This window comes from Nomascus leucogenys, chromosome 17, assembly GCF_006542625.1.
Source record: "Nomascus leucogenys isolate Asia chromosome 17, Asia_NLE_v1, whole genome shotgun sequence".
Classification (NCBI taxonomy): domain Eukaryota; kingdom Metazoa; phylum Chordata; class Mammalia; order Primates; family Hylobatidae; genus Nomascus; species Nomascus leucogenys.
In genome coordinates this window covers 48649758-48767980 of record NC_044397.1, presented here as the reverse complement: position 1 = coordinate 48767980, position 118223 = coordinate 48649758, and the positions used below count along the sequence as shown (strand labels likewise).

The 118223-nt window shown below is 39.9% G+C and overlaps 2 protein-coding genes and 1 pseudogene across 2 annotated transcripts; 2 read left to right on the top strand and 1 right to left on the bottom strand.

Annotated features, from left to right (window-relative positions):
• Window positions 1-9228: 9228 nt before the first annotated feature.
• LOC105737682 lies at window positions 9229-10928 on the bottom strand (annotated as a pseudogene).
• A 16524-nt stretch (window positions 10929-27452) lies between these two features.
• On the top strand, window positions 27453-51195 carry LOC100581234 (zinc finger protein 479-like). Its single transcript, XM_030797563.1, has 5 exons — window positions 27453-27647; window positions 34268-34394; window positions 34882-34977; window positions 42378-42512; window positions 51027-51195. The coding sequence occupies exons 1-5, from the start codon at window positions 27609-27611 to the stop codon at window positions 51071-51073; spliced, it is 444 nt and encodes a 147-aa protein (XP_030653423.1). The 5' UTR covers window positions 27453-27608; the 3' UTR covers window positions 51074-51195.
• Window positions 51196-64913: 13718 nt separating this feature from the next.
• Window positions 64914-100304, top strand: ZNF727 (zinc finger protein 727). The gene is made up of 4 exons (XM_030797562.1): window positions 64914-65094; window positions 90198-90324; window positions 90825-90920; window positions 98813-100304. Exons 1-4 carry the CDS (start codon window positions 65092-65094, stop codon window positions 100168-100170), a joined length of 1584 nt encoding a protein of 527 aa, XP_030653422.1. The 5' UTR covers window positions 64914-65091; the 3' UTR covers window positions 100171-100304.
• The last annotated feature ends 17919 nt before the right edge of the window (window positions 100305-118223 follow it).

Below are 118223 nucleotides of genomic sequence, written 5' to 3'. Positions count from 1 at the left end.
ATTCTTTTCAATAGTTCATAAAACATTTTCCTAGGCAGACTGCTTGTGACACCGCAAACAAGTATTAGCAAATTTTTTAAAACTGAAATTTTACAGACTTTTATGGCCCAAATGGAATGAAACTAGAAATCAGTAACAGAAGGAAAACTAAAAAATCAACAAAATATAAAAATTAAACAACATGGCTGAGCACAGTGGCTCACGCCTGTAATTCCAGCACTTTGGGAGGCCAAGGTGGGCGGATCACGAGGTCAGGAGTTCAAGACCAGCCTGGCCAACATAGTGAAACCCCGTCTCTACTACAGATTAAAAAAATTAGCTGGGCATGGTGGTGTGCGCCTGTAATCCCAGCTACTCAGGAGGCTGGGGCAGCAGAATTGCTTGACCCCGGGAGGTGGAGGTTGCAGTGAGCCGAGATCATGCCATTGCACTCCAGCCTGGGTGACAGGGCAAGACTCCACCTCAAAAAAATAAATAAATAAAAATAAAATAAAAAAATAAACAACACACTCAAGCATGCTTTTGTTCAAGGGTTGGAAGACATAATGTTGTGAAGATATCCATACTGCCCAAAGTGACCCACACATTCAACATAACCCTTTTCAATTACCCAAGAAGAAAAATACTGCAAGCATTACACTTAATCATTTCCAACACAAAACTAAAGTAGAGTAATCAAAGCACTTTGGTACCGGTATAAAGGCAGAACACTAAAGCAATGTAACTGACTGCAGCGCAGATATAAACTCTTGCATATATGGTCAAGTGAGTTATTTGCTCACCATTTACTGAAGCATTATCCACAAAAGCCAACAGGTGAAAGCAATTTAAACTTTTTTTTTTACCAGATGAACAGATGAATATAATTTGGAATACAAAAAATGGAATATTATTCAGCTTTTTAAAAGCAGAAAATCTAATACGTGTTATAAAGACAAATTTTGAAGACATTATGCTAAATTTAATAAGGCAGCCGTGGCCACAAAAATACTGTATGAGTCTATTTACATGGAATATCTAAAGTAGTTATACCCTTAAAAAAGAAAATAGAATAATGTTTGTAAAAGGCAAGGCAATGGGAAAAATGAGTAGTGGATTCACATGTATTGCATATTGCTTTTACAAGAGTAAAAATGTTTTAGAGATATGTTGTTAACAATGTCAATATACTTAACATAACTAAACTATATAACTGAAAATATTAAAGATGATGCATTTTGTAATGTATGTTTTACATTAAAAATAAAAATACCATTGACTACCAACCAAAAAAAGCAAATACACAAGTCATAAAATAGGGGTAATATTTATACAGGCAAACATAGAAATAATTATATTGGCAATAGATGTACAGCTGGTTAATATATGTCACTGTTTAAACATTGTCCTAATGTGTACAGAGTTGAATATTGGCATACAAAATTATAATACATAAATAAAACCAAAAACACAATTAATTGGACATAGCCTAGTCTAAAACATGAGACAAAGGAATGTAAAATGATAGAACAAATTTCAACAGAAAAATTAACCAAAAAATACTGAATAAACATAGTGTACCACTAAAGAATATTTTTTCTAGGTACCTACAATTTTCAACTATGACTGTACATTCACAAAGAGCACATATTTTGGTGTTTTTAAAGTTTCAACTTTTACTTTAGGTTAAGAGGGTTCATGTGTAGGTTTGTTACATGGGTGTATTTTGTATCGCTAAGGTTTGAGGTACTACATCTACTACTCAGGTAGATAGCATAGTACCCAAGAGGTAGCTTTTCTGCCCTTGTCTCTTTCCTTCCCATCCTCTAGTGGTCCATAGTGTCTGTTGTTTTTATCTTTACATCCATGTATACCCAATATTTAGCTCTCACTTATAAGTAAGAACATGCAGTATTTGGGTTTCTGTTTCAGCATTAATTTACTTCAGATAATGGCCTCCAGCAGCATCAATGTTGCTACAAAGAACATAATTTTGTTATTTTTTATGGCTTTGTAGTATTTCATGGTGTATAAGTACCACTTTTTTTTTTCAATCCAATCAACCACTGATGGGCATCTAGGTTGATTCCATGTCTTTGCTACTCAAGACAGTAAGTTTGAATCGTTAGTATACAATTAGAGCAATAAAATTTCATAGAAAATCCATTATAATCATGCGTGAAAAGCTCTGATAAAATTTGTTGGAACAAGCATTTAAATAATACCAGAGAAACTTCTTATGTCATTAATATTTTGCTGTTATTTTTAAATAAAATGTAAAAGCTATAATGTAACCTTTGGAAGCAAAGCAAAGCATTGCATTTCTAAATAATATAGACAACATAAATATGATACAATATAGTATGAAACACTAATATACAAAATGAACAATTAGAAATAAGTTCATATAATCATTTAGATAAATTTTGAGAAAAGTGCATGAAAATGCTAACGATAACTTTTTCATGCAGTAAACTAAAAAAAAATCAAATATTTAAATAAATGTGGCATGCCTATTATCTAATTCACTTTTTATGTAACATACATTCAAACACACTATCTCAGAACTTGTGAAACTACAGGCAAAGTTGGCATACAGCAGATCAGAAAATGAAAATATATATAGGACACAGTTCTAGTAATCTTCATAGTAAAGAAAATAAAATCATAAAATAATAGTTATTAAGAAATAGGTAACAACTGGAAATTTTCTATATGCTGGGCAGTGTTCTAAGTAAGCTATGGTATTAGTGTTTTTAAGAATTCTATGAGGTGAGTAGATAAAATCAACTTTTCTACCGTAGAGGTATTTATCATATTGCATTTAAATTTCTAAGTTTGGTTTCTACTAAGAAAAAGATACTTTTAAAGTAAAATAGATGTTTAGATTTTCTTGTACTTAATTAGATGCTTTGTGCTCTGATGAAAGTTTTCAGTCTCATTTTCTAAATGATCAACTGACTGAAAATTATAAAACAGAAAACATTGGATATCTGTCTCCGGTGTCTCTGGAATCTCTTAACCAAATCCTGATGTCTCCCTTACTCCTCTCACAGATGTCTAACATAAGGCACAAACAGATCTTTTAAAACAGCTTAACATAGTGGTCTCCAAAAATGTGCACAAATTTTCCCAGGTCCCTCAAAGCAATGGAAGAGGAGTCAGATTATATGGGTCCTCACATTATAAAAAGAGGAGTTTGCCTCTCACTATGAATGCATAGATCATTGAATGGACAAAAGACTTAGAGGATTTAAGACCATAATAAGCATACATCAGAAACTTTTCCTCCATGACAGTAAGAGAAATATACCTAGGCTTTCAGAATCAATTCCACTGAAGCACAGCCTCCCAATCCACATTTTATTTTATTTATTTATTTATTCTGAGACAGAGTCTTGCTCTCTCGCCCAGGCTGGAGTGCAGTGGTGCGATCTCAGCTCACTGCAACGTTCACCTCCTGGGTTCAAGCGATTCTTTTGCCTCAGCCTCCCGAGTAGCTGGGACAACAGGCATGTGCCACCACACCTGGCTAGTTTTTGTATTTTTAGTAGAGACAAGGTTTCACCATGCTGGCCAGGCTGGTCTCAACCACATTTTAAACTCTGGTTTTCTCCTTCGCTTTTGGAGCTTTCACATGTGTTATCTGCTAAATCATTCACACCTATCTGAGTGTATAACTATTCTTTCCTCTCTTTTCACATTTAAGGAATATTTTCTATGCTGCAGAAGGTAACCAGGTCTAGCGTAAAGACTGTCCAACACAACCTTTCTTTCCCTGAACAGCAACTGAGCTAAGAAAAACACAACCAACTCCCAGTATCTCTCTAAGGAGAAATATAGTACAGTGGATCCGTTCAAAGTTGTGGCATTTTAGCGGACTAATTACTACATTCTGTCTCCCTGAGAAGAAAGGTGAACACCTGTTACAATACTAAAGTAACTGCAATGCCACAGTCAACAAGGGAAGCAAAAGAATAGACAATCTGAAAAGAAAATGAAAAAAAAATATTGTTAACTTGGAAATTACCCACAAAGGTCCAAAGACACAGCTGAGAACATGTTTGTGAAGCACTGAAAATCTATTGCTTGGTTAGTTGCTATAACCAGTCTTTAAGCAAGTCTTTAAATATTAGATTAGGTGTCTGTGTATAAGTTGCCAAATTTTATCAAAGGATCACAGGACATAAAAAGGAGGCACCTGAAGAAACAAAATAAATCTTCAGAACTCAATCCTTAAGAAAAGATGATCTTTGCATTATCTGACAAATAAGTCAAAATAATGATACTAAATATGCTCAATAGCAAAAATAGAACACAGACAGAAAGCAAAATAAGAAACATTATGCGTTAAAATGAGTTAACAAAAAGATAAAAACTATTTTAAAAAGAACCTAGTAGAAATTGCCGAACTAAAAAAAAAATCGTTATAAAGTTTACTAGAGTCACAACAGACTTAATGAGACAGAAAAAACTAAAAACTAAAGACATATTATTTATAAATATTGAGCCATGAAAACAAACAAAAGAATTGGGAAATACGAAACACTGGATACTATCAAGTAGACCAACATATTCATAAAAGGATTCTTGGAAGAAGAATGCAGGGGAAGAGTGGTCGAGAGGTTATTTAAAGAGAAAAGGGACTAAGAACTTCCCCAATGTGAACGTGATCAAGAAAAAAATACTGCCGACCAGGGATACATAATCTGGGGGGCATCTACTTTAAAAATAATTTAAAAAAGACTTTCCAATATAAACAAAAGCTAACGGTGTTCATTACCCTCTAGAACAGTCTTATAAGAAGTACTACATGGAGTACATAATGTTGACAGACATGACGGTTCACACCTGTAATCCTACCAACTTGGTAGGCTGAGGCAGAAAAATCACTTCAGGACAGGAATTTGAGATCAGTCTAGGTAATATGGCAAGAACCCTTCTCAAAAAAGGAACCTTTATAATAATTTTGTTTCTAAGGGAGAAGGTTTTAAAAACCTGCTAATGCCAAAGACTAACCGGGGTCATTTTGAGAAGGCAGGCACTCATTCAAGTGACAAGCTTGAGAACCTTTGGTCTTGGCTACAAGGCAAGAAATTGTCCACTTATCTTGACCCCACTTAAAATTCTGCAGTGACTCTGTAACCATCTCCAGCTCCTTCCAGCCATCATGTAAAAGTGGTCCTGCACATTCAGAGCCCCGGGGGAGATGCCTATTTGTGGTTATAGAGGTAGGCCTGCAGAACTTGGCCTTTACTGTGACAGTAACAGTTCAGCGACTCAGTTTCAGCACTCTTAGCCACAGTTCATGGCTAGTTCTGCCCAGTTAGGAGCCCAAAGAGTAACCTGGGGAAACCCTGCCAGGTACTCAGGGAGAGTCACACTCAGCACTCATCCCCACACCTCACATCAGATCCACCACATGCTGACTCAGCTGCAGAACACCACCCTAGTGCTGGCCTTGTGGATGAACGTCCCGAAGGCAATCCAGTCTGCCAAAAAATAAGAGAAGGTTAATAACTACCCAGGCTAGTGGTAACAAGCCCACTAATGGCAAACTCCACTGCAGACCAAGACGCAGTCACGTGACCCACCTACGACCCACATACCACTGCAAACCCAGAAGGGGTGTTATCAGCCAGTCAACCCAAGAGAAGATCTATACCTGCTGAAACCAGTCTATAAGATTGGAAGAGGTGTTTGCTCCTTCAGTTTCAACGAAACCAATACAAGGGTACATTGTGACCATTAATGCTTCTATTTTTAACATAGTACTGAAATCCTAGGCAGAACAATTAGGAAAAGAAATTTTTAAAGCCATCCAGCCAGATGCAGTGACTTGTATCTGTAGTGCCAGCACTTTGGGAACCCAAGACGGGAGGATCAAGCCTAATAATTTGAGACTGGCCTGGGCAATGTAGTGAGACCCCATCTCTACAAAACATTAAGATATTAACCAGGTGTGGTAATGCATGTCTGTAGTCCCAGATACTTGGGAGGCTGAGGTGGGGGGATTGCTTGAGCCCAGGAGATTAAGGCTGCAGTAAGCCATAATCACGCTACTGGATTCCAGCCTGAGTGACAGAGTGAAACCCTGTCTCAATGGAAAAAAAGGCATCTAAATTGAAAAACAAAAGTAAAAATGTCACCAAAAGACTGTTTCAGCTAATAAACACACTAAGTAAATTAGAGAAATATAAAACTGATAGATAAATCATTTGTGTTTCCATACACTAACAACAAACTATCAAATACAAATGAAAAAAAGATCTTATTTAAATAGCATCAAAATAGTAACTTTCTTAGCAATATATTTAACCAAGGAGGTGAAAAAAATTTACATTGAAATAAGATATTAATGAAAGAAATTGAAGATGACACAAATAAATGCAAAAATATTTCATGTCTATGGATTAGAAAAATATTGTTAAAGTGTCACATTATTTAAAGTAATCTATAGATTTAATAAATGTCCTATCAAAATTCCAGTGGAATTTTTTAAAGTAACAGAAAATGCAACACTAAAATTTTTATGGAGCTACAAGAGACTTGCTTGGAATAGCCAAGGCAGTTTTGAGGAATAACAAGGCTGAGGGCATTATACTTTCTGATTTCAAACTACATTTGCAGACTATTATAATAAAAACAAGATGGTCTGTGTGTAAAAAGGCACACCAAGGCCGGATGCAGTGGCTCACGCCTGTAATCCCAGCACTTTGGGAGGCTGAGGCAGGCGGATCACCTGAGGTCAGGAGTTTGAGACCAGTCTGACCAACATGGAGAAAACCCGTCTCTACTAAAAATACAAAATTAAACACGCGTGGTGGCACATGCCTATAATCCCAGCTACTCGGGAGGCTGAGGCAGGAGAATCGCTTGAACCCAGGAGGCGGAGGTTGTGGTGAGCTGAGATCCGGCCATTGCATTCCAGCCTGGGCAACAAGAACTTGAACTCTGTCTCAAGAAAAAAAAAAAAGCACACCAAAATCAGTGGAGCAGAGCAAAGAGCCCAGAAACAAACCCCTCCATATTAAATCCACTTTGACATTGAGGAACTGAGAATACACCACACAGTCTCTCCCATACTTGCTGCTGGGAAAACTGAATATCCACAAGTAAAATAATAAAATTAGACATTTTTCTTACACTATATTTAAAAATTAGCTAAATATAAAATAAAGACTCTAATGTAATACATAAATCCTTAAAAATCTTAAAAGAAAACATATGAAGAAACCTTAATATTGGTCTTGAAACTGAATTTTTGGATACGACAGCAAAAGTATAGCAATAGAAGCAAATATAAAAATGTTGGACTGCATCAAATTAAAAAGCTTCTGCACAACCAAGAAAACAATAAAATTAAAAACCCATATGTGATTTTAGTATCCAAAGTATATAAGGAACTCATATGAATCAAAGGCAAAAACCTTAATAATGATGGTAATAATACAATTGAAAAATAAGCCAAGGACTAAATATATGGTTTTTTCAGTGAAAACATACAATTGGCCAGCAGGTATGTGGAAAGAGGCTCAATATCACCAATTTGGCAGTTGCAAATTAAAACTATGGTAAGGTATTACTTCACGCCTATTAGGATTGCTAACATCAAAAATAAGTGTTATAAAAAGTGATGACATGTACACTCTTGGTGATTTGTAATTTTTTAAAGTCATTATAAAATCAGTATGAAGGTTCTTTAAAAAATTTTTAGTAGTACTACTATACAATCCCACTATTACATTTCTGCATATATAATAAATTTAGTATCTCAAAAAAATCTGCACCTTCATGTTTATTGAAGCCTTATTTGCAATTGCCAAGATATGAAAGCAACCGAAAATGTTCGTGGACACTGACTGGATAAAGAAAACCATGGTATATATACAGAACAGAATATTGTTCAGTCATGAAATATAATAAAACCCTGCCATTTCAACATGGATGGACCTAGAGGACATTAGACCAAGTGGAATATGCCAAAAGCAAAAAGACAAATACTGTACCATCTTACTTTTATGGGGAATATAAAAAGGTTGGACTCCTAGAAGCAGAGAGTGTAAAGCTGAGTGCTAGGGCCTGAAGATGGGAAAAATGGGAGGTGGTCAAATGGTACAAAATTTTAGTTATAAAACAAGTTATTGTGACCTAATGTACAGCTTCATGACTATAGTTAATAATACTGTTAGGGATGCTGAAAACTTGCTGAGAGATCTCAATTGTTCTCACAACAAAAAGGGTAACCATGTGAGGTGATAGATGTATTTGTTCATTAATGTGATTGTATTAACCATTTCACTATATATATGCATATAAAATAAATACATTGTAAACAGTAAACATATAGGTATTCAATTATTTGTGAAAAGATCCACATGTTACACACCCATACATACATACGTGTGTACGTATATGTATCTGTATGTGTGTGTGTATATATATATATATTTGACACAGTCCCAGTAAGCTAAATACAAAGCAGGAGAAAACTGTAAAATGACACTTATTTAAAAATAAAGTTAAAATTGAGAGTTTAATATATGCTCAGCAATGTTTTAAGGTCCTCAGTGACATAGTATATTTGATAAATGTGTGGAGTAAATACATCAAACTGTATTACAGTTGAGGAATTTGGGTATACAGACTTTAATTTACCAATATTAGTTTATATAAAAAGAATAACATTTTGAATTAATGTAATTTTAGAGTTTCTTATATTTAGGGAGATGGTTAGTGTTTTGATAAAATTACTGAGTATAAATTTCTATAAAATTACATTTGAAACCACTGTAGAATAAAAAATTATAAAGCAGAAAACATGCATCTTTTTGTGGTGTTCCTGGGATTTCTGAACCAAATCCCAATATCACCAAAACTCTCATGTAATTTAGACATTATCCAAAAAAAGAACCTTAAGAATGGTTTAACATAGAGTTTCTCAAAAGTACAGATATTACTGTTTCTCCCAAAGCAATGGAAGTGCCGTCAGATCACACATTCTTTTAAGTTATTATTAAAACTTATTATCACTGTAAACTCAAAGGAAAAAAAAAACCTTACTGAAGGGGAAGTACAGTGCTTAGAAAATTTATGAGAATTGGACAAAAGATGCCTCTATGTTAAAACAAGAGAAAAAATGCAGCGTTCTAGAAACTATTTTCACTGGAGGAGAGCTATTCAAACCATGTATAAAGGTCTGGCTTTCTCCTTGACATGGGGAACTGTCATTTGTGTCATTTCCTTTCTTCACTCCCACCTACCTGGGTGTTTGACTACTGTCTTCTGTCTTTTCACATTCCAGGGCTCTTTGCTCCAGAAGGGTAATCAAGTCTGACTTGGAAATAACAAGACCTGTTTTATTAGAAAAGAATAGCATGATTCTTGCTAGGATACTCCAATTGCCAATCTAGTAATGTGCTCATTAGAGAAGAGAGAACATTATAGAAGATTCTAGAAAATTAATACCAATGTACTATTTCCTAACAGGAACTTTATAATATTAAGAAAAAATTTTGGCCAGGCGCGGTGGCTCACGCCTGTAATCCCAGCACTTTGGGAGGCCGAGGTGAGTGAATCACTTCAGGCCAAGAGTTCGAGACCAGCCTGGCAAACATGATGAGACACGGTCTTTACTAAAAATACTATATATATATATGTATGTATGTATATATTAGCCGGGCATGGTGGCACAAGCCTGTAATCCCAGCTACTCGGGAGGCTGAGTCAGGAGAATTGCTTGAACCCAGGAGGCAGAGGTTGCAGTGAGCTGAGATCATGCCATTGCACTCCAGCCTGAGCGACAGAGTGAGACTTCATCTCAAAACAAACAAAACAAAACAAAACAAAAATGTTTTTAATATGTAAGTTCTTAGCTCTACTACTCAGTAATACTAAATGAAAAATTGGTGGTAAAAATTGGGCCGGGCTCGGTGGCTCACGCTTGTAATCCCAGCACTTTGGGAGGCCGAGGCGGGCGGATCACGAGGTCAGGAGATCGAGACCACAGTGAAACCCCCTCTCTACTAAAAATACAAAAAATTAGCCAGGCATGGTGGCGGGCGCCTGTAGTCCCAGCTACTCGGAGAGGCTGAGGCAGGAGAATGACGTGAACCCGGGAGGCAGAGCTTGCAGTGAGCCGAGACTGTGCCACTGCACTCCAGCCTGGGTGACAGAGCAAGACTCCGTCTCAAAAAAAAAAAAAAATTGGATTTTAAAGTGTGGGTAACGATATTTTATGCCACTAAATTTCTTGTATTACCAGTAATTTAGACTGAAGTATACAGATCAGCTCAAAAAAGGAAAGATTAATGTTAAGATGAAACATCTTGAACATTTTTTTCTACCTCAACAGATACCCAACTTTTTTTGTTTTTGCTTTTATGAAGATGAATTCTGAAACTCATTTATGCAAAGCAGAAACTCCCAGAAAACGGAAGAAAATAAAATATTTAGTGTGGAATGTGAATTGTATATTGAAGTTATCCTCACCCAGAGACACCAGGTTTCTGTAGTTCTCTAACATCACATCCCTGTGCAAATGCTGCTGAGCAGAGTCCAGGCATTCCCACTCTTCTGGGGAGAATTCTATGGCCACATCCCTGAATGGCAACACTCCCTGAAAAATGAAACATATTTACCAAGTGACCAAAGAAATAATTCTTGATTTGACATCAGGTAAAATGAGAGTAAAAAGAGCCGGTTCTGACTTATATGAGTTACTGGAGTTATCCAATAAGATACCTTCCAGCAGAAAAATATTCTCTAATGTATTCTTTAACTCTGAGAAAAGAGGATGGCATAAGATCTACAAAACCAGTGTAGATGCATTACTTTTCTTGATAATAAAATATACAATAAAGGGCACAAACACAGACATGTGTATTTTTGAGTGCTATATTTACATGATACAAGGTAAGTTGTCCATAGTTAATAAATGGAAATTTCATGGTGAGTTAGAAACGTACTGCTCAAATCTTATTGTGTACAACGATGAACAGGAGATCTTGTTAAAATGTAGACTTTGACTCTGGATTTAGGGTGGAGCTTGAGTTTCAGAATTTCCAACAAGTTTGCCAGTGGTGTTATTGCTTCTGGCCCAAGGGGAGTATTTTGTCAGAAATCTAGTAAGTGGCACAGCCTAGGTTTTCTGTTTATTTAACCAGTAAACAAAGATGAGAGCCTTTATTCTCCATATCTTCAAGCTGTATGCAAAGAGAATCTAAAGAAGGAGGAGCTATCAGATTAAATGTGGTTTAATACTGGTTTTTGTCCATCAGTTGACAAACCTCCCCAAGGTGCCTATTAATAATAAATAGAAAAATAACTCTAGAGTGAAAGAAAGTCTGTCAGAGAGCATATTTACCAAGTGAATACAATTAACATCAACTATAAGAAATTTGTCTCAGGTGCTGATGCATACAGGATGATACAACACTACTGTGCTATTACTAACCAAAAAAAAGAGTCAACTTAATCTGAGTCTTGTCATGAAAAAACATCAGTTTTAAGCAAAGATTAAGCTGCAAATATCTCCCGTTTTGTAATCTCTAATGGTGTGTGTATATAAATAAGTCTTTCTTTAGCATCCTAGAGAGGAAGTCTCTTCTAATTATTTGTTATTCAGCACTTCCTGAGTTATCATGGGCAATAAAGGCCATTCTCATTAAATGTGCATTTTTATAATTTGCTTTGCATAGAGTTCATGGAAGCTAAAGAGTACATTGTCTTTTTCTTAAGAACCTGATTCCCATCTCCCACAGGAGTCTTGGGCATCTAAAACTTCCCAGGTTCCACAGTCACAAAAGGAACATTTTTAATGCTGCAGGTCAGAAATTCATGGTGACAATTTTTCTTGGCTTATTAGAAGCTGGGATGTACAGGATGAAGAGTAGGCTCTAGTATGTAAGGAAGAAGTATTTCTCAGAGCCCTTTGACTATCATAAGAAGAAAAAGGGGAAAAATAGTTAAAACAAATTGACTAGGCAGGAACATCACAAGTAGAGAAGTAAACATTTTCAAGTTCTACACACATAACATTTCAGAAGGAAAATGAACACAGTCCCAGACCTGAGACACATTCACCTCAGAATAAGCCATTGCTTTCTTTTTCTCCTTTTTCTCTGTGATCCCTTCTCAGGTGTGATAATCTACACAAATTACACCCGCGTCATGAGAATATGCCTTTGAAGCATCAGCCAAGCTTCTTCCCCGATACCACCGCACCTGCAGGTAGAAGGACCTAGAATTGTGGATAAAGTCTGCATTTTTCTGTCCTTTATCACAGGAGAGGTTCAGAAACAATAAACTCTTACATAGAAAAACCAAAATGTGAGTTTCCCCTTTCCAACACTCAGGTGCCCTCCTCTGTCAGGGATGGCAGCAATTTCTGCTGCAGCAATAGGAATATGGGCCACCCTCACCTGCCCCTACCAAACCCATGCATAGCAATCCCTATGATCTGTTTTAAACTAAAGCTAAGTGCACCTCTTTCAAATGTATCTGGAAGCACTCATGATTGACCCTGGGGTCACCTTTGCCTCACATGTGGCACTTAATTAAAATAACATGGCTGCAGGAGGGAAGTGGGGCAAGGGGACTAAATAGAACCCTCTAACAATCAATCATGTCCCTGATGGAACACCAAATTTAATGGCTATCCAAATAAGGAGCATCTTCATAAGAACCAAAATTCAGGGGAATGACCGCAATATCTGGTTTTAATATCACATCAAAGAAAAAGCACTGAAGATGATAAGAAAAGAAAGTCTTGAATTGCCAACAGCACCTCTCCTCCATTCCCTGGTAGAGCAGCTTGGCAAGAAGAGCAAACCTGTGCACTTACAGGAGGGAGAGTGCAGTGATTGTGAGACCCTGCAGTAAAACTCAGTGCTGCTGGTCATAGCAGAAAGCAACACGGGGCAGAGTTCAGCCAGTGCTCACAGAGGGAGCACTCAGGCTAGCCCTAGTTGAGAGAAAGTGTCCATTTCAGTGGCCAAAACCTGAGTTTCAGGTAGCCCCACCACCATGGGCTAAAGCACTCTGGGGTTCTAAATAAACTTGAAAGGCAGTCTAAGCCACTGGGCTGCAATTTCTGGGCAAATCCTGGTGCTTTGCTAGGCTTAGAGTCAAAAAGCTTGAAGTGCATGTGGCCTTATGAGACGCCAACTGGGATGACCCAAGGAAGTGCCTGCATTGCCCTTAGCCCAGCCACAGGCAGTGCAACTCGAAGGTCTGGAAGAAACTCTTTTCTTCTACTTGTGGAGAGGGAAGAGGAGAGTAAAGAAGACTTTGTCTTGCAATTTGGATACCATCTAAGCCACAGTAGAATATGGCACCAGGAATGGTTTTAAGGCCCCCATTCCAGGACTTAGCTCCTGGGTGATAGTTCTAGGCACACCCTGGGACAGAAGAGAACACACTGCCTTGCAGGGAATGACTTAGTCCTGGCAGGATGCATCACCTGCTGACTAAAGAGCCCTTGGGCCTTGAATAAATGTTAGCAGTAACCAGGTATTACTTGCTGCAGGTGAGACCCAGGGCTGTGCTGGCTTCAGGTATGACCTAGTGCAATTCAAGCTGTGGCAGCCATGTGGAGAGACTCCTTGCTTGAGGAAGAGAGAGGGAAGAGCAAAGGGGACTTTGTCTTGGAGCTTAGTTACCAACTCAGCCACAGTGGAGTAGAGTAACAAGAGGGCTCCTGAGGTCCCTGGTTTTTGGCCTTGGCTCCGGGATGGCATTTCTGGAACCACCCTGGGCCAGAGAGGAGCGTACTGTTTTGAAGGAAGGATGCATGCCCTGTCAGAATTCACCACAAGCTGACTGAAGGGCCCTTGGGTCCTCAGTAAATATCAGCAGAAGCCTGGAAGTCCTTGCTGTGGGCTTTGGGTGGTGGTGGCCACAGGGAGTGGCTTCTTATGCTTGAGAAAGGAGAGGAAACAGTAGGAAGGATGTTGTCTCCTGGCCTCAGTGCCAGCTAAGCCACAGTAAAATAAGGCATCAAGTAGATTCCTAAGGTTCCTGACCCCATGTTCTGGCTACCAGATGGCATTTTGTTATGCCCCAGCCCAGGGTGGATAAGAAAGCTCGCTGCCCTAAAAAAAAGGACATGAGCCTGAAAGGATTTACCACTTCCTGACTGAAGAGAACGTGGGCCTTGAGTGAACATCAGTGGTAGCTAGTCAATGGTCCCTGTGGGCCTGTGTGAGACTCAGTCTTGTGCTGGCTTTGAGTCACACCCAGTGCAGTCCTAGTGATGGTGGCCACAGGGTACTCGTGTCACCCCTACCCCAGCTCTGGGCAGCTCAGCATGGAGAGAGACTCCATTTATTTGGTAGAATGTAAGGAAAGAGAAAAAGAGTCCCTGCCTGGCAATCCAGGAACTCTTTTAGATCTTACCTAAAACCCCCAAGGTGGCACTTCTACAAGTCTGCAAGCCTCGCTGTGTTACTGGGGTTGGGGTGTCCCTTAATGCAGATATGACTGCAATGACCGAAGACTTAGATTACAACATGTTTTCTTTGAATACATATAAAGCCTTTCTAAGAAGGACAGGTTAAAAAAAAAAAAAGCCCAGAATGCAAAGACTAAAATAAATACCTGACTCATTAATGCCCAGATATCAATGAACATCCACAAAAATTGAGACTATCCAGAAAAACACAACCTCATTAAATGAACTAAATAAAGTGTGCAATTCCTGAGTGACAGAGATATGTAACCTTTCAGACAGAGAGTTCAAAATAGCTGTTTTGAGAAAGCTCAACAAAATTCAAGAGAACACAAAAAAGAAATTCAGAATCTGATTTGGTAAATTTAACAAGTTAATTAAAATTATTTTGAAAAATCAAGCCAAAATTCTGGTGCTGAAAAACTCAAATGACATTGAAGAATGCATCAGTCTCTTAACAGCAGAATTAATCAAGCAGAAGAATTAGTGAGTTTGAACACAAGCTATTTGAAAATATACAGTCAGAGGAGACAAAAAAAAATTAACAAACAATAAAACATGCTTATGAGATGTAGAAAATAGCCTCAAGAGGGCAACTCTCAGAGTTATGACCTTAAAGAGGAAGGAGAAAGAGAGTTCAGGATAGAAAGTTTATTCAATGGGATAATGACAACTTCTCATACCTAGAGAAAGATATTAATATTCAAGTACAAGAAGGTTATAGAAATGAAGCATAATTAACTTAAATAAGACTACCTGAAGGCCTTTAATAATAGCCTCCCAAAGGGCAAAGATAAAGAATCCTAAAAGCAGCAAGAGAAAAGAAACAGATAGCATTCAAACAGGCAAACCAATATGTTTGACAGTGGATTCTTCAGTGGAAACCTCAGAGGTGAGGAGATAGTGGCAGGATACACTTCATGTGCTGAAGGAAAAGACTTTTGTCCTAGAATAATACATCCAGCAAACATATCCTTCACACATGAAGGGGAAATAAAAACCTTTCTAGACACACACACACACACACACCACACACACACACACACACACACACACAGGGATTTTATTAACATCAGGCCTGTCCTACAAAAATGCTAAAGGGAGTATTTTAATCTAAAGGAAAAAAACATTAACGAGCAACAAGCAAGCATCTGGTACGAAACTCACTGGTAATATTAAGTGCACAAACAGAATTTCATAGCACTGCAAATGTGGTGTGTAAACTATTGCTATTTTGAGAAGACTAAAAGATTATTCTATAGTGACTTGTGTAGTTATTAAAAATAATAACTCTTTCTCTACTGCCTCTTTAAGGCCATAACTCTTACATTTACATTTAAGGCTGTTGCAGTTATTAAAAATACTAACTATAACAAGTTCAAGACACAGACAGTATAATAAGATATAAATAGAAACAAAAAGCCAGGCGCAGTGGCTCACACCTGTAATCCCAGCACTTTGAGAGGCTGAGTAGGGCAAATCACCCGAGGTCTGGAGTCTGAGACCAGCCTGACCAACATGGCGAAACCCCGTCTCTACTAAAAATATAAAATAAGCCTGGCATGGTAGCACATGCCTGTAATCCCAGCTACTTGGAAGGCTGAGGCAGGAGAATTGCTTGAACCCTGGAGGCAGAGTTTGTGGTGAGCCAACGTCGTGCCATTGCACTCCAGCCTGGGCAACAAGAGTAAAACTCTGTCTTAAAAAAAAAGAAAAGAAAAGAAAAGAAACAACAAAGTTAAAAAGTGGAGGAATAAAGTGTATTTTTTATTAGTTTTTGCTTTTCTTTTTTGTTTGTTCTTTTTTACAACGTGTTAAGTTGCCATTAGTTGAAATGGGTTATAAGATGTATTTGCAAGCCTCATGGTAACCTCAAATAAAAAAAACCTGTAACAGACACAAACACATAAAAGCAAAAAATTAAAACATACCACTAGATAAAATCACCTTCACTAAATGGAAGACAGGATGAATGGGAGGGAGGGAGGGAGGAAAGAGCACAAAACAAGAAATCAGATAACAGAATGGCTGAAGTAAGCCTTCGCTTATCAGTAACAACATTGAATGTAAATAAATTAAACTCTCTAATCAAAAGACATAGATTGGCCAAATGGGTAAAAACAAGCAAACAAACAAAACAACAAAACCCAACAATCTGCTGCCTGCAAGGCACAGACTTCACACTTTACCTATAAAGACACACAGAGACTGAAAATAATCGGATGGAAAAAGATAGTCCATGCAAATGGAAACCAAAAAAGAGCAGGAATAGCTATACTTATATCAAACAAAACAAATTTCAAGACAAAAACTATAGAAAGAGACAACAAAGGTCATTATATCATGATAAAGTGGTAAATTCAGCAAGAGGATATAACAGTTGTAAATATATATGTGCCCAACCCTGGAGAACTCAGATATTGGAAGCAAATACTAGAGCTAAAGAGAGAGATCAACCTCAATACAATTATAGCTGGAGCCTTCCAACATCCCACTTTCATCAGTGGACAGATCATCCAGATAGTAAAATCAACAAATAAACACTGGACTTAATCTGCAATATGGACCAAATAGACCTAATAGATATTTACAAAGCATTTCATCCAACAGCTGCAGAATACAAATTCTATACCTCAGCACCTAAATTATTCTCAAGGATAGACCATATGGTAGGCCACAAAATAACTCTTAAAAGATTCCCTTCCAAAATGAAATCATATTAAGTATTTTCTCTGACTATAATAGAATAAAACTAGAAATCAATAACAAAAGGAACTTTGGAAACTATACAAACACAGAGGAATTAAAATAGGCTTCTGAATGACCAGTGGGCCAATAAAAAATTTGAGAAGAAAATTTAAAATTTATTTGAAACAAATGAAAATGGAAACACAATATACCAAAACTATAGATACTGTGAAAGCAGTACTAAGAGGAAAGTTCATAGCAATAAGTGCCTACACAAAAAAGTTTTAAAATATCAAAATAAACTATTAATCTATCATAAAGAACTAGAGAAGCTAGAACAAACCAAACCCCAAATTAGGAGAACAGAAATAATAAGGATCAGAGCAGAAACAAGTGAAAATAAAACAAGAAATACAAAAGAATATTATAATGTAAAGTGAGTTTTTTTGTAAAGATAAACAAAATTCATAGAACTTTAGCCAGGCTGTTTGGGATTCAGGGCCCCATGGTGTTTGAATTATCTTCAGGTCTGAAGATGCCAAGTGCATTGAAAGATGGAGGTGGAATGGCTGATTGCTCTTCTGTGAAGCTATTTTTCTAGAAGTCTGGTTGAACTGCTCCAGAAGGGACTGTATATTACAAACAGGCAGAGAAATATTCTGCCTGCAAATTATGGGGCAAGCCAAAGAGAGAAAAGCCTCTCTGAACTAAAGTATTGTGGGCACCTCATATGTTTATACCCCATCTGGTAATTCTGTACAGTGTTTTAATAACATAATTAAAATCAAAATGATCTCCAACCTCAGAGACACTCTATAATGGCAGAAGAAAAAGAACACTGTTTTATTAAATAAACCAGAAGGTGATATGCATCACAGCAAATCTGCCAAGATTGTTCTTAAATAGACTTAACAGCACAATTGTCATACATAGTTGATCCTAAATTCATTTGCTGGTTGAGAAGGCCGTCTGTACATTGGGCATATTCAATGAAATTTTAATTGGCTATATTCAGGAGAAAAATTAACTTTTTTATCTTCATAGAAGAAGATAGTTTTGCAACTTGAAGTCAAGTGTCTGCTGAAGGTAGGCACCTACTATCCAGCAGAAACTGTGGCATAGGGTACTATCTTTTTTGCTATTTACATTTCAAAGCAATGGTTTCCAGGTCCTAGAGAAAGACATTTCTAAGTTAAAATGATTGACCAAGTCCTATTTAGCTATTAAAATGATTTACATATATTTCAAAAAGTCAGAGAAAGAATTTACATAGCAAAGTTTTCTAAGTTAAATCCTTTAAGAATAAAAGAACAAAATCTCTTCCTTTATTTTCAAGTTGGAGAATTAAGTCTGCTATTTCTAATTTCTATTTGCCTTTACAACAGCCAGGTCTAAGGCCATGACCTTGAACTCATGGACATCTGAATTCCAGTAGGCATTGGAAGCAGGCACCTGAGTCATGGTGTTAGGTACAACGTGTACGTATGAAAGAGGGTTTAGTCAGAAAGTAAAGGCAGAGGCTGGGTGTGGTGGCTCAAGCCTGTAATCCCAGTGCTTTGGGAGGCCAAGGCAGGTGGATCACCTGAGGTCAGGAGTTTGAGACCAGCCTGGCCTACATGGTGAAACCCAGTCTCTACTAAAAATTCAAAAATTAGCTGGGTGTGGTGGTGGGTGCCTGTGGTCCTAGCTACTCAGGAGGCTGAGGCAGGAGAATCTCTTGAACCCGGGAGGCGGAGGTTGCAGTGAGCCGAGATCGCGCCATTGCACTCCAGCCTGGGTGACAAGAGTGAAACTCCATCTCAAATTAAAAAAATAAAAATAAAAAAGAAAGTAAAAGCAGAAGACAGAAAGATGCTATGAAGGGCTGTCAATCTAAAATAATCAAAAGGCTCAAAATTCAGTTTTAGAGTTTATTCAAGTAAAAAGCAAGAAACAGTCATCCAGGAGACAAAGACTCCAGGCGTGGTGGCACGCGCCTGTAGTCCCAGCTACTCATGAGGCTGAGGCAGGAGAATCGCTTGAACCCAGGAGATGGAGGTTGCAGTGAGCCCAGATCGCGCCACTGCACTCTAGCCTGGGTGACAGAGTGAGACTCCATCTCAAAAAAAAAAAAGAAAAAAGAAGTTGTTTCTCTTAAATGTTGAGTATCTGCTCCACACCCGGCACTGTCCTCTATATTTGTTTACTTTATATAAACATTAAAACAACTCCATAACTTATAAAACATCCTAAATTTCCACCAGAAAAAAGTCAGCCTGGTAAAATTAAAAAATTTGTGTGATGTCACTTAAAATAAATAGAAGGAAAAATTAACTAAAGAAAATTTTGACTTAAATAGTTTTTTTCTCCAATCGGTAAGGGAGAAAATGGAATGCAATAGTGAAATAAAATGTAATATGCTCACTCACTGTAGAATTAAATCTTCAAATTAACTTCTGAGTGACATTAAATTTTACGAAAACATTCTTAAAATCCCTGAGCAGATAATGTAAAAATATTTCATAAACTTTGGAACAAAAAAATTATATATTTGTTCTCATGTGAATAATATGCAAGTAAACAAAAAGTATATATAAGGAAGATTCTGAACCCAGGAGACTTGAGATTTGGGAAAAATAAGTTCAGTGTACAATAGAGAAACTAATTTTACTTTAAGCATTTGTGAAGTTCCTGATTTGCTAGCAAATTGTCAGCTCTTCTGACACCATTTTTTTGGTCCACTATTTTCTTTTCCATTTAAAGAAGTGTATACACACACACACACACACACGCAATTTCTTCCTCTATATTTCTCTTACACTTAATAGTTTATTTTTAGCTTAATATATTTGTATATTGCAGTCAATGTAAATCAAAACACTAAAACATCTTTATGTGTTCAGTTGGAAAAATATTCACTAATTTTTTTTTTTTTTGAGATGGAGTCTCACTCTGTCACCCAGACTGGAGTGCAGTGGCGTGATCTCAGCTCACTGCAACCTCTGCCACCCAAGTTCAAGTGATTCTCCTGCCTCAGCCTCCTGAGTAGCTGGGACTACAGGTGCACGCCACGCCACCACTCTCGGATAATTTTTTATATTTTTAGTAGAGATGGGGTTTCACCATCTTGACCAGGCTGGTCTTAAACTCCTGACCTCATGATTCACCTGCCTCAGCCTCCCAAAGTGCTGGGATTACAGGCGTAATTTATAACTGTTTAAATTAATCATTTAAATTTAATCATTTATAGTGATTTAAAATTCAGAAACTATGGCTTCCGATTACATTCCTATATGATTTTTTTTTTTTTTGAGACAGAGTCTCACTCTGTTGCCCAGGCTGGAGTGCAGTGGCATGATCTCAGCTCACTGCAACCTCCGGCTCCTGGGATCAAGCAATTCTCGTGACTCAGTCTCCCAGGTAGCTGGGATTACAGGCGCTGCCACCACGCCCGGCTAATTTTTGTATTTTTAGTAGAGATGGGGTTTTTCCATGTTGGCCAGGCTGGTCTCGAACTCCTGACCTCAGGTGGTCCACCCACCTGTGCCTCTCAAATTGTTGGGATTACAGGTATGAGCCACCCTCCTGGCCCTGTTACCTTGATTTCTGAATTTTATGCTAAACTTTATGAGATGGGACTGGGCACCTTCTAGAAGTTTGTTCATATTTCTAAGTGTTTACTGAATATCCTGTTATGGAAATAAGTTAGTGATATGTGTATTGTCTGAAAGAGATAGATACCTTTGCTTTTCTCATTGAGCTATAAAATGTAAGCACCTTAAAAAACAATTTCCCTTGCATAAACACTGAGTTTCAGTAATTTTTTCTGAATTTATCTACCACTTAGTTTCTAAAACTAAGTGAACAATTCTAACTTGGAAATTAAAGCCTGAGCCCTGTGACTCCAAGCTAAGAGCAATATGGAGCCTGCAAAAGGAGGTTATTGAAGACCTTGAAGGCCTAGTCAGTTCTTTCTAGGGAGCCTCTCCTGCAGATGTCCCAGCCTGCTCACCCTAGCCATGGAAGAAGCCTTTATACTGAGATAAGCAACAGAGCCCAGGAAAGCTGGGGACCCACAGGCAGATGCAGTTAGAGTTAGAATAGATGGGAATTGGGAGGATCTTACTGAAAATAAAAGTGTTTTGGGGCAGTTTCTAGGCTTCGTAAAATAAAACAAATTCAGATTTACGTAGGAAGTTCTGAATCCCAACAACAGAAAAAAGTGCCAAGTATGAGATTTTTAAGGATATCAACGTGTATAGGCAGACAAGGACTTTCTTTCGTAGAGAATAGCAAACAAGTTTAGAAAGAAGATGGAGTAAGAATGGTATGATAGAAGGGGGCAAAATTAGATTCTAGATCAGAGAATGTTTTACCCTGAAGTCAGCATGTTCTTAAGGAGAGACAGAAAATGGGGTTGTATGTTGGCTCGGACTGAGGGTACTCAACGGTCAGGAGCCCTGAGATAAGAGAAAAATTTAAGCAAAGTTGATTTAAAAATATTTTGACCACTGAGGAAAAGTATTTAGCTGATTCTTTTATAAGAAAGAGGTGGAAATTTGCAGAGTCTGTATCTGGCTATGTGATAAGTAAGAAAATACAAAACCATCTAAGTCATAACAGGAAAAAGTGTTTCTCTTAAGCTGTTGGTGAAAACCACAAAGGATGGAGAAATTTATTTATTTATTTATTTATTTATTTAGAGACAGTCTCACTCTGCCATCCTGGCTGGAGTGGGAAAGAGTGCAAGGAATTTTTTTTGAGATGGAGTCTTGCTCTGTCACCCAGGCTAGAGTGCAGTGGCATGATCTCGACTCACTGCAACCTCCGCCTCCCGGGTTCAAGCGATTCTCCTGCCTCAGCCTTTTGAGTAGCTGGGATTACAGGTGCCTGCCACCACGCCCAGCTAATTTTTGTATTTTTAGTACAGACAGGGTTTCACAATGTTGGCCAGGCTAGTCTCAAACTCCTGGCCTCAGGTCATCTGCCCACCTCGGCCTCCCAAAGTGCTGGGATTATAGGCATGAGCCACCACGCCCAGCCAAATTTTTTTTCTTTTTCCAAAAATGTCATGGCATAAAATATCATTGCCCACACCTTAGAATTCAGTTGCTGCCACCAATTTTTGATTCAGTAGTACTGAGTAGTGAAATTAAGGACCTACAAATTTAAAATATTTTCTAAATATTTAGAAAGTTCTGTTATCAATCAATACTAATTTTTTAGAATTTTCTATTATATCCTCTTTACTAAGCATAATACTAGGTTGGTAATTAAAGAATTCAGTAAGATTTATGTTTTTTTTTTTTTCTTAATAAAACAGGTATTGCTGTCTCTAAGCCAGACTTGATCAACTGCCTGGAGCAAAACAGCCCTGGAATATAAAGAGAAATAAGATGGTAGCCAAACACCCAGGTAGGTGAGAGCGAATGAAGCAGATGACACAGATGAAAGGTACACAAATCAAGGAGGCAGCCAGTCTTTAAAATGTGGTCTGGGGAGCTGTGCTTTGATGGAAAGTTTCTGGGAAGCCCGAGTCATTTTTTTCTTTTGCTCTCACATAGTGTGGGACACCTTCTGCCCCATGCTTTTAAATTCTCTAAGGATTCTACTTTTGCTTCAGTAATCTTCCTTCAAGTTCACAGTGTGAGTCAAAGTTTTCTTTATGGCTTACCAGGGACTGCACAAACTGACTGCTTTGCCATTGCTTTTGGGGACATACAAATATCTGCATATTTTTGAGAAACTCTATGTTAATCCATTTTAAAAATTATTTTTTTGCATCATGTCTAAAATGTGTGAGAATAGTAGTTTCTGTTTCATTGGTGATTGTCCATTTTTCTGCACATGCCATTCTGTTTTTATTACTATAACCTTGAAATATAAAGTTTTTTTATTAAACTTTTTATTTTTTAATTTTTATCCATGTATTTATTCATTTAGAGGCTGGGTTGTGAGACTTGCTGTGGGGGGATATGCAAGCAGGGTACTGCTTATGTCTTCATTTTACTGTGTTGCATACTTTATATATAGATTCACAGATGGAATTGCTATATTATGCGATAATTTCATTTTTAATTATTTGACGAGCACTCATGATGTTTTTTATGATGGCTGCATCTTTTTTCTCATCAACAACTTACATAGGTTTCAGTTTCTTTACATCATCAACATAGTTGGTATTTTTGAAAAAATTTGTAGTGGCCATTCTAATTGATGTCAGGGAATTTTGCTTTGTATTGTGATTTTGTTTTTCATTTTTCTATAAGTTATTAATTATGTGCAACCTTTCAAATGCTTCTTCCCATTTGTGTATTTTTTTTTTATTAAAATTTAGTTTAATCATTAGTCCTTTTTTTTTTTTTAAGATGAAGTTTCACTCTTGTTGCCCAGGCTGGAGTGCAATTGTATGATCTCAGCTCACTGCAGCCTCTGCCTCCTGGGTTCAAGTGATTCTTCTGCCTCAGCCTCCCAAGTAGCTGAGATTACAGGCATGCACCACTATACCCAGCTAATTTTTTATTTTTAGTAAAGATGGGGTTTCACCCTGTTGGTCAGGCTGGTCTCAAACTCCTGACCTCAGGTAATCCACCCATCTTGGCCTCCCAAAATGCTGGGATTACAGGCGTGAGCCACTGTGCCCAGCTATATCAACTTTTTAAATTACAATTTAATAAAAACTAGAAAATAATAGCCAAATAAGAATTTAAAAACTCACCAATATGTGGACAGTAAACAACATGTTCCTGGACAACCAGTAGGTCAAAAGAAAAAGCAAAGGGAAATCAGAAAGTATAATGCGAAAAAAGAAAATAGAAACAAAGCATACAATGACTCCTGGGATACAAAAAAAAAAAAAACCCACAGAACAGTTCTAAATCAGAAGTTTATAGTGATATATTTCTATGTTAAGAAAAAGGAAAAGATGTCAAATAAAAAACATAACTTTAATCCACAGAAATACTTGAAAAAGAGCAACTAAATAATCCCAATGTAAGCATAATAAAAAAAAAAATAGGTCGGGTGTGGTGGCTCACACCTGTAATGCCAGCATTTTGGGAGGCGAAGGTGGGTGGATCACCTGAGGTCAGGAGTTCAAGACCAGACTGGCCAACATGGTGAAACTCCATCTCTACTAAAGATACAAAAATTAGCTGGGTGTGCTGGTGGGCTCCTGTAATCCCAGCTACTCGGGAGGCTGAGGCAGGAGAATCGCTTGAGCCTGGGAGGTGGAGGTTGCAGTGAGCCAAGGTGTTGAATTGCACTCCAGCCTGGGCGACAAGAGTGAGACTGCATCTCAAAACAAACAAACAAACAAACAAACAAACAAACAAACAAACGCAGCAGTGGTTAACATTCCATAATGCCAAATCTAATCTTAGCTCAAAGGCACTTTACTGAGAGGGGCCTTTAACCCCCTAAATCTTAGGAAAGACTCTAACCTTTCGAAGTTGCGCCTCAACCACAAGTTTCGTCAAGTGTTCTTGCCTTTTATTAAAAAGGACCTTTTATCTTACCTGTCTTAGGAGACACTCTAACTCCCCTAAATTGGGCTACTAACACTTGCAAAAAGTTAGCCAATTGGTGATTCAGTCTATTTCCTGTGGGTTGGCGGTTTCCTTAGTATCATCCCTTTGTGATTCACTGAAAAGAAGCTTCCAGAAATGGTCCCAATCCAGAACTGAAGAGTGAGTTCTTGGATTTCGTACAATAAATAATTTAGAGCCGTGGGTGGTGGCTCACACCTGTAACCCTGGCAATTTGGGAGGCAGAGGCAGGAGGATCACTTGAGGTCAGGAGTTTGAGACCAGCCTGGCCAAGATGGTGAAATCCCATTTCTACTAAAATACAAAAATTAGCCAGGCATGGTGGTGTGTGCCTGTAATCCCAGCTACTCCAGAGGCTGAGGCAGGAGAATCTCTTGAACCTAGGAGGCAAAGGTTGCAATGAGCTGAGATGGTGCCACTGCACTCCACCCTGGGCGACAGAGCTGGACCCTGTCTCAAAGAAAAAAGAAAAAGGAAAAGAAAGAATTTTGGGTGAGTCTGCAGTGCAAAGCAAAAGCAAATTTATTCGGAAAGTAAAAGGAATAAAAGAATAGCTACTCCGTAGGCAGAGCAGCAGTGTGGGCCACTCAACTAAGGATACTTACAGTTATGTCTTGATTATATTCTAACCAAGGAGTGGATTATTAATGAGTTTTACAAGAAAGGGATGGCAATTCCCAGAACTGAGTGTTTCTCTTTTTAGACCATGTAAGGTAACTTTCTGATGTTGCCATGGCATTCGTTAACTGTCATGGTGCTGGTGGGAATGTCTTTCACATGCTAATGCATTATAATTAGCGTGTAACCATCCGTGAGTACAATCAAAGGTCCTTTTTGTTCACATCTGGTTTTGGTGGATTTTTGTGACTTCTTTACTGCAAACTGTTTTATCAGCAAGGTCTTTGCGAACTGTATCTTGTGCCAATCTCCTATTTATCCTGTGTTTTAGAATGCCTGACCTCATGGAAAAGCAGTCCTGTAGGTGTCAGCCCTGTTTTACCCAGCACCTATTCCAGATGTAGTTGCTCTGGTTCAAATGCCTCTGACATGGCCACAGAGTGCTGGAATGTGGCTGGTCTGAACTGCAACGTGCTGGAAAGGTAAAATGCAAGGTTACATTCAAAGATTAAGCTTCAAAAACATACATGCTTTATTAACCATTATGCACTAATCACGTATTAAAATAACAATATTTGGGATATATTGGACTGATTAAATTGTTGCGATCAATTCCACCTGTTATTCCGCCTGTTTCTTTCTTTTTTATTTTGAGACAGAGTCGCTCTGTCGCCAGACTGTAGTGCTGTGGCGGGATCTCAGCTCCCTGCAACCTCTGCCTCTGGGGTTCAAGCGATTCTCCTGCATCAGCCTCCAGAGTAGCTGGGATTGCAAGTGCCTGACACCACACCCAGCTAATTTTTCTATTATTGGTAGAGCCGGGGTTTCGCCATGTCAGCTAGGCTGGTCTTGAACTCCTGACATCAGATGTTTCGCCATCTCGGCCTCTCAAAGTGCTGGGATTACAGGTGTGAGCCACAGCACCCGGCACCTTTTTCTTTTTACTTTTTAACATTTGGCTACTAGCACATTCAAAATTTACATGTGACTCATATTTTATTGCAAAGGAATGCCTCCTTATTGAAATCTCAGGCTGCCTGCATGTATTAGTCCATTTTCACACTGCTATAAACAAATACCTCACACTGCGTACTTTTTTAAAAAGTGATTTAATTGAATCATAATTCTACATGGCTGAGGAATCCTCAGGAAACTTAAAATCATGACCATGACAGAAGGTGAAGGGAAAGCAAGGCACATCTCACATGGTGGAAAAAGAGAGAGAACTTGGGGCTGGGGGGGGACGTGCCACATTTTTAAACCATCAGGTATCTTGAGAGCTCCCTTACTATCACAAGAACAGCATGAGGATAATCCACCCCAGTGATCCAATCACCTCCCACCCAGTCCCTGCCCTGACACGTGGGAATTACAATTTTTTTTTCTTTGATAGGGAGTCTCACTCTGTCGCCCAGGCTGGAGGCCAATGGTGCCATCTCGGCTCACTGCAACCTCCGCCTCCTGGGTTGAAGCAATTCTCCTGCCTCAGCCTCCCGAGTAGCTGGCACTATAGGCACGCGCCACCAGGCCTGGCTAATTTTTTTTTTTTTTTTTTTTTTTTTTTGAGACGGAGTCTCACTCTTTCACCCAGGCTGGAGTGCAGTGGCGCGATCTCGGCTCACTGCAGGCCCCGCCCCCCGGGGTTCACGCCATTCTCCTGCCTCAGCCTCCCGCGTAGCTGGGACTACAGGCGCCTGCCACCTCGCCCGGCTAATTTTTTGTAAGGCCTGGCTAATTTTTGTATTTTTAGTAGAAGAGGGGTTTCAGCATATTGCCAGGCTGGTCTTGAACTCCTGACCTCGTGATCCGCCTGTCTCGGCCTCCCAAAGTGCTGGGATTACAGGCGTGAGCCACCTCGCATGGACGGGAATTACAATTTGAGATGAGATTTGGGTGGAGCCACAGAGTGAAACTATATCATATGTCATTATATTCTTTCAATTTATGAATAACTATATTATATATCATTTATAAATGCATATGACGTTATACACAAGGTTAAATGCAAATATCCTCCAGTGTTGGCCTGGCTCAGATCAGGGAAGAAGCCTTGCCTGTAAATGCTGCAGCCTAGCCTGTTATTTTTGCTTCCTTCAGCCCAGTGATCAAATATTCCGCCATTCAGGCATGAAGGGTGGGGCCTGAAACCTTATCCAATCAGAGGCCTTGGACTAGAAACTGGCCAATCAGGCGTGCAGCTGGAGAGACCAGGACGCTTCCGTAATTTTGCGGGTCCTTTTGTGTTTCTCTGAGTCCCGAGCTCCAGTTCTTTTCTTCAGGGCTCTGCGTTCTCTGCTCCTAGAGGCCAAGCCTCTGTGGCCTTGTGTTCTGCGGGTATTCACAGATTTATGGCTAAAAGACCGGGATCCCCTGGAAGCCGAGAAATGGTGAGTGCTGGGTCTATCACCGTGAGAGAGGGGTGGGGGCTGGTTGAAACCGGCTGAAAGTGGCTGTAGCAGGACCTAAACTTACTCGCAGTCAGCTCCGGAGTCTGAGGACCCAAATCCTCCTTGTTCCAGCTCGGCTTTTAGTCCCCTCGAACCGTAAGATGCTGCCTGGGCCAGCGGCTGGGACCCTGGGAGTTCTGTCTTTTTCCTCTGCAGTGGCTTTGCCCTGGGCTGGAGCCCTCTCTGGGCAGCTCTGCACTCCCAGCGCCTCATCTCACCCAGATTGTACAGGGATGGGAAAGTCATCAGGGGAGAATCCAGACTCAGGGTGCAGGATTCACAAGTGGTAAGAGCTGTGGTCCCTGGGGTCCCTAGTTCCTCATTTTTCCTTTTAGAGATATATGGGAGTCACTGTAAAAATATTAGAGAATTTGATCAAAGTGTGATTCAAGAATCATAGAGCGCCCAGCTATGATTTGTGGGTTGTGATCCATGGGAGAGATTTGAAGGAAATTCTGTTATAAGTTGCATGATGAAGGAAACCAAATTCAATTATTGGTTTGGTACAGTTATGTAGTTTCCTTATTTGTAAGATTCAGGTGAAAATGTCTTGGTTATGTCATCAGAGATTAGTTGGCAGTCTTTGGTTGACTAGGCCTGAATTTTTTTCTTCAATATAATAATTTACAAGAAATGTATTTATTTATTTATTTATTTTTTGAGAGGGAGTCTCACTCTGTCACCCAGGCTGGAGTGCAATGGCGCAATCTCGGCTCACTGCAACCTCCCGCTCTGGGGTTCAAGCGATTCTCCCACCTGAGGCTCCAGAGTAGCCCGGATTACAGGACCCCGCCACGACCAGGCTAATTTTTGTATTTTTAGTAGAGATGGGGTTTCACTATGTTGGCCAGGGTGCTGTTGGACTCCTGACCTGAAGTGATCCGCCCATCTTGGCCTCCCAAAGCACTTGCATTACAGGCGTGAGCCACTTCTCCCAACCATAAGAGATACATTTGAGTTAGATTATTTTTTAAGTGAGAACCGAAAAAAATCAATCCACCTCAGCCTAATTGCCTGCTGTTTAAATATTTTTACACTGCAAAGGAAACTGGTTTTCCCTTACTTTTTTTTTTTTTTTTTTTTTTTTTTTTTTTTTTTTTTTTTGGTGTGTGACAGAGTTTCGCTCTTCTTGCCCAGGCTGGAGTACAATGGCGTGATCTCGGCTCACTGCAAACTCCACCTCCTATGTTCAAGCGATTCTCCTGCCTCAGCCTCCCGAGTAGCTGGGATTACAGGCATGCATCACCACCCCAGCTAATTTTGTATTTTTAATAGAGACGGGGTTTCTCCATGTTGGTCAGGCTGGTCTTGAACTCCCGACCTCAGGTGATCCACCCGCCTGGGCTTCCCAAAGTGCTGGGATTACAGTCGTGAGCCACCACGCCCGGCCTTTTTTTTTTTTTTTTTTTTTTTTTGAGACGGAATCTCGCTCTGTCCTTCAGGCTGGAGTGCAGTGGTGCGATATTAGCTCACTGCAACCTCTGCCTTTCAGGTTCAAGTGATTCTCCTTCCTCAGCCTCCTGAGTAGCTGGGATTACAGGTGCCCGCCACCACACCCGGCTGGCTTTTTTATTTTTAGTAGAGACACAGTTTTGCCATTTTGGCCAGGCTGGTCTCAAACTCCTGGACTCAAGTGATCAGCCTGCCTCAGCCTCCCAAAGTGCTGGGATTACAGGAATAAGTTATCACACCCAGCCTGCATTTTTCAACTGTGTCTTTTTTTGGGGGGGAGAGGGGGAGGACGGAGTCTCGCTCTCCGCCCAGGCTGGAGTGCATTGGTGTGATCTCGCCTCATTACAACCTCTGCGTCCCGGGTTCAAGTGATTGTCCTGCCTCAGTCTCCAGAGTAGCTGGAATTACAGTTCGTGCCACCACATCCAGCTAATTTTTGTATTTTTAGTAGAGTCTGGATTTCACCATGTTGGACAGGTTGGTCTTGAACTTTTGGCCTCAGGTGATCTGCCTGCCTCAGCCTCCCAACATTCTGGGGTTACAGGCATGAGCCACTGTGCACAGCTGAATTTTTTTTCTTTTACCTTTTATTTTAGGTTCAGGAGTACATGTGCAGGTTTGTTACATAGGTAAAATCACATCATGAAGTTTTTGTGTACAGATTATTTTATCACTCAGGTAGTAAGCATAGTATCCAACAGATTTGTTTTCTGATTTTCTTCATCCTCCGACCCTCCACCCTGAACTGGGCCTCAGTGTCTGTTGTTCTCTTATCTGTGTCCACGTGTTCTCATTATTTTGCTCCTACTTATAAATGACAACGTATAGTATTTGATTTTCTGTTCCTGCACTAGTTTTCTAAAAATAACAGTCTCCAGCTCCATCGACGTTGCTGCAAAGGGCATGATGTTGTTCTTTCTTATAGCTGCATCATATTTCATGGTGTTTACATACCACGTTTTCTTTATCCAGTCTACCACTGAAGACATACAGGATTGTTTCTGGTTCTTGCTATTGTGAATCGTGCTGTAATAAACATGCATGTGCATGTGTCTTCAAGGTAGAATAACTTACATTCACTGGGTATATTCCCAATTGTGGGATTCGGAATGGTAATTCTGTTTTCAGGTTTTTGAAAAAAATGCCAAACTGCTTTTCTCAATGTTTAAACAAATTTATACTCTCACTAGCAGTGTATAAGCATTCAGTTTCTCCACAACCTCACAAGCATCTGGATTTTTGTTTGTTTTACTTTTTAGTCTAATTGTTTTTATTTGAATTATTCCTTTTTTCTCCATTAGTCTAGTGTTTTATCTATCTTAGTAATTTTTACATAGAATCAATTTCTGGTTTCGTTGAACTATTTTTTTTTTTTTTAAGATGGAGTCTCACTCTATTGCCCAGGCTGGAGTGCAATGGCAAAATCTCGGCTCACTGCAACCTCTGCCCTCCAGTTTCAAGAGATTCTCCTGCCTCAGCCTCTCGAGTAGCTGGGATTACGGGCATGCGCTGCACGCCCAGCTAATTTTTGTATTTTTAGTAGAGATGGGGATTCACCATGTTGGCCAGGCTGGTCTCGAACTCCTGACCTTGTGATCTGCCCGCCTTGGCCTCCCAAAGTGCTGGGATTACAGGAGTGAGCCACAGCACCCAGCCCCTTGTACTATTTATGTCTCGACCTTCTTCGGTTTCAGCTCTGATTTTGGTTATTTTTTGTCTTTTGCGAGCTTTGAAGTTGGTTTGCTCTTACTTTTGAAATTCTTTTAATTGTAACATTAGATTTTTAAATTGAGATCTTTCTAACTTTTTGATGTGGATGTTTAGTGATGTACATTTTGTTCTTAACACTGCCTTAGCTGTAACCCAGAGATTCTAGTATGTTGTATTTTGGCTCTAACTAGTTTCAAAAATTTTTTTGTGTCTGCCTCAATTTCAGTATTTACAAAATAGCCATTTCGAAGCTGATTATTCAACTTTTATGTAATTGTATCATTTCATATGTTTTTTGTGGTATTGAATTATTATTCTATACATTTTCTTTTTAAAAATAATGATAGAGAAACATAAGAAGAAATAAAACTGCTGTGCTCTTAATCTAAATACTAAAAATTATTCAACACTTAGTAGCAACTCCCAGAGTGCTATGAAAATTAAATCACATTATGTGTTATTCCCAGCACAGTGTTCTGTGACATGCTCCAGAGCACATAGTACCTGCTTAATAAACATTTTATTAGTACATGCATACACATTTCCCAAGAGCAGACTTACTCAGGCATTGCTGTCTTCTGTTGTCCCTGTAAACTTAAAAAAGGCAACAACAAATATAATATTTCAGCATGGTGATTGGTTGTCTTTATTTGTACCGGATGTATTTGTTTTGTGACAAATGTGGTGGGTGTAAGGGACTCTTTGCTGTGCCTGCTTTCTCTCGCTGATGCTAATAATGTGCCTGGGAAAGCACAATCAACATTTACAGGGGACTTGTTGAAAAAGCCCATTCCTGGACCTTTTGGATCCTGCAGAATCACTTTGCATAAAGCAGGGCCAAGATTACCAAGTGATTTATAAACTTGAGGGGTTCAAGATACTCAGGAGAGTTTAGTTCAACCTTTGCATCAAAGGAAGGCTGCACTGCCTGCCCTGTTTCAGTTTGGTAGGAAGAGGTCAGTGCAGTTCATGCTCCCATTACTGTAAAGAAAATTGCTGGTGTCTGATAGGGGAGGGCAGGGAAAAAGAAACTTAAATTTTATTAGTTATGGAGAAGCTCATTGTTCTCTCATTGCTCTTAAGTCTTTTCAGTTATAAACAACAAAAATGGGTGAATGTTTTCTGCAAGTCTCGGTCTTTCTGCCGTGGATGTGTGTGGTGGTAGCAGGTGAATCGGTTGTGCTTTAAAGGCATATTCTCAAGATGCAGGTTTGATATGTCCAGAGCATCTTATCTGAAAATACATTTCAGAGAAAGAAGAGGAAAAGAAAAAATTCACTTTTTCTTGGTGAGCATGTCTCAGATCAAGCGCAGTGTCCACTCTGCCTTTTGGAATGCCATCTGTTTGGAACTTGCAAATTTTTACTTCTGTACTTGTACTGTTGATCCCTAATGAGTTTGTTTCAGCTATTTTTTGTTATTTTTATGATAGACAAGGGGTTCTGAAAAAAAAATATTTTTTCTTTATGCCATAGTGTTCTATACATACTCTTCATCTTGGGTTCTTGTATACCATGCAGAATTCTTACTACAAATTTATGCCCTGCAATATTTAAAATGTTCCCCTTGTAGCTGTTGAACATGAGAAGGTGTAAATACTCAAGATTTCTATTGGGGAAAAACAGTTGTCTTTGGATATTAGTGAAAAGTGAAACATGTCCTGTTGAGGTTTCATCTGTGTGCTCTATTATTTCCATGCAGGACAGGATTTAGAAAATGCTTGTTTAAACAGAATGGCATTTATTACCCAGAAAGTTCTGAAAAAGCTATAAGGAGATACTTGCTCTCCAGGGTGCTAAAGAAAGACTACTTAAAATTACTATTAAAAATTACAGAACAGGGAAGTTATCTGCACCTTCGACTTTGCATAAAACTGATGGTTTCTTTATAATTAAATTTAGGCCTGGCGTGGTGTCTCAGGCTTGTAATCCCAGCACTTTGGGAGGCCAAGGCAGGCAGATCACGTGAGGTCAGGAGTTCGAGGCCAGACTGGCCAACATGGTGAAACCCCGTCTCTACGGAAAAAAAAAAAATACAAAAATTAGCCAGGTGTGGTGCACACACCTATAATCCCAATTACTCAGGAGGTTGAGGCAGGAGAGTTGCTTGAACTCAGGAGGTGGAGGTTGCAGTGAGACGAAATTGCAGATTGCACCACTGCACTCCAGCCTGGGTGACAGAGCGAGACTCCATCTCTTAAAAAAAAAAAAAAAAAAAATATATATATATATATATATATATATATATAAAATTAAATTTGGATTACCATTTACTTTTCTGAGAGGTGAGAAATACCACAGCAGTGATGTGTCCTGTGTGCATCAGCACATAATACAAATGTGTCCTAATGAGGTTGATAACAATTTTATTCACTTGGTTCAAGATGGCTCTGACATTTTTTCCACTATTGAGTTAATTATTATTCCCTTAATTATTAAGTACACTTAGGAGATTTACTAGCTGAAGTGCATAAACCATCATGTTTAATCTGGAAGCTGTCCTTTCTTTTTAGATGACTTTTGCATATATTTGTCTTTTAAAAATGAAGGCTCTTATCTTTATTTACAGGTGAGAGAAACTGGGAAAAACTCAGACTCTGCCACTTACTGGATGTTTGACAAAATATTCTTACTAGGCTAGAAACATTAGTGAGCTTGCTAAAAATTCAGAAATTCAGACTTTATCCCACACTCCTGAAACAAAATCTGCACAAGATCTTTAGTTTATTGTACATATTAAGACTTGAGAGGTACCTTCCAAATCATCATGACTGTTCTATCTGTGAAATAACACAACTTATTTTGTATGATGTAAATATAGCCCTCAAAAATAGACATGTCCCGCACTTTGGGAGGCCGAGGTGGGTGGATCACCTGAGGTCAGGAGTTGAAGACCTGCCTGGCCAACATGGAGAAACCCCATCTCTACTAAAAATACAAAAATCAGCCAGGCATTGTGGCTCACGCCTGTAGTCTCAGCTACTTGGGAGGCTGAGGCAGGAGAATCGATTGAACCCGGGAGGTGGAGGTTGCACTGAGCCAAGATCATGCCACTCCACTCCAGCTTGGGCAACAGAGCGAAACTCTGTCTCAAAAAAAGAAGAAAAGAAAAATAGAAAAAAAAAGACATGTCCATGCTGATGCCCTTAATTTTATAATTTGTCATCCAGAAAAGTATCAAATCTACAGTGGTATTGTGGATCTTATGCTATTCTCTTAGAGTTAGAGAATACTTCAGTGTTTAAAAATTATCTTATTGAATAATTTTAGTCAGTCTTATAAGTGAGAACCACTTCATTTTACTCTCTTTTTTAACTTGAGCCAAATACAAATCTCTGCCTATGGCCACATGGTAACTGTTTGTATGTTCATGAGTGTTTTTTTTTTTTTTTTTTTCAGAGACTGTTGACATTCAGAGACATAGCTATAGAATTCTCTCTGGTGGAATGGCAATACCTGGATCATGCTCAGCAGAATTTATATAGAGATGTGATGTTAGAGAACTACAGAAACCTGGTTTCCCTGGGTGAGGAAAACATCAATACACAATTCCTAATACATTGCCTTTCTCTCTTTTCTAAGATGATTTTGGTAATTTCTGCTTTGCATGAATAAATTTTAGCTCTCCAATTTTAAGAAAATCTTGGGGATTCATTGGTGTAGAACAGATTCTTCACGATGTTTTATCTTGACCTGAACTTTTCCGTTTCCTGAGCTTACGTATCTTTTGCTCTAGGTTAGTTGCAATTCCAAAAATGTCATGGCATAAAATAGCATTTCCCATATCTTAGAATTCAGTTGCCACCACCAATGTTTGATTCAGTAGTACTGAGTAGTAAAATTAAGGACTTACAATTTTAAAATATTTTCTAAATATGGAGAAAGTTCTGTTATGAATCAATATTAATTTTCTAGAATTTTCTATTAAATGCTCTTTACTAACCATAATACTAGTTTGGTAATTAAAGAATTCAGCAAGATTTATGTTACTTTTTTTTTTCTTAATAAAACAGGTATTGCTGACTCTAAGCCAGACTTGATTACCTGTCTGGAGCAAAATAAAGAGTATTGGAATATAAAGAGAAATGAGATGGTAGCCAAACACCCAGGTAGGTGAGAGCGAATGAAGCAGATGACACAGATGAGAGATACACAAATCAGCGAGGCAGCCAGTCCTTAAAATGTGGTCTGGGGAGCTGTGCTTTGATGGAAAGAGTTTCTGAGAAGCTCGAGTCATTTTTTTCTTTTGCTCTCACATAGGGACACCTTCTGCCCCATGCTGTTAAATTCTCTAAGGATTCTACTTCCACTTCAGTAATCTTTCTTCAAATTCACAGTGTGAGCTAAAGTTTTCTTTATGGCTTATCAGGGACTGCACAAACTGACTGCTTTGCCATAGCTTTTGGGGACACACTAATATTTGCATATTTTTGAGAAACTATGTTAAACTGCTTTGAAAATTTTTTTTGCATCATGTCTAAAATGTGTGAGAATAGTAATTTCTGTTTCATTGGTGGTTGTCCATTTTTCTACACAGGCCATTCTGTTTTTATTACTATAGCCTTGAAATATAAAGTTTTTTTTACAAAATTTTTTTTCATTTGTAAATTTTTATATATGTATTTATATTTATTTAGAGGCTGGGTTATGATACTTGCTGTGGGGGGATATGCAAGCAGGATATTTCTTATGTCTTCATTTTACTGTGTTGTATATTTTAGATATAGTTTCATAAATGGTATTGCTGTATTACATGATAATTTCATTTTTAATTATTTGACGAACATGTATGATATTTTTATGATGGCTGCATCTTTTTTCTCAACAACTTACATAGGTTTCAATTTCTTTACATCATCAGCATAGTTGGTGTTTTTGAAAAAATTTATAGTGGCCATTCTAACTGATGTAAGGTAATTTTGTTTTGCATTTTTCTATAAATTATTAATTTTGTGCAACCTTTCAATTGCTTCTTCCCATTTGTGTGTGTGTGTATATATATATATATATATATATATATATATATATATATACATATATTTATACTTTAAGTTCTAGGGTGCATGTGCCCAACGTGCAGGTTTGTTACATGTGTATACATGTGCCATGTTGGTTTGCTGCATCCATTAACTCGTCATTTAGCATTAGGTATTTCTCCTAATGCTATCCCTCCCCCATCCCCGCAGTCCATGACAGGCCCTGGTGTGTGATGTTTCCCACCCTGTGTCCAAGTGTTCTCACTGTTCAATTCCCACCTATGAGTGAGAACATGCGGTGTTTGGTTTTCTGTCCTTGTGATAGTTTGCTCAGAATGATGGTTTCCAGCTTCGTCCGTGTCCGTACAAAGCACATGAACTCATCCTTTTTTATGGCTTCATAGTATTCCATGGTGTTTATGTGCAACATTTTCTTAATCCAGTCTGTCCTTTATGGACATTTGGGTTGGTTCCAAGTCTTTACTATTGTGAATAGTGCTGCAATAAACATACGTGTGCATGTGTCTTTATAGCAGCATGATTTATAATCCTTTGGGTATATACCCAGTAATGGGATCACTGGATCAAATGGTATTTCTAGTTTTAGATCCTTGAGGAATCACCACACTGTCTTCCACAATGGTTGAACTAGTTTACAGTCCCACCAACAGTGTAAAAGTGTTCCTATTTCTCCACATCCTCTCCAGCACCTGTTGTTTCCTGACTTATTAATGATCGCCATTCTAACTGGTGTGAGATGGTATCTCATTGTGGTTTTGATTTGCATTTCTCTGATGACCAGTGATGATGAGCATTTTTTCACGTGTCTGTTGGCTGCATAAATGTCTTCTTTTGAGAAGTGTCTGTTCATATCCTTTGCCCAGTTTTTGATGGGGTTGTTTGATTTTTTCTTGCAAATTTGTTTAAGTTCTTTGTAGATTCCGGATATTAGCCCTTTGTCAGATGGGTAGATTGCAAAAATTTTCTCCCATTCTGTAGGTTGCCTGTTCACTCTGATGGTGGTTTCTTTTGCTGTGCAGAAGCTCTTTAGTTTAATTAGATCCCATTTGTCCATTTTGGCTTTTGTTGCTATTGCTTTTGGTGTTTTAGTCATGAAGTCCTTGCCCATTCCTATGTCCTGTATGGTATTGCCTAGGTTTTCTTCTAGGGTTTTTATGGTTTTAGATCTAACATTTGAGTCTTTAATCAATCTTGAATTAATTTTTGTATAAGGTGTAAGGAAGGAATCCAGTTTCAGCTTTCTACATATGGCTAGCCAGTTTTCCCAGCACCATTTATTAAGTAGGGAATCCTTTCCCCATTGCTTGTTTTTGTCAGGTTTGTCAAAGATCAGATGGTTGTAGATGTGTGGTGTTATTTCTCAGGGCTCTGTTCTGTTCCATTGGTCTATATCTCTGCTTTGATACCAGTACCATGCTGTTTTGGTTGCTGTAGCCTTGTAAGATCTGCTTTGATCTTAGCTATTTCTTGCCTTCTGCTAGCTTTTGAATTTGTCTTCTCTTGCTTCTCTAGTTCTTTTAATTGTGATGTTAGGGTGTCTATTTTAGATCTTTCCTGCTTTCTCTTGTGGGCATTTAGTGATATAAATTTCCCTCTACACACTGCTTTAAATGTGTCCCAGTTATTCTGGTATGTTGTGTCTTTGTTCTCATTGGTTTCAAAGAACATCTTTATTTCTGCCTTCATTTTGTTATGTACCCAGTAGTCATTCAGGAGCAGGTTGTTCAGTTTCCATGTAGTTGAGTGGTTTTGAGTGAGTTTCTTAATCCTGAGTTCTAATTCGATTGCAATGTGGTCTGAGAGACAGTTTGTTGTGATTTCTGTTCTTTTACATTTGCTGAGGAGTGCTTTACTTCCAACTATGTGGTGAATTTTTGGAATAAGTGTGATGTGGTGCTGAGAAGAATGTATATTCTGTTGCTTTTGCATGGAGAGTTCTGTAGATGTCTATTAGGTCTCCTTGGTGCAGAGTTGAGTTCAAGTCCTGGATATCCTTGTAAACCTTCTTTCTCGTTGATCTGTCTAATATTGACAGTGGGGTGTTAAAGTCTCCCAATATTATTGTGTGGGAGTCTAAGTCTCTTTGCAGGTCTCTAAGAACTTGCTTTATGAATCTGGGTGCTCCTGTATTGGGTGCATACATATTTAGGATAGTTAGCTCTTCTTGTTGCATTGATCCCTTTACCATTATGTAATGGCCTTCTTTGTCTCTTTTGATCTTTGTTGGTTTAAAGTCTATTTTATCAGAGACTAGGATTGCAACCCCTGCTTTTTTTTGCTTTCTATTTTTTTGGTAAGGATGGATCTTTCTCCTTCCCTTTATTTTGAGCCTATGCATGTCTCTGCATGTGAGATAGGTCTCCTGAATACAGCACAATGATGGGTCTTGACTCTTTATCCAATTTGCCAGTGTGTGTCTTTTAATTGGGGCATTTAGCTTATTTACATTTAAGGTTAATACTGTTAGGTGTGAATTTGATCCCATCATTTTGATGTTAGCTGGTTATTTTGCCCGTTAGTTGATGCAGTTTCTTCCTAGCGTCGATGATCTTTATAATTTGACATGTTTTTGCAGTGGCTGGTACCAGTTGTTCCTTTCCATGTTTAGTGCTTCCTTTAGGAGCTCTTGTAAGGCAGGCCTGGTAGTGACAAAATCTCTCAGCATTTGCTTGTCTGTAAAGGATTTTATTTCTCCTTCATTTATGAAGCTTAGTTTGGCTGGATATGATGAGATTCTGGGTTGAAAATTCTTTTCTTTAAGAATGTTGAGCCGAGCGCGGTGGCTCACGCCTGTAGTCCCAGCACTTTGGGAGGCCAAGGTGGGCGGATCACGAGGTCAGGAGATCGAGACCATTCTGGCTAACACGGTGAAACCCCGTCTCTACTAAAAAAAAAAAAAAAAAAAAAATTAGCCGGGCGAGGTGGCGGGCGCCTGTAGTCCCAGCTACGTGGGAGACTGAGGCAGGAGAATGGCGTGAACCCCGGGGGACGGAGCCTGCAGTGAGCCGAGATTGCGCCACTGCACTCCAGCCTGGGTGAAAGAGCGAGACTCCTTCTCAAAAAAAAAAAAAAAAAAAGAATGTTGAATATTGGCCCCCACTCTCTTCTGGCTTGTAGAGTTTCTGCCGAGAGATCTGCTGTTAGTCTGATGGGCTTCCCTTTGTGGGTAACCGGACCTTTCTCTCTGGCTGCCCTTAACATTTTTTCCTTCATTTCAACCTTGGTGAATCTGACAATTATATGTCTTGGGGTTGCTCTTCTCGAGGAGTATCTTTGTGGCGTTCTCTGTATTTCCTGAATTTGAATGTTGGCCTGCCTTGCTAGGTTGGGGAAGTTCTCCTGGATAATATCCTGCAGAGTGTTTTCCAGCTTGCTTCCATTCTCCCCGTCACTTTCAGGTACACCAATCAGACGTAGATTTGGTCTTTTCACATACTCCCATATTTCTTGGAGGCTTTGTTCATTTCTTTTCACTCTTTTTTCTCTAAACTTCTCTTCTCACTTCATTTCATTAATTTGATATTCTGTCACTGATACCCTTTCTTTCACTTGATTGAATTGGCTACTGAAGCTTGTGCATGCGTCACATAGTTCTTGTGCCATGGTTTTCAGCTCCATCAGGTCATTCAAGGTCTTCTCTACACTGTTTATTCTAGTTAGCCATTCATCTAATCTTTTTTCAAGGTTTTTAGCTTCCTTGCAATGGGTTCGAACATCCTCCTTTAGCTCGGAGAAGTTTGTTATTACTGATCTTCTGAAGCTTACTTCTGTCAACTTGTCAAAGTCGTTCTCCATCTAGCTTTGTTCTGTTGCTGGCAAGGAGCTGCGATCCTTTGGAGGAGAAGAGGCACTCTGATTTTTAGAATTTTCAGCTTTTCTGCTCTGGTTTATCCCCATCTTTGTGGTTTTACCTACCTTTGGTCTTTGATGATGGTGACCTACAGATGGGGTTTTGGTGTGGTTGTCCTTTTTGTTGATGTGGATGCTATTCCTTTCTGTTTGTTAGTTTTCCTTCCAACAGTCAAGTCCCTCAGCTGCAGGGCAAGTGATCCTTCCACTTTGGCCTCCCAGAGTGCTGGGATTACACCTGTAAGCCACTGCACCTGGCTGATCTTTTGAAATTTACTAAGACTTATGTGTTCTAACAGAATGTACCAGGTGCAAATAAAAATATTGTGTATCCATTTGCTTTTGACTGGAGAGTTCTGTACATGTCTATTTAGCCTATTTGGTTTGTGATACGGTGTAGATGCCCTCCAAATCCCATATTGAAATGTAATCTCCAATGTTTGGATGTGGGGCCTGATGAGAGCTGTTTGCATCATGGAGACAAATCCCTCATGAATGACTTGGCACAATCCCCTTGGTAATCATAGAGTTCTCACTCTCTTAATTCACGTGAGAGCTGGTTGCTTAAAGGAACCTGATTCCTCCACCTCACACTCGCATCATCTTTCACCATGTTACATGTTTGGTTCTTTTTTGCCTTCCACTATAATTGTAAGCTTCCTCATATCCTCACCAGAAGCAGATGCTGGCATATACTTCTTTTACAGTCTACTGAACTGTGAACCAAAGAAATCTTTTTCTTTATAAATTACCCAGTCTCAGGTTATTTTTTTATAGCATTGCAAAATGAATTCATACACAATATAATGTTCTTCAGGCTTTCTGTTTTTTAATTGATATTTTATTTAAACTTTTTATTTATTATTGAAAGTGAGGTCTTAATGTTTGTAATTTTATGTTGCTATTTTATTTCTTGCTTCATTTTTGTCAATATTTGCTTTATATATTTTGAAGCCCTGCTGTTATATATGCGTATACATATAGATAGACATAATAGTTATAGATTCCTAGTAAATGGACTCATTTTACCATTATATAATATCAATCTTTGTCTCATGCTAGTAATGGACTCATTTTCTTTTGTGTGTCTATAAAGATTTTTTCTTTATGCTACATTAGAGATTTTTAAAACCTGTTAATGTTACAACAGTACATTTTAAACTGGTAAAAAAAACAAGACTTCAGTTGCATAGAAGAATTTGTCCTCATTATATCTACCCTATACTTCTTATTGATGTTGCTAATTGTATCTTTTTATGTTTTATGATCATTTTTATGCTTATATCTTTCAAATTTTAAAGAATAACTAAAAATGTTTTCTGCATCATCACAATAATGCCACAGAATTTTATTTTTTTATATATGCATGTTTTTCAGAAAGTTATGTATTTTCATATGATTATATATTTTTTCATCATATTATTTTAAGTGGAAAGACCTCTTTTCAGCATTTTATTTAGGGCACATGCAGTGCTTATATGCTTTTCCAGCATTTGTTTATTCTGGAAGATCTTTATTTTGTAGTACATTTTTGCTGATTACATTATTTTCACAATGAAGATTCTTTTTCAGCCTTTGACCATTTAACACAGTTCTTTTCTGACCTGCAAGGTTTCTGTTGACAAATTCACTGGTTGTCTTGGAGGACTAGGCTTATAAATAATACCTCACTTTTATCTTGCAGCTCCCAAGATTATCTTCTGGTTTGTGACTTTTGAAACTTTGCTTAAATATGTGTTATGGATCTTTTTGTGTATATCCTAGTTTGTTTGTTTATCTTCTTCATTTTTTACATTACTTTTTTCATACTTTAAAATTATTTCACTTATTCTTTTTTTACTTCCACAATTGTTTATTTTTATTATTCCAAGCCTTTTGTTGACATTCTCATTTATCTGATGTCTGGTTTTCCATTTTTCTCATTGAGCAAAATATGGATTATCTTAAATTTTAAAAATTAATATATACATCTTTATTTTTATAGTTGCTTTTTGAAAATTTTGATTTTTTTGATTGGACCTTGTTGCCCAAATATTTTGTATACATTATAATCTTTGGTTGAGATTTAGACATTAACATAAAACTACCTTTCACAATCTTTATAATGCAGCTCTTTTCTGGCATAGCCTGAAACCAATTGTATTGGGTAGAGATTCTGGGAGTCTCACAAACGTTCTCAGGATGTGTCATGTCTGCAATTTTGTATTTATTTTTCAGTTAAAAGACTTCTTCATATTTCTTATTACTGGTCAATAACTACTTTCTACACCTATTTTCTGTCCATGGTACTGCAGTCTTTCTGCTGTTGTAACATTCACTTTTGATCTCAGAAGACTTAAAGCTGTCATTAAAGGCACCATGTTCTTCTATTGGGGATGACGAAGGGCTGTGTTGGGCAAATGTAGCAAACTTTTCTTTTCTTTCTATATGGCTTTTGACATTGTGCTCACATGGGGCACACACTTACTCTATAAATTTCCAACAAAGGTATTTTGATCACTATGATTTTGTTACATTTATACATCTATGAAGGAATTATGGCCTGTGGTAATTTGATATGTCATTTTGCTAATGTGCCTTGTATAATTTTATATATTCGATTTGTAAAGTATATTTATCTGAGTCTAGTAAGTGGAGTAACTTGTGATTTTTATGTCTTTCAGTTACGCGTTCTTATTTCACCCAAGACCTTCATCCAGAGCAGGGCATAAAAGATTCACTCCAAAAAGTAACACCGAGAACATATGGAAAATGTGGACATGAGAATTTACAATTTAAAAAATGCTGTAAAAATGTGGGTGAGTGTGAGGTGCACAAAGGAGGTTATAATGAAGTTAACCAATGTTTGTCAAATACCCAAAACAAAATATTTCAGACTCATAAATGTGTCAAAGTCTTTGGTAAATTTTCAAATTGCAATAGACATGAAACAAGATATACTGGAAATAAACATTTCAAATGTAAAAAATATGGCAAATCGTTTTGCATGCTTTCACACCTAAATCAACATCAGATAGTTCATACTAAGGAGAAGTCCTACAAATGTGAAGAATGCGGCAAATCCTTTAAGCGCTCCTCAAACTGTACTACACATAAAAGAGTTCATACTGGAGAGAAACCCTACAGATGTGAGGAATGTGGCAAAGCCTTTAGGTGGCCCTCAAACCTTACTAGACATAAGAGAATTCATACTGGAGAGAAACCCTACGCATGTGAAGAATGTGGCCAAGCCTTTAGGCGCTCCTCAACACTTACTAACCACAGGAGAATTCATACTGGAGAGAGACCCTACAAATGTGAAGAATGTGGCAAAGCCTTTAGCGTATCCTCAACCCTCAATGACCACAAGAGAATTCATACTGGAGAGAAACCCTACACATGTGAAGAATGTGGCAGAGCCTTTAACTGCTCCTCAACACTTAAGACACATAAGAGAATTCATACTGGAGAGAAACCCTACAGATGTGAAGAATGTGACAAAGCTTTTAAGAGGCATTCAAGTCTTGCTAAACATAAGATAATTCATGCTGGAGAGAAACCCTGCAAATGTACATAATGTGGCAAACTCCAGCCCTCAGGCCTTATAATACATACAATAATTTATGCTGGAAAAAAACACTACAAGTGTAGAGAATATGGACAAGCCTTTAACAAGTTCTAAACCTTAATAGAAAATAAGAGAATCCATATTGGACAAAAATTTTATAAATGTAAAAAAATGTAGCAAAGCCTTTGACCAACCCTCAAACCTTAATGAACCCAAGAGAATTTATTTAAAATATATATATTTTTGAGATGGTATCTCCCTTTGTCACCCAGGCTGCAGTGCAGTGGCACAAACTCAGCTCACTGCAACCTCTGCCTTCCAGGTTCAAGTGATTCTTCTCCCTCAGCCTCCTGAGTAGCTGGGATTATAGGCATGTGCTACCACACTGGCTGATTTTTGTATTTTTAGTAGAGATGGAGTTTCACCATGTTGGCTAGGCTGGCCTCGAACTCCTGATCTCAGGTGATCCACCTGCCTCAGCCTCCCAAAACCTAAGAGAATTTATATTAGAAAGACCCTAGAAAGGTTAAAAAAAAAAAAGTGACAAAATCTTTAAGCACATCTCAGGCCTTACACAATATCTGTTAATTCATTCTAGAGAGAAACCCTACAAAAGCAAAGAATGTGATAACGCTTTTAACTAGTCTTGAACCCTTATTATACACAAGAGAAGTAATACTTAAGAGAAGTACTACAATAAGGAATATGGCAATGTCTTTAAAAAGTCCTCAAACCTGAATAAATGTAAGATAATTGATATTGGAGAGAACCCCTGAAACTGCAGAAAAAAATGTGGCAAAGCCTTTAACTGGTTTCCATCCTTGTTAATTAAAAAAATGTTATACTGGAGAGAAACTCTACAGCATAAAAATGTGACAGAGCATTTAACCATACCTCATACTTTTCTAAAAAAGGGAAATCATACTGGTGAGAAACTAGAAGTGTGTTAAATGTGGCAAGGCCTTTAAATGGTAGTCACACATTATGGTAGGTAAGATAATTTATACTGAAGAAAACTACAAATATGAAATGAAGAATGTGGCAAAACTTTTAATAAATTCTCACACCTTATGCCACAGGAAAGCATTTATACTAGAGAAAAATTGTAGAAATACAAAGAATGTGAAAAGCCATTAATATCAGCTCACATTTTACTCAATATCAGAAAGTTTATAGTTAATAAAAGCATTATAGTTTGGGCATGTTGGCTCATGCTTGAAATTCCAGCACTTTGGGAGGCCAAGGTCAGTGGCTCATGAGGTCAGGAGTTCAAGAGCAGCCTGGCCAACATGGTGAAAGCCCATCTCTACTAAAAATACAAAAATTAGCCAGGCGTGGTGGCATGTGCCTGTAATCCCAGCTACTCGGGAGGCTGAGGCAGGCAAATTGCTTGAACCTGGGAGGTGGAGGTTGCAGTGAGCCAACATAGAGCTGCTACACTGCATCCTGGGTGACAGAGCAAGACTCCAAATCAAAAAAACAAAAAAAGCATTATAAATGTGATTACTGTAAAAACACCTTTTGGAAAATATAGGCCTTTAAAGTAAAGACTATTTATTCTGAAGACAAACATACAAACATAAAGAGGATTGTTATACCTTTACTTGCATTACAGATGTTATTGTATGCATTTTATGTTAAAGGAAAACCCTGAAGCAAATGCTCAAACTTTGTGGAACATCAGAGACTTTATATTTGAGAGAAAGCCTAAACATGTAATGAATGTGAAGAAACATTTGTTCAAAAACCACAGCTTAGAAAACACCAGTTTATACTAAATATTTTTGTAGATCCAATATATGGGGAAAATATATTTAACCAAAAAGTAAGTCTATATAAACATTTGAGGATTCACAGTAGAAAGAATGAAGGCACTGAAACTTCAGACATTACACTAAATCAGAGTGTTGAATGTAAAAGAGATCCAAAGATAACACTACATACATTTCAGAGAAGTAGATTTTTTTGGAGATTTATAATTACATTCGAGGTTTGCTTCATTTTCTGTAAAAAAAATTTAGATTTTCTGAAAAGCAAATAGTAATGTAACTCAAGTCTCAGATTACTTCATGTTGATTCTTCCCATTGTTTGTGAAAGTATTTGATCAATTGTTGCATCAGAGATATAAGAGATTGTTTATCAATTGTACCTTTATGTAATAAAATGCAATAAATTTAAAAATTTTTTAAAGATTATGTGTGAACTTAATTTTTCATTAAATAAAGTTGTTTTTAATGTGTTAAAACTATTGTGCTTTGAACGAAGTGTTAATTTGCCATCAACATTAATGTGTCTCATCTTGCTTAAAGTTCTAAGTAAATTATGGTAACACTATTTGTTAATGTAGGGGAATGACATCTCTAGTAATCTCTTTTTTGCCAGTGTTTTTTGTTTGTTTGTTTGTTTTGAGATGGAGTCTTGCTCTGTTGCCTAGGCTGGAGTATAGTGACACGATCTCAGCTCACTGCAACCTCTGCTTCCTGGGTCCAAACAATTCCCCTGCCTCAGCCTGCCAAGTAGCTGGGACTACGCGCCACCACACTGGGCTAATTTTTGTATTTTTAGTAGAGATGGGGTTTCACCATGTTGGCCAGGCTAGTCTTGAACTCCGGATTACAGGTGTGAGCCACCACACCTGGCCCTCCAGTGGTTTTAAACTGCAAAAAAAAAAGTTGAAGAATTTTGTTCTCATAGGTGAAATTTGTATTCTTTTTTGTCTTATTTACATTTTTAAAAAATTTTTGTGGGTAGTTTGCATACACACTTATGGCATATATGAGGTATTTTAACACAGACATACATTATTTAATTATCACAGCAGGTTATATGAAGTATTCATTACCTCGAGCATGTATTTATACTTTGTATTACAAACATTCCCATTATATAGTCATTTCATTATGTGCAATTGAATTATTAACCACAGGGTCATTTTATGATCATAAAAGTTACATGAGTATAATTAATATCCATACATTTCTGAGTCGATTAAATATTTTTTTAAATTTATTTTATATATTTTTTGTACATGTGGCCTCTCTGCTGACAAACAAAAACAGGCTTTTAGTTTTTATTTACATAGAGTTACATATACAAATGTATTACTCCAAAGATGTACCAGCCGGGTGCAGTGGCTTATGCCTGTAATCTCAGCAGTTTGGGAGGCCGAAGTGGGCAGATAATTTAAGGTCAGGAGTTCAAGACCAGCCTGGCCAACATGGTGAAACCCCATCTCTACTAAAAATGCAAAAAATTAGCTGGGTGTGGTGATGCGTTCCTGTATTCCCAGCTACTAGGGAGGTTGAGGCAGGAGAATTTCTTGAACCTGGGAAGCAGAGGTTGCAGTGAGCCAAGGTGGCACCACTGCACTCCAGCCTGGGTGACAGAGCAAGACACCATTAAAAAAAAAAAAGAAAAGATGTACCTTAAGTATGGAAAAGTTATATAGCAAGTGAGTGTGTTTGTGTGTGACTTTGTATGCATTTTCAGAACAGAGGAACAATATTGAAACAAAAAAGTTTATTTTAATAAGGTGGGTAATTAACAAGAAACCTGGAACCTTAGAGATTCTCAAAATAAATCCATATTCTGTGCCTTATATTGAATTCGTTACTGTAAAATCTTATCCCACCCAAATCTTATCTTGAATTGCAATCCCCACATGTCAAGGGAGGGACTTGGTGGGAGGTGATTGGAACATGGGGGTAATTTTCCCCCATGCTGTTCTCATGATAGTGAGTTCTGAAAAGATCTAATGGTTTTATAAGTGGTGGTTTTTCCTGCTTTCCCTCCTGCTGCCTAGTGAAGAAGGTCCTTGCTTCTCCTTTGCCTTCCACCATAATTGTAGGTTTCCTGAGACCTCCCCAGCCATGCAGAATTGTGAGTAAATTAAACCTCCTTTCTGAATAAATTACCCATTCTCTGGTAGTGTCTTTATAGTAGTGTGAAAACAGACTAATACAGAAAATTAATACTGGGAGTTTGGGGCACTGCTATAAAGATAATTGAAAATGTGGAAGTGACTTTGGAAGTGGGTAATAGGCAGAGGTTGAAACAGTTTAGAGAGCTCAGAAAAACATAGAAAGATGTGGGAACGTTTGGAACTTCCTAGAGACTTGTTCAATGCTTTTGACCAAAATGCTAACAGTGATATAGATGATAAAGTCCAGGCTGAGGTGGTCTCAGATGGAGGTGAGAAACTTACGTTTAAAATGGAAGCAGAACGTAAAAGTTTGGGAAATTTGAAGCCTGACCATGAGGTAGAAAATAAAACCCCATTTTTTGAAAAGAAATTGAAGCCACTGCAGAAATTTGCAGCAGTAAAGAGGAGCTGAATGTTAATAGACAAAACAATGGGGAAAATGTCTTCAGGTCATGTCAAAGATCTGAGGCAGGTCCTTCCATCACAGGCCAGGAGCCCTAGGAAGCAACAATGGTTTCATGGTCAAGGCCCAGGGCCCCACTGCTCTATGAAGTCTTGGGACTAGGTGTCCTGCATCCCAGCTGCTCCAGATCCAGCTGTGGCTAAAAGGGGCCAAGGTACAGCTTGGGTTATTTCTTCAGAAAGTGCAATCGTCAAGGCTTGGTGGCTTCCATGTGGTATTGGGCATGTGAGTGAACATAAAACAAGAGTCGAGCTCTGGGAACCTCTGCCCAGATTTCAGAAGATGTATAAAAATGCCTGGATGTTCAGGCAGAAGTCTTCTACAGGGGCAGAGCCCTCATGGAGAACCTGTAATAGGGCAATGCAGAAGGGAAATGTGGGGTTGGAGCCCTCATGCATAGTCCCCCCTGAAGCTGCCAACTGGAGTTGTGAGAAGGCTGCTATACTCTAGACCCCAGAATGACAGATCCACCATGAGCTTGCACTGTGCACCTGGAAAAGCCACAGGCATTTAATTCCAGTCCATGAAGGAGTTGCCCAAGGCCATGAGGGCCCACCCCTTGCATCAGCATGGCCTGGAAGTGGGACATGAAGTCAAATGACATCATCTCAGAGCTTTAAGATTTAATTATTGCCCCACTGGAATTGAAGCTTGCGTGGGGCCTGTACCTCCTTGGTTCTGGCCAATTTCCCCCATTTGAAAGAGTTTACCTAATTCCTGTACCCCCATTGTATCTTGGAAGTTACTAGCTTGCTTTTGATTTACAAGCTCATAGGTAGCAGGGACTTTTCTCAGATTGGACTTTGGAGTTAGACTTTTGGGTTAATGCTAAAATGAGTTAAGACTGTGGGAGAGTGGTGGGAAACATGTTTGGTTTTGAAATATAAAAAGGGCATGAAATTTGGAAGGGGCCAGGGGTGGAATGATACTCATGGTGTTCTTGAGATACTGAATGAGTTCTCATGAGATCGGATGGTTTTATAAGTGGTCATTTTTCCTGCTCTCCTTCACCTAGTGAAAAATACACCTGCTTCTTCACCTTCTGCCATTATTGTAAGGTTCTTCAGGCCTCCCCCAATCATGTTGATCTGTGAGTCAAATTAACCTCTTTCCTTTTTAATTTACCTAGTCTTGGGTGTGTCTTTATAGCACTGTGAGAATGGACTAATCGACACAGTAACTTAATAACAAAGGTATTATTATCCTCAATTTATAAAGAATTGAGGATAATAATACCTCAAGCGGTGGCTCACGCTTGTAATCCCAGCACTTTGGGAGGCCGAGGTGGGCGGATCACGAGGTCAGAAGATCGAGACCACGGTAAAACCCCGTCTCTACTAAAAATACAAAAAAAAATTAGCCAGGTGTGGTGGCAGGCGCCTGTAGTCCCAGCTACTCGGAGAGGTTGAGGCAGGAGAATGGCGTGAACCCAGGAGGCGGAGCTTGCAGTGAGCCGAGATCGCGCCACTGCACTCCAGCCTGGGCGACAGAGCGAGACTCCGTCTCAAAAAAAAAAAAAAAAAAAAAAAGAAACAGAGCCAGAGAGAGAAATAACTTGCTCACAATAGCAGAGCCAGTATTAAAACACAAGCAACTTTGACTCCAGAGATAATGCTCTTGAATACAACAATAAAAACTCTTTCAAACAGAAAAGAAGTTACCTTTAACATCCATTCTTAAAAATTTAACAAAAATGAAAATGGATACATTTGTATTGTTATATATGTATATATGTGAATGTATATTATAAATAAGAAATACTTCATATAAGCCAAAAAAAGATAATTATTTTAATGAATAAAATTGAAAAGCAGATGAATTAATTATTATTTGCAGATGATATATGTGTTTACTTAGACAACAAAGGAAACTGAAAGGCTATTTTAGAAATCTATTCAGGTGGATAGGCAGAATTCTCAGATGACCCTCAGGTTCCCACTTCAGTGCACACCTGCTGTGTAATCCTTTTCTCCTGTGTGTGAGAAAATGTGTGTGACTGTGGTGGGACATTATTCATGTAATCAGGTTACAAAGGTATTGGCTTCCTGTTTATCATAAGAGAGATTATCTTTATTAAACTAAACTTAATCAGACATGTTTTTAAGAAAAAGAGCACATCATAGAAAAACACCCCCGCTTCCCTGAAGTTAATCAAACTTCTAGGTAAGCCAGGTTGTAAGCTGCTTATGGTGGCCACATGGCAAGGGATATATTTGTATATTGTCTCTATTTTTGCCTTCAACACGTTACTTTCAGAAGGAAGAATAGGAGGATCTCATGGCAGAGGAAAAAGAAGAGATCTCATTTATACAAGAAATAATCATCCCTCATCTGGGACAGCTTAAGAAAAACAGAGACCAGAACATGACCACATCAATGGGAAACAAAGGCAACTTGGTTGAAAGGGCTCACTGGCATTAGGAAGCAATGTCTATACAGCCGAAGTAAATGATCAGCCTCTGGGATACCAACAGTCTACCAACAAGGCTGAATTCATTCTCATTCTGATTAAATTAGCATTTCTGCTCCATTCTGTTAACTCAGTTTTACATTCATGACAAAAATACCATACAAACCATTGAGTGCCCTCCTAGAATTGAACTTATCCTGAAAAAGCATACCCAATTATTTAATTTCAACATTGGAAAATGTTGAAAAAATAATGAATTTATTAATAATAATCTGACTTTCTACTTTTAGAGAATTGTACTATTCTGTAATACAATATTGAACTTTGAACACCTTAACATGAATATTTCTTGAATGCATAAATTGTTAGGTAGGTAGTTTCTCTTTTAGATTAATGCAATAAGACTAAAAATTAGAGAAAACATTTGAAATGAAATAAAAGTCATCAGAACCACATCTTTCAATGGCTTGCCATAATTACCATGCTCTTTGAAATGGTCAAGAAGCAAAGACAAGGTTTTGGCTTTGCCCAATTATTAAGTCCTTGACCTTTTGAAATCTAATATCCTGGCTAAAAAAAGTAGGAGGGACTATTTTTAAGGTGGCTGCCTAGAGTGTGCAATTCAATATGAGAAGAATTTCGATAGGCAAGAAAATGCATATCACATACACACATTACTCTTCTCTGATTTGCTTTAACATTGAAAGGTTGGAAATTGCAAATCTAGTCTCTTAATTTAGGGTAAATTAACAAAAGATTAATGTTTCAGCTTAGCAAGTTATTGTATGAAAGTTATAGGTAACAGATGTCATTGGCTGCAAAAAACAAAATAGTATGACTACATTCAGTAATAGTCTAGCCATGCAAATGATAGACCAATTAGATTAAGATCCTAACAGGTGCTTGTAGCAAGCATTTATGTGCAATGTTGTGACCCTCCCCCAAACACCTTTTTCTGTCTCCTTACAGAGATACCAATTTTTCCTGAATGTCTCAGAGTGAATACTGGGAACTGAGAATGCTCAGTGTTTGGAGTTGATTACTGGAAACATAGTTAACACATTTCTTCTATATTATAAAGAAATTTTATGAATCTTACTCTGCCTCAGAAAGGCTTTTAGTAAAAGATTGCTCATGTATAACACTCTATTTGGATTCATGGAAATTTTCAATATTCCATTTAAGTCAGAGACACTGAAATGTCAACCAAATTTCATAAAACATATTTGAATGAGATGATATTAGCTAAGAATTTTATTTCATCAGTAAATTTAGAGGTAAATAAGAAATGTGTGTACTTTGGGCCAAATCACAGTGTTTGCCACATGGGAACAATTCAGACAAGTGCTCTTCATCATTACGCTTAAAGTAGCACTAGCAAAACACCCATTTCCTGGCATCAGCTGGCCTGTTTTTCACTGATGTGAAGTGCAGAAGGCATTGAAACAGTGAAGAAGGGTGATATAAATGGAATAATTATATGAAGTACAACTTTGAATAAAAAGTAGCATTTGATATTGTACAACTATAGACAAGATGACTAGTATGAGATAAAAATATTTTACTTCTATTGACACAATAACTTCATTCACAATATTACTATTTCAAATAATTTTTTTGCTTTTTATCCAATATTACCTGAGCTCCATAGGAATCAACAAAATGAATCTTTATTTTACCACAAGTTTATTCATGCATATGCTTAATTTGCTGAAAATATGTTAGCCTTCCATAAAAGATTTATACTTTTATTGTGTCATCTTTTGCTGAGAAGTGGCTGTCCTGCCAGAAAACTGCTATTCTCAATTGTCCTCACACTGACTCTGCTCAACATAGTGACTGGAAGTGATGTGTGCATAAAAAGCAGATGTGTCTTCTTTGCATCTTTTTTCATCTGTTGGCTGAAGAAAGAGACAATGCAGATAGAAAATTTAAAAAAAATCTAATCTCCAAATAATCACAAAGAAGTTCTCTTAACCAGAAATAAGCCAAACGGGATGGTGATGTAAGCAGAAAATGTATTATTTTGCTAAGCCTTTGAAATTTTAGGGTTTATTAGTATGACAATCTGCATTGCTTTAACAAACATATTAGTTTTTCAGTTTTAATTCTTCTGAATATGATTCAATTTCCTGATGAATCTGGACTGAGAGGAGAATAACTTATTTGTTAAAATTAAAAATGTGAGGAAAAATGTCGATTCTCATAGATAGGCCTAGGGCCATGGGTAAGGTCCTGGGTCTTCTACTTATATGAAGATCACAGAGGATTATGACACCCATGCGTATTGAATAAACCCCATGGGTGGTACAGTCTCATAACAGGGCTGAGAACACAGGTGAGATTGAGAGTCTTGTATGAACACACAGCCAAAAGTAGAAATTGTTACACGTCCATGTGTACACAGCTCACAATTGAGGTCCTGAATCTCACACCCAGGGGCAGTTGAGAGCTGGAATTGAGACTCTCAGATACGGATCCAGTCCACAGGTGAAGTGGGGACTCTCCAACCAGGATTCAGCAAAGCATTGATGTTGTGACTCCTCTACTGGAACGCAGCTTGGAGAAGGGATTGGGGCTGTCACGGCAGGATGCAATCCACTGTTGAGATTGTGACTCATGTACTTGGGCCTAAGTCTCAGGAGTTGTTGACTCTTACACCTGCAGTGGGAAAATGTGTTGAATTGGGAGTCTCATTCCTGGGCCTTCCTGCAGGTGTCATTGTGACATGCACTTCTACCTAGAACCTTCGTAATTTGATAGTCCTTCTGGGCTCAACACACAGATACCTTGTGACTTATACCTGGGCCAAGCACCTAGATGATGCGACTATTTTGCCTGGCCACTTCCCTCAAAGGAATTGTAATACATCTCTTTACTGAGCACCTAGATGACATAAATCTTCTCCTTCCTGGACCCTGCCCACAAGTAAGGTTATGACATATCTAGCATTAAGTTTAGCACTTAATGATGTGACTGTCCTATCTTGTTTGTGCCCTGCCCTGAAGAAGCATTGTGACATTATTGGCCTAAGTAAAAAGGTAATTCAGGTCTTCTGCCTGGGACATGTGCACAGTGGGGGATTGTGAAATATCTCTTGGCTTATCATGATGATGTGATTCTCCTCTCTTGTCTGGAACTTTTTTCCAGTTGGGATCACAACATATTGCTGGGCCCAGAACTGGGTGATGTCATTCTTCTCCCACGGCCCAGCCTACAGATGGCATTGTGGCATCTCTCTGGGCCCATTGGCTACGTGATGTGACTCTGCTTTTCTGCCTGGACACTTTCCACAAAAGGAATCATGACATATAGCTAGACACAGTTCCCTGGTGATGTAACTGTCCTGTATTGGCCCTGTGCAAAGGGGGCATTTTGATATATTGCTTGGCCAAGCAGCTAGGTGATATGACTCTCCTGAACGGGCCCCGCTCTCAGAGAGGATCTTCACCCATCACTGGGCCAATCATATAGGTGATGTGTCTCTCCTCTGTTGCCTGGACCCTGCCCAAAGAGGAGAATTGTGACGTATCACTTACCCAGCACCCAGGTGATATGACTCTCATGTCTGGTTCCTGCCCACAGGTGAAATTGTGACATACAATTCAGCTCACTGGTGAGATGTTGACTCTCATACCTGGATCCAGGTAAGAGAACAGATTTTGACTCTGATATCTAGGCTTAGGGCAACAGGCAAGGTCCTGGGTCTGGATAAAGCCCTCAAGTGATACAATGTCATAACAGGACCAAGAATAAAGGTGACATTGTGACTTTCATATGCACATCCAGCTGACAGAATTGTCACCCTCACACATAGTGCTTACTGGTGAGATCCTAAGTCTCACACACAAATGCAATCCAGACTTGGAATTGTGACTGTCAAATGTAGATGCAGCCACAGGTGAGATAGTGACTCATTTTGAACTCAGCTCAGGCACAGCAATGAAACTCATACCTGGACCCACTCAATAGCAGAAATTCACAATCCTGGACATTTTCCAGCAAAAGGTGTAAGAGTCAACACTTCTTGTGGGTTGAGTTTTCTATTTTGAGGTATAAGAGTCAACATATTTTTTGTGGCTAGGTCCAGGTATAAGTCATCACAATGCTCACAATGAACTGAGTCCAAACACAGGTAACAATCACACCTGTGAGCACTAACCAGGTAGGAGGGTCAGATCACCTGGGAGCTGGCCCAGGAATACGTACCCATTGTTCTAAGCCTAGCTACAAAAGTCAAAATCTCTCTATTGTCTTGGTCCAGCTATGAGAGTTATTACCTTACCTGTGTTTTGGGCCCAGATATACATCACAATTTGAAGTATGGGCAGGAACCAGGAAGAAAAATCACATCATCTAAGTGTCCCCTGTGGGAGAGGTCCAGGTAGGAGAGTAACATCTTCTTGGTGCTGAGCCAAGTGAAATGTTCCAATGCCCTCGGTGGGCAGGGCCCAGGCAGAAGAGTAGAGTCACATCACCTAGATGCTGAGTTCACCAACATGTAAAAATATCCCCTTAGGGCAGGGCTCATGCAGGAGTGTCACATCATCCAGGTGTTCGGTCCAGGCATATGTCACAATCCCTCCTGAAGGCAGCACCTGGGCACAAAAGGAGAATTACACCACCTAAGGGATGGGCCCAGAGATGTCACAATGCCTCTGTGGGTAGGGCCCAGGTCACATCATATGGATACAGGGCCCAGGGATATTTACAATCCCCACTGGCGCAGGGCCCAGGGAAAATGACATGAGCCACATCACCAGGTGCTGGGCCCAGTGATATATTACAATCCCCTCTGAGGACAGCACCAAGGCAAGAGTTACATCACCTAGGTGCCTGTGCCAGGTATATGTCACAATTCTACTTGTGGTATTAACGCAGGCGAAAGAGGCAAATCACTCAGGTGCTAGGAAAAGGTATACGTCAAAATCACACCTGTGGGTGTGAACCAGGAAACATGTTACATCACTTGGTGCTGAAGCAGGAATATGAAAAAAGCAGGGATATTTCTGTTGGCAGGGCCTAGGCAGAAGAATAATATTTCTTGGATGCAGGGCCCACTGATATGTCACAATTACTTTTGTGGGCTGGGCCCAGGTAAAAAAGGAGGGTCATGTGGCCTAAGGACTGGGCCCAGGGATATGTCACGATTCTCCTCGGATCCAGTCCTCCTCGTGGGGAGGGCCCAGTCAGGAGAGTCACAGCACTTGGGTGCTGAACTTAGAAATATGTCACACCAGGCACGGGAGCACACACCTGTAACTCAGCACTTTGGGAGGCTGAGGATGGTGGATCATTGAGGTCAGGAGTTCAAGACAGCCTGGACAACATGGTGAAACCCCGTCTCTACTAAAAATACAAAAAAATTAGCTGGGCATGGTGGTGCATACCTGTAGTCCCAGCTACTTGGGAGGCTGAGGCAGGAGAACCACTTGAACCTGGGAGACAGAAGTTGCAGTGAGCTGAGATTGCTCATTTTTGTATTTATAGTAGAGACAGGATTTCACCATGTTGGCCAAGCTGGTATCGAACTCCCAGCCTCAGGTGATCCACCCACCTTGGCCTCCCGAAGTGCTGGGATTACAGGCCTGAGCCACTGCCCTCGGCTGAAAGTAACTGTTTCTGAGGACATAGGATTTTAGGGACATCAATTATTAAGAGGCTACATGGAAGCAGAAGTGCTCCTGGATGTTTCCACTATCTAGACAAAAAATTTCAACACATCAGTCCCAGCAAGTTTAGTTACATCCCTGACTGCTGTAGGTGATGAGCTTTCCATCCAAAGCAGAGATGTTAAACTTCACAGGTTTCAAATGACCTCCAAGTGATCCACACCTTGAAAGTTGCTCCCACAAAGCTGGAGCGCCATCTGTTCTGGAGAGAGCTGGTCACCATCCATGTCTTTGAGACACTGGCCAGTCAGGTCTCAGGTGAGATGAGGCCCATGGTTACACGTGTAAAATATCAAAACAATCATCATCTTTAGGTTGATTTTTGGAGGCCTAAATCCATAAATGGGTAGGTGAAAATGGCCCACCAGACACATGCCTGGAAATACTGGGGCTTTCTCCTCTGCTTTTAGCAGATCCCAGTAAGCCAGTAATTACTGTCCCTCGTGTCTCAACTTCCACTTCCACGAAAAAGGGGTCAGTGAGGTTGACATTTTCACCAAACCACAGCCCATGTTACCCACCGCAAAGCTGAAGTTGTATACGGGCGGCCCAGGCAGCAAATTTCTCCCAAATGCTGCTGAACTGGCGCTCTGCCTGGAATAAGCAGAGGCCAGTGGCACAATGTACAATGTCTCAGACGGACATCAGGCCAGTTTCTGTAGTACTTTAGGAAAGCAGGCGGCTCCCTGGGCTGGAGGCGGCGCGATGTCATGGAAAGACCAGAGGGTAAGGATAAAGAGAGGAAACCGAGCTACTCAGCCGGAGGTGGGACCTGCCAGATTTGGGCAAAAGCGAGGTGTACTTCGAAGAGTCACACCTTTCTCACTGTCCAGCTCAGATTTATCCCTCATATCCCTCTCCAAACTCACTCCCCATGGAGAGGAGGCAGCAGGGGTTGAGCGGGCAGCACTGCTTTGCCAGGTCCACACCACCCTGCCCCTCCCACTGAGCCCGGTGCCTGCTGGAATTGTAGTCCTGCAGCCAGGCGACCAAAGAGCCGGGAGTCGTTGAGAGACTACAATGCCCCATAGGCCCCGCGAGGTGCGCAGCGCCCTGCCTCTCTTTCCAATGGCTGTGCCCCAACCCCGAGCCCGGAGCATGCTGGGATTGTAGTCCGGCAGTCCTGCAAACAAGGGCCTGGGAGCGGTTAAGAGACTACCACTCCCAGGCCAGGCGCGGTGGCTCACGCCTGTAATCCCAGCACTTTGGGAGGCCGAGGCAGGCGGATCATGAGGTTAGGAAATCGAGACCATCGTGGCTAACACGGTGAAACCCCGTCTCTACTAAAAATACAAAAAAATTAGCCTGGCGTGGTGGCGGGCGCCTGTAGTCCCAGCTACTAGGGAGGCTGAGGCAGGAGAATGGCGAGAACCCGGGAGGCGGAGCTTGCAGTGAGCCGAGATCGCGCCACTGCACTCCAGCCTGAGCGACAGAGCTAGACTCCGTCGCGAAAAAAAAAAAAAGAGACTACCACTCCCAGCATGGTGAGCGAGGCGCGCACCGCCGCGTCCCCAGGGCTTCGCACCGCCCCCAGCCCTGCGAAATAATACTGTCGCTTTGCCACTAAGGGGCTAGGAGCGGTTAAGAGAGTACAGCTCTCTGGATGTACGGTGATGGCACCCGTTTCAACTCCGCCCCTCTGCGCGTCTAGAGCGGTTCCCCCATGCGGAGGAGGTCCTGGGTGTTCCGAAACCTCGCCTGCCTGCGGGGAGCAAGCGTGGCCTGGGCAGCAGATCTCAACCTGTGATTGTGACATCATCGCCCCTACCTGAAATGCCGGCTTCTTGTGCGGAAGTTTGATTTTTCACAAATCTGCAAGGGGCAAGGAGCCTCTCACAGCCTGCTCAGGGTTACGTAGTTAGGTTTACCCTCTCGCAGCTCAGCTCAGCGCATACCTTTCCTTCCCTCATCCCGTCCTTTCCCTCATCCCTGCCTACGCCGCTTCTGACATGCATAGTGCAGCTTCTCCGTAAAGGTGGAGCTAATGGCCCCTGGGCCTAGCAGTTGTTAGGCCTTTTGGGAGCCCATGATGGGAGATCCCTGGTAAGTGAAACCGTCAATTCTCTGCCTAAAATGACAATACCCCATCTCTGGTATCTTTGCACTTGCCTTTTCAAAGCCACCTTTTCCTTTTTCTGTCTCTGGACTGTCACAAATCCTCCTCTGCACCCCAAGAACACCCCATTGGATTTCCGGGCTGGCTGAGTCTACACACCTGGGTCAGGCCTCTCGCAGGGATTTTCCTGCCACTGTAATAAAGAGAAGAAAACGTCACAGGGGAAAGGCCTGACTCCTTCACACAGTCAGGAAACTCAGCCGCACAGAGAAGGGACCCCTCTAAGCCATTTTGGGAGCCACATCCACCACTTTTGTGACTCCCACACAGGTTGGTTCCCAGGAATCAGGTGTCTTAGTGTTAACACGGGCCAATAGGACAAAACAGGACCCTTGGTCCTTCCCAAAACATTAGGAATGTTTGTGTACTGAGGTAATGTACAATGTCTTTTTGCCCTGAATAGGGCTCACTTAGAAACTCTTTTAATAATCATTTTTAAATATCACTCTGGAACCACTTTTACTAATTTGCTGAAGGAACATCACAGTAATATCTTAATTCTTATATATCTTAATTCATCCCATGTTTTTCTTTTAGTTTTTCAGATTAACTGTAAGTAATTCTTACTGTATATTTCCGAAATTGAAGTACACACAGATTTAATTCTGTGCAGGGAGGATGCAGCAGGAGAGAATATCCTGGGCACATCTTTCTGGAGAATCACTTTTACTACAAGATTTGTAAGAAACAAATTGATTTCCAAAGTAAGAAATTAAAACTCTAAAACAAGGCTAGAAAGTCATCTGCCTTTAATAACCCTTAGTCATCTATGCCTGATATGTGAGACTTTCTCCAAGATAAAAACTCTCAAGGATAACCTATTTTCCATCATTATAAATAGTAAAAATTAGAAATCATAGAAAGTCAATTGAAAGCCCTGTCCTGCCAGTTTCTTAAATCACAATATGGCCTATGGCCTTGGTATGGTTTTACTTGGATTTTCTTTTTGGGATTTGTTGACTTTGCTTGGATATAAAAATTGGGGGTTCTGGCCTGTAATCTCAGCACTTTGGGAGGCCAAGGTGGGCGAATCACGAGGTCAGGAGATCGAGACCATCCTGCCTAACACGGTGAAACCTCATCTTAACTAAAAATACGAAAAATTAGCCGGGTGTGGTGGCGAGCACCTGTAGTCCCAGCTACTCAGGATACTAGGCAGGAGAATGGTGTCAACCTGGGAGGCAGAGCTTGCAGTGAGCTGAGATCACACCACTGCACTCCAGCCTGGGTGACAGAGTGAGACTCCATCTCAAAAAAAAAAAAAAAAAAAAAAAAAATTGGGGGTTTTGACCAATAGTTTTCAGCTATGAGTTTTTAACTTTTGTACCACATTTATTGGTAAGACTCTGTTCATTTTCTTCAAACATTTTTTACTCTTTTTTTTCAGATTGAATAATTTCTATTGTTCTGTCTTTTTCTAATCTATGAATCAACCTAAAAGTACTATTTTAAAATTTCATTATCTTTCTATTTGGTTCTTTTTAATAATGTGCATTTCTCTGCTGAGATTCCACATGTATTCATTCATTATGAGAATGTTTTTTCTTCACCCCATGAGTATAGTTTTAGTGGCTGCTCTCAAATACTTGACTGCTGATAACAACATCTTGGACGTTTTGGGGATAGCTTCTAATGCCTATGTTTTGTCTTGTGCATGAATTACATTTTTGTGTTTCTTCTCATGTCTCAAATTTTAAAATTGTGTTTTGAAAACTATAAATAATACAGAGACTCTGGATTCTGTTGTATTCCTTTGAAGAGTGTTGTTATTTTTCGAAGAGGGAGTTAATTTGGCTGGATTCAAATTCAGATACCCTTCTCCCTTTCAGTGGGCACAGCTAAAATTCTCATTCAGTTCTTATCCGTACATATATCCTATGTATGATATATAGATGTGTGTTTCTATATAACAATATATGACATTGTATCCAGATTTTACCATTGTTATTTGTAAGAGTATTGTTCAACAAGCTACTCCACCATTACTGAAAGCCAAAACCTCAATTTTATATTCTTTTTGGATTTTACATAAATGGCATTATATAGTATGTGTATTTTTACATCTACTTTCTTTTGTACCTCACATTTGTAATATTCATCAGTGCTGTTGCGATATGTAAACACTGAGATTACAGGCATGAGCCAACATGCTTAGCCTATAATATTTTAGGAGGCTAAGGTAGGAGGATCACTTGTGGCTGAGAATTTTAGACCAGTGTGGACAATATAGTGAGACCCTCTCTCTACAAAAAAATTAAAAATTAGCCAGGCATGGTGGCATATGCCTGTCATTCCAGCTACTCAGATGGCTGACGCAGAAAAATCAGTTAAGCCCATGAGTTCAAGGCTGCAGGAAGTGATGATTGCAATCCTGCACTCCAGTCTGGGTAACAGAGCAAGACTGTCTCTTAAAAAAATATATATAAAAATTTAAAAGAATTTTATACATTATGTTAAATTACACATAAAACTATTTTAACTATTTTAAAGGTTTCAGTTGAGATGAATTAAGGACACTCATTAATTTGCTACCATAATTTCCATGAATAAAAGGCATTTTCCATTTTTTGAAACTGAAACTGTACCCATTAAACAACAGCTCCTTGTTATTCTCCCTCTAGCCCCTGGGAAGCATTCTCCTACTTTGTGTTTCTATAGATTTACTCTTAAGTACCACACATGAGAGGAATCATATAGTAAAGAAATCATGAGGAAGAATGATAAAAAATGTATCACATGCTTATTAATTTTGAATAAAAATACCAACAGAGATCAGTAGTACATGGTGATTATAAATAAACAGATAAATGAGAAAAAGGAATTGGCAGTGTGCGTTATATTTATGACAATGGGGCCTCAAGTACCATAGCAGTGAGTCCTCTGCCCCAGTCACAGGGCTGGTCAGTGGTGGAGCTGGGAGCCCAGTGTAGCAATCTGACACCCGGATCCCATGCCTAGCCCAAATGTCACTGAGCTCTAAGGTACTTTGCTCCTACTGGTCCAGGCACTCAGTGTTCCCTAAGATTTATCATGGCATGTTCTCCATGGCCAGGAGGGTGGTGTTGCTGGACTACTGGGATAAGAGATCCAGCTGGCAGGCAGGTTGTAACTACAGTACAGAGGCAGATGTGAGGCTAGTAGAATCCACATCCCTGGCCTCCTTCCCAGTGCCTGCCCAGCTGGAGTGCTGGGTCCCAGGGGTCATCATGCAGCAGGGCCTGACACTGACCAGGGAGCCATGGCCACAGGCTCTTGGCAGCTGGCCCAAAATAAATATTCTGCATGCCCTCTGACAATCTGCTAGACCCTCACCTCTCAGTCTTACTGAGCCACTCCATTAACTGGAGGCAGACCCAAAATTGCTCCACAGGCTGAAGGTGATAATTGTCTACAGCCAGCTGAAGCAGCTGCATCTCCTGGAGGACTTTGATCTCCTGCAGCTAAAGGGAAGGACAAGTGAAGATGTGGATAGGAGGTTCCAGGAGACAGGGATTATGAGATTTCAGGGGACAGGCCTTGAATGGACACCCAAAAGTGAGTACTCATCCCCATCACCACCCAACGGCACAGGGTGTTGTCTCCATCCTGGGCACATTTTCCAGTTATCTGGTGATGGGAGACCCTGCCAGAAAGGATTATATGGATGGGAGTGAGCCTGGGATGGGCAGGGCTGGAACCAGGATCCTGAGGCTTGGGAAAAGAGAATCCAGGATTACATCCTTAGATCTCAGCATTGGCAAACCTCCTCTCATGAGAGCCTCATGGCTGCCTCTGTGAACTGAGGCGTCAGGCCTATGAATCTATGAATCTTCCCTATGAATGCTGAAGACTCCACATCAGCCGCCAGTCCCTGTTCCCTAAGTAGTGAAGCTGCAGAGCTGCCTGCTTGCAAAGCCCAGTGAGGTTTGGCCTGAGCTGGACTCAGATTCTCCCTCAGGTGGTGCCAATGGAAGGAGAGTAAACTTCCTACTAACAGGGTATGAGTGAAAAATGTTGAAGGGAACTTGTGGGGAAGAGAGGTAACAGGGACTGGTTTCTGGGGCTTTTAAGGGCCTCTTCCTGTTCTCTAATGCCATGCAGCCCCAACCTATTTTCAGAGTTGGATACAAACAGCCCCTCCTCCAGGAACTGGTTTTTTATTTCAGTCCCCTACTCACACCCTCCATTGTGATGGGTCTCTTTCTCTGTGTATCAAACCTTTTCAATAAATCTAAGATGCAGAGGATGGAATCTAAATCTGAGATTGCAGAGGCTCCATCCTCTGCATCTTAGATTTATTGAAAAGGTTAAGCTGGGTGCAGTGGCTTATGCCTGTAATCCCAGCGCTTTGGGAGGCCAAGGCGGGTGGATCACTTGAGGTCAGGAGTTCAAGACCAGCCTGGCTAACATGGTGAAAACCCATCTCTATCAAAAATATAAAAAATTAGCCGGATGTGGTGGTATGCACCTGTAATCCCAGCTACTCATGAGGCTGAGGCAGGAGAATCGCTTGAACTCGTGAGGTGAAGGTTGCAGTGGGCAGAGATCATGCCACTGTACTCCAGTCTGGGCAACACAGCAAGGCTCTATATCAAAATAAATAAATAAGTTAGATACACAGAGTATTCTCCCAGGGGCATCTCTGACTTTCACCTCTCCACTGTCCCCCAGTGTTGCCCCAGCTGCTCACCTTCCTTTTTTTTTTTTTTTTTGGTGTTATTCACATTTCCCTGGAAGTCAGACAGCCAGTGTTCATCAGAAAGGCCCCTTAGACCCTTAGACTAGGTCCCCTCCCGACTCCCTTCATACTGCATTACTGCCAGGGCCACCAGGGTCAGGGGATGTGCACAAAGCAGGAGTTGGGTCTGCATCAGGTTCTGGGGTTCAAAGAATGGAACAATGGGAGCTGAGGCTCAGGGACCTCCCGCCCCAACTCTCTCTGATGACAGAAAAACTGGAGGCTCCCATTAAAAAAGTGCTTAGCTTCATATGAGCTGCCTGCCCTTGGAGAGGTCTAAGTTTACTCTCCTTCCATTGGAACTACCTGAGGGAGAGCCTGAGTCCAGCTCAGGCAAAACCTCACTGGGCTTTGCCAGCAGGCAGCTCTGCAGCTTCACCACTCTGGGAACAGGGACTGATGGCTGATGTGGAATCTGCAACATTCATAGGGAAGAGGGGCCTGATGCCTCACTCACAGAGGCAGCCATGAGGCTCTCATGAGAGGAGGTTTGCCAAGTGCTGAGATCTAAGGATGTAATCCTGGATTCTCTTTTCCCAAGCCTTAGGATCCTGGTTCTAGCCCTGCCCATCCCAGGCTCACTCCCATCCATATAATCCTTTCTGGCAGGGTCTCCCATCACCAGATAACTGGAAAATGTGCCCAGGATGGAGGCAACACCCTGTGCCATCGGGTGGTGATGGGGATGAGTACTCACTTTTGGGTGTCCATTCAAGGCCTGTCCCCTGAAGTCTCATAATCCCCTGTCTCCTGGACGCTCCTGTCCACATCTTCCACTTGAAAAGGCCAGACACTCAGCTGCCTCTCCCCAACGCTCTCCCCTCCTCCTAGCTGGCCTCCAAAAACATGAAGCACCCCCATGTTCCCATGTTAACTCTGTGGTGAGATTTTTAACAAGTCACAATGTTATGTGGTCCCTGCCCCCACCATTTCCCAAATCCAGCTCTTCCAGGCCTTTACTCAGATTTGTCTTATAGAGGCATTTCAGGGACTGTTGCCACAGGAGGGAAGGGCTAGGGGAGAAAGGCCCCTTGCTCTTTCTATGTGGAGGCCTCCGGCTGGGAGGGAGGACCTCTTCCCTCTGACTCCCTGGAGCTCTTCCCCATCACAGGGACACTGCCTTTTTGCTGCTTTAGCCTCATCTGGCCTCTCTGTGGTTTCGTCTCCAGGGTGGCCAACATGGATGTCTTCACTTGCCAGAGTCAAAGAAAAGGTCAGTGATACTATGCTCCCTTCACCCAGTTATGCCCAGTTACACTGACCTGGTATCCTGGATAACTGGTGTGAGTAAGCTGGTCCAATGCTCCTGTCATCTCCAGTAAGCTCTGATTCTAGATTCACTCCCTGCTCCAACACTCACTGTGTGTGGAACCTTGGGCATGCAGCCAGGCCTCCCTGAGACTGTTTGAGAAACACAGTTTCAAGTTGAGAACTTGAAAGTGTGATGGGAACCACCTACCTCACTGGGCCTTGTGAGGACTCAGTTATATTTAGCTGTCACCATTGTTCTCATCATCTCAGGAAGAGCCAGGGACAAGCACTCTCAAAGTTCTTTTCTCCTTTGAAGCTCATCATTAGCCCCTCTCAGGCTCATCAACCCTACATTTTTTGGATAAGAAAACAGAGGCCCGAAGAGGGCAGTGACTTGCCCGGGGCCCTAGAGAAGAGGCCGGCTCCTTCCCACACCTGGAGGCCCTGACCTAGCTGACTTTACCCCACAGCCCAGCACTATTCCTGACTAGGGTCCCTTCTTGGTTCTCTATGCTTGTTTAGGTCCTCAGGCAGGCTCAGCTTTGGTGGGAAAGAAACAGGGTGTTTTGGGAGGTCTGGGTGAGTGGCATCTCTAACCAATCTGCTAGGCCCTCAGCACTCAGTCTCACTGAGACACTCCATTAATTGGAAGCAGACCCAAAATTGCTTCACAGACTGAAGGTGATAATTGTCTGCAGCCAGCTAGTGCAGCTGCATCTCCTGGAGGACTCTGATGTCCTGCAGCTAAAGGGAAAGACAGGATGCTGAGACAGGGCCTGCAGCATACACATAACTATAATTCAGAAATTGATATACACACACATAAATATAATCAGAAAGTGATATAATCTTATATGCAACGTTAAATACAAATGTCCCTCAGGCAGGGCCAGGCCCCCAACACAAGGAGAAATCTCTGCCTGAATATGCTGCAGGCAAAACCTGTCACTCTTTCCTCGTTCAGCCCAGTGTCTCATTACATCTCCTGTCGATCAGGGTCTGAATGTGTGGCTGGGGCGGAGAACCCCAGCCAATCAGTGGTGCCAGCGTGAAAACTGCCCAATTAGGTGCGCAGCTAGAGAGGAAGAGGCGGGCTTTTCAATATGGCAAGGCCTTTGTCTCCTAACTCCTAGGCTCTGAGTCCAGTACCCGTCTGTACTCTTCCATCTCTTCCGCTCCAGTAGCTCTCGGTGACTCTACCATAGCCCCTGTTATCCTGTGACCTGCAGGTACTGGGAGATCCACAGGGAGGAAGGCGGAACATCCGGAGGCTGGGAAATGGTGAGTGCGCGGAGTGGGTGTCCCGAGAAGGAGGAAGAGGCTGTTTGAATCCTGCCGGAACTGGCTGCGGTGGGATCTTGGCCTCGCGGTCGGCTCTGGAGTCTGCAGCTCCGAGTCCCCGCGGGCACAGTTGAGTCCTCACTTCCCTCCGTCGCAGATTAGGAGCTGAGCCAGCAACCAAAACCCGAGCGTCTTGTTTTGTCCATAAACCCGAATTTCTCTCCAGCCCAGAGCCTTTTTGGGCAGCTCTGTGTCGCAATTCCGAGTCTCCTCCAGATTGTGCGGGGACGATGGGAAGGTCGTAAGACGAGAATCCTCATTCAGGGTCTGGAGTTCCTCCGTGGAAGAAGCAGTGGGCCTTGGGGCCCCCAGTCCCTCCTTTCTCCTTTTAAAAATTGTGGCTTATTTTATTTATTTTGGAGACAGTGTCTCACTCTGTACCCAGGCTAAAGTGCAGTGGCAAGATTTCGGCTCACTGCAGCCTCTATCTCCTGGGCTCAGATGATTCTCCCACCCCAGCCCCCCAAGTTGCTAGGACTAGAGAGACATGCGCCGTCACCTCGCCTGGTTTTGTGGTTTTGTTTTTTGTTTGTTTGTTTTGTAGAGACGGGTTTTTGCCATGTTGCTCATGCTGGTCTCGAACTCCTGAGCTCAGGTGATCCGCCCCCCTCGGGCCTCCTAAAGCGCCGGGATTACATGCATGAGCCACTGTCGTAGCCTAAATTGAGGCATCTTTAGGATATAGTTTCGAAGTGTTTTCCAGCCCAACTCTCCTATTTAAATGTAATACCCCATGTTGGAGGTGGGGCCTGGAGGAAGGTGACTGGATTATGGGCGCGAATTTCTCATGAATAGTTTAGCACCATTCCTCTTGGTATTGACCTCTCGGTAGTGAGTGAGTTCCCTGAAGTTCTTATTTAAAAGTGTATAGCAACCCCCTTGCCTTCTTTTCAAGTTCCTGCTTCACCTTCCACCAGGATTTTAAGCTTCCTGGGTGGGGCCCCCCCAGAAACAGATGCTGGTGTTACGCTTTCTGTACAGCCTGTGGAACCATGAGCCAGTTAATCCTCTTCCTTATAAATTACCCAGTCTGAGGCATTTATAGTAATGCCAGAACCGATTAATACAGTTTATTTGCACAAACAGCAATTTATGAATCAGAGAACACCCAACTGTGGTTTGTTTGGGGGCTCAAAGGAGAGACTTGGAAAAGGCTTTTGTAAGAGGTATGAGGAAGTAAACCAGATTCAATATTTGATTGGTTACAGTTATGTATTGCATTTGCACCCATCCGGTGGAAATGTCCTGGTTATGTAATAAGAGCTTTATTGGCAGCTTGTGGTTGGTTAAGCCTAAGTTTTGTGTGGTTTTTTTTTTTTTCTCAAGTTAGTAATTTGCAAGAAATTCCTTCGATGTAGTTAGGTTTCCATAGGCAGAATCCCAGAGCATCATGGCCATTTCAGCCTAATTGCCAGCTATTTAGTTATTTTAATGCTCTACAGGGTTGTTGGTTTTGTCTGCAATTTTCAAATGTTTGGCAAGCAGGGTCTCAAATCCAAAACTTCTCCCAGCCTAACTATTATAGGGACTGTAGAAAATTCTACATTTCCAATTTCTTTCCCACATTCCCTGGTGCCAACTATCCCTGTCCAAATCACATTATCAACTATTAGTCCTTTATTTAATTTCAAAACAGACGTGGCATTTTAATTGTTTATTTTTGTTTAAGAGAGCAGTAGGTGGCTCTTTTTAATATATTCGCCTGTTCGTGAACATTTCACATGACAGGAAAGCAAAGAGTAATCACCTGACACTCTGCGCATCTCCTCTCATCTTCTCTAGACATGCGCCCCTTCCCAGAATGTCTTTGGATCCTTTGCAGGGTGATGTGTCCTCAGCCACTCATGTATTTTCCTGATTCCAGGTATTACAACTTTCTGGGGATGATCCAAGATACCCACAAGGACCATGTCTCTTGGAGTGTCTAGCAAACATTAGCCCCTGGGTCATCTCCTTTCAGAGAAGAGCCTGAGGTATTGGGTGGAGCCTCTCAGGGGAGCAGCTGGATGCCCTCGTGCTGAGAGCAGTTTCCTGATACACCCTTCCTCTAAAAAGCTAACTGCTTTAACATTAAGATTTTTTTCCCTCTCAACCCTAGCTTTCATTTCTGCAGACACATTGGTGGTCAACCAATCAGGTGCTGGTATTGAGGGAAAAAGGCACAAATGCATCTTGCCCTCTGGTTTCTCTCAGGCTTGTGAAGGAGAATAACTGTCCCAAAGTACAGGAAAGACCCACCCTAGTGAGGGAGTGTATAAATTTGCAAAGCAAAATACACATCTGCCACACAGGGGGCAAGTGCAGTGTCTTTTGGGAGAGTGATGATCATGTACTTTAGTGAGCAGAATGGGGGTGGGAGAATCTCTCAAGTGATTGACACGTGAGTCTAATACATCTGTGTTCCAGTCAGCACTACTTCACCCCGTGTTTGTTGCCTTGAATATGTATGTTCAGTTATTTCAACTTCAGTTTTTCATTAATTGTATAATGGATTTTATCACTAGAGCTTGAAAGATTAAAAAAAAACCACAAATGTTTTCTAAGAGAAAAGAGGTAGATTTCAGAAAAAAAGAAGTTTATATTCCATTAGTTAAAAATTCTCATTTACCTTTTACTTATTGCACAGTGAATGTTGTAAGATTCTGAGGTCTGTTCTATTTTAGCATGATTTCAAACAGAATCCCAGGGCTTAGCTTTGGGAATGCTACCTGGGAAAAGACAGAGGAAATGTCTCTCTCATGATGGTTGCAGAAAAATAAATACATTTTTACAAGAAGGCGTGGTAGATTAACACGTAAATTACAAACATTCATGAAAACATCAGTTTCTGTCTTGTGCAGAGTGGAGAATTTGTGGCAGTGGGCAACTCATTATTTTTTAGAAAAATTTCTACTTCATAGGAAATATTTATGTATACACAATAAAAAGGTATTTGCCACTATACATACATATCTTTGCTCAGGTAATATGTAACCTAAAGCAATATGATTTTCTAGTATAATCGTAGCCAGTAAATCAGTAGCTTTTTTTTTAAAGCTGCAATAGATGCAACAATTTTATCAGTAATTCTTTCTAAGCTTATAAAAATATTTTAAATTGTATGTTCATGGGAGGTGACACCTCACCAAGGCAAAAGCATTTTTTCCAATAAAATGCATGAAGGTGTTCTTTGAAAGCCAGGCAGATAATTAGCAGATTTTTTTCAAATAGAATCTTCATCTAAAACAGATTGGTGGCCAAGCCTGCAGAAAGTTAGAGAGAATTTGTCCAGTGCTGGGTTTTTGCAGAGCTATGTATGGAGAGGGCGGTGACCAAATATTCTAAAAGATATTGGCCTTCAATTTAGTGGCACAGGTATTGGCCAAGAAAATCTAATATGGTTCCTTCCAACAAATTTGAAATAAATTTTTTTCTTCATAAAAATCTTGTTTAAAAAAGAAAATCAAATTTTATTCTTGTATTATTATATTATTATTAAAGCTAATTTTAAGAAAACCTTATAAACAGACGTATTCAATCTCAATCAGCTTTGACCATACAAGTTAAGATTTCTAGAAACATTTTATAACCCCTTAAAATTTTCTTTATTCTCTTTCTCCAACTTTCTATATCCATTGAGTTTACCTCATTTTCTTTATGTTTTATTCTTTCAATTTTATGTATTTAACCTCTAAACCCAGCAAAATTGCCTCCTCTTTAAGAAAAAACACATCCTCATGTCTCTTTCTAAAATAATTTTTTTCACCAAGAAACACAGCTTATTTTCCTTGTACACTCAGTATGTAAAATTGTTTCTCTCCTTAACAATAGTTTTAGTTATTATATCTTAGCCAGAATTTTAAGTTTTAGTTATTTGAATATATAGTGAAAGCCTGAGAAGTAAGCAATTTTAACTATTAGTCATGTAGTAAACATTTAGAAATACATATTTTATAATTTTTAGAAACAGGATTTTAAATGGAAACATTTTTAATGTGGAATAGGACATACTTACTAACAGATCTAAATATCTTTTGTTTCTGTGAAGAGACCAAAAATATTTAGCTTAAACTTATATTTAAAAATTAATATCTTAGCATTTTATCTTATTTAGAGATAATCTAGATGTTTAATGAATAGCCATTATTTAATGTAGGTTAGCAACAATCTACGAGTATAGTTTCCATAAAGATTTGAGAAACTATTTAAACACATTACAAAACAATTAGTATTGTAAGTTTATAAGCTTTTGTCCCATTTACATCTGTTTTATTTATTTATTCTTAATTATTTTTGTAAAATCTCATGAAACATTAGATTAATACACTCTTCTGAAGTTAAACTTTCTATTATCCATTTTTTTATTACTGTGTTGGACAAGTTATAAAAGCAATAAACTTTCTACATATATATATTTTTCTATATATACATATTTTGCTGAGAAGTCAGAAGACACTTTTTTATTAAATCAATAAACTAGTCATATTTGCCAAAAGATTTACTCAATTCACATATTCTTGAAAAATATTTGGGCTTTTTTTTTAATTCATGAAAACGTATTTATCTTTAATTCAGTACCATGTAGATAATATACAAACACATTTATAGACATATACGTACATGTAGACACAAAATATAACTTACTCATGTTTGTATCTAAAAGCCCTAGAGAGGGAGTTCATTGTAAAAGGGAGTAAAGTTTCAGGCCCCAAAAAAACCTGTTTACCCACAACTTCGGGGGCTTCATGAGGAAAAACAGGTACCCTGCCAAAGAAGGAGAAGCCTGTGGCGCTTTATCTGTGTTCTTCAAGGGCTCCCAGGCTGCTAGAAGTTTCCTTTAGGTGTCCTCCTTAGTGACAAGGTTTTAAGTGGAAGATGAGAAAGATAGAAGTAAATGGAAGAATTAATTCTAGATGAGACAGTTTGAGAAGATTTTGTTTTCCAAACAGCCAGTAAAGTTTTACATTATCCTTGGCAAAAATCATGTCAGCAAGAGAAGAAACAGGCACATAGAGATACCAGTTTAGGGAGAGAGAAATTCAGTTGACTAAAGATTTTATGTGAAAAAACCATAGGCCTCAAATTTATGTATGTATAATATGTGTGTGTGTGTATGTATGTGTGTGGGTGTGTGTGTGTGTGTGTATAGCATGATTGTCAATTTTAAATAAATGGACTTTTGACTGTAGAGCTTTTAAATTTTTTTAATTTAGATTTTACCCAGGTAAATAGAAAACATTACTTTTTCTTTCTAAAATTTACATCAAGAAGAAATTTTGGAGATGGGACATTTTTGTTTATTGGAGATATAGGGTGATCACTATTTAAAGCTGTATTTAAAATATTTAAAACTATTTAATATTTAAACATTTATCTTTGGTATTTTTGAGTAAATAGTTTTCTTTTTTCCAAACCACAGTATACGGTTTTATTTAGTCCCGGAGAGGAAACTAAACAAACAAAACAACAAAAGTTTCTATTACACTCTAAACATAAACTGAAATTTTAAGTTGAAGACATATCTGAACTAGTGACTAAAAACCAACACATTCATGAGGCCAAATCCAAGAAATCCTGTATGGCTTTAAAACTTCAGAGAAAGAACAAAAAAATTGTAGCTCTGGTATAATCAAAACTTCTAAGCACAGCTTACCGCAAATGGGGTACAATCTATATTTTCAGGCCATATTTTCTAGTATCTCAGCTTCTCAGCTTACCGTCTGCCCACAAAGGCCAGACACAAGATTTTAAGAAATGCTTGGTAAAACAGGAGAAAAAAAGCTGTCTATGGGAGTAGACAAGTTTACAAATGTGGACTCCAGAAGGTCAAGAGTAATAATAAAATAATAAAAACAAATACATTATTAATTAATTATTATGTGGGTAATGTTTTTTGCCTAAGCTAGAGATATTCACTGAGATAAAATTTTGGGGTTGGGCTAAAAAACTTCAATTTTTTTTTCCAATTTGATCTCAGCTGGAATGCTGTTTTGCTAATTCTCTGGATGTTAACATTTCAAATAGTAGTAAGATTTATGTCTCCTAGAGACTGAGAAAAGACTGGAAAAAGTTAAAGTATGTATTGTAAGTCCTCCAGCAAAGTCAAACAGATAGTTTGAACATTTAAAAGGTTTTTTTGAGGAGGCAAAAGAACCCTCTTAAAATGTACTTTGAAATCTCTTACTAGAATTTAGCCAGGAAAAACAGAAAGAAGGCCTTTCATTAAATTTAATTCTAAAACCTGCCTTTTCCAATTGTGCATGGAAAGATATTAATTTAGAAATGTCAAAAGACCTTCATTTTTGTCATTGCATTTTGGGGTCATCTGAAGTCATGTTTGTCCATTTACCGAGGCATTTGCAAGGTGAAGCTCCATAGGTATTATACATAAGTTCAGCTTATGTTTCTAAGGGATGTTACCTGGAAGGAAAGGCATGGTTTTGATGATCAGTTTTCCATAATTTAGAAACTTTTCAAAGGTGATCGTGGCCAGAGCAGTGTACCAGGTCTAAGTGTGCTGTGTATGTAAAAGTCTCTGCAGGTGTTTTTCTTTTGGGAAGACCCTGTGAGACTGGTACACATCACTGAAACTCATCCTAACACCTCCAGATAGTGAATAGGTCTCATGAGATCTGATGGTTTTTTAAACAGGAGTTCCCCTGCACAAGTTCTCTCTTTTTTTTTTTTTTTGCCTGCTGCCATCCACATAAGATGTGACTTACTCCTTCTTGCCTTCCACCATGATTGTGAGGCCTCCCCAGCCAGAGTGCTCAGGCAGAAGTTTGATGCAGGGGTGTGGCCCTCCTCATGGAGAACATCTGCTAGAGCAGTCCAGGAGGGAAATGTGGGGTCAGAGCTCCTACACAAAGTCCCTACTGGGGCACTGCCTAGTGAAGCTGCAAGAAGAGGGCTAGTGCCCTCCAGACCCCAGAATGGTAGATCCACTGCAGCTTGCACCATGCACCTGGAAAAACTGCAGACACTGGATGCCAGCCTATGAAAGCAGCCAGGATGGGGGGGCTATACCCTGCAAAGCCACAGGGGCAGAGGTGCCCAAGGCCATGGAAGCTCACCTCTTGCATCAGTGTGACCTGGATGTGAGACATGAAGTCAAAGGTGATCATTTTGGAGCTTTAAGATTTGACTGTCCTGCTGGATTTCAAACTTGCGTGAGACCTGTAGCCCCTTTGTTTTGGCCAATTTCTCCCATTTGAAGTGGCTGTATTTACCCAGTGCGTTTACCCCCATTGTATCTAGGAAGTAACTAACTTGCTTTTTGATTTTACAGGCTCGTAGGCAGAAGGGACTTGCCTTGTCTTGGATGAGACTTTGGACTGTGGACTTTTAAGTTAATGCTGAAATTAGTTGAGACTCTGGGAGACTGTTGAGAAAGCATGATTGATCATGAAATGTGAAGATATGAGATTTAGGAAGGGCACAGGGCAGAATGATAGGGTTTGACTGTGTCCCCACCCAAATCTTATCTGGAATTCCCATATGTAGGAGGGACCTGGTGGGAAGTAATTGAATCATGGGAGCAAGTCTTTCCCATGCTGTTCTCCTGATAGCGAATAAGTCTTATGAGATCTGATAGGGTTTTTTTTTTGTTGTTGTTGTTTTTTCTTTGGAGACAGAATCTCACTCTGTCCCCCAGGCTGGAGTGCAGTGGCACAATCTCGGCTCACTGCAGCCTCCGCCTCCCGGGTTCAAGCGATTCTCCTGCATCAGCCTCCTGAGTAGCCGGGATTACAGGTGTGTGCCACTATGCCCAGGTAAATTTTGTATTTTTAGTAGAGACGGGGTTTCACCATGTTGGTCAGGCTGGTCTCAAACTCCTGACCTTGTGATCTGCCCACCTCAGCCTCCCAAAGTGCTAGGATTACAGGCATGAGCCACTGCACCCGGCTGAGATCTGATAGTTTTAAAAAGAGAAGTTCCCCTCCACACATTTTTTTTGTTTTGCCTGCCGCCATCCATGTAAGATGTCACTCATTCCTCCTTGCATTCCGCCATAATTGTGAGGCCTCCCCAGCCATGTGGAACTGTAAGTCCAATTAAACCTTTTTCTTTTGTAAATTGCCCAGTCTCAGGTATGTCTTTACCCGCAGCATGAAAACATACTAATACACGGGGTGGGCGGGACATGACTGCTTCCTCATTCCTGTGTCTCTGGGCCTAATAATTTAGAGGTCATTCACATTAATCAGATAAAAAAGTTGTATCTAATTTCTTATTGTTTATTAACAATGAGATTATGTGTATCCAGCACAGGGGTGGAAGCAGTAGGGGGAGAAGGCTGTTCTGGAACACCCATCTGGGCATAAATACCCTAACCATGAGCTGCCAGGCTCTGTGGGGGAGGCACAGATGTACAGCAGGAATTAGTATATGCAGAGGCTCTCTCAGTAAGTAGCTGTTTTGGGCTGGCTTCTGCTTGCAACGAAAGCCATGCCCTGGCTGCGAGGGTGGGCTTCCCTCAATGCATACCCGGGTCTGAAAGCACACCTCAGTTTCTGGTTGGTCTATGCAGTGAAAGAAAAACTCATCTTCAGGTTTGTCTTCAAAAGGAGAGAAAGATGAGGTTGCTTAGAACCTCAGGAATTAAATTTGCTGGGGTAGAGACCAATATATGTTTCTCACTACAATCACATTCTCACGTTGACACAGCTCTTTACAATATGCTGTGACCAAGGCTCCCTACAGGCACACAGAGATCTCTCTCTTCTATGGTGGCATGAGACTATTCACCCTTTGCCCTATGAATAAACATAGCTGCTCTGTCTGTTATTTTGCTATGACAAATAAGGTCACAGGGGATAGCCTCAGAAATATTTGTTTAATGTTTGTAAAGCTCTGTTGCATGGTATAGTCATAGAATTGAGTTTCCAGGCTTCAAAATTAATGCTTATGTATTTTGTATATTCTCTTCTAATTTGATTGCATAGGATTGTCTGTTTTTTACAGCATCACTGAATATTGTGGAATTTTTTATAACTGAGAGGTAAAAATAGGTATCTCTCTGTAGTCTTAGTGTACATTTCCATTTTTATGATATTATTTTCAAATTTATTCGCCAGCTGCCTTTATTCATCAACTTTTTGTCTATTGTGTTAAATACCTAAAATTGTGTTAAAATATATCTCTCTAGGATGTTACAAAAATTTTTAGGTGATTTTTGTGTCTTTTAAAGTCTTTTAAGGTTGTTCTTTTATATGTTTTATATATCTCTTTAAAATTTTCTCCTAGATGTATTTATTGTAGCTTTGGTAATGTCATCTTTTCCCCCTCATTATATTTGCTAAATTTTCACTGGTTTTCTATATGAAAATTATTAAAAATAATATTGTGGTAAAATATGCATGACATAGAATATATTATTTTAATCCATTATTAAGTGTACATAGGCCGGGTGTGGTGGCTCAGGCCTGTAATCCCAGCACTTTGGGAGGCTGAGGTTCGCAGATCACGAGGTCAGGAGTTTGAGACCACCCTGGCCAATATGGTGAAACTCCGTATCTACTAAAAAATACAAAGATTAGCTGGACTTGGTGGTGTGCACGTGTAGTCTCAGCTACTCAGGAGGCTAAGGCAGGAGAATCACTTGAACCCAGGAGCCAGAGGTTGCAGTGAGCCAAGATCACGCCACTGCACTCCAGCCTGGCAACGGAGTGAGACTTCATCTCAAAAAAAAAAAAAGTGTACATAAAGTGACAATAAAGTACATTCACACTGTTTTGCAAACACAACCGCCATTGATGTTCATAATTCATTTTGTCTTGCAGAGTTGAAACTTGAAGGGGTGGGTTGCCCCTCCACACCTCTGGGTGTTTCTCGTTAGGTGGAATGAGAGACATGGAAAATAAAAAGACACAGAGACAAAGTATAGAGAAAGAAATAAGGGGGCCCAGGGGATCAGCGTTCAGCATATGGAGGATCCCGCCGGCCTCTGAGTTCCCTTAGTATTTATTGATCATTCTTGGGTGTTTCTCGGAGAGGGGGATGTGGCAGGGTCATAGGATAATAGTGCAGAGAAGATCAGCAGATAAACACATGAACAAAGGTCTCTGCATCATAGACAAGGTAAAGAATTAAGTGCTGCCCTTTAGATATGCATACACATAAACATCTCAATGCCTTAAAGAGCAGTATTGCTGCTCGCACGTCCCACCTCCAGCCCTAAGGCGGTTTTCCCCTATCTCAGTAGATGGAATATACAATCGGGTTTTATACAGAGACATTCCATTGCCCAGGGATGGGCAGGAGACAGATGCCTTCCTCTCAACTGCAAAGAGGCATTCCTTCCTCTTATACTAATCCTCCTCAGCACAGACCCTTTACGGGTGTCGGGCTGGGGGACGGTCAGGTCTTTCCCTTCCCACGAGGCCATATTTCAGACTATCACATGGGGAGAAATGATGGACAATACCTGGCTTTCCTAGGCAGAGGTCCCTGCGGGCTTCCACAGTGTTTGTGTCCCTGGGTACTTGAGATTAGGGAGTGGTGATGATTCTTAATGAGCCTTCAAGCATCTGTTTAACAAAGCACATCTTGCACACCCCTTAATCCATTTAACCCTGAGTTGACACAGCACATGTTTCAGAGAGCACGGGGTTGGGGGTAGGGTTACAGATTAACAGCATCTCAAGGCAGAAGAATTTCTCTTAGTACAGAACAAAATGGAGTCTCCTATGTCTACTTTCTACACAGACACAGTTACAATCTGATCTCTCTTTCTTTTCTCCGCAAAACTCTATATATTTCCCATTGTCCACTGTCTTATAACCACCATTCTACTTTCCTTCTCTCTGAATTCTACCATTCTCGGTCAGTTAAGTAAGTGGAATCATACAGTATTTGTTCTTTTGGAATTGGCTTGTTTCAGTTAGCATAATGTCCTCAAGGTTCAGCATGTGTCAAATTTATTTTCCCCTTTAAGGGTTAATAATATTTCATTGCATGTAAATAACGCATTTTGTTTATTCATTGCTGAAGACGTGGGTTGCTTCCAGCTTTTGGCTATTGTGAATAATGCTGCCATAAACACAAGCATACAAATATTTCTTCAATCCCCTGCTTTTAATTCTTTTGGATATATATTTAGTAATGAAATAGCCAGATCATGTAATTCTATGTTCTAAATAGAAGAATGTTCACTGTATGTTTGTTTTTTTCAAGAAATGTCCACATTGTTTTTATAGTGGCTGCACCATTTTACATTTGCACCAGGAGTTAAAAAGCATTCTAATTTCTCCCTCTTCTTTGCACCACTTGCTCTTTTAGGGATTATGTTGTTTTTGTGTAATAGCCATTGTCATGTGTGTGAAGTGGTATTTCAATATGATAGAGCGTTGATTTTTATATTTATTTTATAAACAGATTTATTTTATATCCTGCCACTATGCTAAATCTTGGTATTTGTTGAATCTCTTGGGTTGCTAGGTATATTGATATCATCTGCAAGTAGAAATTATGTTTTTATTTTTTCCTTTGGGAATCATGTTTGATAAGGCTATGTACGGTATGCCAGGCACTGTTCTAAGAAGTGCTAAGATAGTAACTCGTGACATCAAAATACAGTGTGAGCAGGAGTGAAGATACAGACATTTCTAAAATTACAGCTAAGAATGTGACAAAAGACATCTAATAGAGAAGAAAGTTGGCTTTAAAAACGGCCTGAAACTTATCCCAACAATTAAAAAGTCAACTTTTATAAGTTACACAGACTGTGTCTCACAGCTCTCATTTGTGAAACAGAAATAATAACATACTATTTATTTTATTGTTGAGTATGTTAAGAGGCAGTAATATCCTGACTTGAAAATTAAAATATTTATTAGTGTAGTTAACTGAGTAACAGTAATAAGAATATGTCAATTATTGGAATAGATTAGATAATAGTTTATTTAGTGGGAGCATCGACATTTTCATCCTACAAAAAATGTACATCTTTCTGTTTACTCTTTACAAAACTACTTAGTCACTCTCTATTAATTACTAAAACCTCCTAATTCTTAGTAAGGCCTTTCTAGGGCCACCTAAACTTAGTCCTCAACCACACTGTTTATCAGGATTCCCTTCTTTAGCTCCTTTTTTTCCTTATCTTGCCTGGTGCAAACCACAGTTTTTCTGTCGTATGTGTTTGTATAAAGACATCTGCCTTTATGTAAATTCTAACCAATTACAGCTGTGACATTTTCTTAAAACATGTAAATTCTGTGAGTTCTTTTTTATTTGAAATCTCCTATATCTTTACCATATTATGGGCACTCATTTGAAGTAATAAGCATTTAAAAAAATACTAGGTAAGAAATGTTAAAACAGCCTCCAAAGAATTATTTATAACAAACATTAAACTACAGTTTGTTGAGCATGAAACACTTACGATTACATTTCAATAGGTTCGGTGCTCTGAAAGTATGTTTTTACAATGTATTTTTTAATTAACCTTAAGCAGTATACTGTTTTAAAAAGTAAAACAAAAAAACTTCACAATGGCAAAGACATGGAGTTAACCCAAATGCCTTTCAACAGTGGACTGGATAAAGAAAATGTGGTACATATGTACCATGGAATACCATGCAGCCATAAGAAGGAAAAGGATCATGTCCTTGACAAGGACATGGATGGAGCTGGAAGCTGCTATTCTCAGCAAACTAACACAGGAACAGAAAACAAAACACTGCATGCTCTCATACTAATAAGTGGAAGCTGAATGATGAGTTACATGAACACATTGGGGGAACAACACACCTTGGGGCCTGTCGGGGTGAGGAGAGCATCAGGAAGAACAGCTAATGGGTGCTGGGCTTAATACCTGGGCGATGGGTTAATCTGTGCAGCAAACTACCATGACATACATTTACCTATGTAACAAACCTGCCCATCCTGCATATGTGACCCAGGACTTCAAATAAAAGTTGATTTTTTTAAAAAAGTAAAAAAATACCTAAAAGCGGGGGTATTTGTGGTACAAAAATTCATAGTAAACACATACCCACAAACTATTTGAAAACATCATAATCTGATCTCTTAATGCAGTTATATTCTCCTTTATTACTTAATAAAGTATAGATTCATGGCATAATCATCAAAGGCTTTCATCTATTCCTACCACATATCCATTGTTGCTGATTTTGTTCATTTTCTTTTTTTGTTTTTGATTTGTTAATTTTCCAACAAAGCTGGCATAAAAACATATTCATGCTTATGCTATAATAACTTCTGACAATATGTCCTGGGTTACTCAAAAGAAAATGGAGTTGTTGGCTGGGCGTGGTGGCTCACGCTTGTAATCACAGCACTTTGGGAGGCCGAGGCGGGCGGATCACGAGGTCAGGAGATCGAGACCACGGTGAAACCCCGTCTCTACTAAAAATACAAAAAAAAAAATTAGTCGGGCGTGGTGGCGGGCGCCTGTAGTCCCAGCTACTCAGAGAGGCTGAGGTAGGAGAATGGCGTGAACCCGGGAGGTGGAGCTTGCAGTGAGCTGAGATCGCGCCACTGCACTCCAGCCTGGGCGACAGAGCAAGACTCCGTCTCAAAAAAAAAACGAAAAAACAAAGAAAATGGAGTTGTTTTGCTCATGTTTTTGACACTTGGGTCAATCATCAACAAATAACAGAAGTCAAGGACATGTGCGTGCCTGTGAGTTACTCAGCAAGTGTCAGGCAGGCCCTGGGCTGAAGGGAGACTCCAAGTGTCTCAGAAAAGGGAGGTTCTGTTCTACTGCACACAGACTGTCACTGTAAATTATTCTGTGATTCCATGTTTCTCCCAAGGTCAACAGGAACTGAGGACACATAGGAAATGAGTTATGAGGTCAGACTCCTTCTCCCATTTAGCTACCAGTATGTGATTCTGCCCACCTGGACACATGCACACTACATAATAATGTGCTCACATCCCTCTTAGGACTAATCTGCATGCTCACAAATTGCATCTACATTTTCTTTGCTCCTAGAGTTTTCAGCCAAATACAAGTGCCTAGAGGACTTTAGACTTATCCCTGTCCCCAGACCCTAAATCTGTGTCAACAACTTGGTCCATCCACTCAACTGGGCTTCTGAGTCACCTGATGATAGTCTCTTCTACCTGCATAGACACAGAAATAAGCCAGAGCCTAACCTTTTCTGAGCCACTATCTGTAGCACAAATTAGTCTTTCTACTAACTCTGGACTTTCCCCTGCCCATAGGTCCTGTAAAACTAAATAATTCAAAATTTAAGCTGTTTGATATTCTAAATTATTCCAGGCCTTAAAGGAATGTAAATACAAGACCTGGGGGCCGGGCGCGGTGGCTCACGCTTGTAATCCCAGCACTTTGGGAGGCCGAGGCGGGCGGATCACGAGGTCAGGAGATCGAGACCACAGTGAAACCCCGTCTCTACTAAAAATACAAAAAAATTAGCTGGGCGTGGTGGCGGGCGCCTGTAGTCCCAGCTACTAGGAGAGGCTGAGGCAGGAGAATGGCGTGAACCCGGGAGGCGGAGCTTGCAGTGAGCCGAGATTGCGCCACTGCACTCCAGCCTGGGCGACAGAGCGAGACTCCGTCTCAAAAAAAAAAAAAAAATAAAAAAGATCTGGGTAATAGGACAGGCAGCAGTAACAAGGCAGCTGTAACCTTTGTTTTTCTGTTTATGGATTATACCTACGTCTACATCTGTATTCTTTTGTCAGGTGTTGTAAACGGCTGAAGTGCCCCATGGAAGACCTCTTTAGCTCACTGCAACCTCCGCCTCCCGGGTTCAAGCGATTCTCCTGCCTCAGCCTCCTGAGTAGCTGGGATTACATGCGCATGCCACCACGCCCTGCTAATTTTTGTATTTTTAATAGAGACGGGGTTTTACCATGTTGGTCAGGCTGGTCTCAAACTCCCGACCTCGTGATCTGCCTGCCTCAGCCTCCCAAAGTGCTGGGATTACAGGCATGAGCCGCTGCACCTGGCTGGCTATTGCATTGTCTTAAGATGAAATGTTAAATACACTCTTAGGTTGAAAAGGAAAGAAAAAACCAGTTGTAAAAAAAAGGTAGAAAAAATACAGTGTAACTGATTAATTTTTTTGTAAATCTTAAACCAGCCTTGTATAGAAACTTGTAGTCTTGTTAAATTTCTTTGTTTTTTGCCTGTAGAAATAAGAACTCAAATTTCACCTATGAAGCACTCGTCTCATTTCACTAGAGCCTTTGTCTCCTGGATGACTGTTTCTAGCTTTTCACTTGAATAAACTCTAAAACAGGATGTTGAGGCTTTATTGATTATTCAAATTATTTCAGATTAACAATTCTTCATAGTATCTTTCTTCTGCCTTTACTTCCTGACTAAGCCCTCTTTCATGAGAACAAATTGTACCCAATGCCACTCCTCAGGTGCCTGATTCAAATGCCTACTGGAAATCAGATGTCCATGAGTTCAAGGTCATGGCCTTAGACTTGGCTGTTATAAGGGCAAATACAAATTAGAAATACCAGGCTTAATTATCCAACTTGAGGATAAAAGAAGACATTTTGCTCTCCTCTTTAAAAATAATTTTAGAAAATTTTTATATGTAAATTTGTTTTGTGTCTCTATTAAATATATGTAAATCATTTAAATAGGTAAATAGGACTTTGTCAGTCTTTTTAAATTAGAAATGTCTTTCTCTAGGACCTGAAACCATTGCTTTGAAATGTAAATGGTTTACATTTGTGTTGGACATTAGGTAACTTCATAAAATATTATGAAGCCAACGGAAAGCTTATTTTGCTTTTGAATATAGCTAATTTAAATTTTCATAGAATATACCCAATATATGGATAGCCTTCTCAATTAATAGTTTTACTTAGGATAAACTATATATGACAGATTATGCTGTTAAGTCTTCTACTTAAAGACTAAATATGGTGATTTTTATTTCTGCTTTTGTAATCTCAGCAGATTGCCTATGATGCATAACACATTCTGGTTTAATTATGTAATAAAACAATTTTCTTCTACCATTTTAGAGTGTCTCTGAGGTTGGAGATAATTTTGTTTTTAATTATGCTTTCCAAACACTGTACAGAATTACCAGACAGGATATAAACACAGGAGGTATGCACAAGGCTTTAGTTCAGAGAGGCTTTTCTCTCTTTGGCTTGCCCCAAAATCTGCAGGCAGAATATTTCTCTGCCTATTTGTGATACACAGTCCCTTCCAGAGCAGTTCAGCGAGATTTGTAGAAAAATAGCTTCATAGCAGAGCAATCAGCCATTCCAGCCCCATCTTTCAATGCACTTGGCATCTTCAGACCTGAAAGTAATTCCAACACCATGGGAACCTGAATCCCAGATCTTTAGCCAATGGGCTAACGTTTTGTAAATTTTATCTTTTCAAAAAACTAACTTTTCATTATGTTTATCTTTTGATATTTTGTTTTGTATTCATTTCTGCTATAATTTTTATTTTTTTCTTCTAATTTTGGGTTTGGTTTGCTCTTTTCTAGTTCTATATGATACATCAATAGTTTATTTGGAGTTTTTTTAAACTTTTTTTGATGTAGGCACTTATTGCTATAAACCTTCTTAGTACTTCTTTCACTGTATTCATAGTTATGTTTTTCATTTCTTTCAAGAACATTTTAAATTTTTTTCTTAATTTCTGTATTGGCCCACCAGTCATTCAGGAACATATTTTAATTTCTGTGTTTGTATAGTTTCCAAAGTTTTTTCTGTTAGTGATTTCTAGTTTTATTCTATTATTGTCAGAGAAAATACCTGATATAATTTTATTTGGGGGGAGCTTATTTTAAGAGTTATTTTGTGACCTAACATATAGTCTATCCTTGAGAATAACCCAGGGGCTGAGGTGTAGAATCTGTATTCTGTGGCTTTTTGATGAAATTCTTTGTAAATATCTATTAGGTCTATTTGGGCCATAGTGCAGATTAAGTCCAATGTTTATTTGTTGATTTTACTATCTGGATGATGTGTCTACTGCTGAAAGTGGGTTGCTGAAGTCTCTAGCTATTATTGTATTGGGGTTGATCTCTCTCTCTTTAACTCTAATATTTACTTCATGTATCTGAGTTCTCCAGTGTTAGGTGCATATAAACTTGCAATTGTTACATTCTCTTGCTGAATTGACCACATTTTTATAATATAATAACTTTTGTTTTCTCTTTTTATAGTATTTTTCTTGAAATCAGTTTTGTTTAATATAAGTATAGCTATCCCTGCTCTTTTTTGGGTTTCCATTTGCATGGAGTATCTTTTTCTATCCCTTTATTTTCAGTCTTTCTGTGTCTTTATAGGTGAAGTATGTATCTTGTAGGAAACAGATTGTTGGGTCTCGTTTTTATTCTTACCCACTTGGCCTATCTATATCTTTTGATTGAGGAGTTAAATTAATTTACATTTAGTGTTATTATTAATAAATAAAGACAGATCTGCCATTCTGTTATCTGATTTCTTGTTATGTAGTATTTTCCCTCTTTATCTCCATTTCTGTCCCCCATTCATCCTTTCTTTCTTTTAGTAAAGATGATTTTATCTAGTGGTATGTTTTATTTTTTATTTTTTGATTTTATGTATGTGTGTCTTATAAGTTTTTTTATTTGAGGTTACCATGAGGCTTGCAAATAACATCTTATAACCGATTATTTTAAACTGATGGCAACTTAACACTTATAAAAATGAACAAACAAGCAAAGAGAAAACTAATAAAAAATACAGCTTAACTTTATCTCCCAAATTTTTAACATTTTGTCGTTTCTATTTATATCTTATTATACTGTCTATGTCTTAAACTTGTGTAGTTAGTATTTTGAATAACTAAGCCTCAAAAGTAGAAATATAAGACTTATGGCCTTAAGGAGGTAGAGAAAGTTATTATTTTTAATAATTATAAATATGGACTAATTTTTTTTTTTTTTGAGACGGAGTCTCGCTCTGTCGCCCAGGCTGGAGTGCAGTGGCGCAATCTCGGCTCATTGCAAGCTCCGCCTCCCGGGTTCACGCCATTCTCCTGCCTCAGCCTCTCCTAGTAGCTGGGACTACAGGCGCCCGCCACCACGCCCAGCTAATTTTTTTGTATTTTTAGTAGAGACGGGGTTTCACCGTGGTCTTGATCTCCTGACCTCGTGATCCGCCCGCCTCGGCCTCCCAAAGTGCTGGGATTACAACCGTGAGCCACCGCGCCCGGCCTTGGACTAATCTTTTAGTCTTCTCAAAATATGAATAGTCTACACACCATATTTACAGTGCTAGAAAATTTTGTGTTTTCTGTGTCCTTCATATTACCAGTGAGTTTTGTACCAGATGTTTTCTTATTGCTCATTAATGTTCTATTCTTTTAGATTGAAGAACTGCCTTTGGCATTTTTGTAGGACAGGTCTGGGGGTGTTAATAAAATCTCCCAGCTTGTTAGTTTTTTTAATGATTGAAGGATATTTTTGCTGGATGTATTATTCTAGGATAAAAGTTTTTTCCTTCAGTACATTAAGTATGTCATGTCACCATCTCCTTGACTGTAAGATTTCCACCGAAGAGTCCACAGTCAAACATATTGGTCCTTGTTTGAATGTTGTTTCTTTTCTCTTGCTGCTTTTAGAATCCTTTATCTTTGACCTTTGAGAGTGTTATTATTAAAGACCTTCAGGTGGTCATATTTAAGTGAATTGTGCTTGGTATTCTATAACCTTCTTGTACTTGAATATATATATATATCTGTATATTTGAAGTTCTCATTATCCCTTTGAATAAACTTTCTACCCAGAACTTTTTCTCTACCTCCTCTTTAAGGCCATAACTCTTAGAATTGCCCTCTTGAGGCTTTTTTTTGTGTGTGTCTCATCTGACTGTATCTTTTCAAATAACCTGTGTTCAAACTCACTGATTCTTTCTTCTGCTTGATCAGTTCTGCTGTTGAGAGACTCTGATGCACTCTTCTATGTCATTTGAATTTTCAGCACCAGAATTTTTGCCTGATTCTTCAAAATGATTTTAATCAATTTGTTAAGTTTATTGGATCAGATTCTGAATTTCTTTTTTTGTTGTTGTTATTTTGAATTTTGCTGAGCTTTTTCAAAACAGCTGTTTTGAATTTCCTGTCTGAAAGTTTACATATCTCTGTCCCAGGATTTGCACACTAGTGCCTTATTTAGTTTTAATGAGGTTGTGTTTTCCTGAATAGTCTTAATTTTTGTGGATGTTCATTGATGTCTGGGCATTAATGAGTTAGGTATTTATTTTAGTTTTTGCATTCTGGGCTTTTTAATACCTGTCCTTCTTAGAAAGGCTTTCCACGTATTCAAAGGGAATTGAGTGTTGTAATCTAAGTCTTTGATCATTACAGTCATATCTGCATTAGGGGGCACCCCAACCTAAATAACACTGTGATGCTTGCAGACTTGTAGAGGTACCACTTTGGTGGTCATAGGTAAGATCCAAGAGAGTCTCTGGGTTACCAGGCAGACTCTTTGTCTATTTTTTTACATTCTGCCAAATGAATGGAATTTCTCTCTCTCTCCATGCTGTGCTGCCTGGAGCTGAGGTTGGTGTAACACAAGCACCCCTGTGGCCACCATCACTAGGACTACGCTAAGTCATACCCAAAGCCAGCACAGGACTGGCTCTCACATAAGGCCCACAGTGACCACTACCTAGCTACTGCTGATGTTCACTCAAGATCCAAGTTCTCTTCAGTCAGTAGGTGGTGGATCCAGCCAGGCTCATGTCCTTTCCTTCAGGGCAGTGAGCTCTTACCCACCCTGGGCTGGGGGTAGCAAAATGCAATTTGGTAGGAAGAACATGGAGTCAGAAACCTTAGGAATCTACTTGGTACCCTATTCTGCTGTGGCTTAGCTGGCACTGAAGCCATGAGACAACATCCTTCCTACTCTTTTCTCTCCTTTCTCAAGCATAAGAAGCCACTCCCCATGGTCATCCCCACTCAGAGCCCACAGTAAGTACTTCCAGGCTACTGCTGATATCCAGTGACGACCCAAGGGATCTTGCGTCAGCTTGTGGTGAACTCTGCCAGGCCTGCTTCTTTTGCTTCAGGGCAGTGGGTTCTTCTCTGGCTCAGGGTAGTTCCAGAAATGTCATCCAGGAGCCAAGGCCTGAAATCAGTGACCTCAGGAGCTATCTTGTTACTGCTACCTCACTATCGCTGAGCTGGTAATCAAGCTTCAAGACAAAGTCTCTTTTACTCTTCCCTCTCTTTTCCTCAAGCAGGAGTCTCTCCACATGGCTGCCACAGCCTGGATTGCACTGCACTAGGTCTCAACCCCCAAGGGCTGCAAGAAGTACTACTTGGTTACTGCTGATGTTTATTCAAGGCCAAAGGTGATGAATCCTGCCAGAACTGGTACCTTCCCTTCAAGGCAGTGTGTTCTCTTCTGGCCCAGGGTATGTCTAGAACTGTCACCCAGGAACTAAGTCCTAGAAAGGGGGCCTCAGGGCTTTTTCTGGTGCTGTATTCTACTGTGGCTGAGATGATGTCCAAGTTGTGGGACGAAGTCTTCTTTACTCTTCTCTCCCCTTTCCTCAAGTAGAAAGAAAGATTTTCTCCTGGAGCTGTGAACTGCACTGCCTGTGCCTGGGGTAAGGATGATGCAGGCACTTTCTTGGCCATTCCAGTTGGCATCTCAAAGCACAAGGATTTGCCCAGAAATTGCAGTCCCAGTGGTTCACACTGCCTTTCAAGTTTATTTAGAACCCCAGAGTGCTTTAGCCTATGTGATGCGGCTACCTGAAACTAAAGTTTTGATTACTGAAATGGACACTTCCTCTCTGACTATGGCTAGTCTGAGTGCTCCCTCTGTAGGCTCTGGCTGAATTCTGCTCCATGTTGCTTTCTGCCATGACAGGCAGCACTGAGTTTTACTGCTAAGTCTCACGATTACTGCACTCTCCCTTATGTAAGCCCACAGATTTTCTGTCTCTGCCAAGGTGCACTTCCAGGGAATAGAGAAGGGCTGCTATTGGCAATTAACAGCTTTGTTACCCTCTTCAGTGCCTCTTTGATTTGATGCTAAAACTAGGTCCTGTGATCACTCCCCAGAGTTTTGGTTCTTATGAAGATGCTTCTTATTTGGATAGTCATTCTACTTGGTGTTTTATCCGGGGGATGGTTGCTGGAGGGTGCTATTTAGTCATCTTGCTCCACTTCCCCCCTGCGGCCATGTTGTTTGAATTAAGTGCCACATGTGAGGCTAAGGTGAGCCCAGGGTCAACCACGAGTGCTTTCAGATACTTTCACGAGAGGTGAGTTTAGTTTTAGTCCGATATAAAGATCATAGAGACTGCTTTGCTTGGGTTTGGTAGGGGCAGGTCACTGCGGCCCATATTCTCATTGCTGCAGTAGAAATTTCTGGCATCTGTGGCAGAGAAGGGCAACTGAGTGTTGGAAAGGGGAAACTCACATTTTGGTTTTTATGTAGGAGTTTACTGGTTCTGAACCTCTCCTGTGATAAAGGACAAAGGCAGACTTTATCTGCAATTCTAGGACCTTCTGCCTGTGGTGAGGTGATTTTAAGGGAAGGAGTTTCACTGATGCTTCAAAGGCATATTCTTAAGAAACAGGTTTAATTTGTGCAGATAATCACACCTGGAAGGGATCACAAAGAAGGAGAAGAAAAATAAAGAAATGGCTTATTCTGAGGTCAATGTGTCTGAAGTCAGAGACTGTGTCCACTTTTTCTTCTGAAATATGTGTGTAGAACTTGCAAATGTTAACTTCTTTACTTGTGATGTTCTTTTTTTTTTTCTTTTTTGAGATGGAGTCTTGCTCTGTCGCCCAGGCTGGAGTACAGTGGCGCAGTCTCGGCTCACTGCAAGCTCTGCCTCCCGGGTTCACGCCATTCTCCTGCCTCAGCCTCTCCGAGTAGCTGGGACTACAGGCGCCCGCCACCATGCCCGGCTAATTTTTTGTATTTTTAGTAGAGACAGGGTTTCACCGTGGTCTCGATCTCCTGACCTCGTGATCCGCCCCCCTCGGCCTCCCAAAGTGCTGGGATTACAAGCGCGAGCCACTGCGCCCGGCCTACTTGTGATGTTCTTGCCTAATCAGTTTAACTCCTTTTTCACTTTTTATTCTCATAATAGTCAAGGGGCTCTGAGAAATACTTCTTTCCTGTATACCAGAGCCTTCTCTTTATTTTCTACATCATAGCTTTTAATAAGCCATGAAAAAATTGTCACCATGAATTTATAACCTGCAGCATTACAAATGGTCCTTCTGTGGCTGTTGAACATGGAAAGGTGTGGATGCCCAAGATTCCTGTTTGAGATGGAATCAGGTCCTTGGTTATCACTGAAGAAGGAGACCATGTACTGTTTAGCTTCCATTAAATCTATGCAAAACTGCTTATAAAAATGCACATTTAATGAGAATGGTCTTTATTGCCTAGGATAACTCAGAAAGTTCTGAATAAAAAATAATTAGAAGAGACTTCCTCTCTAGGATGCTAAAGCAAGGAAATAAGAGAGGACACAAACAAATGGAAAAAAAAATCCATGCTCCTGGATAGGAAGAATCAGTATGATGAAAATGGCCATACTGTCCAAAGTAATTTATAGATTCAATGCTATTCCCATCAAGCTACCATTAACTTTCTTTGCAGAATTAGAAAAAACTACTTTAAATTTTATATGGAACCAAAAAGCCCATATAGCCAACACAATCCTAAGCAAAAAGAACAGAGCTGGAGGCATCATGCTACCTGACTTCAAACTATACTACAAGGCTACAGTAACCAAAACAGCATGGTACTGGTACCAAAACAGATATATAGATCAATGGAACAGAACAGAGGCCTCAGAAATAATACCACACATCTACAACCAACTGATCTTCAATAAACCTGACAAAAACAAGCAATGAGGAAAGGATTCCCTAGGTAATAAATGGTGCTGGGAAAACTGTCTCGCCATATGCAGAAAACACAAATTGGACCCCTTTCTTGTACCTTATACAAAAATTAAATCAAAATGGATTAAAGACTTAAAGGTAAAACCTAAAACCATAAAAACCCTGGAAGAAAACTGAGGCAGTACTCTTCAGGACCTAGGCGTGGGCAAAGGCTTCATGACTAAAGCACCAAAAGCAATAACAACAAAAGCCAAAATTGACAAATGGGATCTAATTAAACTAAAGAGCTTCTGCACTGCAAAAGAAACTATACTCAGAGTGAACAGGCAACCTACAGAATGGGAGAAAAATTTTGCAATCTATCCATCTGACAAAGGGAATCTACAAGGAACTTAAATTTACCGGAAGAAAACAGCCCCATCAAAAAGTGGGCAAAGAATACAAACAGTCACTTTTCAAAAGAAGACATTTATGCAGCCAACAAACATGAAAAAAAACTCATCACTGGTCATTAGAGAAATGCAAATCAAAACCACAATGAGATAGTATCTCATGTCAGTTAGAATGGTGATTATTAAAATGTCAGGAAACATGATGGTGAGGATGTGGAGAAATAGGAACACTTTTACACCGTTCCTGGGAGTGTAAATTAGTTCAACCATTGTGGAGGACAGTGTGGCGATTCCTCAAGGATATAGAACCAGAAATATTGACCCAGCAATCCCATTACTGGGTTTGTAACCAAAGGATTATAAATTATTCTACTATAAAGGCACATGCACATGTATGTTTATTGCAGCACCATTTACAATAGCAAAGACATGGAACCAACCCAAATGCCCATCAGTGATAGACTGGATAAAGAAAATGTGGCACATAAACACCATGGAATACTATGCAGCCATAAAAAAGAACGAGTTCATGTTCTTTGCTGGGATATGGATGAAGCTGGAAACCATCATTCTCAGCAAACTAACACAGGAACAGAAAACCAAACACCACATGTTCTCACTCATAAGTGGGAGTAGAACAGTGAGAACACGTGGACACAGGAAGGGGAACATCTCACACTGAGACCTGTCAGGGGACTGGGGGCAAGGGGCGGGAGAACATTAGGACAAATACCTAACACATGTGGAGCTTAAAACCTCGATGACAGGTTGATAGGTGCAGCAAACCACCTTGACACATGTATACCTATGTAACAAACCCACGTGTTCTGCACATGTATCCCAGAACTTAAAGCTTTTTGAAAAAAAGTTTAACCAAAAAAGAGAAAGACTTATTTATATACACCATTAGAGATTACAGAACATGGGAGATATTTGTAACTTAAATTTTGCTTAAAACTGATGTTTCCTCATGACTAGACTCAGATTAAGTTGATCCTTTATTGTGTTAATGTTAATCATAGCACAGTAGTGTCGTATCCTTTGTTAATCAGCACCAGATACAAATTTCTTTTAATATAGTTGATCTTCATTTATTTACTTGGTAAAAATGCTCTCTGACAGATATTTTTTCACTCTAGAGTTAATTATTGTACTCTTTATTTTTAATAGGTATCTTGAGTAGTTTTATCAAGTGATGTGCAAAAACAAGATTAAGCCACATTTAATCTGACAGCTCTTCTTCTTACCTTCTCTTTCCATATAGCTTCCTATGGAAAATGAAGGCTCTCATCTTTCTTTACTGGTCAAATAAACCAAAAACCTAGGCTGTGACACTTACTGAATTTTTGACAAAATATTCTCCTTGGGCCAGAAGCAATGATACCACTGGCAAACTTCTTATCAATTCAAAAACTCAAGCTTTACCCTAGATCTTCAGGGTCAAAATCTGCATTTTAACAAGATCTCCTGTTTATTGCTATACACAGTAAGATTTGAGAAGTATGCTTTTAACTCGCCATGAAGCTTCCATATGGGAAGTATAGACAGCTCATCTTGTATTATGTAAATATAGCATTAAGTAGTGTACATGCCTGTGTTAATGTCCTTCATTTTATACTGTATCATCAAGAAAAGTATTGCACATACACTGGTTTCGTGATCTTATGCCATCTTTTCTCAGAGTTAAAAATACATTAGAGAATATTTCTGTGCCAGAAAGTATCCTATTGGATAACTCCAGTAACTCGTATAAGTCAGAACCAGCTCTCTTTACTGTCATTTTACCTGATGTCAAATCAAGAATTATTTCTTTGGTCACTTGGTAAATATGTTTTGTTTTTCAGGGAGTGTTGACATTCAGGGATGTGGCCATAGAATTCTCCCCAGAAGAGTGGGAATGCCTGGACTCTGCTCAGCAGCATTTGTACAGGGATGTGATGTTAGAGAACTACGGAAACCTGTTCTCCTTGGGTGAGAATAACTTCAATATACAACTCATATTCTACATTAAATATTTTATTTCCTCCTGTTTTTTTTTTTTGAAGTTCTGCTTTGCATAAATGAGTTTCAGAATCCTGCTTCAAAAAGAAAAAATTGGGTATCTGTTTAGGTAGTAAATATAATCTTTAAGATGTTCCATCTTAACATTAATCTTTCCCTTTTTTGAGCTCATCTGTATATTTCGGTATAAATTATGGTAATATCAGAAATTTAATAGCATAAAATATTGTTACCCACACCTAAAAATGCAATTTTCACAACTGATTTTTGATTCAATATTACTGGGTAATAGAGCTAATAACCCACAAATTTACTTTCTAAATATTCTGAAGTTTCTGTTACGAAACAGTAGATTAGAATTAATTTTCTAGAGTCTTCTATAATGTTCTCTCTTCTCTACTGAGCATAGTACTAGATTGGTAATCAGATTATCCTAGCAAGAGTCATGTTATTTTTTTCTAATAAAACAGGTCTTGCTATCTTTAAGCCACACTTGATTACCTATCTGGAGCAAAGAAAAGAGCCCTGGAATGTGAAGAGACAGAAGACAGTAGCCAAACACCCAGGTAGGTGGGAGTGAATGAAGCAAATGACACAAGTGACGGATCCCAATGTCAAGGAGGAAGCCAGACCTTTAAACATGCTTCCAGAAGCTCTGCTCCAGTGGAAATTGTTTCTGAGAAGCCTTCATTTCTTTCTCTTGCTTTAACATAGGGGAATTTTTTGTCCCATTCTTGTGAATTTTCTAAGCAGCGTACATCCCCTTCAGTAATGTGTGTTGTTGTTGCTGCTGTTGTTGTTTTTTTTGGTGTTTGTGTGTTTTTTGAGTTTACAGTGATAAAGTCTTTTTCATGGCTTAAAAGAAAATGTGTGATTTGACTGCTTTTCCATTGCTTGGGGGAAACAGCAGTATCTATTTTTGAGAAACTATATTAAACCATTTTTTTAAGTTCTGTTTTTGGATAATGTCTAAATGTAGAAGTTTTGGTGATATTGCAATTTGGATCAGAAATCCCAGGAACACCACAAAAAGATGTGTGCTTCCTGGTTTATAATTTTCTATTCTATGGAGGCTTCAAATGTGATTTTACAGAAATTTATACTCAGTAATTATATCAAAACACTAAGCATCTCCCTAAATGAAACAAACTCTAAAATAGTATTACTTCAAATGTTATTCTTTTCATATAAACAAATGTTGGCAAATGTGGCCAAATTCCTCAACTGTAATATAGTTCAGTGTATCTACTTCATACATTTATTAAATATACTATGTCATCGGGGAGCTTGCAACATTGCTGAGTACATATTAAACTCTCAATCTTTATTTTAAATGACATCATTTTGTGATTTTATTTAGTATAAAGCTTACTGTGACTGTGTCATTCATATGTATGTATATATAAACACATGTATATATGAATATGTATGATAGACACATATATAATACCAGTAATGTCAATTTTTTTCACAAATAATAATTGAATACCTATATATTATATATAATGTATTGATTTTATGTCTGTATATGTAATGAAATGATTAATACAATCAAATTAATGAACAAACAAATTTATAACCTTGCATACTTACCTTTTTTGTAGTGAGAACAATTAAGATCTCTCAGCAAATATTCAGCATACCTAACAGTATTACTTTCTATAATCATAAAGCTGTACCTTAGGTTACCATAACTTATTTGTCTTTTCACTGAAAATTTGTACCATTTGAACAACATATCCCACTTTCCCCACCTCTAGGGCCTAGCACTCACCTCTATACTCTCTTCTTCTAGGAGTCCAACCTTATTATATTCTCCATAGAGGTGAGATCATACAGTATTTGTCTGTTTCTGTGATGTTTCACTCAGCATAACGTCATCTAGGTCCATCCATGTTGTAGAAATGGCAGGCTTTTATTATTTTTTATGGCTAAATAATATTCTATTTTGTATATATGCCATGTTTTTTTTTGTGTGCGGTCAGTTTCCACAAACACTTTAGATTGCTTTTGTATCTTGACAATTGTGAAAAATGCTTCAATGAACATGGAGGTGCAGGTATTTCTTTGAGATAGTAAATTTATTGTATATGCAGAAATGAGATAGCTAAATTGTACAATAGTACTATTAAAAATTTTTTTAAAGAACCTTCATACTGATTTTCATAATGTCTCTAAGAAATTACACATCACCAAGAATGTACATCATTTTTTTTCTTTAATATATTCTTGTCAACACTTGTTATAAATCTTCTTTTTGATGTTAGCAATCCTAACAGGTATAAAGTAATATCTCACCATGAATTTAATTTGCATCTGCCATATTGGTGACATTGAGCACCTTTCTACATACCTGTTGCCCAACTATATGTTTTCATTAATTAACATTTATTTAGTCCTTGGCTTATTTTTAAATCTTGTTATTATTACTGTTATTATTATTACAGTTGCCTTTTATTTATATGAGTTTCTTATGTTTCTTATGTGTTTTTGATACTAACCACTTATCAGATATGGTTTTCTTATTCTATTTTTCTTTGGTTATGCAGAAGCGTTTTAGTTTGATGCAGTTTAATTTGTTTATGTTTGCTTTTATTGCTGTACTTTTGCTGTTGTATCCCAAAATTCATTTTCAAAACCAATATTAAGGTTTTAAAATGTTTTCTTTTAAGATTATTAAGAATTTTGTCATACATTAGAGTCCTTATTTTATATTTAGTTAATTTTTAAATACAGTGTAAGAAAAGTGGTCTAATTTTATTCTTTTACTTGTGGGTATTCCCTTTTCCCAGCCCCAAGTGTGGAAGAGACTGTACTTTCTGCATTGTGTATTCTCAGTGGCTCAGTGTCAGATGAGTTGATCTTACATGGATGGATTTGTTTCTGGGCTCTCCATTCTGCTCCACTGATATCGGTGTGCATTTTTATCCACAGAGCATCCTGTTTTTATTACAGTAGCCTTCAAATGTAGTTTAAAATTAGAAAGTATAATGCCCCTAGCTTTGTTTTTAATTCTCAAAACTGCTTTGGCTATTTAAAGTTTCTTGTAATTCCATATAAATTTTAAGATTGAATTTTCTATTACTTTGAAAAATTGTACTAAAATTTTAATAGGGGATTTATTGAATCTAAATTTTCCAATTTTATAGACTGATTTCAGCAGGTACAAATCTTCTCTTGGGTCAATTAGCTGATAGAATCTTTTTGGGTATGCAGTGGAGAGGGGTTATACGTGGGTTGCATGGCTGCTTCTTGGTCTGTTGTGGAGTTTGCCTTTAGTGGGTTTGTTACCAGGAGACTGGATAGTTGTTAATCCTGTCTTATTTCTTGGCAGATTGAATTGCCTTTAGGACTTTGATCTGTAAGGCTAGCACTAGGGCAGTGTTCTGCAGTAGGTTTGGCATATGGTGTGCCTGATGTGTGTTTCTTACTATGTGGCAGGATTTCCTCAGGTCACTCTCTGGGTACCTAGATTGGCAGAACTGGCCATGAACTGTGACTATCGGTGCTGAAACTGAGTCACTGAACTGTTTCAGAGAGCACAGTAAGGGCCAAGGTCTGCAGACCTACTGCTGTAACCACAAATAGGCATCTTTCTTTGGGTCTCTGGATGTGCAGAACCACTCCTTGACTATGGCTGGAAGGAGCTGGAGATAGTTATAGAGTCACTGTAGAATTTTAAGTGGGTCAAAATAGGTGAACCATTTCTTGATCTGTAGCCAAGACCAAGGGTTTTCAAATTTGCCACCTGAATGAGGGCCTGCCTTTTCAAAATGACTCCAATCAATCTTTAGCTCTAGCAGGTTTTAAAACCCTCTCCCTGAAAAACAAAATTATGATAAAGGTCTCTTCTTTCATAAGGGGTCCCACCATATCACCCATGCTGGTCTCAAACTCCTGGCCTAAAATGATTCTTCTTCTGCCTCAGCCTACAAAGTTGCTAGGATTACAGGTGTGAACCACCAAGTCTGTCTCTTTCTTATAAGACTGTTCTAGGGGTAATGAACACCCTTACCTTTTGTTCATATTAGAAAGTCTTTATTTTTTTCTTACTTTTTAAAGTAAATTTCTCCCAGATTAAGTATCCTTGATTGGTAGCATTTTTTTTTTCATCACCTTGAAATTTGGGAAGTTCTTAGGCCCTTTTTTCTTCAAATAACCTCTCTATGACTTTTCCCCTGCATTCTTCTTCAAAGACTGCTTTCATGAATATATTGGTCTCCTTAATGGTATCTAATAAGTTACATATTCCATGTTGATGTTTTTCAATTTTTTTTTGTGGTTTTTTTTTTCGTGACTCAATATTTATAAATAACATGTCTTTAGTTTTCTGATTTTTGTTTTCTGGTCAATTATTCTATTGTGACTCTACAAAATTTTTCAACAATTATTTTTCTGTTCCACAATTTCTACTGGGTTCTTTTCTTCTATTTTTGAGTTATTGAGCATACTTAGTATCATTATTTTGACATCTTTGTCAGATAATGCAAAGATTTTCTTAAGGATTTAATTTTGGAAATGTATTTGTTTAAGTGGGGTATGTTTTCTCTTTTTTATGTCATGTCATCCTTTTTTGAAATTTGGAAACTTAAAAACAGCCATCTAATCTAATATTTAAAGACTCGCTTAAAGACTGGCTATAGCAATGGGCCAGGCTATAGATTTTCAGTGCTTCACAAACATGTTCTCAGTTGTCTTTGGATTTTTGTGTGTAATTTCTAAGATAAAGAGATTTTTCCTCATTTTGTTTTCAGATTCTATAATCTTTTGCTTCCCTAGTTGACTGTGGCATTGCAGTTCCTCTAGTATTGTAACAAGCATTCACCTTTCTTCTAGCACATACAAACTATAATTCTCATTACTCCATCATTTTCATATTAAGGGAGACAGACTCTATTAATTGGACAGTCTCCTATAATTTCATAACTTTAAACAGACTCACTGTTCTAGATCTCTCCTGAGGGTAGTAGTACTGGGAGTTGATTGTGCTTCACTTAGCCCAATTGGTGTTGAGGGAAAGAAAGGTTGTGTTGGAAAGTCTTTAAGCTAGACCTGGTTACCTTCTGCAGCATAGAAAATATTACTGGAGTGTGAAAAGAGTGGAAAGAATAGCCATACACTCTGATTTGGCAGATAACACATGTGAAATGTCCAAAGGTGAAGGAGAAAACAAGAGTTTAAAATGTGGATTGGGAAGCTATTCTCCAATGGAACTAATTCTTGAAAAGCCTCTTACTGTCATGGAAGAAAAGTTTTTGATGCATACTTATTAGGCTTTTGAATTCTGTAAATCTTCAGTTTATTTACTAATCTGCTGGTGCATTCACAGTGAGAGACAAACTCCTTTTTATGCTGTGAGGATCTAAATAATGTAACTGCTCTTCTGTTGCTTTGAGGGATTTGGAAAATTTGTGCAGATTTTTGGAGACCACTATGTTAAGCTGTTTTTAAAAATCTGTTTGTGCCTTATGTTAGACATCTGTGAGAGGAGTAGGGGAGACATTGAGATTTGGTCAAGCGATTTGAGAGAGGCCAGGGACAGATGTCATATGTTTTCTGCTTTATAATTTCCAGTCAACTGATTATACAGAAAATGAAAGTGATAACTTTTATCAGAGCACAAAGCATCTGATTAAGTACAAGAAAATCTAAACATCTATTTCACTTTGAAAGTATCTTTATTTTAGTAGGAACTAAGCTTAGAAATTTAAATGCTGTATGACAAATGCCTCTACTGTGGAATAGTTGATTTGATCTACTCAGCTCACAGAATGCATAAAAACACTAATACCATAGGTTACTTAGAACACTGTCCAGCATATAATAAACTCGAAATTGTTACCTCTTAATAACTATTATTTTTAAATTTTATCTTCTTTGCTATGAAGATTACTAGGGCTGTGTCCTGTATATTTTTTTCTTTGATTTGCTGTATACCAACTATGCCTGTAATTTCACAAGTTCTGAGCTAATGTGCTCAAATGTATATGTTATATAAAAAGTGAATTAGATAATTAATAGGCACACCACATATATTAAAATCTTTGATTTATATGTTTAAGTTTACTGCATACAAAATGTTATCAGCATTTTCATCAACTTTTCTCAAACTTCATCTACACAATTGTATAAATTTATTTCTAATTGTTCATTTTATTTTATATCATATTGTACTCTATTTATATTGTTAATATTATTTAGTAATATAATGCTTTGCTTCCAAAGGTCACCTTATTGCCTTTACATTTTGTGCAAAAATAGCAGCTATATATTAATGACATCATAAATATGTCCAGTATTATTTAAGTGCCTATTTTATCATATTTTTCTCATCAAAGCTTTTTATAAATGATTATAATGCATTTTCTATAAAATGTTATTGCTTTCACTGACCTTGGGTGATCCACCTGCCTGGACTGCTCAAAATGCAGGGAATACAGGTGTGAGCCACCACACCTGACCCTTGTAGTTTTTACAAGTAAGAATAAAACAATCATTGACTAATAACCAAAAAATAAAAAAGTAAATATACAAGTCATAAAATAGGAGTAATATTTTACACAGGCAAACACACACATAAATAATTAAAATCAGCATTTTAATTATTCAAATGATTAGTGATTCAAACTTTGTTGTCTTCAATAGCAACAACATGAAATCAATCTAGTTGCCTATCAGTGGTAGATTGGATAAAGAATATGTGGTACCTATACACTATGAAATAGTACACAGCCAAAAAAAATTATGCTCTTTGTAGCAACATTGATGCAGCTGAAAGCCATTATCTTAAGTAAATTAATGCAAAAACAGAAAGCCAAATACTACATGTTCTTACTTATAAGTGTGAGCTGAATATTGGGTATACATGGATATAAAGATGGAAACAAAAGATGCTGGAGACTGCTAGCGGAGGAAGGGAGGAAAGAGACAAGGCCTGAAAAGCCACCTGTGGGGTACTGTGCTACCTACCTGAGTAGTGGTAGCAATATCCCAAAACTTAGCAGTACATAATATACCAGTGTAACAGACCTAGACATGTAGCCTCTGAACATGTAGGAAAAGTTGAAATTGAACAAAAATGTGCTCTTTATAAATATGCAGTCACATTTAAAATGCATGGCTATCTAGAATAATTATTTTTTGGTAGTACACTATGTTGATTCAATATTTTTTGGTTAATTTTTTTGTTAAATTTTGTTTCACTATTTTATATTTTAGTGGCTCATGTTTTAGTTGGCTATGTCACATTAATTAATTGTGCTTTTGGTTTTTATTTATGTATAATTTTTTATGCCAATATTCAACTCTGTACACATTAAAACAATATTTGGACAGAAGTCAGATATGAATCAGTCATACATATATTGCCATTTTAATTATTTATGTGTGTGTTTGCCTGTGTAAAATATTACTCCTATTTTATGACTTGTATATTTACTTTTTTATTTTTTGGTTATTAGTCAATGATTGTTTTATTCTTACTTGTAAAAACTACGAGGGTCAGGTGTGATGGCTCACACCCGTACTCCCTGCATTTTGAGCAGTCCAGGCGGGCGGATCACCCAAGGTCAGAAGTTCAAGATTAGCCTGGCCAACATGGTGAAACCCCATCTCTAGTAAACATACAAAATTAGCCAGGTGAGGCACGCCTGTAATCTTAGCTACTCCGGAGGCTGAGGCAGGAGAATCGCCTGAACCCTGGAGATGGAGGTTGGATTGCATCACTGCACTCCAGCCTGGGCGACAGAGAGAGACTGTGTCTCAAAAAAAAAAAAAAAAAATTATGGAGACTTCTTTTATGTGTTGTATGGTCTCTTCTGAGAATGTGCCATATGTACTTGAGAAGAATGTGTGTTCTAGTATTGTTGAGTAGAGAGTTCTAGGTGGTTTGCAATGCTGTTCCGGTTTCTATTTCTTTACTTCTTTGATCTTCTGCCTGTAGTCACTTGCTATACCCATTCTCTGTCTATGATACTGAAGTGTCTCTGCTGTCCGAAACTGTCAAAGTATACCACCTTTATTTTCAACACTGTCATGGAATACAGAAATTAGTCTTTGGTAAGGTCTCAGAAAGCCAGAAGCATGAACACATGTACCACTGTTTTATTTATTTTTGGAGGGGGAAGACAGGAATTGGGAGTCTATATTTAAAGTCATCATGGGATGAAGAATGGCTGTGGTGGGTAAATATGAAATACTTTTATTACACCTCTATGTGGTTCTTGGCATTTTTCTCACTTGAGGTGCTGCAAATGCTTAACTGGTTCTTACACTTCTCACAAAGGCATTTTGGTCAGTATATTTCTGTTAAGCTTATATGTCTATAAAGGAAGTAGAGCCTGTGGTATTTTATTGTGTCACCTTGTTAATGTGCTTTGTATAATTAAATGTTTGTAAAGTGTATTCACCTAAGTCTGATGAGGGAGAAATTTTGTGTTTCTTTTTTTTTTTTTTCCAGCTGGCTCTTTTCATTTTACTGCAGAGATATTGCCGGAGCGTGACATAAACGATTTATTTCAAAAAATGATTCTGAGAAAATCTGGAAGCTGTGACCTTAATACTTTACGTTTAAAGAAAGACTACCAACGTGTGGGTAATTGCAAGGGGCAGAAAAGCAGTTATAATGGCCTTCATCAATGTTTGTCAACTACCCATAGCAAAACCTGTCAATGTAATAAATGTGGCAAAGCTTTTGGGTTGTGCTCAGTCTTCACTGAACATAAGAAAATTTTTAGCAGAGAGAAATGCTACAAATGTAAAGAATGTGGCAAAGACTGTAGGTTGTCAGATTTTACCCTGCAGAAGAGAATTCGTACTGCAGATAAATGCTACAAATGTGAAGAGTTTGGCAAAGCCTGTAAAAAGTTCTCAAACCTTACTGAACATAATAGAGTTTATACTGGAAAGAAACCCTACACATGTGAAGAATGTGGCAAAACGTTTACCTGTTCCTCAGCCCTTATTAAACACAAGAGAAATCATACTGGAGACAGACCCTACAAATGCGAAGAATGTCACAAAGCCTTTAGGTGTTGCTCAGACCTTACTAAACATAAGAGAATTCATACTGGAGAGAAACCCTACAAATGTAAAGAATGTCACAAAGCATTTAGGTGTTGCTCAGACCTTACTAAACATAAGAGAATTCATACTGGAGAGAAACCCTACAAATGTAATGAATGTGGAAAAGCTTTTATGTGGATCTCGGCTCTTAGTCAACATAACAGAATTCATACTGGAGAGAAACCCTACATTTGTGAAGAATGTGGCAAAGCCTTTACCTACTCCTCAACCCTTATTAGCCACAAGAGAATTCATATGGAAGTGAGACCTTACAAATGTGAAGAATGTGGCAAAACCTTTAAGTGGTTCTCAGACCTAACTAATCATAGGAGAATTCACACTGGAGAGAAACCCTACAAATGTGAAGAATGTGGCAAAACCTTTACCTGTTCCTCAAACCTTATTAAACACAAGAGAATTCATATGGAAGTGAGACCTTACAAATGTGAAGAATGTGGCAAAACCTTTAAATGGTTCCCAGACCTGACTAATCATAAGAGAATTCACACTGGAGAGAAGCCCTACAAATGTGAAGAATGTGGCAAAACCTTTACTTGCTCCTCAAGCCTTATTAAACACAAGAGAAGTCATACTGGAGACAGACCTACAAGTGCGAAGAATGTGGCAAAGCCTATCAGTGCTTCTCAGAACTTACTAGTCATAAGAGAATTCACACTGGAGAGAAACCCTACAAATGTGAAGAATGTAACAAAGCCTTTAGGTGGTTCTCAGACCTTACTAAACATAAGGTAATTCATACTGGAGATAAACCTTACAAATGTAATGAATGTGGAAAAGCTTTTACGTGGATCTCGGCCCTTAGTAAACACAAGAGAATTCATACTGGAGAGAAACCCTACATTTGTGAAGAATGTGGCAAAGCCTTTACCCGCTCCTCAACCCTTACTAGCCACAAGAGAATTCATATGGAAGAGAGACCTTAGAAATGTAAAGAATGTGGCAAAACCTTTAAGTGTTTCTCAGACCTGACTAATCATAAGAGAATTCACCCTGGAGAGAATCCCTACAAATGTGAAGAATGTAACAAAGGCTGTAGGTGCTTCTCAGACCTTGCTAAACATAAGATAATTCATACTGGAGACAAACCCTACAAATGTAATGAATGTGGAAAAGGTTTTACGTGGATCTCGGCCCTTAGAAAACATAAGAGAATTCATACTGGAGAGACACCCTACATCTGTGAAGAATGTGGCAAAGCCTTTACCCGCTCCTCAATCCTTATTAACCACAAGATAATTCATATGGAAGAGAGACCTTACAAATGTGAAGAGTGCAGCAAAACCTTTACGTGGCTCTCAGACTTTACTAATCATAAGAGAATTCACCCTGGTGAGAAACCCTACAAATGTGAAGAGTGTGGCAAAGTATTGAGCTGATTCTCACACCTCATTAGACAGAATTCATACTAGAGAGAAGCTCCGCAAGTGTTAAAAATGTGGAAAAGCCTTTAACAAGTCGTCATATTGTGTTCAACATCAGAGACTTACTACTGAACAAATGTAGTATAAAGGTAATGACTATTGAAGAACATTTAATAACATCTTAGAGGGTCTCTAAGAACTTGCTTTATAATCTGGGTGCTTTTGTGTTGGGTGCATGTATAGCCCTTTACTATTATGTAATGCCATTTTTTGTCTTTTTAAAAAAATCTGTTGATTTAAAGTCTGTTTTGTCAGAAACTAGGATTGCAATCCTTGATTTTTAATGTTTTCTATTTGCTTGGTAGACTTTTCCCTTTATTTTGAGCTTATTTGAAATGGGTATCTCAATTGCAGTATACCATTAGATCTTGGTTCTTTATTTGCCACTCTGTTTTTTAATTTGGGCATTTAACCCATGTACATTCTTAAGGTTTGTATTCATATGTGTGGATTTGATTCTGTCATGATCATCTTAGCTGGCTATTTTGCACATTTGTTTATGTGGTGGCTTTATCGTGTCAGTGGTTTGTGTACTTTAGTGTGTTTTTGTAGTGATTGGTTATAGTCTTTTTCTTATTTAGGGCTTTCTTCAGAAGATCTTTTAAGGCAGGTCTTCTGGTAACAGATTTCCTCAGCATTTGCTTATCTGAATACGATCATATTTATTTTTTGCTTCTGAAGCTTACATTGGCCGGATATGAACTTCTGGATTAGAATTCTTTTTTTAAGAAAGTTGAATATTGGCCCTTAATCTCTTTTGACTTGAAGGATCTCTGCTGCAAGGTTCATTGTTGTCTGAACTTCTTTTTAGAGGTGACCTGGCCTTTCTCTCTAGCTGCCTTTAACATATTTTTTTCTCTCATTTTGACCTTGGAGAATCTCATGATTATGTATCTTGGGGATGACCTTCTCATGGGGTATATTATTGGGGTTCTCCACATTTCTTGCCTTTGAATGTTGGCCTCTCTAGGTTGGGGAAATTCTCATGGATGTTATCCCGAAATATGTATTTTAAGTTGTTTTCATTCTCCCCATCACTTTCAAGCACTCTCTTTAATTATAGATTTGGTTTATTTACATAATCCGATATTTCTTGGAGGTTTTGTTCATTCCTCTTTATACTTTTTCACTATTCTTGTCTGTTTTATTTCAGAAAGCCAGTCTTGAAGCTCTGAGATTCTTCCCTCTGCTTGGCCTATTCTTCTATTAACACTTGTGATTACATTATAAAGGTTTTGTATTGTGTTTTTCAGTTCTATCATGTTGGCCATATTTTTCTCTAGACTGGCTGTTTTTCCCATCAGTTCCGGCAATTATTTTTTCTTCATTGCATTGGGTTGCAACTTATTTTTGTAGCTCGATGAAGTTTGTTTCTACCCATATTCTGAATTCTGCTTCTGTCATCTTAGGCCTTGCTGGTAATGTAATTTGGTCATTTGGATGAAAGAAGGCACTCTGGCTTTTTGTGTTTTCAACATTTTTGCACTGATTTTGTCTCATCTTTGTGGGCATATCTTTAAAGTTGCTGAACTTTGAATGGGGTTTTGGTTTTTTTGATCCTATTTGATGGTCTTGAGTATTTGATTGTGGTAAAAGGTGGATTCAGCCAACAGGCTTTGTTCCTGGGAGTTTTTTTTTTTTTTTTTTTTTTTTTGTGGTGGTGGACAGGGCACTGCTCAGCTCACAACTCAGAGGCTGCATACTCTAAATGCTCAGCTCACAACTTAGAGTCTGCATACTCTAACTCTGGGGGAGTTGTATTGAGCCCCAACTGTGTTCTCTGGCTCCTTGTGATTTGGAGTCTGCCACTCTGTGGGACTAAGGTGCCACAGCTGGAGCAGAGTGCTAGTGCATATGGGCTTCCTGCCTGTCTTTGGGTATTCACTTCAGTGGCAGGAGCAAAACAGCTGGGAGGGGAGTGGGGGTTACCTGGTGGAGACCGTGTGCTGTTGCACTAAAGGTGGTGTTGGCTTGGGGCAGGATACTGGCCAGTAAAGGTTTTGATGCCTTCTCTGTGCCCCTCAAGAAGGAATGATTGTTCAGAGTGTGGGAGGATACCCTGTTCTCCGCACAGTTTTACCACAAAGGCCAGGGTGGGGCTTTCTGGCTCTCTCCCCACCAAAGCTTCATCTACGATGGCAATTGCTGGGAGTGGCAGGGGCATACTACATTTCCATTTGCTGGTGGGGCAAGCAAAGCCAAACTCACCTTTGCAGACATGTGCCAGCAAAGTAATATGGGGGGTCGCCATGGTCTCGGGGGAAGCTGGAGTATAGGGAAGAAACATGGGGGCTGGTGCAGTCATAGGGGCTGCCTTGCTGGAGCTCTTCATGGGTCAGGCATGGCCCACCAGTGCAGATGCTATGGTATGGGCTCCTAGGGTACCTGAGACTGCCCTGTAAGCAGCTGTGGCCAGACTGGGTCCCTGGGAGAGGCCAGCAGACCAAGGAGTACTCAGTTGGATCAGCTTCTTCTGATTTGCAAGACCATCCTGCAGAAATTAGGTCCAACAGTTCTCCTAGGGCTAAAGTCTCTTATGGGAGAAAGTTGAGCCTATGGAAATGGCCGTCAATGGCCACATTCTACTACAGATGCTCTTGCACTAAACCCTCTGGGTACCACATGAGCTGGGTTGCTGCCCCACCTCTTTGCCTGTCTTCTGGGGGCTGCATCTCAGAGACGTGTAGGCCAGCAATCACTCAGTGCAGTCCGACCAGGATGGAGGATCTGTGCTTTTGGCCAAAGTAGGGGTTCACTGGTAATGAGCAGTGGGTAGTTTGTGGGACCCATGGAGGATGGACTGGCCCTGTCTCCTTGGGTAAACTACAGTTTGTTTGAGGTATGAATAAGGCACTTAGGGTGTTGGATTTTTCATTAGTCTGACGGTAGCAAAGACAGTTCTACTGCGGAGGCAATGGCAGAAATGTTTTCAGTTGCTCTTGGAGGCTCTGTCTAGGGAGTTGTGAAGTTGCTACTGGCTCAATAGCTCTGGCAATGATTGGCTAGTGGCCCAGGCCTGGAGAACTTGCCCAGTGAGAATATATGAGAACAGGCACTCACATAACAGTCTGGCCACTTTTTTGAAGGGCTGCTGCAGTATGCTGGGTATCCACTGCAGTTTCTAGTCACCTCGGATTTTCCAGTACCTGATGACATTATCACCAGTGAATACTGTAAAACAGCAACAATGGCAGCATACCCTTTTCTCTAAGAGCTCCATCTAAGGGAGGTATAGACCTGTTTCCAGCCCCAAAGCAACTGTAGGAGGTAGCTGGAAACCCCTGTTGAAAGGTCTTACCCAGTGAGGAGAACATGATTGGGGACCCACTTAAGAAAGCAGTGTAGGCTGGGCACAGTGGCTCATGCCTGTAATCCTAGCACTTTGGGAGGCCGAGGCAGGTGGATTGCCTGAGCTCAGGAGTTCAAGACCAGCCTGGGCAACATGATGAAATCCCACCTCTACTAAAATACAAGAAAAGAAAATTAGCCAGGTGTGGCGGCTAATCGGGAGGCTGAGGCAGGAGAATTGCTTGAACCCAGGAGGCAGATGTTGCAGTGAGCCGAGATTGTGCCACTGCACTCCAGCCTGGGGACAGAGCGAGACTCCATCTCAAAAAAAAAAAAAAGAAAGAATGCAGTCTAGCCACATTTTTATAGGACAGCTCTGCTGTGCAGAAGTACCACTTCCATCCCCAGTTTATTTGGACTCTTCAAAGCCAGAAGGCTGGAACAGCTAAGTCACACAAACAGCAAAAATGGCCACTCACTCTTCCCTCTAGGAGCTGTATCCCAAAGAGGATTCAAAACTCCATTGATCAAAGAGCACCTGTGGTGGTAGCTGGAGACCCTGGTTGGGAACTACTTTGCAGTGAGGAGGAATGAGATTGGGCACCTGCTTTAACAGACAGTCTGGCCATGTCTTTTTAGAGCACCTGTACTGTGCTAGGAGACCCCTTCCACCCCTGGTCAGCTTGGGCTCTTCAACACATGAAGGCTGGAATGGCTAAGTTGCCCAAGAAGCAAAGATGGCGGCCCACTCCTCTTTCTGGTAGCTCCATCCCAGGGAGGTGCAGTACTGCTACCAGTGGTTGGCTGGAATTCTAAGCCAGTAGTTCTTACCCTGTGGGGCACTGTGGAAGTGGGTCCTACAGACCATCACTGCTCAGCCCCCTGGATTTTGCCTCTTTCCTATGGGTATGCACAGGGTTATAACCTCCTGTTTGCTGAGTTGCAGCTACTTTTTCTGGGAAGCCTGGAAAGCCAGAGTATCTGAGGCTCTTGAATCTCTGTGCAGGCCTCGGTGGCTGCTCTGCTGAGACTCCACGTAGCTCTGTGTGTTAAATTGAAGGCCTTGATGAAGTGGGTTCATGAGAGTATCTCCTCACCTGAAGGTTGTAGAGATCTGTGGGAGAATCATGGGTTCCTAGGGTCACACATGCACTCACTGTTTTACTGGGTGAGGAGGTTCCCTTGGCTCCATGTTGTTCCGAAGTGGCCCATTGTCCCGCCTTGCTTTACTCCATTCTCCGTAAGTTAAGTTGTTTCTTTCATTAGTTCCAATGCAAGTACCTGGATGTTTCAGTTGAAGGTGCTGTATCTATGCACACCTTGCATTCTTCTCTATGAGAGATACACAGTCTAGCTCTTTCTACTTTTTTATATTAAAATAATTTACTGTATTTTCAAAAGCAAATATTGATGTAATTTAACTCTTCCATTTGATGCTATGTCTTCATTCTAGAATTTATGTGAAAGAACATGGTCAATGGTTGCTGCACCAGAGTTAGGAGAAGTTCTTCCGTATCAGATAAAAAGATTTATATACTTCCCCATGGAAGATTAAGAGAACTGAAATCTAAGATACATGAAGAAATTCTAAGTGGAAAGGCCACTTAGTGGTTGATTTACAACAGCATTATAAGTGACAGGGTGATAGAAGTGTGGTAAGTGATTAGGATAATATTCTGCATAGTAAGAGAAACAATTTGAATTTTAGAAGGAAATTGCTTTACCATTTGCAAACTAAGGTAATTAAAATACAGTGAATTTCAAAATGCCTTTTAATGACAATGTATGAACTTAATTTATTTTAATAAACCAAAATTATTGTTATTGGGTTAAGGCTGTTTTACATTGAATGTGTATCTTGCCACTGATGTTGACTTATCCCATCTTACCCAAGGTTGTAGGTCAACAGATGGTAACAATATACTATTGTGTGACCGTGGAATAACATCTCTAGTGATTTCTTTGTCAGTCATCTTTAACTTAACATAATTTGGGGAATATGATTCCTACAGATTAACATTTTTGTTTTTCTTGTAACTACAGGTTATTATGATGTTTATAATGAAGATTATATGAGTATAATGGAGCTATATGTTTCTGAATTCTGAACAACTTTACAAAATTTTATCCTACTTTTTCTGTTGAAAATATGACTTCTCTGGTCTGCTAAACACGTACAGACCTTTAGTTTTGATTTACATCAATTTAAATATACAAATGTATCACTGTAAAATAAACTTCAGGTGTAACAGATTTATAGAGAAAGTATTCATATTTGTTTATGGTTGTGTACCTATTTTGAGAAGAAAAGAAAAATATTAGAATGAAACAGATAATTTTACATGTGTTGATATCTTACCAGCTTTACTGGTAATTTCAAAGATTTTGAAAGCAAATCTGTTTTCTCTGCTTTGTATTAAATTCATTTATTTAAAATGTTATTGCTCCTGGCTTAGAATCATCCTTTGTAAATTCTTTGTTTGTTTGTCTGTTTTCTTGTTGTTCACCATAGGCATAATATATCATTTTCTCTTCATCTAATTTCATAAAACATTATTTGTATTATCCCCTCAGAGATTATAAAAGTGACTGATAAAATTTAATGGTGTTCATAAAATAATTTTCGCATGGAATTTCACACTGAGTGTATTATTGTGTGTTATTTAGTACATTTTACATTTTGTTTCAATTAGAGAATGCTATTTAATCCAATTTTCATTTAGTTATTGATCATTTTACTTTATAAAACTGATATAATTGATTTTATTAAATTTATTGGGTCAATTTATTGAAGTAAAGAATTGAACGTTTTATTTTGGCATATATGTGAAATAAACCAACAAAAGCAATACTAGCTATGTAATAGAAGCTACATAATTAGAAATAACTTCTTTTTGAAATCAGCCTGTTGTCTCAGGTGAAAAATTGAAAGTATCTATAGTGGTGACATTCTGCATATGAAGAGAGTATAATCATATCCATGCTGCACAATTGACTCTCACAATTGAAACAAGATGAAGAGATGGACATTTTAGCAAAACTAAGTGAAAACCTTGTAAAATTTTCGGATTGTGTTTCTACATTTAAACATCTACTGGGGGAGGTAGAGGGCAATTCTATGCAGTCAAACCTGGAATTGCTGACAGATGTTAAGGGTATTCTCCACATGTATTGATGCCTAAAATGCCCTGAACTCTTTTCATTTAGATTCACAAAAATATGGTTTTAGTTTTCCTCCTCTATATTCTGGCTTAAACAGAATTATCAAGCTATTTCGAGTGGATTTGATTCTAGATCTTTTATTTTTTCCTGAAATGGAGTCTCACTCTGTTGCTCCGGCTGGAGTGCAGTGGCACAGTCTTGGCTCACTGGAACCTACACCTCCTAGGTTCAAGCAATTCTTTTGCCTCAGTCTCCCAATTAGCTGGGACTACAGGCGCCCACCACCACACCTGGCTAATTGTTTGCATTTTTAGTAGGGACGGGGTTTCCCTGTGTTAACCAGGATGGTCTCAATCTCCTAACCTCATGATCTGCCCGCCTCAACCTCCCAAAGTGCTGGGATTTCAGGTGTGAGCCACTGCACCCGACCTTGGTTCTAGATCTTGACACAGCACATCTTCAACTTACTGTCTCCGAGAGTAGAAAAGCTGTGTGATATGGAAGAACAAAACCAAACATTTGTTATAGCTCAAGGAGATTTTATTTCTGCCCTGCTGTCCTGGGCTCTCAGAAGTGTAGTTCTGGCAGAAATTACTAGAAGGTAGAAGTGGGAAACGATCCTAAATGAAAATTGGGTGTGTATTAAGACTGTCTTCTTAGGAACTGGCAGAATCAGCCTTCAGTTCTGGGTAGATTTTGGGCAATTGGGTGATATATAGAGTGGTTATGTTTCATCAGGTCCTAAGGCAACCCAGCTTCTGCTAGTAGTAAAACTCAGTAAGATTGGTATTTTTTTGCACTATGAATTGGGTGATTTTTTAAAATAATAATTTTTAAAATATGTCAATTTTGAATTGCATACCTAGCTAAAAAATTTTAAGTTGAAGATGTAAAAATAATTCATACAAGTAATATAAACTATGTTTTCTTACATTATTTACTTATTTAACAAATCTAATTACATTTTAAATAAACTGCTGTCACCTGTTAGTATTTGTGAAGCATAAATATTTTTAAGATTTTGCCTCTAAAACAGGTAACAATTTGAACAAAGAGGAAAACAAAAATTCAATGATCGGCATGAAAATAAATCTCAGGAAAATAAAAGGTTTGTATGATGACCTAATTAAAATAATGTAGAGGATAAAAATCTTAATATTTGTTTTTACACATTTTTGCACAAAAGTAGCACTGAGATAGTAATGTGCAGAAAGTACTATTAATTGTATTCTTGAGACTTTCTTATTGACTTTGGCACTTAGAGAACCTCCAGCACAGGCCCAGGATTCCCTAGGCATTTCTTCCAGGAGAACATCAATGGAAATGAAGCAGAAGGCCATGTCCACAAAGATAAATGGATGCCCATCTCCTAGAGACCAGTGGGTGCAGGTTGCAGAAAGAGTGGGCCCTTCTTGGAGGTCCAGGAAGGGGCCATGGGAACCATCCTAGAAAAGGGGCCTGGAGCTCCACTGAGCCCTCCTGCCGCATGGGACCTCAGAGGGCCCTGGGTGAGGCCAGCCTAGGTGCTTGTCCTGTCCCTGGCCCTTAAGTCCTGCCTCACCTGCTAGCTTTTTCCACAAAGAAATCAGGATGGCAATCCACGGTGCAGCCCCACTAGAGAAAGGAGATCAAGAGTGTCAAGGCCCACACCCATCTTGGCACATTAAGTGACTTACTGATTAACTAGTCAATAAGTAAGAGCAGAATGTGTGGCTGTGACCCCCTGAGATCACATTCTAGGAGGTACCCTGGGTGGCACCTGCCTGAGGCTGTGCATTGGAAGAAGGATGGACAGGTCAGCTGGGCTTCAGTGAGCGTGTGCCCCAAGCCAGTCTGGGGAGACATGGACTTGGCAAGAGCAGGCAATAAGGGTGGCATACAGCAGACATGCTGAGCTGTCTGGTAGGCACAGAGGGGTAGGCATGAGCGGTCCCTGAAGGGGAGAACGCTCTCAGGGCCCTGAGCTCAGCCCAGAGATCCCCCCAGCCTTTTGAAGCACAGGCTGTACCTGGAGCTGCACAAGTCAAGAGGGGCAAAAGCACTGGGCTGAGGCATCACCTTTTTTCTTCACTGGCTCCCATAAGCCTCAGGCTTCCCTAGGCATGCCTTGAGGAAGAAGATCCCTCTTCCTTGTGAGTTTAGGCACAGAAGCAGCCAATCGTGTGGTAAGCCCACCCACAGCCACTTTTGTGGGCCCACCTGGGCAACCTCACTCCAGTGGCCTGTGAAACCCAGCTGGAATTCCAGGGTCCAGAATTCACATTTGGTTCTAGAACCAAAGAGTTCAGCACCCAGGCCAGAACAGAAGTGGGCCTGTTAACTCCATGGCACAAGGCCCAAGTCAAAACTGGCTTAACTGTTCAGCTGCACCCAGGCAGTGTGTGTACTGTTCCAAGCAAGTCCCGTTCTCTTCCTGGCTCCAATTATTTCACCCGCAACTTGCTGTTTGTACCAGCTCTTTCTCTACCCCCCACATCCAGTGGTTTTTTAAATTCCTCTGAAGACTTCATGAGCTAAGCCTTAGGGGTCACAGTGCTCTAGCCTACTCAGGCTGTGCCAGGAAGAGAGATTCTCTCAACCTACCTTGAGTCTTAAGAGTCACGTATAAATAGTACCAAGTCTAGCAGGACGGCTGTCACATACTCAGACTCTTTTTCTGGTCTCCATACCAAAAGATACATTAGAATGACAAGGCAAATAAGACATAGACCTGGCAGTTCTGTCTTTTAAAGGGCAGCCTCAGCCTGGTCACCCTGAACCACAATTTCAGGGTCTGTTTCAGCCTCCCAAAGTGCTGGGATTACAGGCGTGAGCACTCACACCTGCTCAGTGGTAATTTTGGATTTGCTAAATTTCAAAGATTAATCAGGGAGATGTGAGAAGATGCCAAGACCAGTTCAGTTGGGGAGACTCTAACCCAGCTGTGCTAGAGGAATTAAAGACACATACACAGAAATATAGCGTATGGAGTGGGGAATCGGGGGACTCAACAGCCTTCGTAGCTGAGAGCCCCGAATAGAGATTTGCCCACATATAAGCCAGTGATAAGCATTGTTTCTACAGATTATAGATTAACTAAAAGAATTCCTTACGGGAAACAAAGGGATTGATTGGCCTGGCTAGTTATCCGCAGCAGGAACATGTCCTTAAGGCACAGATCCTTCATGCTATTGTTTGTGGTTTAGGAACGCCTTAAAGCGGTTTTCCACCCTGGGTGGGCCAGGTGTTCCTTGCCCTCATTCCAGTAAACCCCACAACCTTCCGGTGTGGGCATCATGGTCATCATGAACATGTCACAGTGCTGCAGAGATTTTTTTATGGCCAGTTTTTGGGCCAGTTTATGGCCAAATTTGGGGGCCTATCCCCAGCAGAAGTTGAGTGGAACACGTGCTAATTTATTTTTTTAGAGGCAGGGTCTTACTCTGTCACCCAGGCTGGAGTGCAGTGGTGTGATCTTGGCTTACTGCAGCCTCAGTCTGGGCTCAAGATCTTTGTGCCTGAGCCTCATAAGTAGCTGGGACCACAGGTGTACACAAGCATTCTTGGCTAGTTTTTGTATTTTTTTTCTTTGTAGAGACGGGACCTTGCTATGCTGCCCAGGTTACAGATACCAATTTATATCAGGTGAAACCGAGAAACACATTGTGTGCCCCTCATTCTTCCTGTTTATAATTCCCTTCTTGCCTTTTCCCTTTTCATGTTAGGTTTTGAGCTCCTTGGCCTTCTCTCTTTTTTTTTTTCTGCTTATGGAAAACTGTTACTGAGTTTGGGAATGTTGTGGGAGAAAGGTAATTTCAGGGGGACAAGAAAGACAGGCTGGGCACATGGCTCACGCCTGTAATCCCAGCACTTTGGGAGGCCGAGGTGGGTGAATCACCTGAGGTCAGGAGTTCGAGATCAGCCTGGTCAACATGGTGAAACCTTGTCTCTACTGAAAATACAAAAATTAGCCAGGTATGGTGGCGCATGCCTGTATCCCAGCTACTCAGGTGGCTGTGGCAGGAGAATTGCTTGAATCCGGGAGTTGGAGGTTGCAGTGAGCCGAGATTGTATCATTGCACTTCAGCATGGACAATAAGAGTGAAACTCCATCTCAAAAGGAAAAAAAAAAAAAAGGATATGTTTCTTCTTTTCAGAAGCTGCAAAGTGGTAGACACCATTTCATGTCATAAAATTGGTTCAAATAATCTTATCTGAATAAGGTGTGTAATTCAAATACTCAGGAAATTTGTTCTGTTTTCTGTTGCTAAAAACGGTACTTGGGAACAAGATACTGAAACATGCAGGAAATGGATGAATCTCAAAAACATGCTGTGTGGAAGAAGCCAGACCCAAAAGAACATTCCATATCATTCTATTGATGTGAAATTCTAGAAACACCAAACCTAATCCACAGTGACACAGAGCAGATCGGTGGTTGCCTGGGTCAGGGGTGGAAGGTGGATTGACTGGGAGGGGTCAGAGGGAACTCCCTGGAGTAATGGGAAAGTTCTTTTTTTTTATTTGAGACAGGGTCTTGCTTTATCACCCAGGCTGGAGTGCAGTGGCTCGATCTCAGCTCAGTGCAACCTCTGCCTCCCAGGTTCAAGAAATTCTCCTGCCTCAGCATCCTGAGTAGCTGGGACTACAGATGTGCACCACCACACCTGGCTGATTTTTATATTTTTAGTAGACACAGGGTTTCACAATGTAGTCCAGGGTGGTCTCGATCTCCTGACCTCAGGTGATCAGCCTGCCTCGGCCTCCCAAATTGCTGGGATTACAGGCACAAGCCACCGCAGCGGCCTAGGGAGTTTTTTTGTTGATTTGTTTGTGTTTTTATATTGAGACAGGGTCTCACTGTATTGCTCAGCCTGGAGTGCAATGGCTCTGCCTCAACTCACTACAGCCTTCCCGGACCTGAGCCTAAGTGATCCTTCCACCTCAGCCTCCCAAGTAGCTGGGACCACGGGCCTTTGCCAACATGCTTGGCTAAATTTTTAAATATTCTTTGTAGACATGATATATGACTATATTGCCCAGGCTGGTCTGGAACTCCTGGGGTCAACAATGCTCCCACCTTGGCTTCTCAAAGTGTTGGGAGTATAGGCGTGAGCCATCGCACCTGGCCTTAAATTTTGTTTGTTTGTTTGTGCAAACATCTTGCTCTGTCGCCCAGGCTGGAGTGCAGTATTGCAGCCACAGCTCACTGCTGCCCTCAACTCCTGGCTCATGTGATCCTCCTGCCTCAGCCTCCTGAGAAGCTGGGACCACAGGTGCATGCCACCATGCCTGGCTAATTTTTTTTTAAAAATTGCAGCCAGGTTATCTCCTATGTTGCCCAGGCTGTCCTGGAACTCCTGGCCTCAAGCAGTCCTCCCGGTTCAGCCTCCCAAAGTTGGGATTACAGGCATGAGCCACTGCACCCAGTAGAAAGTTCTGTATCTTGATAGTGGCAGTGGGTACTGAGGTATATCCATTTGCTAAGCCTCATCAAACTGTACAAAGTGAGACCCTGTCTCAAAAAAAACCTATACACTTAAAATGATGCATTTTATTGTATGTATACTTCAATAAGGTTTATTTTAAATAATAAAACAACAGTCCATGGAAGTATTTATACAAAAGGGAGGGGGGTCTTTGAAGACATTCAGAATTAAGAGATTATTTTTAGACCTTGCCAAAAAAAAAAACACTCCAAAACCAAAAAACCTTTAACCTCAAAAACCACGCAGGAGGGTGGCTGAGGCCAGAGGATTGGAAATGCCTGTTATTCTAATTGGATATTGTGCTTGGTAATTGTTGTCGTGGTATTGATATTAAAATATTTAAGTAGCAATTAAAATATCAAGTGACATCTCTGTAGATATAAACACTTGTGCGTGTGTGTGTGTGTGTTTGTATATATATATTTATTATATATGGGCTGAGCGTGGTGGCTCACACCTGTAATCCTAGCCCTTTGAGAGGCAAAGACGGGAGGATCTCTTGAGGCCAGGAGTTCGAGAGCAGCCTGGTCAATATAGCAACACCACATCTCTATTAAAAAAAAATCTGTGGTGAAACCCCGTCTCTACTAAAAATACAAAAAATTAGCCGGGCGTGGTGGCGGGTGCCTGTAGTCCCAGCTACTCGGGAGGCGGAGCTTGCAGTGAGCCAAGACCATGCCACTCCACTCCAGCCTGGGCGATGGAGCGAGACTTCGTCTAAAAAAAAAAGATCTGGCCCGGTACAGTGGCTCACACCGGTATACCCAGCACTTTGGGAGGCTGAGGCAGGCAGATCATGAGGTCAGGAGATTGAGCCCATGCTGGCTAACTCGGTGAAACCCTGTCTCTACTAAAAATACAAAAAATTAGCCGGGCATGGTGGCACACGTCTAGTCCACCTGCCTCGTCCTCCCAAAGTGCTAGGATTACAGGCATGAGCCACCGCACCTGGCCCTATATCCAGATAATTTTTAAAACATTTTGTTTTAAAACAAGGCAGGCAGATCACCTGAGCTCAGGAGTTTGAGACCAGCCTGGCCAACATGGTGAAACCCCATCTCTACTAAAAATACAAAAATCAGCCAGGCATGGTGGCGTGTACCTGTAATCCCAGACATTCAGGAAGCTGAGGCAGGAAAATCGCTTGAATTTGGGAGGCGGAGGTTGCAGTGAGCTGAGATTGTGCCAGTGCACTCCAGCTTGGGCGATAGAGCGAGACTCTGTCTCAAAAAAAAAAAAAAAAAAATTAGCTGGAAGTGATGGCATGTGCTTTTAGTCCCAGCTACTTGGGAGGCTAAGGCAGGAGAATCACCTGAGCCCAGGTGGTTGAGGCTACAGTGAACTGTGATCCAGCCTGGGTGAGAGAGCATGACACTATCTCAAGAAAAGTCTTTTCTTTTTATTATTTATTTATTATACTTTAAGTTCTAGGGTACATGTGCACAATGTGCAGGTTCGTTACATATGTATACATGTGCCTGCCATATTGGTTTGCTGCACCCACTAACTCGTCATTTACATTAGGTATTTCTCCTAATGGTGGCACATATACACCATGGAATACTATGCAGCCGTAAAAAAGGATGAGTTCATGTCCTTTGTAGTGACATGGATGAAGCTGGAAACCATTATTCTGAGCAAACTATCGCAAGGACGGAATACCAAACACTGCATGTTCTCACTCATAGGTGGGAATTGAACAATGAGAAACACTTGGACACAGGGCGGAGAGCATCACACACCAGGGCCTGTTGTGCAGTGGGGGGATGGGGGAGGGATAGCATTAGGGTAGCATTAGTAGAAGAAAAGTTTCGAGTTAGTATGGCAGAGTGATTTAGAGTGACAGCATAAACACTTGGAAACAGATGATTAGGTCAAATTCCCAGTTCTGCATCTTACCAGCTCTGTGGTGTCAGAAAAGTTCCTGAACCTTCATGTGTCTCAGTTTCCACATTTGAGAAATGGGAATAGTAATAGTCCCTATCCTGTGGTTTGGTTATGGTTTGTTTGTCCCAGCCAAGTGTTGTGTTGAAATTTGGTTCTCAGTGTTGGAGGTGGGGCTTGGTGGGAGGTGTTTAGGTCATAAGGGCAGATCCCTCATGAACGGCTTGGTGTCATTCTTGTGGCATTTAGTAATTCTCACTCTTTTTTTCTGTTAATTTTTTGAGATGGAATCTTGCTCTGTCCTCCAGGCTGGAGTGCAGTGGTATGATCTCGGCTCACTGCAACCTCCACCTCCCAGGTTCAAGCAATTCTGCCACAGCCTCCCAAGTAGCTGGGATTACAGGTGCCTGCCACCACGCCTGGCTAATTTTTTAATTTTTATTTATTTATTTTGTTTGTTTGTTTTGTTTTTTGAGACGGAGTTTTGCCCTTGTTCCCCAGGGTAGAGTGCAATGGCACAATCGCAGCTCACTGCAACCTCCACCTCCTGGATTCAAGCAATTCTCCTGCCTCAGCCTCCCGAGTAGCTAGGATTACAGGCATGCACCACCAAGCCCAGCTTTTTGAGCCAAGGCATTTGAGACAAGAGCCAAGGAGTTTGAGACAGACCAGCCTGAACAATGTAGTGAGACTCCAAAATGTCACAAAAAAATTTAAAAATGAGCAGGGTATGGTGGTGCATGCTTGTGGTCCTACCTGGGAGGCTGAGATGGGAGGATCACTTGAGCCTAGAAGGTCGAGGCTGCAGTGAGACATGATGGTGCCACTGTACTCCAGTCAGGGCACAGGATGAGATCCTGTCTCCAAAAAACAAAAACAAAAAAATAGGCTGGATGTGGTGGTTCATGCCTGTAATCCCACCATTGTGGGAGGATGGATCACTTGAGGTCAGGAGTTCGAGACGAGCCTGGCCAAAGTGGTGAAACATGGTCCCTACTAAAAATACAAAAATCAGCCGAGCATGATGGTGTGCACTTGTGGTCCCAGCTACTCCGATGGCTGATGCAGGAGAGTCACTTGAGCCCAGGAGGTCAAGGCTGCAGTAAGCTTTGATGATGCCAGTGCACCCCAGCCTGGGCAACAGAGTGAGACCCTGTCTCAAAAAGCTGCTACATTGGTACTAAACTACATAATTATGTAATCAAATTATTCTTTCTCAACACACATTGATATATTGATGAATATATGTGGGAGTTTTATTACTGAAGCATTTGTTTCTTTAGTCTGTTTGCTGTGGAATCACATAGCCTTCCTGGTGTGCTAAGATGTGAACTGAAGGCTGCGCGCAGTGGCTCATGCCTGTAATCCCAGCTACTCAGGAGGCTGAGACAGGAGAATCACTTGAACCCAGGAGGCGGAGGGTGAAGTGAGCTGAGATTGCACGATTGCACTCCAGCCTGGGAGAAAAAGTGGGACCCTGTCTCAAAAAAAGCAAACAAAACAAAACAAAACGAACAAACAAAAGAAAACACGAACTGATACATTGGGCTGTGACTTCATGAAAAGATATTATCATTGTTTATAAACACAACAATTGTAATAACTTCTAGTGCATATAATTCTCATAAAAATGCAAACTCTATTTTTAAAAAGTTAGCCAGGTGTGGTGGCACGCACCTGTGTCTAACTATTCAGGAGGCTGTGGCAGGAGGGTTGCCTGAGTCCAGGAGGTCTAGGCTGCGGTGAGCTAAGATCGTGCCACTGGACTCCAGCCTGGGTGCCAGAGCACATCCCTGTCTCTAAAACAAGCAAACAAAAAAATTGCATATAACAAATGATTGAGGCCATTCTGTTAGGAGTGATGCTGCATTATGACTAGGTATCAACAAGAATGGAATTATATGCTTATAATTGCACTTCTCTGATGACTGGAATTACTTTACACACATTAGCTTCTGGGTCCATACATATCAAACGTTGTTTCTCTTTTCTCTTTTTCTTTTCTTTTCTTTTTTTTGAGACAGTCTTGCTCTGTCACCCAGGCTAGAGTGCAGTGGTGCAATCTCAGTTCACGGCAACCTCTGCCTCTGGGGTTCAAGCAATTCCCCTGCTTCAGCTTCCCCAGTAGCCAGGATTAGGTGCATGCCACCACGCCTGGCTAATTTTTTCTATTTTTAGTAGAGACAGGGTTTCACCATGTTGATCAGGTTGGTCTCAAACTCCTGACCTCAGGTGATCTGCCTGCCTCAGCCTCCCAAAGTGCTGGGATTATGGGTGTGAGCCACTGCACCCGGACTTCAAACGTTATTTCTCCTCTACTACCCACATTTTTTTTTTTTGAGACAAGGTCTTGCTCTGTCCCCCAGGCTGCATGCAGTGGTGTGATGACAGCTCACTGCAGCCTCAGCCTCTCATGCTCAAGCGATGCTCCCACATCAGCCTCCTGAGTAGCTGGGACTACAGGAATGTGCCACCACGCCTGGCTAATTTTTGTATTTTTTGTAGAGATAGGGTTTGCTGTGTTGCCTAGGTTGGTTTAGAATTCCTGAGCTCAAGCAATTTGCCTGCCTTGTCCTCCCAAAATGCTGAGATTACGGATGTGAGCCACTACACCTGGCAAAAAAAAAAAAAAGGTAATTAAAAAAACAAAAAGAAAGTATTCTGCTTACCATGATCCTGGGAACTGGGACCTCTAAGTCCATCAGACCCTTATGTTATAAAGACTGGGAACACATTACAAAACAAAGCATGTGGTGGCACATGCTTGGAGTCCCAGCTACTTGGGAGACTGAGGTAGAAAGATCATTTGAGAGCTGGGTGTGGTGGCTCACGCCTGTAATTTCAGCACTTTGGGAGGCCAAGGCAGGTGGATCACTTGAGGTCAGGAGTTCGAGACCACCCTGATCAACATAGTGAAGCCTTGTCTCTACTAAGAATACAAAAATTAGCTGGGCATTGTGGCACGTGCCTGTAATCCCAGCTACTCAGGAGGCTGAGGCAGGATAATCACTTGAACCTAGGAGGCGGGGGTTGCAGTGAGCAGAGATCAAGCCATTGCATTCCAGCCTGGGCGACAGAGCAAGACTCCATCTCAAAAAAAAAAAAAAACCATTTGAGCCCAGAAGTTTGAGACCAGACTGAGTAATATAGTGAGACCCCATTTCTAAAATAAGTGTTTTCAAAAATCAGCTGGGCATGGCAGGAGGATTACTTGAACCCAGGAGTTCAAGGTTATAGTGAGCTATGATTGTGTCACTACACTCCAGCCTGAGCAGGAGACCAAAACTCTGAAAATGGTTCACCAGAAGAGATGCTCAGAGGACACCTTTCCAGTTTTTTTTTTTTTTTCTTGGAGACAGAGTCTTGCTCTGTCACCCAGGTTGGAGTGCAGTGGCACAATCTCGGCTCACTGCAACCTTCCGCCTCCTGGGTTCAAGCAATCTAGTGCCTCAGACTCCCAAGTAGGTGGGACTCCAGGCACGTACCACCATGCCCGCCTAATTCTGTATTTTTAGTAGAGATGGGGTTTCACCATGTTGTCTAGGCTAGTGTTGAACTCCTG

Coding starts and splice junctions, on each gene's coding strand:
- LOC100581234 (XM_030797563.1), top strand. CDS start 27,609: ATGGCTAAAAGACCGGGATCCCCTGGAAGCCGAGAAATG. Junction 34,395..34,881: donor CAGAAACCTGGTTTCCCTGG/GTGAGGAAAACA, acceptor TTAATAAAACAG/GTATTGCTGACTCTAAGCCA. Junction 42,513..51,026: donor AAAATGCTGTAAAAATGTGG/GTGAGTGTGAGG, acceptor GTCTCCTTACAG/AGATACCAATTTTTCCTGAA.
- ZNF727 (XM_030797562.1), top strand. Junction 90,325..90,824: donor CGGAAACCTGTTCTCCTTGG/GTGAGAATAACT, acceptor CTAATAAAACAG/GTCTTGCTATCTTTAAGCCA. Junction 90,921..98,812: donor GACAGTAGCCAAACACCCAG/GTAGGTGGGAGT, acceptor TTTTTTTTCCAG/CTGGCTCTTTTCATTTTACT.